Here is a 144179-nt window from a genome sequence, read left to right on the forward strand (position 1 = left end):
AACACCCCCAAGTCCTTCTCCACAGGGCTGCTCTGAATCTTTTCTCTGCCCAACCTGTAGCTGTGCGTGGGATTGCTCCGACCCAGGTGTAGAACCTTGCACTTGTCATGGTTAAACTTCATGAGGTTGGCATCAGCCCACCTCACAAGCGTGTCAAGGTCCCTCTGGATGGCATTCCTTCCCTCCAGCGTATCAACCGAACCACACAGCTTGGTGTCATCGGCAAACTTGCTGAGGGTGCACTCAATCCCACTGTCCATGTCAGCGACAAAGATGTTGAACAAGACTGGTCCCAACACTGATCCCTGAGGGACACCACTTGTTACTGGTCTCCAGCCGGACATTGAGCCATTGACCACAACTCTTTGTGTGCGGCCATCCAGCCAGTTCTTTATCCACGGAGTGGTCCATCCATCAAATTGATATCGCTCCAATTTAGAGACAAGGATGTCGTGTGGGACAGTGTCGAACGCTTTACACAAGTCCAGGTAGATGACATCAACTGCTCTACCCCTGTCCATCAGTTCTGTAGCCCCATCAGAGAAGGCCACCAAACTGGTCAGGCAGGATTTCCCCTTAGTGAAGCCATGCTGGCTGTCACCAAGCATCTTGTTGATTTTCATTTGCCTTAGCATGCCTTCCAGGAGAATCTGCTCCAAGATTTTGCCAGGCACAGAGGTGAGACTGACTGGTCTATAATTCCCCAGGTCATCCATTTTCCCCTTCTTGAAAATGGGGGTTATATTTTCCTTTTTCCAGTCATCAGAAACTTCACCTGACTGCCATGATTTCTCAAATATGATGGCCAGTGGTTTAGCAACTTCATTTGCCAGCTCCTTCAGGACCTGCGGATGGATCTCATCAGGACCCATGGACTTGTGCACGTTCAGATTTTTAAGATGGTCTCAAACCAGATCCTCTCCTACAGTGGGCGCAAGGTCTTCATTCTCACAGTCCCTGCATCTGCCTTCCAAGACTTGGGTGGTTTGGTCAGAGCCTTTGCCAGTGAAGAGTGAGGCAAAGAAGTCATTCAGAACCTCAGCCTTCTCCAAATCCTGGGTAGCCAGTTCTCCCGAGAGCTTCCTGAGGGGGCCTACATTCTCCCTCATCTGTTTTTTATTTGCTATGTACTTGTAGAATCCCTTCCTGTTATCTTTAATACCTCTAGCTAAGTTTAATTCTAACTGGGCCTTAGCTTTCCTAACCTGGTCCCTAGCTTCCCGGACAACATCCCTGTACTCTTCCCATGCCACCTGTCCTTGCTTCCACTTATTATAAGCCTCTTTTTTCATTTGAATTTTCCTCAGCAGCTCCTTATCCATCCAAGGAGGTCTCCTGGCCGTCCTGCTGCACTTCCTTCTGGTTGGGATGCAGCACTCCTGAGCTTGCAGCAGGTGATCCTTGAATATCAACCAACAGTCTTGGGCCCCTCTGCCCTCTAGAGTTGTATCCCATGGAACCTTCCTAAGCAGATTCCTGAAGGGGCCAAAGTCTGCTCTTTTGAAGTCCAGGGCAATGAGCTTGCTGCACACTCTTCTCACTGTCCTGAGGATCTCAAATTCTTGAATATGGACAGCTAAACTTTGTACACTGTGGTCCACGTAAAGTTCCCTACTACCCTCTTAATTAAAGTCTTCTTTCAGCTGAAAATATCACACTGGGAGACATTCCTGGACTTGTCAAGTTTCACATATGTAGTGAAAGTTAGCTCCTCTCCCACACTTCTTAACTGCACTGCTGGTACCTCACATACTTAACTCTTTCGAACTGCTACCTCTTTCTGCCATTGCACATGCATAATAGAATTCCTTGGTATTTTGTGTATATACTCACAGCCAGATGCCATGTGCAATCTAACATGGCCTGAAAGATAAGCCCTCCAGCTCAGGTTTCAGAATTTTGCATTGTAGAATTTTAAACTTTGCTTTTATTTTGACCATTATTTCAGTTGTCAGGATGGAGGGTTACTGTGAGGTCTTTAAAACCGTTTGGTTCCTACACATCAAATATCTGGCCACAACTTCTCAAGCATGGAGACCTCCTAGCAGGACATGGAACTGTTGGAACAAGTCGAGGGAAGGGCCATGAGGAGGATCAAGGGACTGGAGCACCTCCTGTATGAAGATAGGCTAAGAAAGTCGGGGCTGTTCATCCTGGAGAAGAGAAGGCTGTGTGGAGATCTCATAGCAGCCTTCCAGTATCTGAAGGGGGGTTATAAGGATGCTGGGGAGGGACTCTTCATTAGGGACTGTAGTGATAGGACAAGGGGTAACAGGTTAAAACTTAAACAGGGGCAGTTTAGATTGGATATAAGGAGGAAGTTCTTTACTGTAAGGGTGGTGAGGCACTGGAATGGGTTGCCCAGGGAAGTTGTGAATGCTCCATCCCTGGCAGTGTTCAAGGCCAGATTGGACAGAGCCTTGGGTGGCATGGTTTAGTGTGAGGTGTCCCTGCCCATGGCAGGGGGTTGGAACTTGATGATCTTAAGTTCTTTTCCAACCCTGACTATTCTCTGAATCTATGATTCTATGATTAGCTTTATGCCAAGCTCTTTGGGCTTCTTGTCCTGGTGCTGGCCAGTCTAGTGATGCCCAGCATCCCAGACTAGTCGAGCTTGAACTTGTTCTACCTGACACAGGAAAGGACAGCACTGGACATGTTTCTCTTCACAGCCATGCACTGACAGCTCATGGACGTCCTCTGACAAACTTCTGCTCTGCTCTGTCATTTCCTCAATCATTTGCAGCCAACCTGGTCCTATGCAACAGAAATTCTTGTTAATGACTTAAACTTCTCTTTATTTGATACCTTAGCTGCCTTTGTAATTGTACTTACCCTACACTGTGTACCACACTGAGTGTCTTAATGAAGTCCACATCTACTGCGTTTGGTCTGTCTTGATAGTTGGCAAAGGAAGCCAGTGCCAGAGTGATCTGTTTCTACTTTTGCTTGTCCCTTTTGTACTTTATCCCAGTTTAGTTCCTCTTCAGGCTTTGTTTTCTTTCAAAATGTCTTCTAAAGCTTTCCTTACTGTTCCATCAATTCTTTTAGGTTTTTATTTTGTCACTTAATAGCAAAATAATAAAACTTGTGTCATGTCATTGTGGAGTAAGTGTTTGTTAGGCATTATGTTTGTGGTTATTTTTGGAATTTGAAAACATGAGCACTAAGGACAGCAAAATGTAGCAGTGATGTCACTCAGTTCCCTCACACATACACTAATTCTTCTCAAAACTGAGAGATTGTGTGTCTGTTCCACACAGCTATAGTAAAAATACCTTTTGCTGCAAAAAGTGTATGTTCATGGTGCTGTTTCAGTAGGTGCTGTGTACAGCTACATTTTGAAGTCAGAGAGGATCCCACTGTTACATTTATTATGGCATTTAGCATTGCCAGTCTTGCATAACTTTTTCCCTCTCTATACGATACTCTACACCTATTAGCATAGGAACTTAAATCTTTTTCCAGAGTAATGTTATTGCTGTTCTTTTGGTTCCTTGATTTCTGGTTATGCTCTCTCTTGGTTTGTTTTGGTTTTTCTGTTTGGTTGGTTGGTTTTGTTTTATGGGTTTGGTTTTGTTGTTTTTTTTTGGTTTTGTTTTTTTTTTGGGGGGGGGGTGGGGTGTTGTTTGCTTGTTTGTTTGTTCTTTTGGTTGGTTTTCTTTTGTTTGTTTTTTTTAAGCAAATCATCCTGGCATGACTAGATGTAAATTGTCCTGCTTAAGGAAAGAACTTGGCCTTTTTAACAGGAGATGCATAGTGTTTTCCACTATTTGTTCTTTGTGGCTCTCAGCAACAAGGAATACGTTAATAGCTTTCATATTTCCTCAAAATGACTGGCTTGGTGGAAATTTCTGCAATTTTTTGTGCAAAGAAAAGCGCAGTTTCTCGCTTTTAGCAGCCGGAAAGTGTTCTAACATATTCTGGGGGTTTCTTCTTACGTTATTTCAGATGATGTAGCAAACTTGAATTTTATTTTTATATTCTTTTCAGCATTTCTGCAATCAGTTCTACTGTCATTCTGAGATGCTCAGAAACTCCAGTCGTATTTTTTTTCCAGTGCCAAAAAGGGCAAACCTTCAAATTCTTTAAACTGTTCTACATGAAAAAATTACTGAACACTTTGCCAGCAACATGATCAAGCAGGGGAGCACTTCTCTTAAAGTGTTCTCGTCTCTTCCCTATAAAAGTTCAAACCATGTAACTTAGCATAGAAATAATATGAAGCAGTTAATTACTTGAAGTGATTTCTTATTCTTTTACACCAATTTAAAAGCAAACTCGAGTCCACCAAACTCAATGGATTTAAATTCATTTTGATATGTTAGGGGAAAAAAAGAAAATCAAACCTTCAAGGTAGATTTTTCCCAGTTAAAAGCAAATGTTTGACTTATAAATTGACTAATGTGTATAATTAACAGGGAGGTCATGCAGACTGACATGAGATTTGTTAAGAGCTGCAGGTATGCATGTCCCCAGTGAGTCACCTAGTGCTGGTACTGACAAAGATGGGAACAAACCATTAACTCAGTAATCAGTATCTGTCTCAGAGGAGTTGCCTGTTCCTCAGAGCTCTTCCATCAAAACCACTTCACCTGACAACACTTGACCTTTGCAAATTCCCAGAAAAACTGCCAAGCATTTACATTCTCAGACAAAACAAAACAAAAAACCACAGTGCTTTTACTTTAGGGCAACTAATAAGAGCAAAATACAGCCACATGATTAAAGCAGTGCACTTGAGATTTACTGCAGAATAAATTAACCAGAACTGTACCATTTCTTTTCAGAATTACATTTTTACCTAACAGTTGTATGCTCACAGCTGTAATAAAAATAGTAAAGTGGTGCAAAAGCATGTGAAGATGTATCCTTGGGGAGTAGTAAAGAATGATTTCTTTGGACAAAGTGAACATCAAATCGTTAAGGCCCTGTTTGGGGTTCAAAATATTTTCTGTTTCCATGAAAGACCTGGAGTGTGCAATACGGTGTATTTATTGTATGTGCAGATGGCATGAAGCTGGAAGCAACAATTGTCGTGCTGGAGACCAGGATGCTTCTCTGAATAGGAGTCAAAATGCTGCATGGTTGCAGAAGTCAAACATCATGCTAAGATGGAAGAACAACCTGTAAAAGGCAGGAAGATGTCCTTTCACTTTCCTCAACCCTGCTGAACTGCCCAACTGGAGATACAGCACTGTGCTGTGGGGAAGGTGAGATCCAGTTGAAGGAAATCTAGAAAAGTGCCACAAGTGCATGAACACAGATTTGGAAAACCCTAGGATAAAAAAACTCAGAAAGCCCCAGGCTGAAAAACTGAAAAGGCTGGGGTTGTCAGTCTAGGAAAAAGAAGACTAGAGGTGACATGATAACAGCCTCTGAATATGTAAAACAGAGCGGTAATCTATTTTCTCAGTGGTAGATAGGATGAAATGAAAAGCATTTGCGTCTTTTAGTAGACTAACCCACTGATGTGATAAACATGGACATGGACAAACTTGAAGGCATATAAAGCTTTATTAAGCTTGAAACAAGCTGTGAGTAACACCAGCTTTGCTCAAGTACTGCTCCTAAGGATAGCATTTTAGCACCGTCTTAGCAGAGCAACAGTTTGTACAGGCTATGGGATTCCTGTGTCCTTGGGCATTTTTGAGAAGAGATAACACAAAAATGATTCAATATTAACTGCTTTGAGTTAGACCAGCTTTACTAACTGAATAACTCTCAGTGCTGTAGGTCTTTTCTGAAGACTTTAGCCCAAACCCTCAGAAAGTGTTTATCACCTGTTTAGGTGCTAGGTCTAACACTAAAGCAACACTTAAAAAGCAGTTCAGCTGCCACCAAATTCTGTAATCACGTGTCTGTGAGTGGGCACATTTATTCCACTGTTTGTTGTGTCAAGCTATGAGAGGGGTATCACATCAGGTACTTTGCTACCAAGTCCCTCATGAATAGGGAATATATAAACCAGAGCTAATGTCCCACAACATGGTGTTTGGACTGTCACTAAAGGAACATTTTAATGAAATGAGTTCAATTTGAATCACCTCTCCAGACAGCATAATGAGTGAGAGATTCTGCAGTGAGATGTATGTTTTGAAAGATTAAGGGAGCAATGCAATACGGTTATGCTCCATTTGCCTACGAGAGCATGTCCCGAAGTCTGCCAGACTCCCAGGAAAAGAACTTCATGAAACTCATTGACTCCAGGGCACAGGGTCAATCTTTTTTATAAGAAAATCTTTGCAGTTTCCAGTTCATGTGGAATTAACTTAACTGCTTAACAGTTTCATATTGCCAGATGCAATTAAGAAGCTTTTTCTCAATTATTCACCATCTTCTTTGGGCGATTAAAAGCCATATAGTCTGTCCTTTCAGTTGCAATTAAAAATAAATAAAAACCCCACAACAGTTTTCACTATCAGCACAAGAGAAGCAGTTGCTTGGGATCTTATTTGCTAGAATGTGATTTAAAAACACAACTAATAAGCCTCACAGATTTGTTTATGTCTGTTTACTAAAATGAACATACGCAAAAATGAAATACATCCTGGATTACAAATACATACAAGAGTACAATGCACTAAGTAAGCTCTGCATTGAAAGCTGTACTTGTCATTAATACACAGTTTTTAAACCATTATTACATGCTTTAAAAAAGCAAAGCCAACCAACACAACAGTAACCCAGTAAGCAGTAGGCTTTTAGCAGCAGCTCTTGAAGAGTAGATGGTTTTACTATTGCAAGACCAATTTATGCTGATGACATTTTATCATCTATCAGTTTGTTACTCACAGCCGAATGAGTAAGTCCTGTGTAAGTACAGACAATAAGAATTTTGCCAGAGAAAAACTCTCTTGAATTTGGCCCTGAATATATCAACATAAGAAATTGGTCTGTGGTCTTTGCAGTTGGATTCTGTATGGAGTGCTGGTAGTTACGCTGTGGGACTCCCGTTCTTCAAAATTTACTTGCTTTGGATCTTTTAATAGCATTTTGTTTCCGCTGCAGTTACAATATCAAAGTGACATAATACATAAATTCTCACCAAGTATTTAAGTGCACACTTCTGTGGTTTTTTTTCTAAGTGTTTTTATTCTGTCACTTACTCTGGTCATTAGCTGTGTCTTCAAATTTCCATTAAAAGCAGCTCATTTTTCACTTGATTAGCTAAGGAAACCTCTGTATGTTATTTATTTTGAAATAACACATATATAAATATATTAGATGTTATTTTTTATTTGAAATAAGATCTAGAATTGGTCTTTGTAAGTATCTGATATAATTCTCCTGAAGAATTTAAATGCGCAGTAACTGAAGCTGCTGCAACAGAAACTGGAGAAAGTAAATCAGGATAGTTGTTTAATCCATTATCAGGCATGGAAAAAAATCTCAATGCAAATATATATGTAAACATGTTCAGAGAAGTTGAAAAAACCCTAGATGTCTGGGCCCCTAGAAACAGCAGGAGCTTTATTATTTTGGAAATCCTATCTTAAATTCACAGAAAAGTGGTTTTTAATACATGTAATCAACTAGGATATTGCTCTGTTCTCTTTATCATGCCTGTGGGAAAATGGGGGAAGTTAGAGACTGCCTCCCCCCAGCCCCCTGAAGTTTTAACACTAAGGAAATCTTAGAGTAAAATGCAGCTGCTACTTCTAGGATGGGATGCATGGAATCTACCCTGTGATAGTTCCCCAGGCAACCCTGCAACCTTGGCATATGCTAAGAGAAACTGAACAGAGGGTAGGGTGGAGTGGAGTGGAACCACCACAGCCAGGCTCTGTTATACTCCCTGTAGGAGCGAGAACTTGAAGGTACAATGTGCCGATAGCAGCATAGCAGCTGCCAAGCAAGGAAAATATATTTGCATTTTTAAAAGCAAAGCTACAGAATTTTACACCATTCTGTAGCAAAATATGCATGACTAGAGTCACTCAAGCGCCATAGGCTTATAGTTAAAAAATTGAAACCTGTGCTACTATGGAAAGGCCTGGACAGCTATAAGGGCCTCCTACAAGGTCAGGATAAACAACACTGGCGAACAAAGAACTGATAGCAGGAGAGGAGGCTTTGCCCCTCTATAGGCAGATTAAGAAACAGAGCTAACAAATCTCTAATCAGGAAGGACTGGAAGTACACAGACATCGTCGACATATGGCTTCACACATCAGCAAAGCATGACTAGGGTGTCCTTTCAATGAAAATGATGTAACATTATGTAAATTAACTGACCAATCAAAAAATGTGGGAGGTTCATGGGGAGTTGTTAGTAACCTGAATCAAATTGTATAAATGTGTGAAATTAGGAAAGGAGGGATGACTCTGTTGTAACTTCTGGGATCAGCTGATGCGCTGAACCTGTCTTCTCCCCCATAGGGATGCCTCTTGAGTAAGAACTGTATCTTATGCGTGCTAAATGACTAACTCACGCTACCTGTTATTAGCGATTATAGTCTGGTTGTGTGTCACTTCAAGCCTGTTTTTGCAGACCTCATCACTGGCAATATCTGAACATTACCCTGTCACAAACTTCTATTTTGTGTAGTAAAAGACTTCAGCTGAAGTCTGTTCTGTGCAAGTCTCCAGAGACTTGAATAATTGAAATAAGGGGTTTGAAAAGACATTGTTGGTGCAGGTTCCTGAACAGGTTAGATGAATCACCCTCCAGGCTGTCCAATAGGTTCCCTATAATGGAATGCAGATGGGCTGGTCAGACACAAGAATCTCATCTTTCTTGGGAAACTGCAGGCTGCTCAAATATAAAGGGTCTGACGAAACCTCCCTTGTAATGTGACAGTGTTGGAGGGACAAATTTGGACAAGAAGGTGCAAGCACTACACAATCTTTAGGCATAAATCAAGTCTGAGACCAGGATTGGATCCAGCTGAACCCAGCCCCTCTAATATCAGCTGGAAAGCAAGGGCATGCTTTCTAAACCTCATGACTCAATGGAGGGGTCTCCCTAACACCTGTTGTCTACTGGCCAAAGGCGACCACCCATTCTGTGACAATGCCATACATTTGAATTACATACATTTTGGTAACAACTTCTGACTCAGCTTGGTTCTCAGCAGTCTTTCAGGAGTAGCTGCAAGCCCTGTCTTGTGATCTGTGAATAATATATCAGCAATGGGTACTACTGTCTTCACCTCTTTTGTCTGTCCTTGCCAATTTACTGTCTTTTCATTCCCCCCTCAGAAAATTAATACAAAAGATAATTAACTTGCCAACTATTTGATAAATAAAAAGAAAAAAAAAGTTTTACATAAACTGAAGAATGTTAAGATGTGCTCCAACATCTTGCCATGCCAGATGTAATACACTGTAATTTATGTCACCACATCCTGATGGAGATTAAAATAGATTTTAAAAATGTCTTACTCTCATTGTCACCAGTGCTACACATATCTTTCTAAAATAAGTACAGAAAAATAATTCAGTCTAAATGCTCTCTCAAGTTTATGTTTATATGCCAAGAATTAAATCCACCTTCTCACAAAGACCAAAAATAATGACAATTCCCTCTAAATTTCATGTTGGAAGTGCAGGAGGTTCTTCTGGTCAGGTGCTTCTTCTCTTCGCAGGGTTGAAGCACATCTTCAATATTTACAGCTCTTGAATGTCACTTTATAATTTTATTTTACCATATACTAAATTACTTTTCTGTATTTACAGCAAAAAGGTTTATTGTTCTAATCTGCAGCCTTACATTAAGCATGTTATGATTACAAAGTACATAAAATATATTTGCAGTGCAGCATATTGTTAAGACAATATTGAAAACTTTGTTTTGGTCAGTTTTCAATGAAGTTTATGCATTTTTAAAATTTATATTCCTGTATAATATTCCTTATTATAAAAAGGAGTAACTGTGAAAGAGGAGCTAAAAGAAGATGTCTGATACAAGGGAAATTATAGCCTTCCAGAGGGTGAGCATCTGGTGTAATATCTACTTGAACTCCAGTCAGATTTATTAATGCCATTTTTGCAGTGATTCGCTGAAGAATCAAGAATCATAACCAAATGCTATTGGCAGAAATTGTCAAGGAAAGTGGACGACAAGTATTTTCCAAAATAGAATTTTAAAACATACACATGCCAATGGTAGCACTAGAAATGCTTTACACCCAGGTAGGCCCAGCCCAACAAAAGCTTTCCGGTATTTATGTCAATCAGCTGTGTTTCAGCAAAGCAGTCACCCTTTTAGAGCACACTCATAACCACTTTAAGGAATCAGACATCTAATCAGAAAAAGGCAAATGTTGTGGTAACAGTAGTATGTAACATGACTTGCCTACCACAGTGACACAGCGCAGCTTGAAGTTCAAGTATATGCAACTTTCTACACCCTAAAAAGTCTTCCAACAGCTATTCATTGCTATAGCAGGGTATCACCTACCTCCAAGCAAAATAGTAGTAACTTGCTCATTGGAAGTGATGTTTTTTTCTAACATCTCTCTCATGATTTCTTCCAAGAATTCACGTGCACTTGAGAATTTATGTCTTACTATACTATCTGCATGGCAAGCGCATCACCCATGGCTAAATCACTGTCATTGTATTAGATCAACTACAGCTAAACAGATAATTTCCTCCTAGTTAACAAAAGACTGGCTGATAAAATCAGAATTATTTTTTGTTAAATGTACTTCCATACTCTCTCTTTGGCCTCTTTGCATCCTCTTCTTTAAGCTGTTTTTTCCTTTTCTCAGACTTTGCAGCTTGTCCCTTTCTTTCTTGATTTTCCTGCATTCAGACAGAAGGACAAAAAAAAAAAAAAGAGAGTTACTGAAAGAAAAGCTGGTAAAGAAACTCTCAATTTGCAATGAATAGCTATTCTGAATATGTCCTATGCACATTGAAAGCTTTCAGCTGCTGGGGTTCGAGGGTAAATAGCAGACCAGCTTCCCGGTCAATCCCTTGGGCATTCTCCATATGATGATGTTACAAGCAAACAATTTCATTAGCTTTAACTGAAACATTCAACTATGGACTGAAATGCATTCTTCTTAATTAGTCCATTTGTCCACAAAACAGAACATTATCTTAACTTAATTAGCATGCTAGAAATTTATTCCATAGCAACCTTGATTTTATATTGTTTGCATTCAGGGATTTCTACCAGAAATTTCAGGAACTCTTCAACTTGCCTTAAACAGCAATTCACAGTTTCTTTTCAGGCACCCATTAAATTTGCCAGCTGTATTGCTTCACTAGTGTTCAGTGGCAGACTCAAGGCTGGATGTCTGTTGGTACCAGTCAAACAACTGCCAAGATGGCGTAAATCCTGTTGGGATTTATTCAGACAGGCAGGACTCTGATTTCCACAGAGCTGCTGGTACCAAGATGATATGATTAACGGAGGAAGAGAAAGCAATTGAATGATTACTCCTAATAAAGGAAGACCTTGGCTCAGTGGAAGAGTATTTCTGGGTTTTGGTAAGTATCACAATTGAGAGTGGTTCTGAACAACTGGGATAACTGCAGCAGAACATCCAGATAGCAAAAGCCATTTTCTTAAAAGCTTATGCAGTCCTTGTTGCAGAGCTGCAGTCATCAACAGAACAATGCCACCACCACCTCGAAGCTTGACTGCTTTTGTCTGCTATCAGCCAGTAGCTTATCTACGTATTGTTGGTAGATTAGTAGTTATTTGTCCTGCTGTCCTAGAGATGTGTGATGCTAAGAGAAGGGTGCTGCTGTACCACATTACAAAATTTAATAATGCCCAGGAAGATGTTGATGATTTGATGCAGATAGGATTCTTGATGAGACATGTATGGTCTTCTCTGGGGGAGGGGGGGGAGTTTGGCATCAGGAAAGACATTTTCCCATTATAGTGATAGATTTGGTTGATTGCTGTGGGTCATCTGCCACTGTTTCCATAAGATGGGCTGAAGAAGTCCCAGGAAGCATGCACAAGTTTCTTAGAGACCTTATAGAAAATAAAATCCTAGAATTCTTTGGTCCAAAGAGATTTCCAGACAAATAAGGAAAATTTATGAACCTTAATAGAGTTAATCTTTCTGAAATATAGAAGCATTATGGGCTCAAGGTTATGGTGCACCTTCACTGGATGCCTAAAAGAGGAGAGAAAAAATCATGTACTTTTGACAAAGAAGACCACATATTTGCTCCGAATGGAGGGTGCTTCTGAAAGAAAGAGGTGCAGGTGGTGCTGTCTTATGGGGAGGTTAAAAGCTTTTCATCACTGCATGCCTCCTATGTGCTTGCCTGATAAATTCCTAGCATAATATCTTTGAGATATTATGGCTGTTTAGAAACTTGCAGATCTGTGGGCCCTGGGAGAATATCTCTATGTAACATGCCACAAGGAATAAAGAAGGTGAATTCAGGGGTACATTACTTGAGCAGCACACACACAGTACTGAAAACAAACCGAAATACGTTAAGAATAAATTCATGGATTGAGCAAGCCTGAACAGAATTGTTCAGAGAATTTTTTTTTTAAATATACAGAACGATTTGACACAAATACACTTTCAACAGAGTTTCTTCACCATAAGAAAGCTCAACAAGGTAGCTTGGTAACAAGGCAGAGGAATGAGTATTCACAATCACTTCTCCATCTCCTAGATTACTGAAGGCAGCTTTATGGATGAGACTGAATGAAAGACGGTATCACTTTGGATTTGCACTTTGTGGGATGTTAGATATTTGCCTGATCTTTGAATTAAAAGATGCTCCACAACAACTGTTTATCCCCACACTAACTAAAAGCACATCCTGTTCTGACACCATGTGCACCCTACTGAGGAGCAGCTGCTCTGGCTTGATAATCCTAGGGGAGAACTCAAAGGAACTATCCCTGCACAGAGCTGTCTATATAACCTCTGTCAACTGAGTACTTCCTAAAGCATATTCTGTTTAACATTTTTCTCCTTTGTCTGAGATTAGACAGCCTCTTTTTTGGGAACTCCCCTCTTTGAACAGCTGCAACTACTAAGGGAAATCAAACGTTTCTCCCAATCTCCTATAATCACACAGTGTTTCTTTTCTGCACAATTTTACAACTCGGTTCTCAGTATATCTCCAATTATGGTTTTTTAACCTTGAGCTGGGAAGCTACTTTCTCCTTGTCTCCTTCCTCCTGCCATCTGCTCCTTTTATTTTTTAAGAGTTGGTGAAACAATCATCAGTCCCAGGTGACAAACCAGCTCCTTTTTGGTTTTGGGGGTAACTTGAGTGACTTTGAAAAGCCCTCCCCCCTCTTCCCTCACTTCAAGTAGATGAAGAGAAAGAGGGCAGGTTCTTACGATAGTAATTTCATTTGTGTAGCTCATTTTTTGTTACCTAAAAAATGAGACACCAGAAAGAACTCTCAGGGAATGGAAAAAGGTTTTGTTTAAACAAGGATACAAACCCGAAATCTTTCTATTTAAGGCTAGGAGATATGAAGTATCAGTCTATATCATAGTTGTTTCCCTTCTTATGTGGTGTGAGAATGGAAAGACAGCACTAGCTACTTTGGTAGTGCTAAGAGATCTGCTTTACACAGAAGATATCTCAAAATATAGGTTACACCTCAGCCTTAAAACTTACATCAAATGGCACTGTAAAGAGATGCACATGGCTGATTCTAGTGTAAAAATGAAAACTGCACAACAAAAATATGCTTTAAAAACTAAGACCTTCAAGTTTCCAGCATGTTGTCATTTCAAGCACAGAGAGTATCTTTACTACAGTAATAAGAGAAAGCAAGGCAAGAAGGGAGAGGAGATTACATTACAGGTCTGCAATAGCAGTAATAAAGATGCATACCATGGGACTAACAGCTGTGGTACCTCTGAGGTGAGGTGCTGCTGAGAAATGAAACCAAAAATAGGATGAAAATGAGTTTATAAGTTGAGTAGATAAAAAGAAGCTTCTTTCTAGTTGCTCCAACCCAATTGTGAACAAGCAGCACCCAAACAAGTAGTTTGAATCTTCTGAAGCAGTACTAGAACAGTACATAACTTTTATTGGTACTGCTTCTTAGAAGAACTGCAGTTGTTACATTTACCCTTCACAGCAATTTCCCAGTATATGTCTCCACATATGCTGAGCCATTATGTTCTTAACTCTTAATTCTATCATTCCTGCCTACAGCTTTAGGAACTATAAGGATCAAGTGTATTGACAGAAGATCTGTGGTTCATAGGGTTTATTTTCCACACCGTCTGCGGTGCTATAGCATCTCTTTGGAGCCTGGACAGCTGTATTGCTTGCAAAATTGAAGCCCAGTTCCTCACAGGACAACCAGGTAGTGGGAACATTCAGGATATATTTTTCATCTTTCATCTTCCACCACTTCCCCAGAAGCTCCTTTGTTTTCATCTGAAACTATGATGTATGCAATAGCACTCCTTCAACCTCTCTTGCCTTGACATTGCCCAGCATAGATGTCTGTATTCTTGTAATATTTCTTGTAATGTGGATGATTTTCTCTATAAAAGGCAAATCCAGTCTGGGGCTCTCCTGGATTCAGCAAAGGAGTGGGTGATTGTTGCTGTTAAAATACGTAAATCTGAAGCCACTCTCACCTGGCTTAAGGGGTGATAAAAAGGGATGTTAAGAAAACCCTAAAGGAAATATGTTAGTTCAGGAGTGAAGTAGAGAGTAGGGGCTGTGAAACTGTGAAGGCCTCTAGCGAACCAGCTGGAAGGTGCTCTACACAACATTTGTGGTAGAGTTCCTATTTTCTTACTCCTTATTGCAAGCCTTATAAATTGATAAAGTGCCAAATATAATCTCTTGTGAGATACCTTGTTTTGTATGGGACACAAAACGTACTGTTTTGAGCTAACTAGTACAATAAAACACCTAGATGTAAATATATCTTCCAATTAGATTTGTCTATTGGAAAAATCATCTTTTGCCTATTGGCAAAGCATATAAAGCATGTCAGGCTGTTCATTTTTTCCACACACCACTAAGCTTCTATTGCATTGAGGCCTGATTAATAATTTTGCAATGGAATGGCAACTTGGAGGTTTCCTAGTTCTCCAGAAAAGAAAGAAAAAAAAAAAAAAAGAAAAATCAATCACATTTTATATTTGCCCATGTGCTTATTTCTTGCTTCATGTTACAAGCAGATAAAGAATTACACTCATTTACTTCTGCAGCCGGGGTTTAGCCCAGCATGGAGTAGAAATAAAAAAGAAATTCTTGCTTGCTTAAAAAACACGAAAGTTCTCAACCTATTTCTAAATGGTCACAAAAGGAAACCACCTGTAAGGCCTTGAGGAAGAGCTCTCTGAAGGTTTTCATTGTCCTAAAAACATCTTCTAAAGACAATTTTGTTCGGTCTTCACAAAGATAATCAGCAAGTTCTTCTTTTTTCCTTTCAATGCTGGCAAATTCCTTCTGCAGGTCCTTTGAAGCATCGAGACTGTCCTGAGACACAGTTTACAACAAAGTTTATGTACATATAGCAAGTAACATATTCTGAGCTGCCCAGAAGACTCAAACCTATTAGAGCAGTTAGTTTAAAAAAACCTGACTATTAAGAACAGTTCACAATATGTGATAGTTTCTTCTTCATTGAACCATCTGCTTTACCCACTTCCATTTGTCCCAAAGCAGCTTATTGCATGTTGCCACTTTCATCACAGCACCGTGTGGTAATTGGCACAACCTGGGATGACTGATCAAGGCAGATATAGCACTAGGGTTTCTGCCTTTTAGCTTTACTTAAGTGACCCTGTTTTGAGAACATGAAAAGCTGGAATGTTTGGAAATATGTGCAAAGGAGGAAAAAAAAAACAAACAAAAAAAGCATATTGCAAATCTGTTCACTTTTTTCCCCAAAGAGCATCGAGACAAAACATATTTCCATACTGCACTGTCTGCATTTATAGCTGCATCCTACATTTCATTTTTAGGGCCTTCCTTCCTTCTGCCCACACACAAAGCTGACTAGTCCTCAGCTGTTTCCTCATCACAATACCACATTACAGAAGTGGTAATGGGATATGGGATGCTCCTTCCAACAGGGTGCAGGGGGAGTGTAGCTATGACCTCTTTCCCATAGAGCTCTATGTCCAAATGCAACCTGAATTACAGTGGGTTTGAGAAGAGATTTAAAGTGTTTGGGAAGAAGGATGGGAAGTGTGTCACACCCACATTACCTACCTGAACAGATTTTGCATGCTGCATTTTTACATCATCTGTCGACAAAAATAAGCGCTTCTCTATTTCCAACAGTTTCTTCAAATTGGCACCTGCCTCCGCCCGCATAGCATCAAAGTGGATTCTGAAAGGTCCACAAAAAGGACAGTACACTGAAGGGGTGAGTCTTTTGTTTTCATTAAGTTAAAAGATTATTGCAAACAGTAACATCTCTGCAAATGAATGTAGAGTTAATCATCCAACCCAGACCCTGCTTTTGCAGTAGATCTCTAGATAAGTCCTTTTTGGTGTCCTCAAACCCTTATTTAAGAAAGAATCTGTGCTATGTCTTTGTGCCAGATAAAAAATACTGAATCGGCAAAACTTGTGTTTCTCAGTGCCTCCAGGTGTGAGCAGCATTAGAAGAGTCCCTTGCAGGGTTTGCATTGTAAACAGCTCTCCACAGGTCAGCTCTGTAAGTTTGACTAAAGTAGAAGGCAATTATTTAAAACCCAGCACATTTCTGTCACTGACCATCAAGATTTAGTTTCAGGTAACAAAAGTATTTCTATTATGACACAACCCCAAAATAAATTCATGTTTCAAAACAACATCCAACTTAAATTCTGCACAGATAACTCAGGAAAGCCATAATATCTTCTGTTGCGCTACTAAATAAAAATACATTAAAAAAAAACCAAAACCAAACCAGCTACTTAACAAATGCTATTTCATTTCCAGGTTTAAAAGTTATCCCTGCTTCTAGATACAAGAAAATCTCGCACATTGCAAGGTTCCTATGAATCCATAGCAGGATTTAAAAATGTTATTTCTGATGCTATAAATGTGGATTCTGATTAGTGTAATTTAACATATCTCTCTGTGATTCTTCTGAGCTCAACAGAAGGAGTTGGCACTAGACTCATGAGGCTTTCAGGCACACAGGGGAAAGTCTGCAGAAACAGACTTTATTCTTTTTACCCAGATACATTAAAAACTTTTGTTAGAAACTTGCTCTAGAAACTCAGGGACTCCTGAGGACCCCCATTTGCTAGTAAATCACCCCAGTCGTTCCCTTCTTACACCAGCTCTGCACGTGTACCTCCTGATGGGCTTGCACATGAATACGACTAAGAATTTCAGGGAAACTGCATGTTTTTATTGCATTATTGAAAATGAGGGAGTTCACCATTCGTGAAGTTTTAGTAATGGATCATCCAAAATAAAAATCCACATGAAAAGTCTTAACCAGATTAATTACAAATCTCAGCGTTATTTGGTGTTAGAAGGGAACCTCTCCCACAGGAGAGAAGTCCTGTGACCTTATTACAGCATCATAAAATGACTCAGCTCCTTGTTAGCCTTAACGAGGTTAGTAATTTATACATGACAAAAACCAAACAATAATGTCCTACCCTGCTGCCTTGGAAACAAAGTCAAGATCTTTGGGAAGCTGCAGCAGATCTCTGTGGTTCTTTTCTATCTCCTAAAATTGAAGTGAAAAATGGTTACCTCGCACAGTCAGTCAAAGAGTATGGAAGTTTTTCAGCTATACAACATCATGATTGAAAAATTAACACTTCAGTTTTCATTCTTATAAGTGTAGGGATAAATTTCATCTCATTCATTCTTTTTCTCAATTTGGCATGCATAGGGAGTTAAAAAGAAAGCAAAAGGTCTTTTAACTGCTCAAGCTTACATCCCATGTGCTGCCACAGTGCACAAGCTGACCCAAGAATTTGTCATCATACCACTAAAATTAATTTCATTTGACAGATGAGTTTGGAAGAAATGTCAACACAAGACAGAAGCTGGAGAAGAAAAGATAGAAAACAGCAAGCAGATATGTTAAGTGAACTTGAGAAAGGAAATTTAATATTAACCCTCTAAACATTAATTTGGATTTGATCCCATCTGCACAGAGAGATGTGGAGAAGTTTTCGGTGTATTTCAGACACAGAGGCTCACCTCCAGATACCTACAGTAGGGTGCTACTTAGGTCAAAGCCCCTTAGTTTCTGACAGATAAATATTTGAGAATAATGCACACAGGAACAATTTCACAGTTTCGTTATACCTCCAAAATATAGTGAAGCAGAGTAATGTGGCTTTGGTTTGCTTTTGTTTCTGTTAGTCTGAGCAGGGCACTGATTTTAAAGCCTCCAGCATCTCCAGTGTGATGCCCCTAGAAGATACAGAAAAATATTCCTTCCTTCGATTTCCAAGTCTTGCATTTGTATTTTCTGTTAATCTTTAGAAATACAGCAATTAAAGAAATCAGTTTACTTACATAGTTCAGAAAGTTTCCAACTTTAAGAATCAATTGGCAGAAAACTAGCAGTCGGTGACTGGTAAGAAGTGCTGAAAAATAAGAAGAGAGACATTTTCAATATATTAAATTATTTGAAACAGGATTTTCCTTAGGTTTGACAGTGGCAGTAACAAAATTCTTATCCAAGATTACATCAAGCCATCGTTACAGATTTGGAAATGCACCAGTACAGAAATATATCAGCTGAATGGAAGTAGAATGAGTAAGTTTCTATTGCGATCTCTTCTCTGCAAATGGATGGAAAACTAGTTTTCCCATCGAGTTTGGAGTATAGATGTGTCATCTCTGCAGCTGCTTATGAGGGAGAAGTGCATATGAAAAAGTGTATAAACTTGTGAATGACTATAGCCCTCATTTCCAGCACATACTGGTCTAAGCTAAGAAAAGCAAAGGGCTTTTTGCCTCATTTTCATCCTTAGTGAGAGTGATAACTAGAAGCTGTGCATTTTAGCAGGAGAAACTGGGTCAAGAATAAAGCTTTTGGGAGAAATAGAACAGAAACCCTGATCCATGCAACAGGATGGACAGAGAACAAAGATGAACAGTTGGGACTGCAGTGTGCTATTGATTACAGTGCAGTAAAGAGAAACTATAGCACTGACACCAGACAGCCAGGTATAGCCAATTTTGTGCTCAAACATAAACAAGTTTTGAAGTTTAAATGTTCAGTAGCAGGTCACTGACTCTCAAATTACTGAACTGAAGCAAGAATCCAAGAGCAACTTCAAGAAAGATGACTTAAAACTAGGACCAAAGCTAATTTTGAGTGGAGGGGGTTCCTGAAACACTGGTGAACATCACTTGGGGCATCCATTTTGGAAGGCAGACCAGATTCTGGTATGTCACTGAGGCCTGCTACACTACAGAGCTAAGCTGGACTGTGACCAGTGTGCACTAGAGGAAAAACTGGAACCAATTTATTGTTACAGACAAAAATCTCCACTGCACATCAAAATTTGACCTATATTCAAACAGAATCTGGCACGGACAGAAAGGAAGTTTCCTTCCTCTCTGCAGAACCACTGATAGGAGAGAGGTGTGTGTTACTCATGTTGACAGAAGGTCCACTCCAGAGCAGGACAGCACAACTGCAATTCTGCAAAATGAATCCTAGAAGAAGGAATCTGTAGAATAACTTTTACATTCATGACATATTCAGCAATTAAATAGAGTATTTTTATTGGATTGTAGCATATGCTACCACTGATGCTATTCAAGTAAAAGAGAGGCTTCCTACGACTGTGCCTGGGCATAGGCACAGCACTGATGCACTTACTTTCACAGGCTGTCCTGATGGCTTGTGCTTTTGGCCACAGACACTCCAGCTGAATTTTTGTTTCCTCACAAATCAGCATACATTCAATCCGCAAATGATAGCTAAAAGAGAAAAAAACCCTAACGAAACAACCCCACAAAAACAAACCTCACATGCCAGATTAATTGACTTGTGTTCAGCCCATTTTTAGGCAAAGCTCAGTACCAGCATTATGTTCTCCTTAATGCTCTGACACAAGAACTGGATTATAAATAAATCAAACACATACTTCCAAAGATGTCCTAGAAACAATTGTCTCCTCTTTCAGAAAGCAATGTTGCACTGACATCTGGCAGTGACTTCCTTGCATAAGGAAGCCATATTTTTTTCCCAGTTCCTAGGCAGCACTAACCAGGATTTTTGATCCTCCTTTTAACTTCCCAAACAGAAATTTAAAATATTTTTGCAGTGATGTCCTTTAACGGTATTTATGCCTCACCATGGATTAAAGCTGTGGAAGAGCCATGAAAACATTTTCTAAAGTACTTTTAAAGGTAGATATAAGTTTTAGACAATTAAAAGCCCCATTTTCACCGTGAAATTTTTGAAAAAGCATCTCTGGTTGTGGCATGGCAACCGATTGGATTTATGGAGGGCTATTGCTATGAATTACAACGTATCAACATGTTTTTATGAACAGCATAAAGATTTCTCTGTGTATACCTCATCTGACTGGGTGAAAGCACAGGCACTGCAGTGATTCACTCATGGGTTTGTGGGCTGTCTTTGGCAGACTGGAATCTCTAAACCAGTGGTGCAGTGAATCAGCAGGCTTATGGTAGGATTCAGTCTGCAACTTGCTGCCATACAGATAGTTACTGTACACCAGTCAAGAGTTTCCTCATATCAAGGTTAAATTAACTGTAGTTTGCCAAAGGTGTCTGAAAGCCTCTTCAGCCTTTGGGAAGAAAAAGTTTCTCAAACCAGCTCTAGAAATAGCAGTCAGATGATTTATCCTGAAGACTGAATATCTGGAACATCTTTCTAGCACAGGAAACAGAGGTCTTAATTCTTACAGACAAACCTTACAAGAACCACACTCATAGACTGAAGACAAGGAAAATTTTGCTTACCTAGGAACTTCCAAGAGATGGAGATAAAACTGATCAGCATTTGCTAATTCTGTTCTTTCTTCTTTGAAAGACTTCAGGCTATTTATCTAACAGGGAATGAAACAGTAAAATAAGCACACAAATATTTCTGGTGCCTATTGCTTCATACAAGCATGAAGCTGGGTTTTCTGAACTTCTTGTGTGCACAGACAATAGCAGTAAGGCAGTTATACAATAAATCTCATATATGAACTGGTTTGTAAGGGCAAGCACATAGGTTTTGTTTTGACTGGAAGGTCACCTGCATTTGTACAGCATCTTGTAGGATGAATCCCTGATCCGTAGGCAGGGATTCAGCAAGTTGCAGTGCACAGAAGTCCAGCAACCCTTTGAGAAAGATAGGTACTTTCCCTTTATCCTCACTGAAACCTGCTCTGGAAGGCTTTTTATTCACCTAAGTCCGCAAATGTTAACGTACTTCATCCATCTAATTAAAACAATGTGAATAAAGAACAGCACTTGATCTACAGCAGTGTTGAGTCTCCCAACAGGCTGTTGCCTAACCCCTGTGTGAAGAGACCAGTCTGTTGCTGGGGAAGACTTCCCACCACTCTACCTTAGAAAATCATTGACTGAGATGGTGCAGGGGTTGTGGATTCCAGTTGTAGCTTCTTGCTTTTGTAGTGATAGTGTTTTAAGCTGAGCACAAAACACACTGAACTCCATCAGAATAACACACTTAATAGATACCTCATGGTCTTCAGGCAGCAGTTTAAGTAGCTGCTTCAGTATCTCAGTGTCCAACTTAGAACTGTCCCCTTTCTGAATCATGGCAGCAATCTCTTCATTGGAGCTGTATGAAAGACAAGTGCTATAGAGCAATGGTGTAGGGAGGAGTAACATGACAAACAGAAAAGATCCAAATCTCTCAGCTAGCACTTTAGGAGTAAATGAAGTAATTTTTATTATACCTGCCTCACATTACATTTTGGACTTAGTCCTCAGAAGTACAGTGTAGATATGAAAAAGCAAAGGATTTTTTTAAACCTAAAGTAGTGTTACTTGTAAACTACATGTGCTTTCTGGGCTTTGTTCATCTTTACACAACAAACCCTGAAGGCTCTCCTTTTCCTGCAGGCATCCAGTGTCACTGAGAAAAGATTTACTTTTGAATTTCTCCACTCCTTACAGCAAAGCCAATGCTAAAACCAATGGCTTTCCTCCTGCTTAGAAGTATTTATAAAGATCCCAGAAGGTTTTACTGCAAATCCTTTCCTGAAACTTAGGCAGACAACATGTCTTTGAAATGGGTCCAGACTGCTCTGGTTTGGTCTCTGGAGAGCTTGTTTCCTGGTAGCTACCAGTGCTAACAGAGGCAGCACCCAGTTGCAGAGCAACCTCATCCCTCATGAGTGCAAGCAGGGCTCAATTCTTTGATCCCACAGTCACTAGCTGCCAGGAGAGCTTAACTGCTGCCCAGGGAATCATGCAGAGGGAGGAAATAGCAACTGGATTAGGTTATGCAGTTTTTCCCCACTGAGACGCAGTTTGCAATGAGAAAATAATAATATAAAAAATAAAAATATTCCTCTGACCGATTCAGATTTATTCTTAGCACAAAGGAGCTTCTAGGCTGAGTTTCTTTTTGAAGCCCTCGCAATACAGGCCATTGCACAAAGAAAAGGGAGAGTGCAGAACATGCTGCAGTAGATTCAGAGAATCTAGGAGTAAAGATATTTTGCCAAAAGCTAGAACAGATTCTTTTATTTTGTTTGTTTGTTTGGTGGTTTATTTTTTTTTCTCTCCCTGTGAGGACTGTGACTTGGTAAATTTCCATTTGTTTAATTATAGAAACCGTTTCCTATTTATAGAAAATCTGCAGATATAGACTATATACCATATTGGATCTGAACCCCTGGAGATGCCTCTTTAAAATCAATTAAATAACTTGAAATTTCCAGTCAGGAATCTTCACTAATGCTTGCTGCCAGCAGTTCATATTTATGTCAATAATAGCAAAGACAAATATGTTTTCACATGATTTTGCTGTTAATTGTGACTATTGTGTCTTTAGGAATTAGTGGTCCATTTTATGTCTAATAACAATTTGAGACGTGGTATTAATTGTCTGGAAAGAGACTGCCAAATCTTATTGGTTTATTGTTTGCATTTGTTTGGGTTTTTTAAAAAATAAAATAGAAATTTGACTCCTTGCTAAAGAAAGATAAAATATAAATGTAAAGTATTTCTGCCAAATTTACCTCATTTAATGTCTCAATAAACAGAGACAACATCAAATAAGTAATTCACATGGAACTCTCCAGATCTTACCACTTAAATTGCTTCAGAAGTATACTCAGAAGGAGGCTCTTTTTTGGAGCTATGAATGTGATCTGTGGGGAGAAGAAAAAAAAGGCAGTGAGCTAGAAATACCCTGATTTTAACAGAAATTTTAGAGCTCTTGTTTGTAGGGCAAGATTAATTCTTCATAATAACATTATCAACACTCTTCCTTCATAAAATCATAGAATGGGTTGGAAAAGACCTTTAAGATGATCAGATCCAACCAATATTACCCAGGACTGCCAAGCTTATCAAACTCAGAGCAATTTGAAACAGTACAGGTCATTAGATCTGTTTTAGAAAGAGGCAAAGGCACAGAGAAGGGAATTGATTTGTCCAGAATATTCTGATTGATAAGAGTTAATATTGAAATTCCCATGTCCTCCTTCTCTCAGATGAAGACCTGTCCCTCAGCAAAGTTACTTCATGTTTAATTCTAAACCTCTCAAATGCTTCTTTTAGATAATCTCAGGAAATGATAAAAATATTTCAAGCTTTCTTATTATGAATTATTGACAGCAATAAAGAGTGAATAAGCTTTTAAATTTCAAGGATTTTGCCTGGTTCTACAAAAAGTGAGCAGTCCAAGTACCTCTTTTATTTTCTTTATTTTTGGCCTCATTTTCTCCATAGGTGCTGTTGGTGGGACAGAGAAAAGTAGCTCCAAGCTTGCATAGTCAGGCTCTACAAGCTCCTTGCTGCTGCTTGGCATCACAGCCCACATGGAGTGGCTTTCTAGAAGAGAGAAACACAATAAAGGACAGTTGCAAGACACTCACCGGTGATGGGCCAGGAGTTCATTAGGAAGAACCATGGGGCATGACTGTTCAACAGATCTTTCCACTCAGCACAAGAGTATTTTGTAATCTCCAAGACGGACCACAGAGGTAAAGGAGTACTTTCAAGGCAGTGTGATTGTGGAACACACAATTTAGAAGATGAATGAAATAGAACGCTAATTAGTCCTGGACAAATGTTAATTATTTAAGAGTGGCAGCTCCCACAGATAGCATCCTAAAGATTTGAAGCCTAATTAAACCTGGAAAACTATTGCTACATTTGATTCACTGAACCAAAGACAGCAGATAAATTTAATGGGCTGCTTCACATTCTCTCTGCTATTGCTGACTGGTTACACATTGCACAGTTGTGGTACCCAAAACAGGGATGTTGCATCCAATTAGGTAAATGTCTCTCTTTGCAAAAGGCAGGGACTTCCAAGCCCAACCTTATTACCAGAATCATCAGGAGCCATCTGAGTAACACATGGCACTTCAAAACATGAACTGGTCTGCACCAAGGATCTCGCCTCCTTTTTCTTTAGGAGAGACTGCCACAGTGAAACTGAAGATACTGGGAATGAATCTGAATTTAGATCTCTGCCCAAGAAAACATATTTTGGTTTTGTTTGTTTTTTTTTTTACATGCATGTTTATATATTTTATCATAGCAGCAAGTTCTTATTCCCTGATGTCAAGGCCTAGCCCCTCAACAGTATTATTTGGATGTGAAGTAAATGAACAGGGATAAAAAGAAGTACGTACGTCTCACCACATCAGAAGGGAGCTTTTGCCAGTGAAATATCTTCATCCTCAATGTTGGCGTCTTCTTAGGGTGAGGCTGCCCCCCATAGCCACAAGTAAGATGGTTGCATTCAGGATTGCTGCATGGCTGGAGAGGTGGGAGTGATGGTGCAGTTATGCCAGGCACAAGAAGTGGTGGAAGAGGCACTTTATTTCCAGGGGGTAAGGGTGGAGGGGCTGGCAGCTGTGGTAGCAGAGCCGACAGAGCAGACTGTACTTGGGAAGATGAGGAAACACCTTGCTGGGAAGGTGACATGTTCCCTGGACATAGCTGCAGCTTCCTGGAAAGGCCAGTTGGAGAAAGGCTCAGGTCTGCACTGGGGTTCTCCTCTTCCAAGTCCATATAAACTTGAATGCATTTGTTTACCTTTTGAACAGATCTTTTAGACACTCTTTTGAGGTGATTTGGGCACTGCATGCTTGATAGCAGGTTCTCTGTGGCTTGCCCCAGTCCCATTTTCCTGCTCTAAAAAAACAAGATGGTGCATGGATTAGCAAAGTTCTTCACAACCAGTAGCTCCCACAGAGAAACTGAAATAACAGTGACCTTCTCATTAAGGTAACAGAGGAAATATTTTTATCTGCTTTGCAAGTGACATATCGTGGTGCTTTCAGCTGCGATAAGTCAGGAGCAAAGCAGTACTGCTGGTTATAAGACTCCTTTCTGAATTCTCGTGATCCTTCTGCTTTCTTGTTGTGACATTTAAAGAAAAGAAGAACAAATGCTATCAGCACAGTAAATTTCTACCTGGTTGCTTTTTTCCCCTTGTTGCTCAGCCATTCAGGGGGATTTTTCTCCTGAATGGGTAAATAGATGCCTCCTATGGAAGTTGCTATAGCACTCTACAGATGGAACTTCTCAAACAGCAAGGCCACACTTGTTCCTGAGAACCCATGTTACTACATCTTATCTTGAATGCAGAAGGGTGGGGATTTTGAGAGAAACTCTCAAACTAGCCTAACAAATAAAACAAGCTACAGCTGAGGAGTATTCAGCCTGAGCTGCTTAGTGGCCACCCAGGGAAAGGATGGGTGAACATTTTATCGAGTAAGATGGTTTTTGCCCTGCAACCAAATCTTCATCTAGGATAAATCTTTACATTTGCACTAAATCTATACAGTTTCTCTCAGAGTCTCTTGCAACAGACTGTGGAAGTCCCCATGTTGTAGGTATGCCCAATTTTACGCATGGAAGTGGACCAACTGAAGTTAGTAAAGCACTTGCTGACTCAGAACTTGGTTTTGTTTGCTTGAGTGAACAAACCTTTCTTTTGCAAACGCTTGCGTTTCTTGTGGATGAGCAGTGTCCTGAGGCACTTCATTTCAGTAGCTAGCAGTTGTCTTCTGATTTCTCTCTTTATCTTCTATAGCAAGGGTCATCAGCAATGGTATAGAAACACCACATGTTAAATGGGGAGCAATGAGCAGACCATCAAAACTTCAGAGATGACACAGTGGGTGCAGCCTTTTTGAGACTGTATGTAGACAGGAATGAAGACTCTTGTCATCCTAGCCCTTGCACAAGCCTTTAACGAAACACACATTAGTAGCATCAGCAGCTTTAATGGCATTAACTATATGGAAACTTTCAATTTTATGTTTAGTGTATGATCAGGAAGTAATGTTTATGTTTCCAATGGACTAGATACATGGGGAAAATACTTCCCTAGTTAATAGTTATGAATTACCATTTTCCTCCTGACAAGGTAATTTTAAGTAATGACTTAATGCAGAAAAAACCTTTTTAATGAAGATGCATCTCTAGTCCATCATACAGCTCTAAAGCATCCCCTGTAATCTGAAATAGCTTGATTTTGAAACCTAGCAGTTCATATTCAGCTCTTACAACAGCCTCAGTAAAATTGTGAACCAGTGGATCCAAGGCAGAAGAAATTAAAAAAATCTTTTGATTTGTGTTTTAAATCTTAATTTAGTAAGAAAGACCTACATAAAAAAAAAATAAAATTAAATCTACTAGAAAATAACACTTGATTTACATACAAAGTGGAAAGTTAAAATAGCTGAGCCAAAAGCCTATCACAGAAAATGAGCATTAACTATATTTGCTGTTTACATGAATTAATTTGTTGGCTTCTGTAAATACTTTTTGCACAAATAAGCACTAACACTTCCCCAAAGGTAAAGCAGGCTTACATTTAATTTATACAAACAACTTACTGTATCCTCTTTAGGACTTCAAAATCTCTATGCTAAACTTGTACAGATGTCTGTAATTACTGTAACAGGACAAGTGAGGGATTCAGCACTATGAAAGAGCCTAATGAGAAATAAGCCACTTTACACTAGAAATATTACAAGTAAAATGAGCTGATTAAAAAAAAATCTTATTAAAAGTAATCGTTTTAGGATTCTGCTGCTTGTTTATTTTAATTAAACTCTTGGAGGAATCACTAAAAGACTATTAATTAGGCAGCTCTTGTTTTTTATTCAATCAGAGTGATCTTCTGAATTGCTATGGGGGTTGTGGAAAGGAAAGACTTGTTTTTAAAGATCCTAACAAATAAGTAATACAACACAAGAAACAGCTAATACACCTTGAATGATAAGTAGGCTTATAATAATGTACCTCCAAAGATTATACTTTAAAGACTGTAGAGAAATCCATGCTGTTAGGAAGATTAAAGCTTTGGAATAGCGTCAAGGCAGCTGTAACTTGCATTGCTGATCATGTTCAAATAAGCTTGTGGGTATATTTGGAAAATAAAACAAAACAAAATTTCTCCTTATAAAGTGTGAAAAATCACCTCTGGTAAATATACACATATATACACACACACACCTCAGTTCAACCAGACAAGGACTACCATACTGCAGAAAGCTCCAAAAGCTCAGTAATTGGCAGGCACCACTTTTGGCAGGGCAGAGAAGGGAGATGATTGACTCAATGCACCAGCCCAATTCTGATGATCCAGTTGAAATCAATTAACTTGCAATTAACTATGAAGCTGTTTTCAGTGCTTTGCTACTCTACCTTTTGGGTTAGTGGGAAAGCTGCTGATGTTTGAGGACTGTTACAATACAGGCTTTCCTTTCCATCTGCTTACTGACATGCTGAAAAATAGGCATATTTTTCATTAGCCTGAAAAGATAAGTATGTTGATGGCATAGGGTTTAGATTTTTAAGTCAGATCTAAAAAACATCTTACCTCTGTGTCTTGGGCCACGTAAACACTCTTATTATTTTTGTTTCTGTTGTTGCCAATGGGCTGATGTGGGGCTATGTTATTTTGCAAAACTTGATTTTCTTTGTAGCTGGAAGTTCATTTATTGGTCATTTATTATGCTGGAAACAGGGATCTCAGTGAATGCTTCCGAAAACCTGGTTATTTCCCCTTGTGTGCTATTCCCAAAGGGTTTCTTTGAAGTGGGGAGGAGTAGTTTTTTAAAACTTATGCCCCATACACTTCCATGGTAACCATCAAAAGTGTAAGTATAAAGTCAGTATCTGCAATGCAAGAAGTCTTTGAGGGTAAGAAGGTATACTGCTTACCAGATGGATGGAAGTGAGCTACAGGATATATAACCCAATTATGGAGAGCATTAGTCACTTGGTTATGCAGGTATATGGTCCCTAACTGGTGATGGTCTCTAATTAAAACAAAGCTACCGGTCATTGCTTCCCAGTGCTATGGTTGCCCTTGCCATGGTTTGGATTTATAGATCTGCTTGCATTTCAGAAGCTCCCAGTGCGATATTCTTCACTGTTGACTTTTCAACAGGTGTAACCTGTTTTGATGTTTATGATTCTTACAGGAGTAAAAAGTAGAAGAAATTAGAGATCTTAATGCTTTCTTGCACAAGCAATCTTGTTGCTATAAGAGTCATCTTCTTCATTTCAGATGCATTCCTAGAGGTTTCTAATGGTTTTCTGCATTCTGGATTCACAGAAGTCTTAGGGGAACCACAGTTCTTTGAAAGTTACCCTCTTCCTTTTGTTTTGAGGCTAACATGGCTGCAAACATGTGTTATCAGAAAAGAGAAAATTATAAGGTTTTTTTTTTTTTCTTATTACTAACAGTATTTCTTTTGTGGTGTTTTTCATCAACAGTTGTTCAAGTATTTTAAAGGATGTAATTGCCCCCATTTTATAGATGTGGAAGCTAAGGTACAGAGAAATGGCTTCCACAGTCACTTAGGAAGCCAGCAGCATAAAATGAGTGATCCAGTAGCCCAAGTCCCCAGCATATCATTTCAATGCTGTTTAGTCTTTGCAACCTAGCAAGTTACCCACCTCTCCCTTATTAAGATCCAGCTACTGCCTCCATTTTCTTACATCAAAAAGCTGGAAACACTTTCCACTCTTTAACTGCCTCCGCTGCTGGTTGGAGCATGTCTGTGAAGTCTATGCACTTAATGCCTCTGGGCTCGGTGCTAGCAATAGAGTTAATGAAAAAGCCCTCTATGGGAACTGGCTGCAGCTTTTGGCAGCTGGTGGGAAGGCAGGAGCCTTGGGATCTGCTGCAGACGGAGCCTGGACCAACAGCAGCTGCAGGTTGCAGACACTAGGGGAGACTGCTGCTAAGACCTGGTCTTTGTGCGCTGCAGCAAAGTGGTGAGGCAGCTCAATCAAGGAACCATATGAAGGTGTATGTAGAGCATGGAAGTGTGATGTGAAAGGTGAGAGGCTGGGAGAACATGCATATTAGCACCAAGGGCTTTGTAGAGAGTAGGAATGAACTCTTCAAAATTGAATGTCAACAGTTACTTTAATTGGGGCTTGTATAGTTAGCTGAAGGGATTAGTGACAGGATATAATAGGTGTAATCTTTGGATTAAAGCTATTTGGATTTGCTAGGTTTGAGACACGTCATGATTTGAAAGAGATTATTACCATGTTGCTGTCATTTGATATACATGCAGTTATGCTATGGTCTGCACCTAGGCCTCTGCAGGCAGCCAGCAGCACGTGTCATAGAATGTGCCTTGCAGAGGTCAAGCCTCCCCTCTGTCTCCTAGACCCCTACAAGCAAAGTGGAGCAGCTGAAAATACCTGGAGGGATAAGAACCCTTCTGTCCTTCTGTTTTTCCTGAGGTCATGTCAATTAAGGAGGTATTTTAGAAAAACAAGCTATTTGTTTGTGATTCAGGATGGGTTAGTAGACTGTTACTGTAGTAAATGTAGTCAATGCTCCTGGGGCATATTCTTCTGAGTGTATGATGCTGGTTCACCAAAGAGGATTAACATATAGACCTGAAAGGGTTTCTGGACTCTTGCTACTATCTTTTCTAAACTACACTGCTTGTCTTGTATCTAGCTCTTGCCAAACAGAGAATCAAAGAAATGTTGGTTGGGAGGCACCGTGAAAATGGTCTTGCCCAAGCTCCCCTTCAGGGGACTATCGCCACCACAACAGATCAGATCAGCTATGGTTTTGTCTACTTGGGCTGTGAAAACCTTGAAGAAGGGAGATAATAAAACACGGCAAAGAGTGCAAAAAAGATCTGTTGCTGTCAAAGGATCACTCCTGGAAATTGTGTGCTATTGGGGGTTTCATTTAGATTACAGAAGAGTTGTCAGTTTTGAAGGATCACAGCAGCAGACATTGTAAGATGTTACCTTTTTTACCTGTGCTGCCTATTTTTCTTTGCACAAACACTCTCTCTAGTAGTTCTGACTTTCTCCATCTATTCTAATGGATTTGGTAATTAATTGTCACTAATTCATGACTAAACTCATTGCAGATTATGTTGTACGAAGCTGCGGAAGTGCTAAAAGACACATAGGGTTCTGCATGCCCAGAGCAGAGCAAACTAACCGTAACCATCATGTAGATGGTGCCAGCAAAGACTGCTGATCCTAGAAAAAATCTACTTGGACAGGCTGAGAGTCTATCTAAACTGATTTGATAAGAGCTGACTATCACAGACTGATTCTTGTCTTCTGACTTTGAGTAATGTAAACTGAGTCTGCTTAAACTCTCCATGGCAGAGGAGCAGACCTCCTGCTAATTCTTATTGACATCTGTCTCTGTGTGAGTTGTCACGCACTGTTCTGGCAAGAGCTGTTCATGCTGCAGCAAAGAGACCGCTGGAGAGTCCCTAACATGAATTAAGTACTAGCACAGAATGGATGGAGGAGTGACTTATGCTTACAGTGTTGAATATGCTGATTAACTTGCAGTGATTAAATTCTCCACTAGTATATAAGGTCTGCTACCTGCTCTACACTAAGGAGCTGGAAACCTTCCTCTACTGTGGACCTTATTTCCATTGCAGATCCTGAAAGCAATGCTGTTAGTCTGCAAGATTGTTACTGTGTAGTAACTGCAACCACTTAGAGAGGTCCTGTCATTACCACCGTCCCATTTTTAACTCTCTTTATTTGCTTTTCTAGATATGGCAAAGATGTCTTTCATATCCCATCTACAGCCTGATTATGAGGTGACCAAACAAAATGTGGTTTGTGACGGCTCATGACTGTATTTGCTTTCAGATACATTAGGTGAACATAACTAACATGTTCACCCATATTTCATGGCTGTGACTATTACCACATAGATAGAATAAGACTGGTACAGTGCTGACTTTTATTATTGGCAAGCTTGTATGTTGTCCTCGGTTGACCGCTGTGTACAAAAAACTAGAAACGTGAAACTGTAGATCCAGGCTTCATGTTTGGACAGAATGAAAACTGGTTAATTTTGCTGAAATGGGCTTGTGCATTTTTATTTCATCTCTCTTTCTAAGCAGAAGGCATTTCTCAGCCCCCTCCGTGAAATACATTCTCTACTGAATGTAGGAGAAGATCAAACGATATGCCCAAACTTAAAGATATTGGCATACCTTTGGACACAGATTTCAGCTCTGCTTTAAGTACAGTGCAACACTGGTGATATCCATGTACTAGGTATAGCTCCATTTATACATCACTTTTTCTTTGAGAGAAAACAATGGGTAATTATTACTAAGCATACAGGACAATTATACGCTTAGGTGCCTTATAAACTATGTGGAAAATATAGGACTTTGGTGGACAAATTCTGGTGAATCATAGGTCTTCCTCATTCCCACAGGAGAAGGGGAACTTATCAAATACTTATTTTATTCTAAACTTTGATGGGGTTTCAGTATTGAAATAAAAAAAAAACTATAATCCCCACAACAAAACAGAAAATAAAAACAAAACTCCCAGAAAACTAACCCTAAAAATCCATCTCATTAACACATGTGAATTCTGATGTGAAATACTTGGAACAGACTTATACTGATACCTTTCATAGCTTCATTTTATCATATAACCAATGCTTAGTTAAGGAATACACAGTTATTTGGCAGCTAGAAACTTGTGGCATTCACAGCCTGGTTTACATACTGGACTCCATGTGCAGTTGCTGTAATATACCAGAAAAAAATCTTTTCTGAGGTCCAGACTCATTGTTGACTTAAATGACCACAGACCTGTTCAAGTAGCTGCAAGTAACATTTTTACCTGCAGTTAATTTAGCCTTGCAAACACTGAAAAATCTTCAGGATTGTGAACTTTATTTTAGGGTAAAAATGGAGCAAAACTGCACATCCCAGTTGAACATCTTTCTTTGACCTGCTTTGGTTCTGTCCCTCTGTTTTTCATAGTCACTGTAATGGAAGCAGAGCTGCTCTGGAGTAATAAATTATAAATGCTGTGCTTCAGCCTGCATATTGGGATATGATTGGGATATGATAATTTAACATAGTTTTCACAGATGACTATGAAACAAATAACTGGCAGTGGCTCAAAATAACCCATTTTTTTCATAAACTCTTGAGGGCAGTGGAAAGATAATGCCAAGCATCCTCTCTTTGATGGCCAAGGTAAGAACACAGCAACAAAATTTCTGGCTGTGTGGAAAGAGCTGCTCTCTCTAGGTGGAAATGGGGGATAGCTGAAAGGCCCAGACAGAGAAGTGGACACCTGCTGAAGCAAGCAGTCTGCAGAGCATTAGCAGGTAAGGTTCCCTAGGTAACACCCAGAAAGCCTGTTTGTTCCCGAGTCTTGAATCTCCAATGATGTTCCTATTGACAGAACAGTAGGGTAGGGAGGAGGAGGCTGGCGAGCCTGGGCTAGCAGAAACACAGAGATTGCAAAGTTGCTGGGAAAATGTGTTTAATAATCAGATTTTTGAAGCCTGGGGTCTAATCTGAAAGCAGAGAAGCCAGACTAAAGAGCAAAAGGATGATGCTTGGGTGATGTGCTCTGAGACAGGAAAAGAGAAAAAAAGAAATGGGAAAACCTGTAAATGTGATAGAGCCAGTCCTGCAAGTCAAGCCTGGGGTGGGTTACATGATTATCCAGGAAACGGTGGGGCTCTGCCTGCTTCTGCCAGCCGGGAATGGAATTTCAGTTGACAAAGGGCTGTGCCGCTCTGTGGGGTCTTCTGAACTGAAGCTGCCCATGTGTCTACTCTCAACGCATCTCTGTTTTTGTTTACCGATTCTCAATATGCTAATGCCAATGCTTTGGTTAAAATAATCCAGTGATTTAATTCTTGATTTAACTTCCAACTTAGTCCAGAAAAGTTTTTACAAAAATAAGTCCTGTTAAGCAAAGCAAAATAAGCTTTAGCCTGAACATTAGTCTAGCCACAGTGAGTTACCATATAAAGGCATAGTTCTTAGATGTATCCGGGTCTTCCACTTTGATTCATGTTTCAACACAGTATCACACTATAGATTCAACAAACACAGATAATTTTAAATTGACAGCTATGTACAAAACTATGATACAATGTTATTACAAAACTTAAGAAATAATCTCTGAATTTTGAAAACACAATACTGCACATTCCCAGCTTTAAAGCAAAAGTAACATGAATCTACACATTCTGCAGCTTGGACATGAAGAATATTGAGTGCAAGCAGCTGACTACAGAATTCAAACCCAGAGATCTACCAAAGGATGAGCTGAAATGTGTCTGATAAAGCACTCTGGAAAACCTCTGTTGCTTTAGTAAGAGGAACTGGGGCCCTGGATCTCTGAAAGTTCATGGATGCATCTGATCTGCGTGTGTAAAAAGACTGCAAGACTACTGACGTGCTTCAACTTGCACATAAGCATCATGTAGAACCAGACACTCTTTATATGGCCATATGCTTACTAAAATACATACCTTTTTTTTTTTTAATTTTTTTTTTTCTCCTGTAACCAATTTCCCTGGGTTTAAATGATTGAGAGTGAAAATACTTTTCTCTGATCTGGGTCTTGGATCTGGTCCTATATAAAATTGTCAGTGGGCGATGAGAAGAGGGAGTTAACATGCTTCCCCCTGTGATGGCACAGACACTGCTTAATTTATACCCTACTTTGGTTGAGGCACTGCTATTTTTAAGATTCCTCTGAGAGCTAAACACTGAGGTCCTTTCTTGGGCCATACTTGGCTGTCGTTTCAAGTGGAGTTTGGCCTAAGAGCAGGTTGAAAGATCTGGTTTCCAGGACAGCAGATGACAGCTCTGACCCTTTCATGTCACCATGCACAGAACTGGCCCCCCAGCCCTGTGAGTGCCCAGCATGAGAGATGAGGCGAGGGGTCCAAAGTCTCCAGGGAGGCTCTCTGCGTCTTGGGGAGGGAGCAAAAGGCTGCACGAAGAGAAGCAGTGAGTCCTATTGGGCAGAGGTGACAACAGTGGCATTTTGGCGATGCAGAACCTGGCTTCTGAAAAGCTGGCAGCGCTCTTAGGACACGTGAGTGGTTCACTAGGTCCCTGTTATTTCTTCTGCCTTGTTGTGACACCTGCAGGAGGAGGGGAAAATGCAAACTGTTTGTAACTATAAGACAAAAGCAGTATGGTTTTGCATGTGCATGTATCTAATGGTCAGCGTGCTATTAGGGAAATCAGACTCAGGTTCCCCCAATAACCTAAACCCAGGTAGAGCTAAATGTTTATGTTCTAATAAAAGCTTCATGTTTCCAGAACTGATTCTGATGTTCAAGATTTTGGGCAACTCTGGTTTTAAGCTGGGTGCTAGTTCAGTCCAACAACATGAGTCTTGTGTTTTCCAAGCAGAACACTGGAATATGCTTCAAGGGATTAAATTGCTGAACTTACTAAACCTAGAGGATTTAGCAGGACTGTCAGAAGGATGGGGCTGCACACTGTCATTTTAAAAGCTTGTCTCACTCATAACCAAAACAAATACCATTTCTAATGGCAGACATGAAGGCAAAGGCCATACAGGAAGATGAGCATTAGCTTGGATGCATTACCATGGTCTATAAGAAAACTGCTCACAGACAATACTGAGTCCGCAGAAGCAGATGTGAAGCATCTGTTCTCTAGTATTAAAAGAAAACAATTTAAAAGAAAAAAAAGGAAAACCTGGACCCTCAAATCCTGATGTGTCTGTGGGAAGAGGCTGACGTCCTACTGTGCCATGTATTTGTCATAGCTGCTGACAGTATTGTGCTCCCCTCCTGCCCTCTGCCTGCATCGTTACCAGGCTGCGGTTTTCAAGCACTGGCCTACGCTCCCAGTTTGGTTTGTCCTTTTACTTCATAGGGAATAAGTCAAGTAGATTTGTGAGCAGGGAAACTGTCAAAGCCTGGTTGAGACTTGTGCTTTCAAGACTTTTGTTTCCCCTAACCTTCCTAAGTGACATAAAGATGGGAGGAAAGGAAAAAGGAGCTGCACAAACAGATGTGAACATTTGTCTGTAGCAATCCTCTGGGGTTTAAGTCAAGGGAATTCAAAGAGCACCTCCCCTGAGTTCAGGCATTTGTGCAGTCCCTTCTGGGTTTGACTGTCAGCTTTTGTTAAACGGTCCTTCAAGCTTTTTCAGATTTGGTAGGAAATGAGTTCAGATGTTAACAGGGCGCACACAGAGTGTGACACCGGTGCCTTGATACCACAGAAAAACCAGCTAAACCATTTCTTTCATGAATACGGAGATAATGTGGGATACCACTCTTTGGGTGTAAAAGCTGACATTTGAAGAATATTAATATCAATACAGAAATTGCTGCATAACATGATACAGTCAAGGTGAGGCAAGAGCTCTGTACCTGATTTTAACAGTGTTTTACTGCTCTGAAATTTTATTTTACAGGCCCTTACTCTGCTGCTGTTACAGAAGCTCTAAAAACTGGTAAGGGGATTGCGTCTTAATCCTTGCAGCTGGATCTGCGCAAGAAGAAAGAAGATTCCTACGACTTCACTGAGACCCATCAACTTCCACATCCAGCAAATCCACCAGAGAGAAATACCCTGTACGAAAAGAGAACTGGTGCTGTGACCTGACCAGACCATGTGTGTTTGGGACAGAAAAGAAAAAAACAAATCACGTAGAACATCCTAGAAAAAATATTGACGGCAGCACTCTAGGCTTGCTAAGTCTGTCGTATCAAGAGGGACAGACTTGAGCTGCATCTGAGTAAGGAAGCTGGAGATTTAAGAGAAGCAAACAGGTTTTTGTTTCGGCTAACCTTTCCAAGTGACATAAGGATGGGAGGAGAGGAACAAGGGAATTGCAGGTTTCAAGGTGCAGCTCGTCACTGCCCTCTGGGCACCAAAGCACTGGTGGGTGCTGCTGATGCAATGCAGCTGTGCCAGGCACTGCATTTTGAGGATGTGCTGGAACTCCTGCCTGTATCAGTCACTTTATAAACATAGTTTGTCCATGCATTCCTCTGTGTTGCTTTCCTATGTCTGCTAAGGAGAATGCAGAGCTGTCTATGTCTGTTTTTTTTTTTTCAACTGGGACTGTTTTTAGGCCTGCATGTTGGAATCCCTGTGCTTAAAAATACATAATGTGAATTATGCTTAACTCCCAGTTTCAGCTGCCCTCCCTGGGCATGGCTCCTGACATACTTCTTCCTTATGCTTCACTGCTACGATTTTCTGCTCTTGCAGTAAATCTTCCATAGGACTTTTAAACCAACAGAGCTACTTCCCTTTTCCACTTGATATAATCCTGCAGCACATCACAGAAAGGGCCAAGAGGAGGGCAGGAGTAGTCAGGACTGTAACTACCTAATTAGTATCTCATTTTCTCTTGTTAGAAATGATGCTCCAGGTGAAGGAACAAAAGCAACCCTGTGTGGAAATCCTGCAGACATTCCTCAGTTCTGCCACTCCAGGAGCTGGAGCAGATGGGCTGTGTGGGAACAGGGCTCCCAGCTGGGCCCCCAGCCCCAGGCACTGGGGGAACTGAAGAATAAATACATTCCTTTCAGGAAATGAGACAGAGGGAGGTTTGATGTTATTGATTCAGCTCATAAGAGATGCTCATCAGCATGGAAAGGACAATGCATAACTATGCAATTTCAGTACAGCGGGTATTTTGAATGTTTATTTTTCTTGCTTTTCTTTCCACTTGCTGTAAAAACAGGCAAAGTTTTGCAAATGAAAATCTCATTCTGAAACTCCTCAAGTTTTCTTTTGAGAGGCAATTATATGTTGCCAGCATCAGTGAAGGATGCAGCAAACTTGGTACACTGTTTCACTAGAAATTTGGTTACCTGTATTATTTTTTTTGGTAACAAAAGCCAAATGACTTACCCCCACCCCCATCCCAGAAAGCTGCATGAATGCACCTAAGAAGCATGCACAGTCTGTTTGCTCCAATGGACTAGTCTGTGTGCAACTCTAGAACTGAATTTAGCTTTTAGTGGGAGTTGGTGTCTTACCCCAACTAGTACTTCTCCCAGGGTTCAGTGTTCTACTCCCTTTTCCAGGTACCTATATTTAAACAGTGCTATAGGAAGTGATCACCTGCAAGCAAACCAAACACTGTACTTTGCAAGGAGTAGGTACTGAAATTGCATTTTTACAGTTTATGAGAAAATAATGGGATCAAAGCAAAGACTCTTTATCACATGAAGCTGGATTCACTTGGTTAGAATAATGACTTTTAATTATCTGCAGGGAAAGGTGGTTTGGTCGCTGCTGACACAGAGGACAGACATGTGGGCTGCGACCCTGTGTCAAGGGGAGATCAGCACTGACTCCACTCAACGCAAGATCAACACCCTGGAGAGGAAAAATCAGAGTAACAAATTTATTTTACATGTATTTGTGATTAGACACAAGGACAAAAAAGCTTAGCTGATATGCTGAATACTGATTAGGTCTGTAAAGTCCCAATGCTGTGGTTAGTTCACGTAAAAACACCTTTGCGAGTTACATACCTCATTGTACCACACAATCTTTTTTTGTTTTATTATCTCCAGTATCAGTCTCAACCTCTGCTTTTAAACAAAAGAGAGACACTAAATACATCTGATCATGGCAAGGCAAATATAACAACAGGGAACTTTTTATGATGAAAACATTGTCTAGTAGCAGACAGTTTCCTAAGATGCCATACCTGGATGCCCAGGGAATCCTGTGGCTTTTGGGGGAGTCAGTTCCTTAAGCCAGAAATACTCATTTCAGACGTCAGGAAAGCATCACCACGTGGTTCCATGCTGGGAGCGTGGGCTGCTCCCATTGCTGCAGCTCCTGCTGCCTTGTGGGAAGCAAGTTTGGGAACCACTGCTCCACAGAAACCACTTCTGGTTTGTGAAAGTGGCAAGTTTAGAAATGTAAAAAACTATAGCTCCAGGGCATACTGGCAGTATAAGTTAAGTCCCTCAGTGGTAGACACTCATGTTTCTGAGCAGTGGGTATTCAAACCCCTCTTTCCTTTCTCCTTCACTTTCTTTGGAAGGAAAATCATTAAACATTGATAAAAAGACACTTTCACCACTTTTCTGCCCATTTGACCCCAGGATCTTGCAGAAAACAGGCTTTGGACAGTATATTAGTATACTGTGTCTTTCTAAAGGCTGACAGACCCATGTGTCCTCACTGTGAGACACCTCTATTTTAGGATTCAAGTACCCACCCAAGGGTGGCTTCAGTTCAGTAGACTTTGAGGGACTTGGATGCACCTCCCAGGTTTGGGACCAGCAGTGGACATCTCCCATGAGGCAGAGACCTGGGTGGCTCCATGCCTCCCGTGGCTGAGCTCTCCCCCAGTACCAGTGGGGCAACCCAGTGTGAAGGATTGATTTGGCTGACCAAAGCCAATCCTTCACAGAAGCATTAGCAAGATCACCTTTTCTAACTGCTGACTTTCCCCCCTCTTCCTATAGTGATGATTTGAGGGCCTGAAGTTCAGGCCTCACCTAAGTCCCCCTGTGGCAGGCTATCAAGTGACTGCAGGCAAAATGTTGTTGCAAGGAGGCTTTAGGAGAGTTAAAAACAACCAACCCCAGGTCAGCACTGATGTTGCTGCATTTATGTGTTTGTAAGTAGTTGGGAGGAGGTGATGGCTGATTAAGTACGCAGTATTAACTGCTCCTAATCACTGCTCTGGAGTCTAATGGGGCTCTTGTTTGCACATAACCGTGCCTTGTAGCTGTCTTTAGCACACTTGACAGATGTGCTTATTGCCATCTTTACTGCTTATGTGTAATGGGCTTTTTAATTATTGATTCATCATTACCCTTTTATAAACTACTTGTAAATGTCAAGAGAATGAACTATGCCTATGTTTTTCTTTTTCAGTCTCTTTCAGGTTTAAAAAAAATAACAGCTCCATGAAACAGTGTGGCTCTAGGGGCAGGGGGCACTGGACCTTGAAGTGGGGAGGAACAGATGTATACAAACATAAGAGGAAGCTTCCCCAGTTTAACTCGGTCCCCAAGCACTATATGTGAAAAAGGCTACCTGAGTAGCTTTTGCTGTGCCTCTTCTTCTTCCTCCTTTTCCCAGATGACCTCTGCTTTTCCCTGTCGGTGTGAGTTTGCTCTGGAGGAAGTGTTGCTGAACAAGAAGAGTCAGTGGCTGGCTCCTCCGAGAAGGACTTCTCTTGAGAGGTGTCCAACAGTGAGTTTGCACCAGGGTCTTCATTTTCTTTCACCATCTCTTTTGACTCTGCTTGATGAGACCCACAGAGAGCAGACTGAGCACTGCCAGGGTCAACCCCGCTCTTGCTCAGCTGGGTTTCTGGCTCCTGCGCCAGCCCATAGCGCTCCAGGCCATCAGCTGGGCATTCCTTGTCCTGGACTTCTGAGATGGCCCCGCTGGTCCATCTGTGTTGGTCTCTCAGAGCAGTGGCGGAACTACTGCTCACAAACGTTATCCCTGTACCCATGTTAGCAGTAGAGAAGGCAATGGAGCCGCCCTTTGTGCTTGGCTGGAGGCTTACCCAGCTGTCTGTCTGCTTCATCCCAGTGCCTGGCATGGGCTGATGGGCCTCATCAGCTTCTACCAAGCTTACTGAGGGGCTTTCCATGGGGGTCTCTGGTGGCAAATCTCCTCCAGCATTGTGTTTAGACAATGCCTGGTTTGAAGCTGAAGCATCTGTAACATCTCCACCCACCTCCGTCAAAGCAGTGTTTGATGGGGAAGTGCTTTCTGAGGGATGACCATGGTTGTTTTCCTTGGTCTTATCATCCATCTCCTTTCCTGCTGCTTGTGGATCCTTAATGCTGTTTCCTTTGAACAAGAAACATGCAATTAGCCACAGATGCAAAGTTGCATCTGGGATCAATCAATGTGTTTCTGCCACTGAGAATGCTTACTATGAGCTAGCAGCTGCCTGGGGAGGGTGCACTGACCCTAAAGAAGCTGTGCAAAGGCAGCACCATTTTATCCTCCTTATATCCCATGTGGCCACCCCAGCTGGAATCCAAGGCTCCAGCTCAACAAAGCCTCTGCTCTGTTTTCAGCAGGTATTTCTGTGTCTTTGCTGCCAACCAGCTGATTTCCATGGAAGCCCCTGGACTCAACAAGGGTGCCTGAAAGCCTATGGCAGGAAGAGGGAACCCACCTGCGAGGTCCAGAACCAGGTGGGATTGCTGGCTTGGCTGCATGAGCACTTCAAAACTGCCCATCAGCCAGCCTAATCCTGCCCTTTCAGAGCAGGTTTAGGAGAGCCACAGTGCACAACTCAGGTTCTATGGCAGGCCAATGTCCTTAGACTTACCTAACGCACACTGACAAGGTCAAAAGACCAAACAAAAGCTAAACCCAAGGGCTGTTTCCTAATAAGCACATAAGGACTTAGGTCTTTCTGTAATTAAGAGTTTTTGAATCTGTTTTTTTAAGGGGTTCTTTGGGCTTCCAAACAGACTAAGACAGGGTGCAGCAAGCTCCAAGGCAGTGACAAGCTGTGCTACTGAGACTTGATAGCACAGAAGGGACTTGTGTGGGGATGACACCAGTGCCCCATCAGAACGGTTGTGTGGCTGACCTGCAGGCCATGCCTCTCAGAGGGTTTATCAGCATGGGTGCAAGGCCATACTGCTCTAAATTGCTGCTAATTCTGGGACAGACCTGGCTGGCAACAGTTCAGGGCTCTGCTCTTCCCCACAGCACTGCCTGCAAAGCCTCCTTAAATAAAATGCCCCAAATACAAACATAAAGGCTTCTTGCTTATGTGCTTGGCTCAGGCTCAGAGGCAAATGGGAATGAACAGCTGCAGGTACAGTAGCATCTGTGTTCTTACCAGACTGGCTCTCCTCCGGGCCCTCTGCAGGCAAGGTTTTAGGAATTGCATCCAACTCGTGTCTGTTCTTTGTCTTTCTCAGCGTGAACCCTTTCCTTATGTCAGCTAGCAGCGCATCGATGACACACATCTCCTCCTGCTTCACCACCCCCTTCTTAACTGGGAGAGAGACAGATTGGGGTGTTAAATCTGCACATGAGGTGGGGCAGAAGGAGACTGCAGTGATGCTATTGCTTGGGGTTGGTACTGCTGTGCTGGAACAAGCAACCACTGGGCAAAACCAAGGCACCAATGCCAGGCCTGGCAGCAGCCCATGCTCCTTGCCCCCGCAGCAGTGTGTCCATTCTGAAGTCAAAAGGTATACCCCAAACTCTGGGTGCTACAAGCTGGCACCAGCTCTGCCCAGGCTTGTGCCTGGTTGTACCATGACATTGAAAAACCTCCTGTTTGCTATCCATGTTGGTGGCAGCCTTTTTTTTTTTGGAGGGAAAATAATACAGACTTTCCTTTCAGCTGCTTTCAAATGTACTTTTCAGTTGTGCCTTTTATTTTTGCACAGAGAAATACAGATTGAAGTTACCTGCAGGATTTCTGGGCTGATGCCAACCTCATGAAGTTTAACCAAGCCAAGTGCAAGGTCCTACACCTGGGTTGGAGCAATCCCAGGCACAGCTACAGGTTGGGCAGACAAGAGATTCAGAGCAGCCCTGCGGAGAAGGGCTTGGGGGTGTTGGTTGATGAGAAAATGAACATGAGCCAGCTTCAGTGTGTGCTTGCAGCCCAGAAAGCCAAGTGTATCATGGGCTGCATCAAAAGGAGCGTGACCAGCAGGTCGAAGGAGGTGATCCTGCCCCTCTACTCTGCTCTTGTGAGACCTCACATGGAGTATTGTGTGCAGTTCTGGTGTCCTTAACATAAAGAGGACATGGAACTGTTGGAACAAGTCCAGAGAAGGGCCACGAGGATGATCAGGGAACTGGAGCACCTCCCATACGAAGACAGGCTGAGAAAGTTGGGGCTGTTCAGCCTGGAGAAGAGAAGGCTGCGTGGAGACCTCATAGCAGCCTTCCAGTATCTGAAGGGGGCCTATAGGGATGGACAATTCATTAGGGACTGTAGTGACAGGACAAGGGGTAATGGGTTAAAACTTAAACAGGGGAAGTTTAGATTGGAAGGAAGAAATTCTTTACTGTTAGGGTGATGAGGCACTGGAATGGGTTGCCCAAGGAAGTTGTGAATGCTCCATCCCTGGTGGTGTTCGAGGCCAGGCTGGACAGAGCCTTGGGTGATATGGTTTAGTGTGAGGTGTCCCTGCCCATGGCAGGGGGGTTGGAACTAGATGATCTTAAGGTCCTTTCCAACCCTAACTATTCTATGATTCTATGATTTTTGGGATATCAGTAGTCTGTGGTAAAGAGAGATTATTCAAGCGTATATAGGTATTTCGGAGGTTGGGGAAGTCAAATGTTTCTTGTGAGATCTGGAATTCAAAAGTTATGTTTAGAAACAGAAAAGTTAACTGAAATGTTTCAATTTGATTTTTTTTCTGCTATTCAGTCAGCAAACCTAAAATTAACTTCTCTGCCCAGCTACAACTGTGAAATATCAGTTCTCAGCTACGGCTGAAAGACATTAAGGCTAAAAGCTTTTAGTCATCAGCATGTGGAAACCCACAAAATAAATTACCACTGCCGGTCCATTAAAGCGGGGCCAGTAAAAAGCTCCTCTCAGCTCCATCTCTCTTTTTTGAAGTCCTTTCAGATACTCACTGACTTTTCCATTTTCTCCCTTCTGTCTTTTCCCTTCTTCCTCTTCCAGCTGTTTCTTTCTCTTCTCTGCTTTGGCAGCTTGCTCCTTTCTGTCCTTGTTCTCCTGCAGTGAGGTAACAAGGGCATGAGAAGAGTGGCAATGTCTGCTAGAGAAGCTGATGAAAAGAAAGATCCAGAGATTGTTGCAAGGGAGGATGAGAAATTCTGGCCTTATCCTGTGCAGTAAATAAAATGGGCATATGGAATAGGGGTTGTCTTGCCAAAAGCCAACACCACCGGGCTTGGCCAGGACTCAGCCACATCCCAGTGAGAGGTAACAGTGGTGAGCTGTCCAACACAGCTACCTACCAGTGTGCAGATCTTCCACCTGACCTTTAGCTGAGACAGAAGTGGAAGGTACTGAAGCCACAATTCCCTCCAAACTGCTGGCTTCTTTACTACACATCCCTTTTCTGAGTCTGTTTGCTCAGGTTGGAGTAAAGGGTTAAGTTTTATTAGCCCCTTCCTCTAAAACTTGACACTTGACTGGAGTCAAGTCACACTTGACTCCAAAGCACCTTTGTGACTCTGCAGCTAAAGTTGCACCAAAATCCCAAAACACCAGGGTCTGTGCCAGGCCAGGAGCACCAGCACTGCATGAGGATGCTGTGATCAGACACCTCTTCACTGGGTGACGTCATGTGAAGCACTGAAAGGAGGAGGCCATAAACAGCATCTTCCCCTCATTGGATCTGAGTACCTATCCCACCAGTGTCAGAGAAGAGGCATGCACCAGTACTAGGGATGCTCAGCATTGTGTGTGCAGATGCCAACCTTCAGGACTCGGATGAAGAGGTCTCTGAAGGTCTTCATGGTGTTAAATATGTCCTCTAAGGACAACTTGCTTGGGTCTTCACAGAGATAATTTGCAAGTTCTTCTCTCTTCCTTTCAATGGTTTCAAATTCTTCTTCTAGCTTTCTGGAGGCATCAATGCTATCCTGAAATGCATTTAATATACACAGTAAAACACCATCCAGAGGACAAGGAGTGAAGTGCACTTAAAGGAAAAAGGATGTCAGTGTTAAGAGCTTGGAGTAGGCTGCAGCTTTTATCTGCATCAGAGCTTAAAATGTGGGGAGAAACTAAGAATTCTGGATGACATTTGCCCCTGCCAACCGTGCTGTGCCAATTTACAAGGGTGGCTTGGGCAAGACATGATAAGCTCAATGTAAAGCTTAATCTCAGCTGAAGGGCTTTATTATGTGATCCACATAGAGGGTGAACAACTTCACTCAACGAAGTCACTTCACATACCATGTGGAGAGAACAGTTGGGGCAGGTGCCTTAGGAAACGCCCTCACCAAAGGTATCTAGGTCTGGGGTGGAGCTGGCAATAGGACACTAATGGGTTGTGTGGCATTGTAGCCTATTTCCAAATCTGAGAGCATGTCTCCTAGCAATATTTTCCACCCTTCATGAGCTTACTCAGCTGCACATGTATTGCGGACTGCCTGTGTGTGTGTAATGGGAGAGATACACCAGAGCTCCATTACTGACCTGGATAGGTTTCTCATACTGTTGTTTCACATCGTCGTTTGATGATAAGACTTTTCGCTGAAGCTCTAGCAACTTCTTTAAATTGGTACTGGACTCCATGCGTATAATATCAAGATTAATTCTGAAATCACACAGAACCCCCCCCATTAGCTGATACTCCAGCATCTTGTGCTGACCAAAGAATGGACAGGTCTGAGCTGGCAGCTTGGTTGTCTCTCTGCTTCCCATCACTTCACTGAACTGAAGCCTGCGATCTGAACTACCATCTATACAGTCTGAGCTCACAGAAAACAGCTTCCCTCCAGCAGCACCTATGAAAAGGCTGCCAGGTCTACCTACAATTTTATGTGTCAAAAATAGCCCACCTATTCAAAGGGCTGTTCTCCACCCCCAGAGCTTGGCATTAGCTCACTTTCCCTGGTTGAAGGCATTTCTGGGTAGCTGGCCTTCACAAGCTCCTGGTACCACAAAGACAGTACAGATATTGGGAGGCAGCAAATTAGCTCTGCAAATTTCAGCCCTAAGTGTTGCCAGCTGTGGTAGAACTAATCTATATTAAAGGGGTTTCAACATTTGTCAACCAAATCTTTCGGTTAAAACTAAGTAAGATGCTGTTTCTTTAATGTGCTATACCAGCTGTGTGTGTCCTAATTTCTGGTACATTGTTGATATGTATGGGATTTATTTTTATTTTGAAGGAAGTGACACACAATTTTACCCTGCTGCTTTTGAAACATATTCAAGATCCTTTGGCAGTTCCAGTAGGTCCTTGTGGCAGTTTTCTACTTCCTGAAGTGGAAGAGAGAAAGAAGTATTACTTGCTGTAGCAGGAGCTAAGAGAGGAAGCTGAGGAGAAAAGACACAGGCAGAAGTGCTTGGGAAGGAGGACTGTGCCAAGTCCTGCTGCTGCCCCTCCTCTGCAGTTTGCCAAGACACATTCAAAACAGTAGGGCACATTCAGAGGGGAAAGGCATTACTCCTGGGCTATAAAACCATACAAGAAGGCTGAATGTTCAGAAATACTTATAGTTCAAAGCAAAGTTGACCTGCTGCTAAGTTCTTTTTCTCCTTATCCTGAAACAGCTACTCTTGACCATGGGAAGAGGCAGAACTGTGGTTTGATGCAGTTGGACACTTTCTACAGTTCCAGAAGGGTTTCAAAAGGGCTTGAATCTTATTTGCATAATTTATTTTCATGGCTGTGCTTGCTGAAGCTACTGCTGCCTAAAGCAGGGCCTGAACTTGCGTAACTGCAATGGAGGGACTTTGATGAATGAAGGTGGCAGAGCAGAGCATGGAGAAAAAAGTTAAAAACAGTGATTCAGAGAGCAAGAAAGCAGTTGGCGCTTAGAGAGGAACAATAAAAGCTTGAGCATAGTCACTTGGAGAGAGGAGCAGCTGTAGAAAGGCAGAAGGGCTGAATGGGTACAGACCAGCCAGGATAGCTTTGGTGGCCATGTGCTCTGTGGTTTGCAGCTGATGGCGTGCAGATTGCACAAATATGAAAAAGGAAGTTCCAGCCATTGAGGGGAAAGACGCTGGAGGAAAGCAGAACAAGTCTTAAAACAAGGAGCTTCCTGAACAGTGCCCACAGGCAGCCTCCACCAAGTAATTCCAACATTCCCAGCTTGTGACACTGCAGCTAGCCAGAGGGGATATGAATATGAGAGTGTGGCTTTAACTGAGAGTAGGAGAAATGGTTCATTCATGATAAGTCTCTCCCCCTTCCCTGTCACCCAGGACTTGGCATTTGTACCTCCAGAATGTGGTGCAGCAGCGTAATGCGGGTTTGGTTTGCTTTGGTTTCTGTTAGTTTGAGTAAAGTGCTGATTTTAAACCCGTCAGCATCGCCTGTGTGACTTCCCTACAAGATAAAAACAAAGCAGATGTAACTTCTGTGTCCATTTAAATGATAACCTTAGAAGAGACCACCCACACATAATGGGGGCATAAGAAGACAAAATAAGTACTTACATAGTTCAGGAAGTTTCCAACTTTGAGAATCAGTTGACAAAAGAGCGGCAGGCGATGACTGTTCAGAAGATCTGAAAAACATAAAGGACTTTTAAACAAAAGCCTCTGTTACACCAGAATATTTCCTAAACCACACTGAAATAGAGGTTCTGAATTCCAAAATCTAAATTCAAATCTGATATTTCAGCTTTGAAGCCCAATGGCCCAACTTGCAGAGAAACTGATTCTAGATAGATTCAATTCCATGAGCTGTAAAAATTTTCAGGGACTTAAGTTTCTTTCTTTCTTTCCACCTGGTCTCTCAGTCCTAATGGAAAATAACCTGGAGTTGGAGGCCTCTCACTCACAGCCATCAACTTGCTGCCTTGTTTGGAAGTACCCTGATTTACTGTGGTGTAAGCAAGGGTAAATGGGCTGCAATTTTAATCTTGCAGATTCCATTCAGTTGTGCAGTGAAACCAGTTCTGACAGCCCTGTGATTACTGGCTGGCTGCTAAAACCAGACACGCTCACCTTGTTCTTGATCTTGCATGGTGGAGGTGATTATCAGGGCACGAAGGATACAGTCCTTGTCCTTATTCTTATGACAGGGTGCTGCAGTGGTGTGCTTTCTGAAGCACTTGGCTTTGAGGCAGGAACAGGTCTCAAAGGACAACTGAGCTCATGGGAAGACACTTTTAGGGGAAAGCTTCAATTCATTCCAGCAGGCAGCAGTGATGCCAGCTGGAGAAACCCCCAGCAGGCAGCTGGGGAAACTGGCTCTGTTGTGTTGACAGCACCCGATAGTGTCAAAACAGCATCCTGCTCTCAGCAGAGTGGGACCTGAGGTTTCTGGCATATGAAGCCAAAACCTATTGCATGATCTCTCCGTGTACACACAATAATTGAGCATCTGCAAATTACAGCCCCCAAAACCAAACTTTTTATTCTGATTCCATTTGTAGGCAGGGAAGAACTAAAGCATCACTACTTCCTGGGGAAAGTGCTTTCCTGGCAGCAAAGAAAATTGCCATGTGAAGGCCTTAATGTGACAAATAGTGATGGATGAATTAGCTGTAATGGGACCAGCTCTGCTGTCTGAATTCAGCTCCTCTGAAAGAGTTGATGAGCTTCCAATGCTTCACTGTTGAAAGTGTTTCAGAGGAATACATCTGCTGCAGCAAAAGAGGGCCGAGTGTTTGGAAAAATGATCTCTGGTCCTATTAAAGGCTTTGACCACCAGTGGAAATGCCTAAAGCTGTACCCCAGCGCACCAGTGAATGAACCACAGAGGAGTTTTTCTGGGAGCTGGGTAGCGTAGCTCCCCCTGGAGCTTTGGGAGGTTTAAAGCTTCTTGTCATGAATAAGACATAGAAATAAAGCCAGGTCATTTACCTTCACAGGCTCTCCGGATGGCTTCAGCTTTCGGCTGAATCATGTCCAGCACAACGATGGTCTCTTCACAGATCAGCATACATTCAATGCGCAGCTGGTAGCTAAGGAAAGAGATTGAATCAAAGCTTAAGGCTGATCTCAGCCAGCACAGCAGCCCTCCTCCCACATCACAGGTAAGACTGGCCACCCCATAACATCACTGTCAACCACATCCACATGACACCAGTGTTTGTGGCTTGTGAAGGGAGGCAAGGGGCTGCTTTTTGCCTTGGGAAACAGTGGGGATGTAGTTTCTGCTGTCACACTGTGATCAAAGAGAAGACTGATCACTGTGTGAGATATAGGTTCCTCCTTCTGGGCAAGTCTGACCCTGTGTCTGGGCCAGTTTCTGCTGCTTCAGAGGGAGAGGAGGTGCTGAAGCAACAACAGCCCTTCATCTAAGGGCAATGAGGAAAGGGATGGCTCTAAGGTGGAAGGAGGAATCCACCAGCTATATCCATCAGTGTTGGTCTGTGAGTATCCTATAAAGAAACTTAAACTTCCCAGAGGTAAACCAAGAAAAAGATTAGGCTGAAGTTCATGAGCAACACCCTTACCTTGGAATCTGAAGGAGGAGAAGATAAAACTGATCTGCGTTCGCTAGTTTTGACTTCTCTTCTTTGAAGGCCTTCAGGTTTTCTGTCTAATGAGAGAAATAAAGAATCAAGACTTCACAACTGCAATGCATGTTCAGCCTTGGAACTAAGGTTACCATTTTTCCTCCTGACCTCATGCTTTTCAGGCAGAAGCTTCAGCAACTGCTTCAGAACCTCAACGTCAAACTTGGTCCGGTCCCCATTCTGGACCATGGCAGCCACCTCTTCGTTGGAGCTGTAGGGAGAAAGAGCAGAGTGATATGTCACCCAAAGACCCGTCTTCCACAGCTGCACACTACTAAGACACGTATCTGCTTAAGCTCCCTGCATTTTCCCTAGTGAGAGCCACAATAATCCACAAGCTAAGATGTCTCCCTATGATATGTCTCTGTGAACTTAGAACTGGGACCTGGATCCCTGCTATGCTCCAAATTTTGGTTCTGGCCCTGGTCAAATGACTCAAGGCTAGAGATCAATCCTGCAACTCAGATCTCTGTCTCTGGGGATTTGAATACCTTAAAAGAAATCTAATTCTTAACTTTTCCACTGCCCTTGTTTGAGGAGGGATTTGACCTCCAGGGGTGTCTCACAATCTATCACCATAAAAGTCTGTGCTACAATATCATCTGTAACTTGGTGTGCTGGTTTGGCTGGAGTAGTTATTTTCTTCATGGAGGCTAATATGAGGCCATGCTTTGGATTTGTTCTGGAAACAGTACTGATAACACAGGGATGTTTTTGTTACTGCTGAGAAGTGCTTACAGAGAGTCAAGGCCTTTTCTGCTTCTCACCCCACCAGCAAGGAGGCTGGAAGTGCACAAGGAGTTGGGAGGGGACACATCTGGGACAGGTGACCCCAAGTGACCAAAGGGATATTCCATACCATATGGTGCCATGCTCAGTTATACAAAGCTGGGGAAAGAAGAAGGAAGGGGGGACATCTGGAGTTATGTTTTGTCTTCCCAAATAGCCATTATGTGTGATGGAGCCCTGATGTCCTTCCTGGAGATGGCTGAACACCTGCCTGCTGATGGGAAGGGGTGAAGGAATTCCTTGTTTCACTTTGCTTGTGTGCGCAGCTTTTGCTTTATCTATTAAACTGGCTTTATCTCAACCTGTGAGTTTTCTCCCTTTTACTCTTCTGGTTCTCTCCCCCATGCCACAGAGAGGGCAGTGAGTAAGCGGCCGAACGGTGCTTAGTTGCTGGCTGGGGTTAAACCATCATATATGGAGATGTAACACCTTTGCAACATATGGGGATGTTGTATGTAAAAACATAATCAAAAATTAAGCCCCTAAATTTAGTATTTTAAAGACAGTGTAGGAGAAACTGGGAAATCTTTAGATGTTTCAGTAACACAGATCAGTATTGGCTTTTTAAAATAGATTTCATGAGGAACTTCCAGATACTATGCAAAACCCGTTCAAAACTTTGTCAACTGTCATAAAAAATTGCCATATCTTACCATTTAAATTGCTTCAAAAATATGTTCAAATTGAGACTTTTCTTGGAGTCCAAAAATGTGATCTTCATTAAAGAAAAAGAAGATATCTCATATTAGATGAGCTGTTTGTAGTGATCTTTATCCGAAAGAATGAGAGGGAGCTCCTCACCTCCTTTGGTTCTGCCTTCACTGGTGCAGCTGTTTTCTCTTTGGGGGTTGCTTGTGGAAAGCAGAAGAGCTGCTCTATGCTTGTGTAATTTGGCTCTATAGTTTCCTCACTGCTGCTGCTCACGGAAGCCCACATTGAGTGACCTTCTGAAAAGAGAAAAGGTGTTCAGACTGACTACAGGGACAGCCGAAAGCTCCTGGGTTCTGGGACAATGTGAGTTACTAGAAGGGACGTCTCTCAGAAGTTGAATCAAATAAGAAGAGATCTTATTCCTGGACAAATGCTAATTATTGAGGAGGGGTAAATCCCACAGGCAGGATTCAAAGGGCCCAAAGGGTAATTAAACCTGGTGCTTTACCCCAAGATATGCTGGTAAGGGGATGCAGCACTGGGCACACAAAGGCCATACAGCTCATATAGCCTCCCTACATGACTGCATTCTACTCCACAGAAGGCAAACTAGATCAGCATGAGAAAGACCTTGGCCCTTTCTTTTCTGGTCCCTGACTGATGTTATTTTTGCTTCCTTGCATGCTAGCTGAGGGACTGGCCACCACCTGGGTGTTTTCTGACTGTGTCCTTCCTCCATTTTTCATTTTGTAATTGAACCTTCTTGTAAAATGCTGGCTATAGGACTGCTTGAATTAATTCTCACTGCACTTGCTTAAAAATATTATATTTTCTTTTTAAATCACCTAAACATGCCTGTAGAAGTCTCTACTGAAATAATCCCACCAATTAACTTCTCTCGCGATTGAAAACAAGCTTTATTTAGACTTCACCTATGCCAGCTTCTGTGCGGACTTGCTTGTCTAGGACAAAGCTGATGTCGCCTGTCCAGGCTTCTCCTCATATTTCATTCTGGATCACTCTTTGGATCCATTAGGAGAGGGAAATGTAACCCAAAAATCAAGACACAAGTCAGGGATTCTCACAAATCTCCAGTTCTTTCAGTGTCTTTCTTGAACTGTGATGTGATCCTTACCTGTACTCTTACTCATGACTTTAATATACCCAGATACAACTATACATGAACTAGGGAACGAAGGTCTGGGGAGCCCAGATCAGAGGCTGTTGAGAACACAAGCCTAAGGCATGTCATGGTGGATTTGGGGAATGTTCCCATCCCTCCCCCTGCTTCTAATTTCAAAGTATTTCAGCTATAAACCAGCTATTATAAACTACTGATTTAGTTGGAATGGTTATTTTATCAGTAGTTTTGTGCTACTATTAGTTACTTAAGCTCTGCAGGTTAGATGTAATGGAAATCAGGGAAGTTCTGTATCCAAGTGGAGTCAACCACATTTGACAAACTCAAAGACAGTGTTTTTTCCCTGGGTCACCTTCAAAGCAGCAGTGACTGTGCCAGAAGCACCCACCTCTCACCACATTGGAGGGCAGCTTCTGCCAGTTCAGTTTCTTCATTCTCAGTGTTGGCGTCTTCACTGTCTTGCGCGGAGGCCTGCCCAAGCCAAGAGGGCAGCTGAACTGGGTGGCCACCACAGCTTCTATATGCTCTCCTGCCATGCTGGGCAATGGGGGTGGAGGAGGAGGCATGCCCCCCATGCCAGGCAATGGGGGTGGAGGGGGAGGGATGCCCCCCATGCCGGGCAATAGGGGTGGAGGTGGAGGGATGCCCCCCATGCCGGGCAATGGGGGTGGAGGAGGAGGCATGCCCCCCATGCCAGGCAATGGGGGTGCCGGGAGGGGTGGAGGGGAGGGATGCCCCCCGTGCCAGGCAATGGGGGTGGAGGAGGAGGCATGCCCCCCATGCCAGGCAATGGGGGTGGAGGGGGAGGGATGCCTCCCATGCCGGGCAATAGGGGTGGAGGGGGAGGGATGCCCCCCGTGCCAGGCAATGGGGGTGGAGGGGGAGGGATGCCCCCCGTGCCAGGCAATGGGGGTAGAGGGGGAGGGATGCCCCCCGTGCCGGGCAATGGGGGTGCAGGGGGAGGGATGCCCCCCGTGCCGGGCAATGGGGGTGCAGGGGGAGACAAGTCAGGGAGTGGAGGGACTGTAGTTGCATTCATCATGGGGGATGTGGGGGTCACAGCAGCTATGCCAGAGGCTGGGTGTAGAGGTGGTGGTGACGGTGGTGCCAGAGCAGCATTGGGTGAAGGGTTAGATGTCTCTGGCAAAGCAGAGCAGGCTGTGAGCTGGGAACATGAGTTCTTTTCGTTGAGAGGTGGCCCTGAGGGAGTTGCTGATGCCTTGGAGGGGTTTGAAGATCCTGCTGGACTCTGAGCTGCATGTGCACATGGTTCTATCTCAGCCTGGAGGTCTTCATTCACATTCCCAGACAACCGGTTTTCAGCTCGCTTTTGCTTGTTTGGATGTTTCTTGATAGACAGCAGCCTCTCGATAACTTCTTCAACTGTGTTCCCCTGGACTAGAGAAATGAGTCAGAGGTCAGAGAAGGGGATGAAGCCCAAAGGTTGGTTCATGCTATTCAACCCTCACCAAGGAGCAGATCTGAAGCCACAGAGACCACTGCCTGCTGTCACTTTACATAACTGCACTTCTAGCTTCCAGGCAATTTCCCATGGTTCTGACCAACTTTTTTGAGCATGACTGCCAGCAACACTGCCCAGCAGTAGCAGCAGGATGCCAACAAGGACAGATTCCCACTGACTCCCACAACCCAAAGCTCAGGGCTTAACCATCAAAGCAAGACTATGAATCCTGAGCCCACGGCTAAATGCGGCCAGCTTTCACTGTCATCCGCATGGCTGGGGCTTTGCATTGAGACTTGACTCTGCGCAGGAGATGTAGCTTTGTCCCACCTTCAGCTCTTAACAAGTCCCATAGATTATTTCTTATACATTTGGGAAGGACTTTGTTGGGTAGTGGGTAGGACAAGGGAAAACAAGAGGACAGCGTGAGGCTGGAAGGCTGGATGGATATGTCATTCTTACTGTCATTTGCAAGCAAAAGGGCTCTGTTCACTACTGCATCCAAGGACTCCCACAGCAGGAGGCTGGAGCGATGAGATGGTTCTAAGTGCAGCAGGCTCTGGAGGATGGACAGTAGTTGGACGGACACCGGAGAGCGGCTCACCTGGAAAATAGGGCAGCTTTCTATTACAGCTAGGCTGGGTCCAAGCAAAGTGTGTTAACTTTGTCATTGCATGACTTTTCACCCCACCTGAGGGCCTACTTACTTTATTGAAGAGAGATGAAAAGACCTCATGATGATCGTTCATGTTTATCCCATCACATATCTTTAATAATTCCTCATCATCTTCTATTTTGAACTCCTCAAATGTATCACACTGGATAAGCAGATCCTCCTCCTCTATGTCTCTGCAATATTACAGCATTCATTTTCACTGGAGAGCCCTTCACTGATTTTCAGATTATTATTTTTGTTTACATGGCTTTTATCTCTTTGCCTCTCAGACTCAGACAGTCAGTGTTGAAAGTAACCAACTGCACCTTATTTATAAAGGACCAAATTTCATCCGAGCATCCTTTCTTGAACGGAATGTACCTCTTTCTAGAGTTAACGCATACAAATTAATGGGACTTTTCATGGCATAACCTGGCCCTGTGTATGCTTTGTATAGACTTCTCCTTGGAGCTGTAACAGAAGTGGCATTTCCACCTTTTTTGTAACTGGGCCACCTTTATTTATTTATATATTTTTTTAATGTCAAGGCAAATTAAGAATATTCCAGTGACATTTCTGTTTGAAAAAAACTTCCCTCTCTGTTACTCAAAATTGGATTGACAAAACTCCAGCCATTCTAAAGCTAACTTTTTCAGAACTCTTGAGACAACTCAGAGATGGAACTCTATGCTTGCTAACTGGCACTACTGAAAAATCTTCTCTTCCCTAATTTTTGTGGGGTTGGATGGAACAATTCCAGTTATATGGAAAACTGCAACTCACATATAACGCATTCTAGGATTTACCATGGGTGTTTCTGACAGAACATTATTTTAAAATTAAGACACTGCAAAGACAGTTATGTCAGATATGCATTAGTAAACTGCTTTAGTTGGATACTTCTGGGAGAACACCAGCAGTGAAAGGGTTTGAATGTAGCAAGCCACTCATTGAGCTCTCAGCATCACTTCAGGTTCAGTCTGAAACACAGCCTCAACAAGGATGTTGCTGAGCCTTGCTCCATTGTGCCCAGAGACGCTGTCAGTGCCATCTGCACCAACAGCTGTCCCTGTGACACTGCAGTTGGCAAGAGCATCTTAACACTGGCCTAGTGCCTCCAGTTCCCATGTAATGGGGGAATACAAGTGTAGTCCCCTCCACCCAGGTACACTTGACTTCACACAGCTGAAAGGTGATAAGTATTAAGTTTCCACACCTTAAGTTACTATGAATCTCACTTATAAAAGAAAATTTAAACAGTGATCCTTACCTTAGCTTGTCTAAAATATCCAACAGCTGAAGACCTGGGAGAACAAAAAAAGTAGGTATGTTGGCATTATGACCTACTTGGTATTGATCTGTTTTGATTTTTACATAATGTTATGTTCAGAAACACTTTTTGCAGAGAGAAAATGTGAAAATATCTTCAGATGGATCACACAAAGTAGGTAGGGTGATTTGGTAAATGAAGAGACCCACGGTACACACGTCTGCAGCTGTGTGAACCACTGCAGCATCCCCCTGGAGTTACTGAGGGACACAGGCAATTCTGGGGCATGAGCTACCTCATTACAAACTAGACATCTAAAATCAGTCAGATGGACAGTGTGGTCAAATGCCCCTTCCTATCAACAGAGAGAAATGAAGCTCAGGCTCACCAGCTCACATGGGTGTATCACGTGAGGTAAGTCCTAACAAAGGTACCTAGGATCCCAATATTCAAGCAGTTGGAAAGTATTTCTGTACCACAGGGCAGCTTCTGTGGCTAAACTGAGTAGACACAGGGTGAAGAAACCTTATTTACTCTTACGAGGAGTTGCAACATATGCAAATGTGGCTACATAAGATGGCTGGCTATAGAAATGTATTGAAAAGTGACACAGTCCTGCTGGAATTCCAGAAAAGATCAAAGCTATGAGAAAGCAGCAAAGTTAAAAAAGTCTGGTTACATAAAAGTTACTGAAGGTAACAGAATTTAAAAAAAAGGAAAATGCCTTTAATATTTGCAGTTTTGCTCCCAGCCCTCTTTAGTCACCTTATGGATACATCCAAAAAAAAAAAACAAAAAACACCTGGCAACTGATTTTCTCCAGAGAAAGTTAAATGCAACAAACATCTTTACCAATGAACTCATTTCTGATTTGTGTCCTTGTTCTTAGCTCTTCTTTCCCCAGTATGATGGCATTGATAGCACTCAGCAGTGTAACCATGTACGGCACGTTATCTGAGTTGGAGAGCTCGTTCATTATAATGCTGAATCGATATTGCTGGTTCTTCACACTCTGTTAATAACACAAGTGATATTTCTATTCAGACAGTTCAGAAATGAATACCACTTTGGTGCAGGCTGTCAAATGGAATTAAAACCTCTTAAAAACCTCTCAGTTTACCCCACTGTGCACAAGACAGGAAAATAGGTGAAAACAGCACTCCTCCATTATGAAGCAGGGTCTGGTTGGCAGAGAAAGTCAGTGAAACTCCTCTTGGATCTCCATGCTTTCTGATAACTGAGGCACCTATCAGAGCTTGTGGCCAGTGAAACTCATAGATGTGGCAACATCTTTTTTGCTAATTGGGTTGTGCTTTTCCTGCCAGAAATGACCTTGTGGTTGGCAGCTGTCTGTCCAGACAAGTCACAGTGCCACAGGTTTATGCTGAGCAGGCCAAATTTCCTATCGTTATCACCCCATAAATCCCTGCCTCTCTTATTGAAATGATGCAAAATTACCTTAACTCTCAGCCCTATTTTGTGGTACATGGATCTACCTGCATGGATAAGACCAGAGCCATACCTCCTGCTACAGCCCAACACTTGCCTTGTAATGGTCCAAGGCATCCAAAGCCAAAGCGTGGCCATCAGATGAGTAAATGCACAGTGCAGCCAGGAGCTCAAATATTTGCTTTTTGACCATGACATTAGTTGTGTCAAGTGCTGGAGGAAAAACAAAACAAAAAAGAATTTAGAACGACATTAATGTTCTGAATATCAGTGTCTTTTGCTACATGGGTCATGATCAGTGGTAGAAAAAGGACTCAAGAAGTGGAGCCACTACATGGAAGATGGGAAGAGAAATATCCCAATGCATAGATATCCCATCCCAATAGCATTACGTGATGTTAATTTCTAGTGTGAACAGTAAACGCTACAGGCACCCTACTGGCATTTTGCTGCAGCTTGCATCGATTCCATGTACCAGTGGCATGCTGCAACAGCAGCCAAGATTTCAGCACCCACAGTCACACATCTCATTTCCCATTTTCACATATGTGTACTTTCCAGAACAGCAGATGAATCATTTTCATCAACTAATGAGCCTTATTTTTAGTGCAGAGACACCCAATGTGCATATCAAGTAGGCCAATTGTTCTAACCAGGCCCCATGAATTCCCCTTTTCCCACTTCTCTTTCTCTGTCAGCCCTTAGAGCTAGAAGGGGGTGGATGAGACCATCTTATATTTTTTATTAATGCCCAAAGAAGCTCAACCACTGAAAAGCCCAGCTTGCCTCCCTGTTTCCACAGCACAAAAATACAGCTCTGAATTTCACATGGGTTAAGAAAATGCAAGGTGGAGAGGAAAAAGACTTCAAAACTGAGGAGGGGAACAAGACAGCTTTCAGACTAAATGCATTTTGAAGAGCTATTAATAAGGGTTTCTGGGCACAGCTGTGATCTCAGCTCTGTGGAGCAGCACAGAAGTTATCCTCCCAGCAGCACCATTATTAAGTGCTATACAGTAACTCCTAGGAGATGCCCTGATGAGTTTCATACCTAATGACGAACCAACTAAATGGCAGCAGAAAGTAAGCGGCATTAGCTACCCACTTTCTAGATGGAACAGACTGAGCAGCACAGAGAATGGACTTTTCTGAGTCTAAACCATGCCACCTTTCCTTATCTTTACAGGCTACAAGTCGTTAAGCCCTTTCAATTCCTCTTCCTTTGCCCTTGGGCAAAGACTAAACAGCAAATGTCTGCTGACAACTGCAGGGTTGAGGACTTCTCATGCCCACATAAGCTAAGTCTGGGTTTATCCCTGGTTTCTCAGTAAACTATGAAGATATTGTGTGGAAATCGCATTGCATAGCAAAGGCAGCATGATTTCAAAGCAGTATTATTCTAAAGAAGAAAACAATGTCTTTAATCAGTTGCAACCAACAATTTCCAAGAAGCCTGCTGCAGGGCAGGAGAATAAGGAACAGGAAAGTCTGCCGCATGCTGCATATGACGGATGAAGGAGGAAGGTGCCTTCTCACCTTGAAAGAGTTTTCTGACATAGCCCTCGTTGCTCACAATGTATTCGATGCCTCTCTGGGAGTTCATAACCGCTCGCACACAGCTAATGCAGGTGAGCTGAAGCAAGGCATCAGAAATCCTGGCCACTCCTCTCCCAGACAGCCTGTCCAGGGCCTCCAGAAGGAGGTCCAGCCCACACAGCTCCAGGAACTGGACCATCCAGCTATCGTCACTGTTCTCCAGGCGCTTCTTCAGCCCAGAGTAGTTCACCACTGATGGCATTTGCAGGAGACGGATGCACAGCTCTGGCTCTGCATTTTCCAGGTTGGCCTCTGACTGGTCAGTCTCCTGGGGTCCGAGTTTCTCCTTCAGGGCAGCCCACTTCTTGTGGGCACCTTCCTTTTTGATTGACATAGTGAACAGTTTGTCCTGAAAGAAGAAGAAAAGACAAAGTAAGAAGTTTGTCTTGACCGACCAACAAGCCTTCAGCAGACAGCGTTTTTCTCCTAGAGATTGGGATGTAAAGCTCAACTGCAGCAGGTCCCCAGCTCTCCAGCATTTACGGCCCACACTAGAATCTGTCCTTCCCCAAAGAAATTCAATATATCCCTTCCTTAACCACATACATTACATTCAGGCCCTGAAAACTCTGTAGAGAGACTCTTAGTACATGTAAGCCAGCAAATACAGTTCTAAAAGTAGCCAATTTACATCAAGCAAAAGGATAAGGTTGGAAGTGGCTTTATCAGCTTTGAACTTCTTATGCCTATTAAACCACTTCAAAGTCTCACTGTGCTGGAGAGGCCATGCAGTTTCTAAGCATTTGCAATGAGATGGAGAAGTAATTTTGAGCATATCCTGCTCATAAGAGCATCTGATTACCCTGTTATTTTTTGCTTTTATGTCTTTTGACTGATGGAGGTTAGTTTTATAGCACTCAACCTCTTCCTGTGTGCTGCAATAGCAAATGCGCATGATAATGTGAGAGCACAACTGGTTGCATGTGAAGGGACAGCAGCAAGAGGCTATGAAAACAGCAGTGTGTCTTTTTGGAAATGGGTACCATCTCTTCAAAGCCCATCTCCATGGAGGACATGGCCTATCTCAGGATGCTGCTAGCAGCAAGGGGGGTGAGGAGCTGATTCAACACAGAGAAATAGCAAAGCCAAGTCTAATTAACTTTTGGTACCAAATTTTATGGTTTTAGGCAGGATTATTACTTCTAAGGCCCATGGTGATTAAGTTATACAATGCAAGTCCTTTTCAAAGCTGAATGCAATCGTTTTGAAGCTGAATTGCTCCCAGAAAGGTCAGTTTGTACCACAAAAGGAGAGGATAAACCTGCTCAACCCAAAACCAGCCACTAACACTACCTTCTCCTCCCTGCCACACCACAGGGTCATTAGCTTCCCTGGGCTGGTGAGCATGCACAGGGATCAAAATAAACTGGAGGCCAATTGGCCCCCAAAGCCCAGCACTTGGGGATTTAAGGGATTATAGGAGAGTCTTGCTTTCCCTTACCAGCTCAAGTGCAATAGGTTTCTACCCCTGCAGCATGTACAGAAAGAAATGGGAAAAAAACCCAAGAAATCTCTGAGAGGTTTCATTTGCCAGAAAGCCAAGATAAAGGATGGACCATTTGGAAATAATGGATGGACCAAGTTGGAAATAACTGTTTTTTTTAAAGCTTGCCTTCTGACATTTCCTGGGGACTGCACTGTTGAGAAAGGTCTTGGCTGCTTTGTTGCAGTAGAGCATCATGGCTTCTGGTTTACCAAAAGCCTTATTTTGGCAGTCACCCCTTGGCAAATATACAGCTAAAAAGTTTGCTCATTTGAGATACGCATCATATTACAGGCCTAAACATGTCTCTTGGAAAGATGCAAAGTGGGACAGGACAGGGTATTTCAGAGAGCTTGAACATTTCCCCTGGGAAAAGGCAGTGGTGGAACTCTCTGGCAGTGGCATTCAGCTCACAACTCACAGCACCCGTGTTGAGTAAGGGTCAGAGGGGTGATGGAATTAGTGGAATACAGTCACAGCAAATCCTTTTAGAGAGCTCTGAAGAAACCCTCTTGCAGAGTTTCCCTTTGTTTTAATGGGGAAACAGCTGCCAAGTGCCCAGTTGTTCACTGTTCTGCTATCTGGAAAAAAATGATGGTCATAATCGAGAAACATGAAGTTGCAAACATATTATCTAAGAACACAGTGGTAATAAAAAGCACCATATGAAAAAAAAACAAACCAAACCCAAAACCCAAACAACAAACCCTCCTGCCAAAGTACAGGCTTGAGTTTCTAAGATTTGTCATCACTATGTGCAGGCCAGAGCCCTTACTCACTCTTGCTGAAATTCTTGTTGGAGTTAGTCACCCCCAGTCACTCCTTTGTACTGCAGACCAGGAATTTAGGTTAGCCTCAGTGCAAAGGAGAAGAGAAATTCTCCCTCTCCAGAGGGAGAAAAGCGAAACTATCCTGCCCCAAGGTCACAGCCCTGGTGATGGGGCAAGGTCCTACATCTTTCACCACAGCTAATTCACAGCTGTGGGGCTGGAGAGACACTCTTAAGGAGCTGTGGTCAGATCCCACCCCATTCTGTGCATGGAACCCAGCAGTCCTCTTCCAACTCCTGGGGTCAAGCCCAGACCTTCAGCATGGGGCAGTGTTGAGGACCATCTGATCTGGATGAAGTGCAGCTCATCCTGCCCAGGCCCATTCTCCAGTGCCTTTCACAATAATCCAACATCCTTCAGCCTTCTGCTGGGAGGATGAATCAGCTGTCCTGTATTTTTTCCTTCTGCACAGGGATGGGCACAAACCCAAGCCCTGGCACTGGGGCCAAGCCCTGGCTTACTGGGTGGGACTCATCCTTCTATTGGCTCTGCTGTAACCCAGACTCTTTCCTCTCCACAAAGTGAAAGCATGCATCAAGCAGAAAATCTGGTTTTGGGTCCTGTGTGTTCACAGCAGAGTCTTGTGGTCCTACTGGTGAGAAAGACTGCCAGAGTAGCTGCTGGAGGAGGATGTCCTCCTGGATCATGCCAGAGCTTGTGCTGTCTACCCAAGGGGCTGCAGAAGTTCCTATCAGCCACAACCTCCCTCTCTCTCAGGGTGACTTGTTTTTATACTCAGCAAATCACTATTTTTACTTGTATATATTGAAATGTTTCTTATCAAAACAGATAACAAAACAGGCTGGCTTTTTGCTCCCAGTTTTGCAAATACTTCATTATATATCAAAGACAATAAAACAGCATTACTGAACTTAGGCTCAACTGATTTCTGAAAATCAAGCACAACCAAGTGCAACACGAGACAGGAAATACTGATGAAGCATCCTGTTTACCAGCAGATTGTTCTGAATTATCCTTTCCCTCCCACCTGCTCTGTACAGATGTTAAGAGATAGGAAACCAAGGCAGGTACTTCTCCAAACAGTACCGGCTTGTATTTTTATGTGCTAAGCTGAACAAATTGGATTGATTAAATATTCTTTCCCACAGACAGTGTACTCTTTTTGTAGGGAAGAAAAAAAGACAGCTAATGTATTTAATCATAAAAAAGGAAACAAAATAAATAGGAGCTGTACTATATAAATGGAAAGGAAATAAATATGGAGGAGACTGCAGTATGATTCTGCAGATGGTGTGATAAGTCTGTTTACAAACATAGATATGAGTGATACATTATGAATGCAACATCTTTCCATTCTTCCCATTAAGCACAGTGCTGCAAAGCCACTCAGATACATCTTTAAAGGGCTGGTAGTTTCACTTTTTATCTCTGACCACAGGAACTTATTTGCAGGTAAATGATCTCAGCAGAGTGAGACAGATAAGGGCTGAAAATGGAACGCATCTGTCTGCTGTCTCACAGAGGCCATTTAGACTATGCTGGCTGAGGGAAGGAAAGTCCCCTGACAAAAAGAGACAAGATGCTAGATTTAAAAGGCTGAATACATCTTGCCTTGTGCCATTAGAGGGGCATGGGGAGCTTTGTTTTTTGCTGCCCAGGACACAGAAGAGGATGTGATGGTGGAAGCAATGCCCCCAGCCTCTGCAGCTAGCCATGCCTGCAGCACCCACAGCCTGTTCTTCACAGCTAAACACTTGGCATCGGGACTGGGTGCTGGGTGCTGCTCCCTAGGGCACAGCCTGATGGTGCCTCTGTGCTTCCTGCTGTGGGGACACCAACAGCCACGACATTCACTGTGATAAATGCAACCCTCTCCTCATCTTGCTTCTCACCCTCAAAGGTCAGTTAGTCCTGATGGGGAATGACAACTAAAGCATCAATGCAAAAAAACTTTGAAGAGATTCCTGTGGGAAACATAAAGGCATCATAAGACTTGTCCTCCTGCAACCAGCCACAGCAACATTGCAGTTCACGGTGCTAACTTTTTGGATCACTGGCTTTGCAAAGCTGTGATGTTCCCTGCATTCACACAAACCAGTTCATAAAATTTCCTCCATTCTTTCTGAATCGGGTGCTTCCCAGAATCAGTTTTCTGTGCCCTTCTGTCCTTCAAGTCAGCTCCTAGGGAGATGACATCTGTGGGAGGTAAATCAGGGCACATCAATACTTTCTCCATCCTGTGAAGCTGTGGAGAAGAGATTTGCACAGCACAGCTTTCAGCTGAAATTATTACATGCCTCCAGGATGACACGGATCACAGCAAGGACCCAGGAGGACTTGTAAAAAGAGATTTCTCAGGGCAGCTAAGTGCAATTGAGTGAAAACAAAAGGGAGAAAAATTACAGCTCAAAACCATTCTGATTTTTTGGGAGCAGACCTGCTGCCCTTGCTGCAGGATGGGCAGGGGTGAGAGGAAATAGCAGCTCCTTGCTGCCCTTTGAGGAAGTCTGAAAGGACCCTGCCCTAGGGCTGCCCTAGCAGCTGGTGCTAAGGAAGCTCTTTTTCTCTGCTCAGTCCCTCCTTCCTTCTGCGCCTGTTCCTGACGCTCGGGAGCCCGTTCTGCCTGTCTGACTGCTAATGATAGGTTTTGCTTCTGGGTAGTTCCAGTTTTCACTCTGCTGCTAGGAATATGCTAAGTCTTTGCATTTTGCAACATGTCAGACAGTCACTAAAAAGAAACAACATCCTGGCTTTGTGCTTTCCAAAACTACTGCCAGAAGCATGATGGGTTTCTTCCTTCTCTCCTCTTGCTTTCACTTGTACTGTTGTGTTTACCCATGTAGTGTCTGAACTGCTCGCGCACATACAGGCTAATGAAATCATCCTCCCAAGTACTGAAAGAAGCAGGGACAGGCAGCAACACCACAAATCTCTGGTTTAGAAACCAACCTGACCCCTTGGTGTGGGCCCACCAGCATCAGTAGGAACCGTCAGTGTAATGAGTCTCCTAGGGCAGCTGACAGTAACAGCACTATAGGAAACTGAGGCTTGCAAACAAAAGGCATGCTTTGCCCAACAGATCTCAGCATGCAAACCAGCCACTGCTCCATCCTTTCTTCTGCCATAGCCAATAGACTCAGTGATCTTCAGATCTATGTATTCTTGATCCTCACCTGTATCAGAGGCCAGAATGAGTGATAAATGCTTAAAAAAACGAAATGGTCTTGGAATGAGTGCCCAGTCTTGCTCCACATTACTGAAGGAAATGAATTCTCCAGCACAGTGTGTTTTACTTTGGCACAGCCTATGTATAAGGCAAAAAGGAGCTCCCAAAGCAGCCTAGGTTGGCTTTGTCCTCAGAGGCGCTGCACTGTTACAGGGAGTTTTGCCTTTAGCAAATGCAGGAGCACAGACATTCGGGCTTCTGTGGCTGGCAGGAAGGATTTGTGCCATTCACACACTGCCTGGGGCTGGCATGGGGCTGACAGTGGCTTCTTCCGGAAATGAACTCCCAGGAAAGGATTTCAGTGCTTAGACAAAAAGGACTGTGGCAATACTGGCATAAATATATATGTATTTTGCCAGTATAGCTCATTACAAAGAAAGGAAAACCACCTTGTCCTGATTCATTGCCATTCACCACTACTGGAATTATGTGTGCAAGCACAGCTTCTCTCCCCTGGGTAAACACAACCTACAATACCACGTGATGTCTTGCACAAGGGGTAAATATGTCCATTCAATATACATTAGTAGTGATGGGGTTACACCAGGATTAACCACACCAGTAAAAATCATCACTAGTGCCTTCTTCCTCACCAATAAATAAACAAGTAAATAAATAATCAGGCTGCTATCAGTACCACATACAAATCAAGCTCAAGTGAGATGCTTAAGGATGTTTATGTTAGGACCTTCAGTGGCATCTAAACACTTATTTATACTTAACGGTTGTATTAGCTTAGCTTTAAATGGGTTTAAACCCACTCTTTGTTACAACAGTAACACACTCTAAAGACACTCAATATCCAATTTACTTTAACCTGGTAAGCCAGGTTTAAATCAGGTTGGTGCAGCTGTCAGACCTTTGCTTGGGAAATGGCCACTGCCACTGGGAGACCTGGCCAGAAGCACCTCCACCTGCCAGTGATCCTAGCATCACTCAGCATTTTGGGATGTAATTTATTATGATGATTTGGGGGTCAAGTGAGAAGCAGAAACCCAGCAACATGGACAGTCTGGCAGTAACTAAGACTCCCGCAGCTGCCACTCAGTAGGAAGCTGTCACACAAACAGACGAGAGCCAAAACCCTTTTATTGCCTTTTGGGGGGTTAATTTTAAACACCTCCACAGGATGCCAAGTGGAGAGAGAAAATGGGCAGAGAGAATAATTCATACCTCAGAGCTGAAGCCAAATTATTTCCTTGTCTCTCTTACACGGAAGGATCCTCTTGACTGGTTGTGTGAGCCTTCACTTCACTGACCAGCTCATTTTCTTCTCTGCCAAGCAACCTTCAGTCAGCAGTCTAAATCCCCACACGAGCATGTCTGCAAATCACAGGCTCTAAGAAAGTTCAACAGGATGTCAGCGTCTAATAGCATGTAAATACCAGTCTTTGGAAAGGTGCAAGGAAGTCATTTTTCTGTAGCCTCCAGGGAATGCATTTGCATGTAACTTGTCACCCTCTCCATTCACTGCACTGGCAGCTGGGAGGGTGACACTTCCCCGTGGGCTGGGGAGGAGGTAGGCTTGCACCCCACCACAGCTCCACCCGCCAGCATGAGAAAGCAGTCCAGGCATGGGGTGACTCAGAGCAAGGAAATGATCAAAGCAGGGAAATGATCTGGTGAAAGGAAGGGGGGAAAAAATTAAAAAAAACCCAGGACAAGGATGGCCGGGCTGGGTGGGATGGAGAGTCTGAGAGAGGCAGGCCGTGGGGGCAGCCCCTTCACCTTGCATCAGCTGCGTGGGGGCTTTACAGCTTTGTGGCACTGGGCCTTAAACAAACACTGCAAGATGTTTGAAACCCTGAGAGAGGCAGGACAGCTTAAAATTATAAGGATATCCAACCCGAGGCAGCCCAATCCAGGATTAGCAGCTAGGAGAGGCATAGCAGGGCAAAGGTTGGAGGCTCAGGCAGTGTTCCCCTGCGCAGGGGCTCGATGATGGGAATCCTGCTCTCATCATGGCACCCCTAAGGTCCCACTGAGCTTCAGACCAGCCCAGCTTTTGTGGGCTGAGCAGGCTCTGAAAATTTTCAGAGCTTTTTGTAACAGAAAACTTCTCTGTGCCATTATGGTCAAGATTTCACGTGGAAACAAGTTTGTAAGCCACAGCTGTAAAATGCATCCATTCAGCCTCTCAGGAGGTGTTAACTGAAAGCCAGTTATTATTAAATTGTGAATACTTCAACATGGCCCATTTTAGCAGAGACCTCCTGCCTGGCTCAGGGTGGCAATTAAGCTTCAAATGCTGCTTTTTTCTCATCCTGTGTGGTCTCTATCCTGAACTGAACCCCCTAGATTCAAAGTTGGAGCCCACAGCAAGAGTCTTCCTGCTTGTAGTGGGGAAACTTGGCCCTTGTGTACACAAAAGTGCATCTCCACCAATATTAGAAATACACTAATTAGTCTGTCCTTCAGTTAGTCTTTAAGAGACAATTGCCCTTGTGCTTTCTAGTTAAGGCAGTTTCACCACAACAATTCAATATCCAGGGAAATGATCCTGCACAGATCCCCATTCCGCCTTAGGAAGCACTCTGAGGGCATGTTTATGCAGTCCAAACCAAACATTAATTCATGACAGGTTTTGCAACAGAAAATGAATGTCACTTCACATTACATGCCCTCCTAAAGTATAATCCCCAAGTCCTCAAGCGATTAGCCCCTAATGTGGCTCTTGGGAGCAGGATGGGGCTCACAACAGGTTTTAGGGAGAATATAAAATGTTAAGAGAAAAAAAAAATATCCTGAAAAGAAAGGATTGTTGATGTTGCAAATTTCTGTTCTTGCAACCATGGAAGAAATTTAAAGGGCTATCAGCTTCCATCAAGCTTCATCTGAAGCCTGGACGTGTGAGATATGCCAGAAATGTCTGTGTTCTTAGAAAGGCTGCACCATCCCTCCCATAAAAAATAAGCAGAAGCAGACAAATCTGGCTAAAAAAGCAGAAAAAACAGCTCTAAGGCTTCAGTGTACCTCTGTGGGTCCCATGGCACATAAATAGCAGCAGCAATGGGCAGTAGCTGAGAAAAATGAGGGGGTTTGGATCCCAGCTTCTGCTCCCAGGTTGTGCATCACTTGTGTTGCTTCCAGGGGCTTGGAGCCGTGCCTGGCTGCTGCAGGCAGTTGTCTGTGCCCTCACCAGGCTCTAACGCCAGCCTATGTGAGGCTAACTCACTGACAGAGAGATGCTTCTGCACCCTGCTGAGGTCCATCAACCCAACCGTCTGTAACTTGTCACTAGCAAAGGTATTTGTTTTTCATGGCACAACCAGAGAGAGTCTATGCATAGGGTTGTGTCTCAGACTGAATGCTTTGGGCACTGACTAAGGAGTGAGGGTTTCCTCAGCATCCATGGCCTCCCCTTCCCTTGAGGGAGCATCGGCAGCCCCATGCTGATGTGCTTAGAGAGGGGTGCCGGTGGGGAGTCCATCCCACCCAGTTCAGCCATCCTTCTTCCTCTTTTTTTTACAGGAGAGCTGAGTGCTGTCCTGGGGAGCAATGCTTTGCCCCCAAACCACAAGGATGTAGGATGGTAAGGGCATGAATCATTGAGGCTCCATCTCTGCATGTCTGAGCTTCTGTTCCACCAACTTTGCTTTCAGATTGCTCAGAGAGAGGGATAATGGTTTTCCCCCAGCAAATTAGCCCAGCTTTACCCCATTTTTCTAGCAGATGATTTGGTGGCCCTCTGAATAGCAATTACGTCAAAATCAGACATATTAAATCAAGAACTAAGAGTTTAGTCACACATTAGGTAAAGACGACCCAAGACCATCTACGGCTCCAGTATCACTCTGCTGCCTCTGGATTGCAGCGTGGTGGCTCCCCTGCCCACATGGCGGATCCACAAAATCCAATTAAACAGAAATAAATACACCCCATTTGCCCTCAGGAATTAGATTATTCCTAATTACAGCAATCAGTGTCTTCTCACTGCTCTACATTTACATGAAGAATCAGCTCCTGTGCCAGTGGCTTTTCTTATAAGTTGTGTCAAGGATTTTGGAAAGGAGACACCCAGCTTATTTCTGGCTGGCAGGGAGAGATGCCAGCCAGAGGTCTGCTGCGGTGGCTTTTTTCAGTTGATCCTGCCTAAAATACCTTGTTTCATCTGCTACTAAATTACTAAACATCAGCACAGCCAGTATTCAAAAATTACAGGCGAAACAGTCACCTCTGCATCTCTGTGACTAGCTTGTTGGGTATTGCAGCTCCTACGGAGCCAGTGAAGACAACATATTAATAGGGGAAAAATTAGGGTACTGGAAAGAAATCTGAATAATACAACAACGTTCCTTTATTCACCTGAGAACTGAACTCTGCGTTAAGCAACCAGAAGTATCAAAGAAAGTGCCGAAAGGGCACTGAAAAGGTATATGGCCTGGTGAAGGCACACAAATTTAGGAGAAGAGCCCAATCCTCCCCCTGCCCACAAGTAAGAGAAGATGTCTGGCCTTTGCCATGGGGACAGCAGGAAACACCAGAACAACTGCTGGGTAGCAGATAGGGTAGGCCAGCAACGACCTTCCCAGGCACTGGAAGAGCACAGCGAAAGCAGGCGGTTTGCTCCCTCCTTGGGAAGCGGAGACACTGAGCATCCTCAGGAAGTCACAAGAGTAAGACAGGAACTCAGCAAGATGCTGGCTCTTCTGCTTACTCAATTTCTCTACGCTCCTTGGAGACTGACAACCCTCCCGCTCTCTTGTCACAGACCAGCTCTCAGACTGCTTTTTTGCTGAATACATTCACTTTATACGACACTATCAGAAAAAAAAGGAAAAAAAAGCTCTCTGAAGTAGTCTATCTGATGGATACTTCCAATAATGAAAATAAAGGACTCTGCTACTGCCAGCACGTGTGTATTTCTGGGAGCTTTGTATTTAATGGGGTTGATCTGCTTTAAATATCCAAAATGTTCTCTCCACAGCTCCTTTGGTAGGAAGCTTCTGCAACAATAAAAACATCCTGCTTTGGGGAGGGTGCTTCCAACTGGGAAGATTAAGCCATTAACTGCAGGGAACTCAGCGCTTTGGACAGGTGTTGACAAAATTTTCTGCCAAAACGCCAAACTGCACCAGCAGTTCTACCCTGAGCAAAGGGCACAGACCTATGCATGGGTTTCGAAAAGATTTATGTGCTCCTAAATGCAGGCTGAGTAAAGAGCCTGATATTTATTCAACGTATTTATTCTACACACCTATATTACACCCATGCTAAGGCTTCAGGGGAACCACTTAGGAACTGCCAGGATGAAGGCTGCCAAAGCAGCTGAACTCTGCTCCCTTGCACACACACTGGGGCTGCAATGGTGAGATGTAATTACAGAAAAAAACACCTTTTGAGCCCTGCCCCAGTGGGAGGGAGGCAGCCAGGTCTTGTGCAAGGTTTAGCTGTACTCCTCCAGCACAGGCACAAACTCTCCTCACTTGCTCAAGTATGAAGATCTTCAGGCAGGGAATAGCTCGTCCCTAAAAAAACAGTTTGAGGCAGGAGGTCCACAGGGAAAACGGTTATAGGCACCACTAAGCCAAAGAGCTACCAGGATCCATATTAACATTTACAGACATCCCTGCTGAAAAAAGCTATGAAACACCAGAACAGTATATAAGGAAGCAGTGTTTTTCCAGCTGTTCTCCAAACAGGCTACAAATACAACTCCCTCCTATCAAGATCAGCTTTTCCGTTCAGCTGCTAACGAATCATGGCTGCTGGTGCCTCATCTGGTAAACAGCTCAAGAGCAAACATCATGAGCATTTTTGCGCAGATAAGGCTGACCATAGCCCAGATTCCTAACGGCACAGGAAAAGTACATGTTGCACACATTAAGGAGAACAGGCATGGATACTGCTTGGTACTTTTCTGTGAGCTTGTCTGAATATGGACGTTACTAGACCAGAGAACATGCTCAACTGCTAATTCAAGAAGTTAAGCATCTGAGCCGTTTAAAGAAATTCTTGCAAAAAAGTGGCTTAGCATGGTTTCCAAACTAATCTCCAAAGATGCCTTCGGACTATTTTCTCTACTGCTGGGTGAAAAAGTTTGAAGTCCCTATTTTATAACGCAGTAATCCTAGAATATTGACTGGCTTAACCCTTCGCTTTGCTACAGTAGTTGGTCCAGCTGTTTCAAGAGAACCTAAAGTTGTCCTTCTAGATATGATCCTTCCAGTTCTAACTCAGTATTGGAATTAATATTGAGTGAAGGGATTTTAATATGGCCTCACCAGACGGAGGTTTATGATGGGAAATTCTCATGCTTAGAGTGACCTTACCACACACAGGTCTAACTTAGATGCAGGATCTCTTATATCAATACTTGGATCTCTTTTAGTTTTTCCTGTATAATAGTTTAAGTCACTTTAGAAACAAGTAGTTGATAATGTTTTTTTCTTTGCAAAGAAATCAGTTTTTCAGTCATATTCTCAGGTTTGCATAGTCCAAAGACCTGCAGCACTTTACGCCAGCTGAGTATGTGGCTGTCACTGATTTTCAAGACTAAAATCACTATATTTATCTGATAAATAAATATACAACTAATACCAGGATATCATTTTATAAGTGATTCATCTCCACACATATGGCTTTCACCAACACATACTTGGAACTGTAATCAGAATAGGGGTTTGGGAATTACAGGCTTGTAAATCAATTTAGCTTTGTGATAGTCCTTTCTCTTACCTTTCCTCTAGGAAATAGAGGCCATACTTATGGCTTGCTAATGGTTGTGGAGGTTCGGTCCATTTCCAGTAATGGAAATAACAAACCCCAGAATTTATCCCCAGGCTTGTAAAAGAAGCCTCAGGACTGGGTAAATACAAAATAACTCATGAATATCAGACAGCTTGTTCTGAAATGTGGAACTACAGACCATCAGTGCATAAACAAGTGAGCAGAGCCAAGCAGGCTGGAAAGCAGCCTCCCAGGGAAGAAATGGAGCAGCTCAGCCAGGCTTCGGATGCAAGCTACTTGCGAAGATGTGTGCTACATCAGCATGATGTAAAGCAGAAGGGAAACAAGTTATAAAACCTATCAGGGAATAAAAATATTTATTCCCCAGTTCACCTTCATGGTGGGCTCGAATTTGCACGACCTGTCGTATAAGTCAAGAACAAGTCACAAATACTTCCTAAATCGCAGAGCGCACAGCTGAAGTGCCAGGTAAATACTGCAATCCAGTTTCTTTTTCTATGAAAACTTTTTTGCCCTGGCTCAGAGCACATTTGTCTGACTGCATTGAACAGGCAGCCGAAAGTTAAGCTGACCAACTCTAAAGGATATTTTTTAACAACAGAAGTAATTAATCTGCTTCAGAGAATGAATCAGCCTTTTCTGAGCTAGAAACACACAAAGGAGGAGATTGTGGCTGTTTCTGGGTTGTGAGGGAGGATTACTCACACAACTAACACAGCAGAGGCAGCCACCCAGGGTCCATAGTTGTGGGCAGCAAAGGGGGCAAAACTCCAAAGCTGAACCCCAGAACCTCCTGCTGCCACACCATGCATTCAGGGGACCTGCTGCATTGGAGGGAAGGAGCTGGAAGAGATGGGGCTGCACAAAGCTAATGGCACGGGGAAGGCTGTGTGGCTTTGCCTCTCCTCCTGCAGTCCCCCTGGGCTGCACCCCCATCACATGAGGGGCTGTACCTGCCTTCAGAGTAGACTCTTGCAGCAGTAACCATCCTTTTATTTAGATGAAGTACCTTGATCTGGGCCAGGTGGTGCAAAGAGCTGATTTGCCAAGGCTTGGGTTGTTTTCAGGCTGTGGGAAGAAAGACATCATTCAACAAAAAGCTGCTACCTTGTACTATGGGAACTTGTGTTATCACCTGGGGCCTTTGTCAGAAAATAACACTAATGCTTAGCTCACTGCTTTCAGCAAACGCCATGCAGTGACTTAACAGAAAAGCAGGATGGACGAGTAGACAGCTCCCAGATAGGGGAAACCAGCACAACAGAAGCAGCATGGAGATAGCTGCCTTATTAAAAATAATGCAATTTAAGACAGAGCGGAGGGTAACAAAGTTATTCCTTTAGCTACACTGACACAAACAGACCTGCTCAACAAAGTTATAAACAAATAAATAGAAATTATGCCATTGTCATTCATTGATCTGGAGAGAGGAAAAAGGCTCTGCTGCTGCCCAAGAGCTGCTGCTGCTTCTCTGCCTTAGTCCCTCCCAAGCCTGCTGAGGCTGGCTGGGAGAGGCTGTGCCTCCAGAAAAGGACAGGACTGCTGTGCAGTCCTTGGGATGGAGATGGCATGTCCCCCTGTGTGGCACCAGCCCTGCCAAGGGGCAAAGCAGAGGCAGGCAGTCCCAACTCCACGTGGAGAGGCTCACTGCAGACCAGAGCTGCAGGTCTCCAAATTCATCTGACCTCTGCAAGGGCAAAATAACCAACATTTTCCATTTCAAGCTACAACTAAATTTAGAGGTTTTATGGTTCCAGGGTGCCTCCTTTCCCACACTTTCCTGGAGTGATCTCCAAATTCCGCTGCTGTCCTCACTCATTAAAACACAACTTGGCTCTCCCAGCTGGAAAAGCGGAGACCCACGCAGTCCCAAGGTGGCCTGTGATGTCCTGTGTCAGCATTAACTACCAGCTTGGGAACAGCAGAGGCAATTTGCAAGGCACATTTGGGGAGAAATCAGTGTTACTGAACCTGTGAGTATTCTGTGAGCAGCTATGCAACCTATCAACTGGATTCTCTCATGTCCTTTTTGGGACAGTCCTCCTAGCACCAAGGACTGACCGAGGATACCTATACAACAGATTCTAATGCAGCCGCAACACAAAAAGCAAATTCCTCCTCTGCCCTTATACATTCCCCCAAATTAATACCATGTACTCCTCAGCTGAGGCAAAATAATGGTCATGGTAAGAAAAATAAATGGAAGTCAATACAAAATAGCACCACTTGGTGACACCACTTGGTGAACATTGTACCCCACCAACTACAAAATTTGGCAGCTTTTCATTTGCCTTTACTTTTTTTTTTCCTGTTATAGTGCTGAAGCAACATCCCTTCTGAAGTGAGCTGTTACTTTTAGAGTATTTAAATATTTTGGAATGAGTGGCTCCAACGCTGGGATGAGGACTTAATCCACTGCCTCACAGTCCTCCTTCTGGCTTTGCCTGCCCTCCTTTATCAGCTCAGCAGGTTTCTCAGAGCACCTTGAAATACACCATGAAATGCTACAAGAGTTTTTTGCAGACGCTATTGCTTGCTTAAGATTTCCATTGATCTGTGGCTTCAGCATTCCCAGCACTTTGAAATGTCAGCTCAGGTATCAAACTGGTGGAAACAGCTGAACCTGAGCAATACCTGTTCATTACATCAAACAGAGAAACCATCATGCCGTTAGGCCCTCTCCTGATGCTTTCTGCAGATGTGAAAGGCTACACTGACAGAACAGCAACAAATGTTCACCTACCACATAATACAATTACTTACTTTTAACTGCAGCTACTCTTTTAGATGCCAGGCTATGACTCAGGGGCTCATGAACCCCACACACCCTCTTCCTATTTGTTTCCACATTCTGTTCCATAAAATCAGCTCCTTATGTACCACTGACGACATCTGGTAGCGATCATAAGGCTTGGCTGTTGCTCACTAGTTATTTTTGATTAGTAAAAGGGAACTAGATGATGCTTGCCCTTGACAAGGATCCTGAGTGGCACTGGGGAGCTGCTGAAATGTAGTGAACCATTTTTTGAATCATTCCCATCCTGTGCTTCACTCCAGTTCATATAGCACCTCTGGAGAACTGGAACAACTGGAATAACATGACAGCCCCACACCAGACCTATCAGCATGATGTTGCCCTTGGTTAGAAGGAGAAAGTCACGGCTCAAAACTTGATGTAACTTTTTTCCTTCTCTCAATTTGGTCTTCGCATCTTGGTTGACAGCACAGGACCCAAGTACTCTCTGTCTGTTAAAATACAGATTGCCTACTCTGTTCCAGCACTTGGTGCTCTCAGTGCTTTTCCAGGCCACTGGGAGATGACAGCACAATGATCACAACCACTGTGTGATGAACTGTGGTGGCACATGCAACGCTGAGAAACACTGGTATAAACTCCAGTTTGGTGGGTAATACCAGGGAGATTATACAGAAAAATTCAGTCATTCTTGAGCCTCCCTCCTGCACTGAACACTAGGTTTACCACACTGCAAGACTTTATCTACCTTCTGCAAAATATTTAGCTATTTTCCACCCAGTTAGATAATAAGCAATGTACAATGTTAATGAATGGAACAGGGATAACTCCTTGTGATGTGTTCACTTGCACCTACCGATAGCAGTATTTTGCACCCAGCAGAGCTGGATTTGTTCAGTGTCACTGTGTGAGCCTGTGAGTTGACTTTGTTGATGCAGTGGGTGGCATTTCCTCTGAATCATTATTGATAGATCTTATTGCAAATATTAAGAGCAAGGATATTCAACTGGGAGTTAAATCTGAGCTCATATACGAGTTTGTCTTAAGTTCCCCCAACTGTTTCAGCTCTATGAATATTGTTTGCTGCCCAATCTATGGCATTGCGTTACTACCCACTACCGAATTACACCCATCATCTACACAGGGTTCTTTACGGTACAATGGTGGGACTAAAAACCCCTTGTCAACAGAATAATCATTCCAGAAAAAAAAAAAAAAAAAACAAAAAACCAAAAAAAAATGAAAGTAAAAGAGATGGGAGGGAAGGGGGATGAAGGACAAAATGCAACTTACATTCTACTCAGTTACTCTGGGAAACTTATCTGGCATACCTAGCACACAAGAAAGGCGTACAGTCCAGCTTCCAACGCATCTGAATTGCGGCCATTTGCTACACAGCTCTGTGAAACTGGGAGGACACAAAATTCCCAGTTTTCTTAAGTTATGAAAATATGTAATAACTAGGGTACAGACCTAAAAGGATCAGACAGCCTTCCATGGAAGGGATCAGTCTGAGTTTGGCAGTGGACAATACTGAAAGTGAGGGAGACCCCAACATCTCCCTTAACAACAGAGCAAGTGGAAGAAACCTGGGAGAATACCATACAAACACAGAAATGGATACATGCAATAAAAATAGGATTAATAAGAGGGATGGAATAAGATCAGTGCTGACAGCAGGAAACAGAGGTTGGACAGACACCTGGGGATGAAAATCCCAGTTTCTCATCCCCATCATAACATAGGAGGGGTCTGAGAAGGGGTTAATTGCAGTACCCACCAAGTGAGGTATTATTTCTAGGTGAGGTGTCAAACAAACACTGAGCCTTGCAGCTCTGCTGTTCCATGGGGAAGCTGGAGAGTAAGAAGCCTAGCACAGGACTGCCAGGAATCAACAGAAGCTAGAGCCTGCTTCATGAAAGCTGACAGCAAGTTCTAGCTTGTTTGGCATTGCAGAGTGAAGAGAAAAACATGCAACTCCTATTTCTATACTGATAAGAGAGAAAAGCATCTCTCTAACTAAGCAATCGCAGGGCAAATACAAAGTAAGAGAAAGTGACATATTGGGGAAAAAAAATAGCATCAGTTCAGAAGGGCTCTGAAAATTTCCCTTCCTGGGCAACTGGGAAGGAAGGAAGTACAGCGGAGTGCAATACGCGTAATACCATTCAGTAGTTAGATTTGCTGACCTGTCTGGTGGCTTCCTGTCCTACATTTAGGATCTTTTACACAATAGGTCTTGTACACTGCTTGCATTTTTGAAGCAAAATTCTTGGATGACAGCCTAGAATTGGATTATTAACTTCTAACAGGACAAAAAAATTGTGTCTCCTCATAGGTTCCTGTAGTCCTATCCCCCGCCCTCCAGTTTTGGCAGGCAGTGCTCCTCTGTGTAGTATTAAAAACAAGCTAAAGTGGATGGAGAAGAAATGAGATTAGCAGCCAGACAGCCCAAATTTTGAGCAAGTTCAGTAGGATGACTGCAACTGTACTGTAACTCTCTCTAACTTTTCCTTCTGACTTAGGCCAGAAGTTTCCTCGCAGTCTACCAGGGAGACTGATGTGTTTCGCAGCCTACAGCGTGTTTACTCAGAGAAATTCCTCAGTCTGGGGAAATCGAGAAAAACAACAGAGCTCACAATGCTAATCTGGTATGGGAAGGGAGGACCATAAACACCATTTTGGGTTATTTCTCCTAAAATCAGTGTATCGGAGCACTCCTTCCCCACCCCCAAGCTCTGGAATTCAGGTCTGGGTGCTGATGTTGAAAGAAGCCACGTTATTGCAGAGCTACTGAGCAAAAGGGAGGATGAGGCACAAGAGAAATATGTGAGTAAACCCAGGCAGCACTTGGGAGACCTTGTCCAAAAACCACTGGATAACAGAGTATTTCAAAATGAAAGCCTGAAACTGTCTCAGCCCCAGGAGCTGACACAGCAGCCATACGCTGTATGTTAGGAAATGCACTGTGACGCTCACGCACAGTGGGACACCATCCTACCTGCACATCTCACTGTCACATACCTGCAATCTGGACCACTCTGCACCTACACGTCATACCGTTGCACTGGAAACCTGGACCACATTGCACCTGTACGTTGTGTGCTTTCACCTGTGATCCAAACCACATCCAGCCCGCACACGGCATCCTTGCAACAACTCAAACTAACTCCCACCTGTATTTTCCACCGCCGCACTTGCAATCTGGACCTCGTCCCACCTATACACCGCGCTGTTGCACCTGCACTCCGAACGGACTGCCACCTATCTGATGGACTATCAAACCGGCAGTCGGGACCACGTCCCAGCGCTGCAATCAGACACCACGCCTGCAGCCCAGCCTAGCCCAGGTCCCACATACGCCTCCCTGCCGTCGCACCCGCTGTCCGCCCAGTCAGCCCCTCTCCACAGCGCCGAACAGCCTCCCCGGGCAACCTGCGGAGCCCGGCGGCTGTCCTTCCTCCCTTGACACCAACACCGTCTCACCAGCTGGGACCGGGGGACATCCGAGGGGAGGATGCCCAGCCGAGCTGCAACCCCAGGAGGGGAGAGGGTTCAGCCCAACTTCTCCCGACCTAGAGCACCCCGCTACCGCCCCCGGCGGAGCTCGGTCTTACCGCGACGGCCTCCTGAGGGAGGGGAGCGAAGAGACGAGACACCCCACGGTATTCCTTCAGTCCGCAACCGCCGGGCTCTGCTCGCCCGCGGGAGCCGCGCCCGGTTCCGGGGCGGAGCGCGGGCGGTGCGGCAGGCGGGGGGTCGGGAAGTTTCTCCTCGCCGGGTGCGGGGTCCTGCTGCTCCCCGACAGCAGGGGCCGCTCTCCCGGGTGCACCCTAGAAGAGCCCCGGGCAGAGCTTCCCCGGAAGAAGGGCCGTCCCTGCTGTCCCCCCTCGCCTCCCCTCTTCCTCGCCGCAGGGGGGACCTGAACCTCTCGGTGGGGGTCCCCTAATGCTCCTGTTTCTGCCTTCTGCTGCAAGAAGCGTCTTGCAGCCCGAGCTGCTCGTTGCCCCGGCGTGTGCACCCCGTGCCCGGCGTGGGGCCCTTCTGCCCATACACGGGGGCTTGAATCCATGGACAGGGGCTGGGACGTGTGTGAGGAATCACGGAAGCCGGGGACAGATCCTTTGCATCGAGTAGACCTGTGCCACCTTTGAGGGATCCTGATTTATGTGATCCCGGTCGCCTTAAGTATTTCACTTCAACATTGGTGCGGAGAGGGATGCCTTCACCTTTAGTGAAACACATTGGCTCTACAGATGAGCAGCGAAACAGTGGAGTTAGGCTAAATATTATCAGCCAAGTGGGGAGAGTTGGGTGGAAAAGTTTGTTTCCCTTTGTGGATCAGGAGCACTGTCTCCTGTAGGAATTACGGGCTGGAGATGATTCTTGTTTCAGGCAGAGCCACTCAGCTTTGCTATCCAGAGAGAAAACGAAGGGAAAGTCATGGTTGAGAGTGAAGGGGATAGCTGTCAGAAAAATCATAATAAAGTATTTTGCAAAGGGCTGCTGCAAGCCTGTGTGAGCTGAGCTTAGACCAGTGAGTGTGATTACAGGAAACTGGAGGATAGTTACAGGGTAAGAACACAGTGCTGTGCCTCTCTGAGACTTCAAATTGGAAAATGAGACCTGAGGCTTTACTATTTGCTCGTAAAATGCTCCTCAGTTTTTAGTGGAGAAGGAGAGAAATGGAAGAAGAGTGCCTCTCTCAGGGATGGCGGTTCACCAGCGTGGCTCATCAGGTTTTCTTTTACTCAAATGTCTCTGATTGGTATCTTCTGCAATTCTCAGCAGGTAAATATTTTGTTTTGCAGATCTGCACAGCAGAAAAAAAAAATTATGTATCCCGTGGAATATTTCTTTGAGGGTATAAACCTGATTTTGAAAGAGCTATTTTTTATTTAGGAAATAGTAATTGTCTTCTGCTGCCACTGCTGTTTTTCCTTTAGCCTTTTTTCCCTTCTCTGCAAGTTTTTGGTACTTTGGTGTGTGAAGAGGAGCAGGGAACCTGAATCTTTCCTACTCAAGTACATTGTTTTTCTCCTTTGCCTTTGTCTGGTCCCTTTTCATCCTGGGGCAGCCTTGCATATGAGCAGGGCTGGCCACATGGAAGGCAGGCAGGATGCTTTGCTCTTGACTATGCTGGGACCTGCAGAGCTGCTCCCCAAGCTGCCTCATGCATAAGCTCATTTCAGGCATTTTCAGTGTCTGATTTGTGGCCTCTTTCCCACATGGTGACTGTGTGTGCTGGGGCAGTTGGCTGGTGGATCTTTTGATCCACTTTCCAGCTACGTCCATAGGACCATAAAGTGGCTGGGATGCTGGGGAGCTGTGTTATGTGCAAGAGACCTGCAGCTCAGTGCCCTTGTACTTGGGGCAGACAAAGACAGCAAGGGAGCTCTTTGCCTTCCTCCATATGTCACTGCTCTGCTCATCTTTAATGCTTAATATTTGTCAGTCATGCTTTCTGAGCTGGACATGACAGGGACAGTACCCGTGGACCTAAAAATTGCTTGTGGAAGATAAACTACAATTGCTGGGATATAAAGCCTCTCGCCATCATGTAGGAGTGAGGAACAAAGCTCAGCAAAGACAAGACAAGACAAGAAAATGAAATTCTGTGTAAATACCCCACATTTTCATCAAAATCCCTTTTGACCGAAGCAGATATGAGCGTGGGGGTGAGCAATGAACACAAAAATGCTCCTTTCTTGGGATAAAGCCACATTGTGCATATGTGTTCAGAGCTGGATGCTCATGTGATGTGGCTGAGGGGATTCAGGAGCTGATTTGTTTCCCCAAACCTGTATGTGCAGTGTGCTTTCCACCTTGAAAATCTCATATCCTCTAAAAGAAGGCTGAACCCTCCCTGGGCTCTTCATCTGCCTGCCTGGAGAGAGTGTGATCACCGAAGGTGTTGTTAAGTGCCTATCTATCTGAATTTCTGTTTGGAGCTATCACTGCCAATTATATTGGAAATGTGTAAATGGAAGTGCACCAATGGACCAAATTCTTCTTTGGTTACACTATAAGCCACTTTTTCTCTTCTAATCCACAGCTGGCCACTCTTTTGCTTTGTTTCAAGCAAAAGAGCTGATGGCAAGTCTAATTTTGTTCAACAGCACCTTTGTGCTGGTCCTTGGTTGCTTGGTCCCATCATAAAAGGGATGAAAAGAATCACCACTGCAGTTGGAAATGGGGCTTGAGGATATTGTTGCACTGACTGGATTGAGTTCTTAAAAAGCAATTTTTTTCAGTGCAACAAGCTACTTCCAAATCCCTCTTAGCTTGTATTGCTCTATGTTCTCATTACCTATACTAATACAGAACAGAACAGAATAGAATAGAATAGATTAATTTCAGTTGGAAGGGATCAACAGTGATCATCTAGACCAAATGCCAAATATTTGGATCAAAGTTTTGTTTGTTTTTTTTTTCTGATCTTTTTCTACTTGCTGTCTTGAGGATCCATGTCAAGTGCCTGATATTTTACCTATAGCTGTGCCTTGCCCCTCGGGGGACTGAAACATTTATATGGGGCTTATGACATGAAGGCAGTGCTTCCGGAGAGCTCAGGAATGTCTGAGAGACGCAATGTTTGTGCAGACATTCCTCTTCCTACCAAGTAGCTGAATTTTAGATAGAGATCTGCCATGCTGAGAATGTCATTACTGCATAGCTGCAGGAATCGTTGTCCCAAGGTCTGATGAGAGCTGGGTTTGTGTTTGTCCCTGCTCAGATTAAAGCAGGACTCGTTTCCAGCAGTGATGAAGGTTAAGAATATGTGTGGCACAGAAGGATTCCTCATCTTTTGTTCCTTCACTTCAGCCCTTTGCAATGCTTACAGCAAAGGTCAGAACACAGAAGAAAAGTGCTTTTTGGTTTTGAATAGAAAAGCTGTGGCAGTGGTTGAATATTCCTGAGGGAGGGGCCCTGGGAGAGTTGACGAAGGTATTATGTCTAATATCAAGCGCACAATAATCTTTGTGTTTTAATGTTCCCTGAAGCACAGGAGATTAAGTAAGAATGCTGGGAAGCAATCTAGTATTTGTAAGTCAATAATGGTGCATACATACACAAGGATTTAGACGCACATTTTCAGTTGTTGTAATGGGAAGATGAGAAATAACAAACGCATTTATGAAGCCTAGAGACACAGAATGGGTGAAATGCCTCAGATTGTGTAATTTAGGTAAAGACTCGCTGGTGTCCTATTATATAATGTAGCTAAGCACAGTCAATTTTTCTAAGATGTTTTCAGCCTGCCTCATATTTTGTTTTATTAGAGATGACACTTGGAGAGCAAGAAAGTCCTTTGTTTTGTAAGAGGCCTCATCTGTTCCTCTTTCCTACTCCCCACTTGAGAGTGTTTTTTTACTCATGTGCCATCATGTTTATTTCCCCAGCAACAACAGTTGCATCTCAGCCATGATTTTGAAGACATTAAAAGCTTTCAGAGCAAACGTCCACTGCTGTTAAAGAAGAGGCTGAAGTCATCTTCCCCTCACCCCGAGATTTCTACCTAATTGCAATTTAGAATTAATGGCTATGTTTCCTGTGTAATGGATTTATAAAGCGCTGTAGTTCTGGCACTGATTATTCAGGCACACTCAAATCATGGACTAACAGGACATAATTTTGAACTGATTCAGTGCTCTGGCTTTCCTATAAACTTCTTAGTCCTCAGTCTGTCTGGTACTCTTCCAGGTACACAGCAAAGCCGCACTTGCTGGTACTTGCCATGGATGATGGAACCATTTACAAACTTAGAAGCAAAGGGTACAGGTGATACGTGACTCCCCACCCCTATCTCTTATCCAGCTAGTGTACAGATTTCTAAGTCTGCCAGAGCTTGGAAATGTTTCCAGCTCTGACAGGAAAGCCTTCTGCTTTTAAGTGCGGCTTGCTGGAGGTCAGGTCCCCTTTGCTAATAACTCAGCTAGGGGCATCCTTTGAAATGCTGTGTGTAATTCTCGCTAATTCCCAGAATGGTGAATTTAAAGTGGATCAGAAGGGGAATGCTACCGGTGGTCTACAGTGTGAGATTAAAAGACTTTGGCTGATATAGCATAACAAAATGAGAGTTGAGAGAGGATGTGATCATCTGCGAGTATTTTAGGAAAGGTGTCAGTGCCACACAGGAGCAAAAGCCTCCCCAGCTTTTCAAGCGTATGAGCTATACTGACACAGGAACAAATGGGTGTTAATGAGAAATGAACACATTCACACTGGAGAAGAGAGCAAGTTTTTTAATGGTCATAAAAATATTATTTCTGCCAGGAGATAAAAAGGCCAAAAATCATAGGCTGAGTTAAAAGGGAGCTTCATTTCTTTATGAAAAGTCATTGAAGAGGGGTTTGCCTGCAATACCAAATGCCAGTTTCAGTGACCACAAGGGGGTTTGGCTCAAAATTCCCCTTGCCTTTTACTTAAACCTCTTTCTCTGGCCTGAAGAAATGAAGAAAGGCTGTGATACATAGTTCCTCCCCCCCCCCCATTTTGGGTCGTGATCAAGGGCAGCCACTTTTGTAATGTGGAGTGGGCTGTTTTTGGATAGGCCACCCCTCCTTTGGTTCCTTCCTCATTCCATATGTCAGTCTCAGCTCACATCTCATGCCTTGGTTGTGGTTCACTGGTGGCTTCCTTTCTCTCTTTGCATCCAGCGTGTCTGGTGCGTTTTACAGACTTTGAGATGGAAGGTGAAGGTTCATGGGTTATGTAGGTTTGACTGTGTCTTGTCATAGAAACTCCCTCCATCAACCTTAGGATGACCAATCCACAGCCACAGGAAGAAAAACCAGCTATCTCAAGATAGCAGTGTGTTAAAGGGAATAGCTGTAGACAAATTACTGCATTAGTGACACAGCTCCTACCATTTTGCCCTCCCCAGAATGCTGGAGTTATTGGACACTGTGATTGGATCCAGCAAAAGAAATAGAACCTCAGAAAAAAAATAGTAGAAAAGCTCAAGGCAAATAACAAGAGATGATTCCTCACACAACATGACAAGTTATGAAACTCCCTGCTGCAGTATGTTGTGGACATTAAAACTCATTGAAGACCGATTCATGGGAGAAAAATAGGCCAAGGACTGTTAAGATAATGCTTCTGGCTCTGCAAGTCCCTGAGATGCAAAATGCTGGAGGCTGAGGAGGGCATCATTACATGCTGTACTTTGACAGGACTAGCAACTGTGTGGCATCTACTATGATTACTTACAGAGGCTAAATATGCGGCTAGTTGGATGGAGACTTTGGTGTGGGCCAGTACAGGTGGTTGTATGGGTTTGGGCTTTCTTCCAGCCTGCTTGTTATAGATGGAGATATCCCTTCACCATCTGCAGGTCCTGGGTCACTATCCATTCTTTGAAACAATGTCTGCAAAAGTCTTAGCTAAGTGACTTAGTAGAAGACTGATTAAAAAGATACGATGTCTGCAAAAGGCTGTCTCACTTTTCCCCAGAAGGTCTTTGTTCTGATTTTGAGCAAGACATGGGATTTTTTGTTTTCAGAGAGAGTTAAGCTAGCACTGATTTTGCCAGGTTGCCTGAGCTGGTGGAAGGATGAAAGTACCCTGGCAGGGCAAGGCATGGTTCCTTCTCCTTTAGTATCACTGTTTCCACTGAGCTTGCCGAGAAGCAGCATGTTGTGCATGTTAAGTATCAACATGGCACTGAATTTCATGCACAGTTTTGATAAATAAAATCTGTGTTCTAAGCAAAGGCACCCAGACAGAGCCCCTTTGTAAAAGTGAGACTTAGACCTAGTGTGTGTCTTTGGGAGAAATGCAGAATTCATTTTGGGGAGGGAAACTGATATAAACAGCAGGCCATTTTCCTTTACAAAGGCTTTCTTTTAAAGCTGGTGCATGGAGCAGAACAAAGGCTGACCCCATAATCTGTACTCAACAGTAGCTTGGAATATTTGATAATTTGGCTATTGTACATGCATACATCATGCTTGGCTGTAAATAAATAGGGCTGTGATTGGATCCACTGAGGATATAGTCAGCCTGTTTCCCATTACCATTCTGGTTTCAAGGAAATGCTTATTTTGTGTTTCTGCCTTCTCCTGCTCAAACTAAGCCCATCCGGGGCCAAAGGATCTCTAATTTCAAGCCCAATAATAAAGACATAAAATATTTTCTACCATTTTAGAGAAAAATATCTTTACTGATGCAAATCTGGTTCATCGCTTTTCTCTTTTATCCCTGTAACTTCTGTTTTCTTGAGGACCTTTTCTTGGCTAAATTCTTTCAAGGCAAACAAGTAGCCCAAGAAGAACTTGGGCCTTACAGGTAACTTTAGGCCCATGTTATGGTGAATGTATAGACTAATTCTCTACACTTCGGTTCCTCATGTGCAAAAGGAGGAAGGTACAGCTTCTAAAGCTTAGTCCTTAGATGCCTTAGATGCTCCAACAATAGAATAGTGACACTTGCTCAAACATGTAATGCAGTGGTAGTATGCAGATTAGTGATAGTTTTCGTTGGGTTGATGCACTGAAAACAGAAAATTACTGCCTTAAGACACAGTGTGTTTGCAATGTAAACATTTGAGCCTTTGTTAATATAATTGGCTGTAAGTGCAGAACAAAGTAACCAGAATGAAATTCTTACAAAGTCATCAGTTGTTTTACTGGATGAAACATGTTTTACTTGGACATTTTGATCACATTCAGTTCATTGATTAGTATTAGGTAGGAGTTTCTGCAGTGGCAGTTTTCAGAGCTTGGCTTGAATGACTCGTTCTCTATGACATAACATCACATGGCATAACAACCCATAAACATTCTTCTAATAACTTCAAAATCTTTGTGCATGTTTCAGTGTCGAGGCCAAGAGCACAGAGATCTGTTGCAGCAGAAGAGCACATGACATCCATGACTCAATACATGGCATTGCCTCTAAATACATAAACACTTGACTACTACTAGCATTTACTCTGAGACTTTCTGACATTTCTATAAATGGATCTCTTTTTTTCCTTCTTTTTTTTTTGAAGGAGTACATTTTGCATTCCTCCAATATTGTGAAGATACATGGTGATGAAGGAGCAGATTTTCTGGAGAAGACTCAACAGTCAGGTCCCTTAGGATCGGAGTCTAGAAAAGCATAAGAGAACTACATGGAAAACTTCAGACTGTCCTTGGAAAATTGGTAGAAAAGAATAACAGAGGATTAAATTAGTGGTCAAAGGGATACATATAAAATAAACGATCAACAACCTAGAAAAAAAAGCAACTTCCAGGAATTGAGGACAGATTAAAGCATTTTTCACAACTGAGAAGGAATGGACTAATAGACTGCTATAGTGATTTATCTTGGGTTGCTTTTCTGTGTTTCCATAAGTGATCTGGAAGAGGATTGAGTAAGGAAGTGGCAGCAGTTCCTGATGATGCAGAGTTTACTGAGAATAATAAAAATTAAAACTGACAGTAAAAATTAACAGAAGGATCTGATGATGGCTATTGGTTGAATGGCAGAATAATAGATGCAATTCATGGACTTAAGGGAAAACAAAACAATCCTAACCATACACAGCAGTGAGGTCTAAAATTAGCTATTGCCACTCAGAAATAAGAGTTTAGACTTGTCAGGTATAACGCTATGAAAATGTCAGCTCAGTGCTCAGCAGAGAGAAAATGGCAAAAAATGTTAGGTACTGTTCAAACAGGACAAGAGCACAAAAGAGAAAACATAACAAGTTACTCAAGAAAAATTTTGCAGTCACTGCTGGGATGCTGCACACCCAGAGCAGAGCATGCAATTCTTAACTCCCTTGCTGAAAAAAAGAAAATAAGCTGAAGTACAAAGAATGTGGATAAGGACAACAGAAATGGTAAAAGGAATAGGAGCACTTCTCATGAGAAGACTCTTTACTGACTAGAAAGAGATATGATTGAAAGGCGCTGTCTTTGAGGCTGCAATGTCATAAGTGCAATGGTGAAGGTGAATAGAGAACAAGATTATTTACGTTTTTTTCCCCAAATGAGAGCCTAGGGTCATATACTGAACTCATTCTTTTTCAGTAACTCAGTTTTTAAACAGACAAATAAAAGTACTTTTTTATACAGTCTGGCATTAAACTGTAGAGCTTGCTGTTCTGGTGTAGATGCTGAAGAATAAAGGGCTTCAAAAGGTGATTAGGGAAATTCAAGGGAGAAAAGCCCATTGAGGCTATTAATCATAACGATTTTTTAAAAACTGTGGATCAGAAAGCCTATAAACTGCACATGTATTAGAAAAGTATTGGGACTGCCTAAGTGTTCACTGCTATCAAAGGCAGGATACGGGCCTATATCACACATGGGGCATGCATGGTCCCATAGTAAGTGTTCTTCCCCTTTTCCCCGAACTATAAGGAGCTCAGTAAACTGGGTGCCAGGATTTTAAAAACTGACCTTCATATTGATTCTAGACCTTGAAACTCTGACTTTTCCCATATTACAGAGGAAGATGGCATCAGTTAGCAAGAGCGCTCAGATCACCTGTGTCCCCATGGGATCATGTACCATGGAACTAGGCAAACCAGTCCATCTCCCCATGTGCAGTTCTGCTTCTGTTCTTTTCAATTAAGGTACCTTTTAATCATTTGCTAACATTTTCAAAACATTTATCCCCTGCCACTGCCAGGCTTTGAGCTAAGTGTGGTACAGAGAAGCTACTTTTTCAGAAACATCTGAAGACAGCAATCACAAAGCTGATGTGACAGGGAGTTTCCATAGCTTACTCTTGCTGCACAAAGGCTTGCTTCTTATGACTCAGCCATTGATGTAACTTGGTTACTCATCAGAGAACTGTTTGAAGAAAAGACTAATTTTGAGTGGAATTTGATTAAGATCTGAATGGTGGAGCTGGGGCAGAGGCTCAGAGCTGGGAATAGTGGTAGGATGGGGTAAGGAGGACTGGCAGCTTTCTGCATCTCACTGGTGCCAGCTTCTGCTTTCAGAAACCCTTCCCTCTTTCCAGCCACACAACAGCTGCGCTGAGCCCCAGGGGTTTGTGTTAACCTCAGAAAGCAGCATATTTAGCCCTGGAGCCTGCTTAAGGGACATGCCTGACTGTGTTCTCGACTGTGTGTGGACTTACATGTCACCTGCTCTGGCTAGGTAGGCTGCATGGGGAATATGCCTCATCTGCACCCCATGTTTACAGGACCAGGCAGCCAAGCTAGCATGAGAAAGGCTGTTATTTAACATTGCCTTGGGCCAGCTGTAAATGCATCTTTTGGTTTCAGGAGGAAACCAGGGAGGGTGTGGTGATTCATGGTGAACCTCAGTCACAAGGTTTGCAAGGGTCATGCTAGGGTAGGTCAAGACATACCTTTACTTGATGGCAAGCCTTCAAGTCACTCTCTAGCTCTCACTTCCCTGCTGTTATCATTCTGTGCTGTCTTGTGCTTGCTTCATTTGTACTGTATTACCTTGCCCTTTCCCTGACTGTTAAAGAGTGAAAATCATTTTCATGGCCTTGGTGTTGTGCAGTGAATTGCTCCAGGCTGGACAAATCCGTACTCTCTCTGCAAGGCCAGGATCACAATGAAGGATGGGTATTGCAGAGGGCTTTTGTTAGCAACTGCAAAGCAAAAGCAGTGCTGACGCTTGTGTGATGAGAGAAACTATTGCAGGTGCAATGAAGATCTATGGATCTGGCCCTCCTAATCTCTTCTTCATAACATTTTAAGCACTTCTTGTCTCCTGATTGTCCAGCAGACAGGGACCAGAAGGGACTGGTGAAAACAGGAGGGAGAAGTGTGGCTGCACAAGGGGAAGCTTTGCCACTTGCTTCGCCAGAAGCAGAAGCTGGCCCAAGAAGGAAAGCTGGAAAGGCATTTATTTCCAGTGTTGCTTTCTCACACATTATGTCTCACACAGGTTTCAGAGGAATCATGCCTGCTGAATAAGCACAGGCAGGCTGGCAGCACTTGGACTTGCTTTCCCCAACAAGGCTTCTTGGGGTGGCTGGAGTAAACACTGATGATGGTTCATTTCAGGCTGCCAGATCTTAAGGATGATGTTCTTGTCTCCCGGTGCACTGTGTAGATCCTACAAACCATAGCAGTGTGGGCTGTTCTTGGCTGCAGACCCATAAATCTTCCCCAGAGCAGAGGAAGACCTGAATTCCAAAGGCCATCCTGTAGGAATTCAGACCGATGCTGCTGAAAGCTGCCATGGTCTCCCTGAATATTCGTGTAGCCAAGTATCGCTGTAGCTCAGTGTCCTGGGTTCAGCAGTAGCAGTCATGTTTTTCCTTTGTGTTAACTGGTGCAGTGCTGTGTTTTGACTTCTAGCTTGAGAACAGTGTTGGTGAAGCCGATGTTTTCGGTTGTTGCTAAGTGATGTTTACCCTGACCAAGGACTCTGTGAGCCTCATGCTCTGCCAGGGAGGAGGGGAAGCTGTGAGGAAGCAGAGATGGGACACCTGACCCAAACTGACCAAAGAGGTATTCCATACCACAGCACGTCATGCCCAGGATGTAACTGGGAGTTAGCCGGAAGGGCTGAGAGACTGCAGTGTTGGAGGAGGTATCGGTCGGAGCTTGGTCGGGCTTGGGGGGCGAGTTATCGGTCAGCTGGTGCTGAGGTGTTGTATTCTCTTCCCTTGTTATTTCCTTTATCATTATTATCATTGGTGGTAGCAGTAGTGATTTGTGTTATACCTTAGTTACTAAACTGTTCTTATCTCAACCCGTGGGAATTGCATTCTTTTCGATTCTCCTCTCCGTCCCTCCGAGAGCAGGGGGAGGGCAAGAAAGGGGGGGGAAGTGAGCGAACGAATTACCTGACTGGGTTTAAAGGATGCTCTAAGGATGTAAGCAGTGTGAGACATGCAGGGAGAGAGATCTTTTGTTATACTCACTTCGGTTTTATTTATTAAGAAATATGTGCAGGGTTTAGGAAAACTGGCCTTTAAACCTGTCATCAGCTTTTAAAAAGATGAGACCGAAAGCTTCAGCTTGTTGTTATCTGACAAATTTGTAAGACAAAAGCTGGGGAGTTGTGTAGGTGCTGAGCTCCATTTTCAAACTCCATGAATGGAGCTGTAAATGAATGGGGAATGGATAGGTCAGATCTACCTGCATCAACAGCTCTGCCAGAAAAGGGTCTGTTTCTCTACTGAGCTCACCCTACTAGAGCTAGTTTTGCTGGTGTAAGACACTAGTAAGTCAGAACAGCAGATTTGTCCAATTTCACATGCTGGGCATGGGATTTACTCGTTTGACTTCTTCCGGTTCTCTCCCTGAAGTGTTCATGGGGCAGTATTGTACCATCGCAGCTCCTCCATGCTGGGGTCCCATGTGTCTGGTGCAGCTGCTCTGCTTGGTCTATGAATTCCCCATCAAACATGTAGAGAAGATCCCAGATGGGAAGATACAGGCAGGTCTTTTACAAACAACTTGTACTCATTTTCACTCCAGAGAGTCCAGGCGAGTAAACATCATCCTTGAAGTGGTTTTGTATAGAAACAGCATGCTGTTGGCCCTGAAAATTAAGAGCTTTTTCTCATTTTCAGAAGCAGCATGATAAATATTTTCATTTCAATATTAATTTTTATTTTTAATTGGGAATCACTTTTATTTAGCTTCTTATTGCAGTGACTTTTGGGGCTAAGAATAACTAGAGTCTAGCGGCTTCTAGCTGGTGAGGCATATATTTTGAGAAATGAGTTCAAACTTGCGTTACTCATACGTAAAGAAGCAAAAGCTGCTCCTGCACTGAGCTCAGCTCCCTGTAGGCCTGAGAAGAAGATCAGTTTTCTTTACCTCTTCAAAGTGAAGACCATTAGGAATACGCAACTACTCCAGCCTCTTTGCAATGAAGGAGCTTGGTAACAAGCAGGACAGCAATAGCTGCCTTCAATCTCTGGCTGGACATAACTGCTGCGTTTCAAAGAGCCACTGCTGGAGATACTCACACAAGGCTAATTTGTGAGGTGCTGGCTTTTGTTCTTTTGGTTTGAGAAGACACTCTAGGTTTGCGAAGACACTATACACAAACCTCTGTGTGTTCAAGTGCAGAGAAGCCCTTTGCAGCTGCCAGGTTTGCAGTTCACTGTAGGCATGGCCTGATATCCTGCTCAAGCAAGGCAGCTGTAGCCTTTCCCCAGCAAGGAAGCTGCCTTGGACCTTGGAAAGCCACTGTACACAAGTGCAGAAGTGTGAGAATATGGCTGTGTATACTGGCCAGCTTTTATCATCCAGCAGTGGTCAAAAGAGTTGTGAAGACATAGTAAGGCACTGTCCAGAGAGCACAAGCCAGATGAAGAGTGTGATCTGTTGGCTTGGCTGTGAGAAGAGCTGCTTCCTCAGATAGCTGGATTAAAGCTAGTTCAGTCCTTGGGCTACTGTCTCACCTCTGTTTTATAAGACGACCTCCAAATTGGTACCTTAATTGGTCCTGGAGGGGATTTTTTTGGATCTTTTGACCGCCAGAGGAGGAAGAAGGGAGATAAGGCTAATTCTTTTCAATTAGAGGAGCTCAGCAGGGTTTGAGCTCTGGCTGCTCCAAGTACCCAGAACTGGGACAAAAGGCTTCCTACCAGGCAGTGTTACAGAGCTCCACAGCTTGGACATCTGCAAAGCCTCAGGACAAAAGATGGAGGCGGTGCTTTCCGAAGGAGAAAGGAGAGTCTTGCCTTTCCCGTGGGGAGCAGATGAGGACAGCATGAAGAGGTCTGGGTTGCCTGTAATGTGGGAGGTAAGCAGAAATGCCAGAGGAGTCAGGCACTTGGAATGGGAGGGGAGAGATAAAGCTCATGGGGCAGTCCTAGAAGGAGCAGGAGGCAGTGTGGGAGGCTTCACTGCCATGCCAGGGCCAGGGGAATTGTGGAGGACTCCAGTTTTCAGCTCGGAGATGGGATTGCAAACCTCAATACTTGCTGGCTTCTTCAGGCCCCAAAAAGTTTATTTTTTTTCCTGAAACCCACATTTTAGTGTGAACAGGACACAGAAAAGAGATTAATTCGTGTTAAATGAAAAAAAAGGAAGCAGAAGCAAAGATGTGTGCTGATGTGTCTGAAATATGGTATGAAATGAACGATCAGTTTCTGTTTGGAGTTACAGTTGTGTAAAGGCAGTATCATTGCACTGCAGTTGATGAGGTTTACAAGATTTCTCTGCTGTGGATGATATTACACCCCTGAGAAGCCAAAAAGGAAGCTGTGAATCTTGGCCACTTTTAGAATCACAAATCAGTATATGGGGGGAGGAAATTTGGGCTCTGATTAAAAACAGAGCAGGGACAAAGCAATAGGCAGCTACTCAATGTGCTGATGTCCCAGACATACAAGTGTGACAGGATGCTTTTGAAATGGGAGCACTACAAGCAAGCTGTGGTGCTTTCTGAAAGGGTGTAGGAAAATACTGATAGTGAGCAGAAGCAGAGAAGTGTAAGAAGGTTTTCAAGGTTTTCACCTTGTGTGAAGGAAGCACTATCACACTCCTTCCTGTAGCAGGTATTAGTGTGGTACAGCCACTGGGGAAATGATAGGGGCAACCAGGACACAACCAGGAGAGCCAACATCTGGCCATACTTCTGTACCTAGGTGGTGGTGTGACTCTTATTTCAGAGTCCGTTAAATGTGTGAGGGTCTTTGGAGACATGTATCTTTGTCCACATGTCCTTCTGTTAAATATAGACATCCTATTTGCCTGTGTTAAGTGCTTTGAGATCTGCTGTGCTCTTAAGCTCTGGGTAATGATTTCTGCCAACTTCTCTGTGGGATATGAAAGGGGCTTGTTCACAGACTGTGTGATCACTCTGCTCAAGCCATCACTGGGAGGATCTGGACAACCATACCTGACAAACGGAGCACCAGGCACTGATGTAAACATCACAGAGGGTGATGTACTTTGTCTGGACAAATGACTGTTATTTCCAGGAAGATATAAAAGGGTTGCTGGCAGTTATGAAATAAATGAGTTGTGGTATCAGGAGGACTGAGAGGATGCCTGCAGAATTACTTTCTCTCTTTTATTTCACCCCTTCCCCTCACATTTAGTAAATAGTGGCTAGAGAGAGCTTAAGCAATGCCTTCAGCCTCTGCACTGTGCAGGTCAGATACAGGGTTAGTGAAATCAGCAGAGGCTTCCTTAAATTCCCCCCTGAAGATCAATCTGTAAACAGCAGTAACTCTAGCTGTGCTGGCTAGCCATAGGCCAGGTGGGAATTTCTGGCCACAGATGGAAAAGTGAGCTTCTGAAGAGCTGGGCCATCATTTCTAGCAGAGATACAAGCACATGTGCTTATTGTGCCTGGAACCAGATATGAACTCCCTTCTTGAATTCTTGCTGATTTAGAAGAAAAAAGCCCCTCTTCAAGCTGTCTTTGGTTAACAAGATGAAAACATGCCTTGCCAGCTGATTTAGTTCTTGTATAGGGTTGGGGGTGAGCAGGCAGTCATGTTCTTTGTTTCAAGGTCTTGACGCTGCCCTGTGAAGCCCCATGAGTACTATGGGCAGCTGTGGACCCAGGGGAACCGCAGGTCTGGGACGCAGAGCCCAGCACTGTCCCTGCAGGACAGGCAGGCAGGAGGAAAATCAATAGCACTGAAACTGGGAGAGGATGGCTTGTGCCAGGTGCCAGGAGAGTGGTGCAGCTGGTGGCACCCATGGGCATGGTGCAGGATCTGTAATGCTGCAAATGGGCACTGAGGCAGTGAGACCTGGTCCATACTGTGTGTCCATGTGTGCAAAGAACGCAGGTGGGGTAAACCCTTCAGGATGTTGCTGTGCCAGAACAAAGAGGCGGAAGGAGAGACCTGAGGATTGGTACCCTGCCTCAGCTACTGACTCCTGCTGTGAAGCCAAGTTGTGCCTGTCTGCACCTACCATGTGTGAGTGTTTACATGTTCATGTGCCCACATGTGCATGTGCCCACATGTGCATGTGCCCAATGATGGCAAAGGCAGAAGGACTTTACTTTGAAGCACACTACTCAGGTGCAGACTTGGGTGCTTTGCTAGAAAGAGCCATGGTTGAGTGGTTCAGACCAAACTGTGCCTGTCTTGGAGGTGCTCATGGTTCAGAGTTATGCCTTTCCTGAGACTGGATCCAATGCATATGGGGCTGAGCTGAAGATAAGGTCCCCACAGCATGTGTGTAGACTGGCATGGCACATCAGGGCTCTTGTTTAGCCAGGTAAACCCAGTTCTGGGCTCAGAAACCTCTGAGCAGAGACATGCAGGTGCTCATTCCCCACTCTCATACCCATCTGTGCTGCAGTGACCACAGACACAATGCTTTTTTTCTACTTCCTATTTTTGCAGCTATGGTTTGATTTCTCAGGCTGGCTGACCTTGCTGGGGACTATGGGGACTATGACCACCCTGAGAAGCTCCAGCTACTATTTAGGAAGAGCACCTGGAGCCAGAGCTCCAGGAGGATGCTGTACTTACGTAGTTGGCAAGAAAGTATTTGAGCCCTGTCTTTCACTCTTGCATGAAAGCTCTTCCTCTCCTGAAGATGAAGGATGGGGTATCTTAGGCCTGAACAGGAATGACTGAACCTTTGCCTGTAATGCTGGCAGCAGGACAGCTCCTTCTCCTTGGCCTGGGTAGAGGAGTGCATTGGCTTTCTCATCAAAATTACATTACATTGGGCAATTAATTTGCATGTAGAGGAAGAGGCTCAGGCACTCCCTTTGGAGCCCTTGATGCTACTCTGTGCTCTGTTAGCACTGTCACCCCAGGGTGAGACAGGACAAACCAGCCACAGCTCTATTTAATTTCTCCATTTTCTGAGAAAGCACCAAGTGAGGTCCCTAACTCTGGGGCAACAGCTGAAAATGCATTCCTTTTCTCTGCTTCTGCTTGCTAGGGCAGCTCTCTGCAGGGCAGATTGTTTCAGTTTGACTGTCTTCCCTAATGTGTGTAGTGATGAGGCTGCACAAATGTGAGGACTCTAGGGCAGTGCTCAGAGGAGTGGGAGCACTGACCCACTCACCAGTTAGCTGCCCAAATTCCTGCACTGAGGAAGAGAAGGATTCCCTTGGAGCAGTAGTCAGGATGAATACTGGACTAAAGGGGTCATTAAATCACTGTCTAAATCTCCCCTCTTGCCTTTTAGGGCATATATGGAGCTTCATGAGGAAGCCAGAGGCTTCCTCTTGTGCTGCAACGGGAGACATGGCACTCAGGGGCGTTCAGGATTGCACCTTCAGCTGATTTACTGCCATCAAGAAACAGGCTTCCAAAATATTAATCCAGATCCTGCAAATCATCTAAGTCCCCTTCTGGCCCTCGAGTCAGTAAAACATGTTGAACCCACCTTAACTTCAGCCTCATGGCTAATTGACATACCTGTGCATTGGAGTGTTTTGTTGAAGTAGCAACCAATTAAGCCACCTTCTAAAATACGTCAGTTTGGCTCAAATTGTAACCTCTGGTAAATATCCCTTTCAGGGACTTTACTGAGTTGTCAAATGAGGACCTGCCTATATTAAGAGTGCCTCAACTTGTCCATCCCTTCTCTGTGTCAACAAGCGAGTGCCAGCATCATTTTCCACACTGTTGATGTCTCTTTCTCTCTGGTACCACACTAGAGTACATCTTCTCTCTCATTTGCAAAGGAGTTATTTATTGCCGCCAGACTGCAAGATGGTGAAGTGGCTCATGGCTGCCATATAAAATGGCTTACAGATCATTGATTGCCACAGATGAGAAGACAGCAATTACACTGTTTACACCACAGTTGTTTTGGTTTACAGCCTAATTCACATTCATTCCCCTGTAACAAACTCAAGAAAGAAAAAGCACCAGTTCATTGGTGTTACTCATCTGTGTAATTAAACAGTAAATGCCTGATCTGTCAAATAGATAGAGGCTCATTCAGGTTTTGCTTGCAATGAGTTTGCTCAGTGGAAGGGTGGAGGCCTTCAGAACTGGCACAGCTCCATTAAAATCAGCTCTGTTAAAGTGATGGACTTCTGGATAATTACCCATGATGCTCTTACAATGGGCAAGAGCAGTTGATTTCAGACAGCAAGGTGTTTGCTTAGGTTTTTGGGCTATATTAGCATCCCAAAATTTTCCAGGTTGAGTAGGCTGAGCATTTCAGCCATTTCAGAAATAAAAAGAACCAAGTATCTCCCCCATCTCCAAACCATCTCTCTTTCCCGGGATGCTGGAGAGCATGGGAGGATAACCTCTTCCCTTGTTAAATCATAACTTGACAGTTTCAAAATGGAGATATCTTATTAACAGCTCCTTATCATCTGTATTCTTTGCACTTGGATTGTGCATGGGGAATGAATGATATGGATTACACCAGATGGCACTGCTATTTGATTTCCTGGTTTATAATTGACTTGCATTTCCTAGCTGCTGCGTGCTCTTTGCTCTTTACAGGGAAACAACACAATGGAGCCACATGGGCACAGCCCTGCCCCAGATCACCCTGTCTGTGAAACAACCCTGAGGGAGACTGAATCATTCTGTTCTGACCACATATCCCAAGGAGATGCAGCCATGAGGCTCTAACCCTTGCTAGTCTGGCTTGCAGTGGCTGATTTATTAGCGTTGGACAAACTTTGCCTGCCTATGTTGGACTAGCTTTGCCTGCCTATGTTGCATTCCTTTAGGTGGTCTTCAAGGCTCAGCATCTGCATCCCTAACAGAGGCTGAAATCCCTTTTAAGTAAGACCTCTTATTCTGCCTCTTCTTAGGTCATTTGGGTGCCAATGAATTCACCACAACCATGCAAGACCATATAATCCCCTTATAATGACCAGAGCAGTGCTCCTTTACTTTGTCCAATCACTGCTGTCTCTGCCTACCTTTTTTTGCACTTCATCCTGTTGCTGGAATTCACCAGACCAAATCTGCTGAAGGGGCATAATCCTACAGGCTACACTGAGTAATGTTTGCTCTGGCAGAAGACCAAACTTTCAGTGGAAGATGCTTCATATAAGCCTTTAAAGGGAAACCTATGGAACAGGCAATGTATATCATATGCAATGGACATGCCTTTTGAGGACAACCAGAGCAGGAGCTGTGAGTGCTGCAGTTTGTATTTATCCAGAAATACTAAATGAATATGCACTGAATATGCAGGCCTTTGGAAAATAAGGTTTCCCTCCTAGAATATGAGAACAGGCATATTCCAGGTTTTTCTAAATCAAATCAAGTGTCAGACTTATTTTGGGGATTTTTTTAGGGTTTGTTTTTTTTTTGAGAATCACATATCTAGTTCTGTGTCCTTTTATGGTTTTTAGAGAAGTGATACCTTCAGATTGAATGCCTTTCCTTCCTGTGCAGGCAACACTGGGGGCAATGGGTAGTTGACTTGCAATAGGTATGAATCAGATCTGCTCTGTACTCCTGTGAACTTAGAAAGAGGAAGTGAAGCCATTTGAGATGGATCAGTTCTCCCTGAGTTACCCACACACATCCTCCAAACTTCTGGCACCTTGGCATATGTTGCTTACCATGGGTACTGCTGGTGAGGCAGAGAAATGCAGTGCTCTTCCCCATTTAGGTGCATGTACCCTTAGTGCAACAAATGTATGTACTTCACTAAGGAGGTGTTTTACATGTATTTATCTCTTTACCTTTCTATCAGAACTTGATTGGCAGCAACAAAACATGTGCTCAGCTTTTAGGTTAGATTCCTAATAAAACATTGGCTTGGATGCCCAGCTTGGGAAAACTAAGCTTTCAGTTGCTTGGGGAGGTATTTTTCTACTCAGAAATGTAGATTAGTTGGATAAATAAACTGTTTTGCTGAAGTCAGAAAAGAAAAAATCTGGTATTTTATTTAATCTGTTCTTGCTAATGGCCCCCACTTTGTAGACTTCTCTCTTTCCTTCTTTGGCACCCCAAACCTCCCAGAGCTGCTGTAGGTGAAGGTGATAGATCACCATGAGTGCTTGGGCAATTAATTAATATTCTCCCTTCTGCCTGCAGTAATAACATTTCCTCAGCTTTCTCCCATATCTCCTCTTTGAACAGAAATACTTCCTAAATGTATAAAGATTGCAGAAGTTTCAGGTCTTTAATATCCTTTCTTTCTTCTAGATGCCCACAGAACCTCCTGCCAATTTGTGTCCTTTTTTTTTGCCAGAAACTTAGGTTTCACCTAACCAGCAGTGTCTGAAGGTTTTAATAAGCTCCAAGGGCAGGCAAAGAATGGTGCTGGGATAAGGACAATGACCCTTAGGCTTCCTCCAGGGAAGCAAGAAACCTTTTGAGGGGCAGGGCAAGACTTCACTGGCATTACACTGCAAGGACAGTCTAGTACTCCTTTTCTTGCTGATTTTCTCTTAATGACCTATGGCACTCCATTGTCAACCTGTGAGTCTGAGAGCTTAATTTAGTCTGAAATTCCCTCTCTTCCTGTGGTCTCTTTGTCCCTTTTCAAGCAGCAGCAAAGTCAGGAGGTAACTTGTGAACTGGCTAATCTGGACACATTTTCACCGGCCTGGGAAAGCCCATGTTCATGACTCAGAAGTTACTTCACTGGTTAGTTTCACATCTTGTCCCTAAACTGTGTGAGAAAGGAAATTTTGGGTTTTGCATGGGCAAAGCAACATTTCCTCCACCTTAGCCTTGTTACAAAGAGATAAATTCCTTTCTGCCATGTTTCTTAAAGCCAGACTAAGTCCCCAGATATTCAGCCTGAAATGTGTACAAAGTGGATAATACTTCAGCCCAACCAGCAGATATTTGAAAAATTATAGGGAAGAAAACCGAGGTAAGCATAGAGTAACCTTCCTTGAACCAGCCTTACCAAGCTGATCAGTCCGTAGCAGTGTTGCTCAATGTGTGTTCTTGTTCTGGGTAGGCACCACTGCACTTAAGTGATTAGATAGTCTGTGTCTGCAAATCCTACTAAACACATATTGAAACAGCAGGTATCTTGCAAGGAGAGGTTTATCTCGGTTCTCAGGCAATCTTTCTTTGGGTTCTTAGCCCCTTTGAGTTAAGATGGGGATAAGTGACAGCAGGAAAATAAGCCACCAGAGTTGTTAAATTTAAATATATCACTTCTCTGCTGTAATTCTTGAGTAGAGGAAACATGAAAAGATGTTTATGTCCCTAAGAAAACACTTCCTTTAAAACTAAGGAAGTAGATACTAGGAACTTCATAGAGTAGACAATCTTTCTGATGATCTCTGTATTGTTATTGCTGTATTGCTCTGTATTGCTGTTTACTGTATTGCCCTGTATTGCTGTATATGCTCTGTATTGCTGTTTACTGAAGTTGACGCAGTTCCTACTGAAATCTCCAAAAAGATTCCTGTTGACCTGAGGGGATTTGATCCAAGCTCCACACAGAAAATCAATCAAAATAATCCAAGAAACAGCTTGTCACACACAGTAGTTTTCATCCCACCCTCTGAGAGTTGTCTAAAGCTGCATGTACTCTGTTTTATTTCTCCAGGGTCTTGGGCTACTTGTCCATATTTGCCTTCTCTTGCAGTGTGTCCTGTTCTTCCACAGGAAAAATATGCTAGTTCTATGCACTGGCATATTTTTCTTGTGGATGCAAAGCTTGTTGGTAAAAGGGAATGAAGGGCTGGAACATGCCCACATCCAGCTCTGATAGCAAACTGGGAAGTGGCTGCAATCTGACAGCTCCCAGATACTTCAGCTTAGATTTATCATAAAGGAACATAGGCAAGTTGGTTTAGGGACTGCACTATTGCTCCTGCCCTGGAAGTAAGCCAACAGAGCCATGTTGATTTGTACACCTTAAAAACCAAACAGAGAACTCAGCCAGAAAGCCACCTTGCAGTAGCTCTGCAAAAGGACAGCTTATTACACTTGGTACTGCCGAAACAGGAGAAGACCCAAACTTGGAGCTGTGACAGTTTCACCATCCCCTGGACTCATTAAACAATAGGAAGAGCATTTTGGGGAAGACATGCTATAGCGTAGACAGCAGTGACAGGTATTTTGTGGTGATGTTACCTGTAACAGTCCAAGAGTTTATAAGAGTAACTAAGTCACCTTTTCTAAAGGAATTCCAGGCAGGTGTGATTTTGGTCAGATTATTCCCAAATAACAATTTGAATGTGTACGCCTGAGCAAAAGAGCTTTTTGGTGACTGCATAGACTCACAGAATAGTTAGGGTTGGAAAGGACCTTAAGATCATCTAGTTCCAACCCCCCTGCCGTGGGCAGGGACACCTCACACTAAACCATGCCACCCAAGGCTTTGTCCAGCCTGGCCTTGAACACTGCCAGGGATGGAGCATTCACAGCTTCCCTGGGCAGCCCATTCCAGTGCCTGACCCCCCTTACAGTAAAGAACTTCCTTATATCTAATCTAAACTTCCCCTGTTTAAGTTTTAACCCATTACCCGTTATCCTATTGCTACAGTCCCTAATGAATTGTCCCTCCCCAGCATCTTTATAGGCCCCCTTCAGATACTGGAAGGCTGCTATGAGGTCTCCACGCAGCCTTCTCTTCTCCAGGCTGAACAGCCCCAACTTCATACAGGAGGTGCTCCAGTCCCCTCATCATCCTTGTGGCCCTCCTCTGGCATCCTTCCCTGTGACCTGTTCATGCCTCAGTCAAGACCCAGGCCTGGTTTTGTTGCAGCCTCCAGGAGCCCCATGTCCTGAGGGCCTCATACAGAGCTGTCAGGGGAACATGGCAGGGTGATAGCCTGCCAGAAGCAGCAGAGCAGTGCCCTGCTTTTGTGTCCCCACTTGCCAAGTGGACCTCCTTCTTGGCTTCTCCAGCAGAGAAGAAGCATTTCAGAGCAGGGAACTGAACAGGACCAGGACAATGTCCAGGTCATGCTGGCAATAAGATGTAAGGAGGTTCCCTTTGCTTCCCTGGCTGAACACTGTAAGTGCTAAGCTGTTGTAAATAGACAATCCTCCTCTGTGACTACCTTGAGGCAGCTGTGCCCACAGGCTAGGAAGACTGATGTGCTGCCTGGTTGGACACACAAGCCAATGGCTCTGCTGCTGAACCTGCTCTAGCGGAGTGAAGTGAAACATGAAGTTGCTCAATCCTAACAAGCCTGGGCACTGCAGCCTTAGAAGTGCTGAAGAAGGAAATCTGGGTGTTTCTGTCATTGGGTAATAGCTGAATGAAGACTTACTAAGCTGAGACCTTGACTTTGCACCAAAGTTTATCTTAAATCCTTTGTCGCATCAACTCCTCATTCTTGGTCACAGTTTAGATCCCTGTCTTTGCTACACATGAATATTTTCATACTTCTTAGAAATGCATTATTTTTTCTTTATTATTTATCTAGTTTTACTAGTTGCCAACATTTCTGTTCCATGTTTGGGACCTCTCCCCTTGTCCTCTCCTATTATAGTGTGATGACAGTATGAATAGTTCTGATGTGAATGTTTCTGTGTTCTTTTTTTTTTTCTTTCTTTTTTGTCACGCCAGTCTATAAGAAGGGCAAGAAGGAGGACCTGGGTAATTATAGACCTGTCAGCCTTACCTCCATCCCTGGAAAGGTGATGGAACAACTTATTCTTGACACCATCTCTAGACATATCAAGGATGAGGGGGTCATTAAGAGCAGCCAACATGGCTTTACTAAGGGGAAGTCATGTTTGACCAACCTTATAGACTTCTATGAGCAAGTAACTAGGTGGATGGATGATGGTAGAGCAGTGGATGTGGTTTTTCTTGATTTCAGTAAGGCATTTGATACTGTCTCCCACAGCATCCTCATAGATAAGCTAAGGAAGTGTGGGCTTGATGATCAGGTAGTGAGGTGGATCAAGAACTGGTTGAAAGGAAGAAGGCAGGGACTTGTGGTCAATGGGGCAGAATCCAGCTGGAGGTCTGTGACTAGTGGAGTCTCTCAGGGGTCGGTGCTGGGACCAGTGCTGTTTAATATTTTCATCAACGACCTGGATGAGGGAACTGAGTGTACCCTCAGCAAGTTCGCTGATGATACTAAACTGGGAGGGGTGGCTGACACACCAGAGGGCTGTGTTGCCATTCAGCGAGACCTGGACAGGCTGGAGAGTTGGGCGGAGAGAAACTTGATGAAATTCAAGAAGGGCAAGTGTAGAGTCTTGCATCTGGGGAAGAACAACCCCATGTGCCAGTACAGGTTGGGGGCTGACCTGCTGGACAGTAGTGAAGGGGAAAGGGGCCTGGGGGTCCTGGTGGATAGGAGGATGACCATGAGCCAGCAATGTGCCCTTGTGGCCAAGAAGGCCAATGGCATCCTAGGATGCATTAGAAAGGGGGTGGTTAGTAGGTCAAGAGAGGTTCTCCTCCCCCTCTACTCTCCTTGGTGAGGCCGCATCTGGATTATTGTGTCCAGTTCTGGGCCCCTCAGTTCAAGAAGAACAGGGAATTGCTTGAAAGAGTCCAGCACAGAGCCACAGATATGATTAAGGGAGTGGAACATCTCTCTTATGAGGAGAGGCTGAGGGAGCTGGGACTCTTTAGCTTGGAGAAGAGGAGACTGAGGGGTGACCTTATCAATGTTTACAAATATGTAAAGGGTGAGTGTCAGAATGATGGAGCTAGGTTTTTTTCAGTGATGTCCAGTGATAGGACAAAGGGCAATGGGTGTAAACTGGAGCATAGGAGGTTCCATGTGAACATCAGGAAAAATTTCTTTACTGTGAGAGTGACAGAGCACTGGAACGGGTTGCCCAGGGGGGTTGTGGAGTCTCCTACGTTGGAGATATTCAAGGCCTGCCTGGACAAGTTCCTGTGTGATGTACTCTAGGTTACCCTGCTCTTGCAGGGGGGTTGGACTAGATGATCTTTTGAGGTCACTTCCAACCCTTAGGATTCTGTGACTTCTGGCATATTTTTCAACACTCCCAGGGTAGATATCTGAGTTACAGATGCTCAACAGACTGGCTCTTTCCGTACAGCAAACAAGATGCTCAGACAGGACAACGTAAGCTCATTTTTACTTTTAGTGAGTATCCAAACAAGTATTCTTTTCCCAGTGGGAACTAACTTTGGGTCAGGGCCTGTTGTTGCTCAGTTTTTAATTCACTGTCCCCTGGACAGGCAGGAAACAGGGCAGACTCCTGCTACACTGTCCTGGACAGAGGCTGGCAAACTCATCACAATGATTGCTGCTATCACCTGGTAAATGCCAAGGTATCAAAGAGCATTTCTTTGCCATTTAGTGTTTTGGCCTGTCTGCCCTCATAAGGATATGGGCACCTAATGAAAGAAAATAATTTTTTCCTAGTAGTGTTTTCATGTAAGAGGTCTAACTTTGGGAAGAAGGGTAGAGAGGAAACTATCAAACCATGTTGGGCTACATTAGCAAGAGCAGAGGCAGCACAGTTCCTTTCGCGCATGAGATCCAGAGATGTTACTATTAGACGCAGTTGCACAGACAACCATACAGTGCAGAGAGGAAACACTAACAGACAGGAAACCTGGCAACCTCCAGTTTGCAGATAGGGCATTTCTGCGGCTTTTGGAGCCTATCACAAGCACGCTCTCCCTTAGAGAATACAGAAGGAAGAGGAAAGAAATTAAATTATTTAAATAAAGCAAATGTTTCCTGCATGTCTGTTGTTTACTGCTTCCATGGGCATGGTGCTGGGGCTGCCTGAAAACTTCCAGCAATGCATTCTTTATTTTGCAAAAGGAAGCTGGGGTTTGCACAAAATAAGTGTCTTTTGAATGTCTGCTTTCTGTATAAAGATTTAATTTTGGGTTTTTGGTTGATGAAATGTGTCCATGGGTTTTCATTGGAGTGCTGCCTTCAGGTTTTCCTTTTTTTTTTTTTTTTTGAAGGTCTACAAAAGCTTCATTTTCCAGATTAAATTTTACCTATATTCAACCTGTTCTCCAGACCACTAGGACAGGCAAATCAATGGCTGAATTTTCATTTGACTGTTACAGTCTGAATCTCTCTTATCAGTGGTTGCATAGTGGTGACCAGAACACATTCCTGTTCAAAGCCCCATCCAGGAGGAGCCTCCCTCGTGGGTGCTGGCTGGCAGAGGTGCCATGTTCTGGGAGGTCTCATGGCACTCAGCTCCTATACCCTGAGCAGTGTTCGAAGGTGATCCAGGTGGGCATGTGTTGGCCCTGCTGTGCTGTACCTCCTTTGCATAGGGAGGATTTCAGCTCTCAGATGTGTCATTTCTGCCTTGTTTGTGAGCACTTGACTCAGCTAAAAACACTGGAGTATCATCTCAGAAGTTGTATCTCTGTGGCCACTGTGAATTCAGCTCAGCTGCAGCACCCCAGGAAAGCAGGTTTGTCTGGATTTCTGGTCATATCAGAGCACTAGCAAAGTGTGTGTGGTAACTGTGATGGGGGTTGGGGGGGTGCAGATTACTGTCTCCATTATGCGGGTGTGGAGCAGATGCAACACTGCTGAGGCTGGTGCAATTATACACACACAGCTTGGATCAGAATTCAACTCTTGACATTAAACAGCCCCAAGTGATTCCACACCCCTCACCCCCAAACCCCAAAGATTTATTTTAGAATAAGATCAGCTCTCTAAATAGTTTTAATGGAAAAACATTTCAAAGGTGCAATTTCCTTCTACCAGTCTTGCAGTGCAGATACAGTTCAGTTCAGGAGCATCTCTGCTTTATCAGGTGTCCAGGTGTAATTTTTTCACTGGCTTGACAATCTACCACCATTCCTGATAGGGACACAGGGACTTCCCAGTTGTTCAGGCCTCTTGTGTACTGTGATTTGATGCTACAGTAAATCCAGATTTAGGGTACCAGAATAAAAATACCAGAATCCTATGCTACAAAGCGCTGATGTTGCATAAACTCCCTCTGCCTGTCCAAGCGTTCACTGAAGACACTGCTGGGGTAGCACTGCATGGACAAGCTTTATGCCACATTGGCTGTAATCTAGGTGCTTTCCTGCAGCTGGAGAAACACCAGCCCAGACTCTGACTTGTGCTTTCTGCCCCACTGTAGAGATCAGATGTCTCTGTCTGATGCAGATCCGATTTACACTGATGAGTGCTGGGATGCAGCCCTGCTGCCTGGGGAACTGGACCCAGAGCTGCAAAGCTGGCCTTGGCTCTGACTTGCCTAAAAACAGGCAGCGCAGCTCCACGCTGTGGGGAAGGAGAGGAACCAGGCGGGGAGCTGCTACGGAGGATTTTTCCGCTCACTGGCACCCGGCGGCTTCATCCTCTGCTGCGATGCTGAGGGGGATCTGCTGGCTCCCTCCACCCTCAGGTCTCCCCTTGTCCCTTCTGTGATGCGGGACTGGGAGCCCCTCAGACTGCTTTGGAAATCTCCCCATAGATGTGCTGCCGCTCTTTCACTTAACATTGTTTAACACTTACAGGGTTGGAAGGCAACAGCAGGTGACCTTGGGAAGATATCAGACATGGAACCTACAAAGCCCCAGGGAGGACTTTGCTTTCCATCACTTAAGGTGTGTTTCTGCCCACAGGGGATGTCAGTGCAAAATTCCCTATGCCTCCATGGGGAGCAGCCCTGAGAATGGGTTAATCTTCAACTGCTTCACCTGCTGCTGCTGAAACTACATCTTCCAGGTGACAGGCCCAGCCTTCACAAAGAAGTGTCTTCTTGCCCATGTGGTGCATAGAAATTTCTAGTACCATGCAGCTGGGTCTGGCTCTCCACTGATTAAAATTCACTAGGGTACTGATAAAGTCCTGAGCATCCCTAGTCCTGAGCACTGCTGGCCCTGGCAGAGGGTCAGCTGAGTAGGGGATGAACTCTTTTCTTAGGCACTAACTACTTGTGGCAAGGCCAGTCCACAGTGCAACAGGAAGTCCTAGTTATGAAACCAGGCTGCTTCTGCCAGGGCTGTCAGCTCTCTGTTATGGGATGCCTATTATTTGGCTGACAAAACCAGTTGTATCCTTAACTGTCACAGCTTCCAGAGCGTACTCCTAAATGTCATCAGTACTCCTAAATATCATCAGCAGTGACAGGAATTCCTGAGAGTTCTGTTAGTTGTCTTAGTGGTGGCATCTCTATTTTTGATCCCAAATGACAGTCTCAGCTATATCTGTACTTTGATCCTGGTGCTCAAAACAAGGAAAGGAGGCTGTTTTCCTTGCCTCATAGCTCATGCCAATTTTCAGTATTCACATACAACACTGGGGATATCTTACTTTCTTTTTGCCAAGTCAGGTAAGGTTTCTTTTGTGGTAGGCACTTGGATAGAGATGTGTTCAGTGCACTATTTAGCTTGCTTGGATCTGTTCAAATGCACAGCTTGTCTGCTGTCTTGATAACTGTGCCATGGCAGGAGACTCTGCCCTGAGCTGCCTTTTGCCATTCATTGTGTTGATCTCATATTTTCACTTAACATGCCATGTAGTCAGTCAGATACCTGCTGCCTGCTCATGTGCTTGAAGACTGGCGTCTTTTAGCAGCTTGAATATGAGGAGATTGGGAATGTAGCCTGCTTTGGTTGCATGTTTTTATTTTGTTTATGTTTCTACCATATTAATATTCCATTCAAGGTTTGTTCTCACTTGGATTACAATATTACACAATTTTATTGAAGCTGCTGTAACCAGTATCAATAGCAGTCCCCTTACTTCTTCCTCCCTTCTCAGGCTTGTCATGTCCCAAACCCTGGTGCCATGCGGCAGCTGTTTCACAGGTAGCTTATGCATCATGTTGTGACACCTATCCTGGCCCTTCTCACCCATGGTGATACCTCCAGTTGTCTCACGTGCTGCCAAAGAAGGTACTTGAGTGTCTGAACATCTCGTGTGTAATTTAGAGTCTCCTCAGGGATATTTGGCTCCTGCCAAGCTTTAATTTGGCTTTGTTTAATTGCAGGTTTGGTTTCTTTTCTGTGTGATGCTGAGAAACGCCTAGAAACCCAACCTGCTTACCATCAGTCCTTCTGCCTGTTTACCTTCTGCTTTCTTCTTAATCCGTATCACTTCAAACCAGTAATACTTTTTTTCTTCTCTTTCCTGATGCTTTGACATAATGATTTCTCCTGCAGTAATTGCTGTTGATGACCTTGTGTGGCATGTGCCATATACCCTGCCCTTCACCATTCAGAAGCAAAGCACTTGTGCTTTTTTCTTTTCTTTTTTTTCCCCAGCAGATTTTCCTCCTCTGCTTTGTCCTTTGTCCTCCTCTGCATTTCCTTGTAAATAGCTTCTGGTGCTGTTTTTCCATGTATTTCTGGGCCCTATCCAGGCCTGCTTAGTTTGTGCTTCATGCAGGCTGCCTTTGGAGGGGCTCTTCTTGATTATGTCGATGCACATCTCCAGCTCTTGGGTGGCAAATGGAGTTTGAGTATTTCTGATCACTGCCTTGGCATCTAGGTATTGTCTCTGCTACCTGTCAAGGACACACTCTTTCCCCTCTGCTGTGAGTCCACAGACCATGTAAGTCTCTCTGAAACAAGTGACTGAATTTCTTCTGGCTGTGACTCATGCCTCTGCCTCCAGGAGGTCCCAGGAGCCTGTTTTTATGGCACTCTTGTGCAGATGCTGGTTGTGTGTGTGCAGTAGGGGAGCTGCAGCGTGTCCCCCTGCACGTAGCCACACGCAGCTGGCAGCTGCTCCCCCTTCTCCTAGACGTCATGCCAAGCAGGGGATATGGCCACTGGCCTCAGGAGAGAGCAGGGCTGGCTGCATAGGGGCATGAAGCTCCTCAGAGCACCAGGATTCTGCTGGGTTCTGGCATTTCAATGCTGGAAGGTGACTGTGAACACAAAGGTGGTTGCAGTGTTCCTGAGATGTGCAGATCAGAGCTACGGGTGAGCTAAACTCAAATACAGACCCAAATGCCTCTGGTCTCTCTTGGAGAAATGATAGAAGGCTGTGGTATGTTGTGGGCAGACCAGTGTGATGAGACTTTGGCTCAGCTCTGCTACCTTGCTGAGTGCCCTTGGTCTTGTCACTTTCCAGACTGGGATTTCTCTGTCCGTTACATGGGGATTTTGTGGCTTTGTGGTATATTTTAAGATCAGCAGACTGACAGCTGTACAAAAGATGAGCCTTATTGTTGTATCAGCATGTTTCCTTCAGCAGGGCTAACCCTAAGCTAACCACTGATCCAGACACTCTTGGGGGTTTATACATAATTTCCTTGCTGATGTAGTGTCACGTACAAATTGTGATTAATGATGCTTAATGCTCTCTCAACACCTTTCTAATTTTTTAGTGAAGATACTTTTGTGAGGTATTCCTCCCAGCCTTGTTAATGTGTTTAAGGTATTAACAAAGTAATTGATGGAGCAACAACTTCATTCAGCTTAACAGTTTAACAGACTGGCATGGCTGACAAGGAAAACCTGTCTTCTCTGCTGCTGCCTACAGGTGGGGGAGTCGGGAAGCCAGAACAGCAGATTAGTAACCACTCCACTGATGTCTTTTTACTACATCATCAGTATATTGGCAAGGAAATTGCACTCTTCCTGCTTTGACATAGTTATGGTGATATATTAGGTATACAGAAGAGCTTATGATGGAATTAAATGGAGTTATAATATATGTTAGATCTCTTTCCCAAGGTTAACTCTGGATGACACAACAAAGATATAATAACAGGAAGGTGTCAGATAGTGATGGGCAGCATGCTGCTGAAGCCTGAACGCTAGCATTTTTTTAAGGGCATACAAAGAGAAGGAAGAAGATAGGAGCTTTCAAGTTCATAATACCTCACTGCTCTTGGTGGAGCCCTGTTTTTAATAGGCAATTTTGCCTATTGCCACCCTGATGATGAGCTAACCCCCACACCCCTTGCACTAATGTGCTTCATTAGGAAGCCACACAGGTGGCACAATGTGAGAGCTGAGCTCTGGGTGCCACAGACACACATCCTGTGTCCCAAAGGATGGAGACCTGGGCTTTTCAGATACTGCTCAACAACTCAGGAGGCAGTTCAGTTTATATGGCTACAACCCAGTCTCCCCTGTATAACCTGGGGCAAGTAATTCGGGTTGCATTTCAACAGCGACTGGTGATTTTTTTATTCTTTCTTTAAGCACTTTCATATTTTATTGTTTAGCTTGGGGCAGCTAAACTGGATTCAAGCCAAGACTGCCAGCCTCACCTCTGCAAGCAGTGCTCTCTCAAGTATCCCAAATATGGGACTCCATTTTCCGTTGCTTCTGAAAAGCCCATCCTTACATCCTCTGCCTCCCAGTTCCCTGTGGTGCACACAGAGATAACAGCGCTTCCTTTGCCTCCAGGGCATGGACACAATAAAAGCAGAAGAGCACTCTCAGACTCAAGGGGATCAAAAAAGGTATCTTAAATAGATTTTTTAAATTTATTTTATTGCATTTCCAAAGTCTTTGTAATTACTACTGTATAGAAGTCATACAGCTCTGCAGGCTTTGCTCTGCAAGCGGCTGCTACGTAATTCCAGAGGAGCTGCACACCCTGCAGGGAAATGCTTTGTGAAGTGTTCTTGAGAGACATCCCTGTGCTTTCTGAGTAATACCAGAAGTTTTATTCACATTTCACCAAGTGACCTTGCCCGGAGCAGCCGCTCTAAAGTCAAGTCTCTACAACTCTGCAAATTGTGTGTATGCAGAAGATCTTTGTCTCTACTGTTTTTCAGGTGAGGATGTCCTTTTTTTAAGGTGAGGGTGTTAAATTGATCAGTTTCCATCCCCCTTTTGTTTGTAATTTCTAGACTAAATGGAAACGAGCTGGCTTTCCTTTCAATCGGTGAGCAAGGATGTCTGGCTTCTATGCCGGTAGCAAAGAGAGGGGATGTATGTTCCCATGGGAATGCCTGGGCTGTCCCATCTCTGTAGGGACTCTGCAGGTGCTGGGAGCTGCTGCTCCTCAGGAAGGAAACATGTCTTGTATTAGGGCACCGAGGTTCAGCCTTGGTGGAGTTAGGGCTGGGGAGCTCAGGCAGTGGCATAGGAGGGGACTGTGTGCACGCCCTTGCAGCTGGGGTCTGCTTCTCTTCGTTGAGACCGAGCTGGCCCTGCCCTGTGGGCAAGTGTGAATGAGTCATGCAGCCAACCCGCAGAACTGGTGGGACGGGGGCATCGCAGGTCTGAATGCCAGACCAGACCAGACACTATTTCTCTCTTCCTCATCCTCCCGATTGCTTTCTGTGAGATAAATTAATGTATGGGGTTTCTTTTTATTCCTGTTAATTTCCAGCCCTTGGAAAGCCCTTCCCGGTGGGAACGCGGCTCTCCCTACTCTCTATTGCCTGGGGCTGCGTTCCCGCTCCCTGGCTAAGCCGCACTCGGTAGTAGCTTGCTTGTGACACCAGAGGGAGACTCGAGGCCGGCGAGGGGCCGGCACGGCTGGGCCAGGCCTTCGGGTACAGCGCATGGGATAGCGGCCGCTTCGGGAGCCCTCTGCTCGGTGCTGGCTCTGCAAAGGCACAGTACGTGCCTGCTCGGTTCCCCTTCCCCACTGGTCACACCGAGGTGGCGTGGTCCGCAGCGCTAATGCAAGCATCACAGTATTCACCTGATACGGTAGCACGCTGGACTAATAGCTATTTCTATCTCAAGCACCAGTGACCCAGAGAAATAATTTGCCGGGTCAAATCTGACCCACACACCACCAGCTGGATGAAATGAGGAGGGGTATGAAGATGTACCTAATTTTTCGGTCATTTGCCGAGGTATCTCCAGAGAGGACACCTCCAGCACCGGAGTGAGGGGAAATAGCAGCATCCAGGGGTCTTGATCCTGAACGGCGAGAGCCACCAAGGGAGCTCCAAGACCTCGCCAGGACTTGCTCAGGAGCCGGCAGTGCTGCTGACAGGGCCGCTGACTCACAGGGGCGGTGCCAGGAGAGACCTGAGCGCGTAAAGCACCACCCTCCGGAGCGCACTGGAATGGGTTGCCCAGGGAAGTTGTGAATGCTCCATCCCTGGCGGTGTTCAAGGCCAGGTTGGACAGAGCCTTGGGTGACATCGTCTTGTGTGAGGCGCCCCTGTTCATGGCAGGGAGGTTGGAACTGGATGATCTTAAGGCCCTTTCCAACCCAAACCATTCTGTGATTCTATGTTTTCAGCATTAAACTACCTTCAAGTCCTCTTTGCCAAGCATAATTTACCTCGAAATTTTATCAGGTAGGGAAATATAATGCCTATAATGTTATATACAATATTGACATTCCCAGTCCAGTGGAATCCAAGTTCTGAAGCAGCATGGATTTCCAGTCTGCTATTTCCAGGAGACAACCCCTGCAATGCCAACCCTCCCCCCCAAAAGACACCAATAAAGAAAAAAAAAAGGGGGGGGGGAAGGAAAAAAATAAAGAAAAAAGAAGAATTTAAAAAGGAAAAATAAGAAGAAAAAAGAAAACAAACCCGAAGAAAAAACAAACAAACAAAAAATAGGGATCACAGCACAGCCAGCAAAACTGAGAAAGCACAGCCTTGTTGAGGTGGTGTTGCAATGAAGAAAGGAACAGGTGTCTTGCTGCTCTCTGCATACTCTCCCATACTCTCCCATCCCCTAGAGAGTGTTTTGCAGCCCCTCCAAACCCCCAGCTAGCAAGTGCATGCTGATGCAGGTTGGTGCATTCCCATCCCTTGTCTTTGGAGCATGCTGCTTGTGAGAGGCAGAATGAAACTAGGACCATTGTCAGCCCCCATGAAATCCCGAAAGAATGTGAGCTCTCTGCAGTAATGGAGATTGTTACTTTAAATGACTCAATAATGCTGCACCTTTTCTATCTCCTACTCCATAATATATAAATTCTTTTACAGACCTACATGGAATTTCTTTGACATCTCCTCAAATTGCATTGTTTTAAGTTATTTTTGCATTTTTGTTGGCAACCCAGTTGTAATAGAGGGAATCCAAATAGCATTAATACTGCTTGCTAAGAGAGCCTGGTAGCTGTGAAATATAAACCAGCAAGGTCTTGGACTATTGCTTAATCTTATCAGCACAATTCAGGTAGCCTGAGGCAGAAATTGTGCTACTTACAAGTGTTGCCAACCATCACTGCCTTGATGAAATGGGATGGAAAAATCAGAAAATAGAGCTGTGTCTGTATCTACACAGATCCTGAACATAGCAGCACAGAGAGGAGCTGGCTGTGCCAGGCAGCAGCCTCATGATTAAAATAAACAGTTCTGTGCTCCTCATGTGTTGTAATGCTAACACCACAGTGGTAAGCCTCCCAGGCCATGAGACATCAATCCTCTTCAACTACCGAGAAAAAAGGCAAGTGATTCTAAGAAAATGTGGATGGTTTGCTGATGTTTTTAGAGACTCTTCTTCTTCTAGGCTAAGAAAGGAGTGAGTGCTGTCAGTGCCTTGGGGATTGCTGTGGGTGTAAGTCAGCACCCCTCAATTTATTTCCATTTCCTTAAGAGCAGGTATATAGGTAAGGCATCATTTTAGCTGCTGGGATTTTGATCTCTGCAGGCTTTTTGAATGGCTGACTGTGGGTTTTAATATCCACTTCAGAAGATGTGCAAAATCAACTCTAAAAGCTTGCCAACACCATCTCTTAATGGCACCCCCACCCCCATCTCTCCTGTCTAATGTCCTACCCTGTGGTGCTTTTTGATTATTAGGCAGCCTACACGGCCAGTTTAAACTGGAAGAATCTGTTTCTTAACAATTCGTAACCCCTAATTATTAGGGTCTTAAGGTCACACAAGCGTATATTCATAAGGTAGCTCTTTGGAGAGCAGGAGGTGACTACTCAGAAATTACTGCATTTAGCTTGGAAATTTAGCTCAGAAAGAACAACAGAGAGATGCTTAAAGGGGCCAGTTCTTGAAGTGAGACAGCTGGGGAAATTTAAGGTATGTCTAGCCTCTCTGCTTCCTGTAATCTTAAAAGGGCTGAGGTGCATTCACTACCCTTCTCTGGCTGCCTTAACCGTCATGGTCCGCAGCCAGATATCCATGCTAAGGGAAGCCAAATCTGCTGGCTTTCAGAACACAGAGGGTTTGTCTTTCCCACTTTGATGCATCTCATACCCCAAGGTTTCCTCATATCCCAGCTGTGCAGAGTCAGGCTGCAGCAGTCCTTCAACTCTAAACACAGCCAGGAGGGAGGCAATGCACACAGGTGCAAACAAACTTGTCTGAGGCATCTGGCTCCAGATCTCTTGTCCAAGTCTTTTTTTGTGCTGCATCGTTGTTAAGCCACCCCTATGTATGTGCCATAGGGTTATTCCTCTCCTCTGCTCCTCATGTGGTCCCAGAACTGTGAGATGATCCCAGCAGTGTCACTGGGGCATTTGTACATCCCTTGCACCACTATTTGTTCCCAAGGACTGTTCTCTAACAGTCTAATTAATCCCTGCTCTAATTAACTGTGTACCATTTGTTGTTCTCTTTCAGTTGATATTCATCCTGTGGGAATAGGCAGCTCCTGAGAGCTATCACACATAAGAGCGTTACAGGGACCCTGGGGAGAGTTGTCATGTGTGACTTGAGCTTTGGTAATGGCCCAGGAAAGGAAAGGAAGGGGGGGGGGGTTGTGGTGTGTGGGAGGTGTGGTGGTGCGGAGGGTGTGCTTTTTAGCTGGCACTCCTCTCCATCTCTCCAGTGTTACAGGACCTGTGCACGTACCAGCCATCCCAGTTGCAGGGAGCCAGGCAAAGCATGTCAAGAGGTATTTGCCAAAACATGTCCAGCCAGAGACAGCAGGAGGGTGGAGAGGTGGTTCTCAGAGTCCCTCAACCAGCAGCAGTACTTCCCTGTGTGCAGTGGCTGACGCTGGGCTGCAGGCACATGTGTGGCACTTGAGATGGTGTGTGCAACCAAGACATCTGTGTGGCCTAGGCAACGGGCTGCTCTCATCAGCAAATGTTTCTGGGACGAGAAGCCCTGGAAATTTTTGATGGTGTGCTAAAAAAATGGATAGCAAAATAACTCCCCTAAGGGAGCTCCTTTGACTTTTTTGTTGCTCAGAATTCAGAAGCTTGTGGCAGTCTCAGTCCTTGATTTCTCCTCTATGTTCCAATACATTGGCGCAGATGAAGCACCCACTGACCTTGGTGAGAGTTCAGATGCAGGGACTCCTTCACTGGCCAGAAGCACGATATAAAGTGTGGCCTTTCTGCTCAGATGCTGCATAGCACTCTCAACTTTTACCATTACACACCTAAAGAAATGCCAGTTCTCACAGACTGATGGATTTGAACATGTCACCATCGCTAAACACACCGTTTAGAATTTTTAAACGTTTCATTTGTAGTGATGGAGACTAAATTAAGAATTAAAACCGTGCACATCAGTCCCAAGGGAGTTCCCCCCTTCCCTCCCACTCCAACTGGAATGAAGAGGAGTTGGAATTATACATGAATTAATGAATAAGTAATAGAATTGCACAAAAAAAATTCAGATGCAAGGATTATTTTTTTTTTAAATCATCCACAAGTTAATATTTATTTATGTAACATGCAGAATGCCAGCCAATGGCTGCATAAATATTAATTACTAATTAAACTTTAATAGCAAAGCAAAACCCTTGCATTTGCTAAATGTATGTATTAAAGCCATCATTATTTGTTTGGAGAACTGGGTTTGTTTGAGACTTCGGTCAAGCAGTGACAAGAATACAATTTCAGAGCAGGAGACAACCTAGGTTAATCTTGCTTTTTGCTTTCCTTGCAATTGCTCAGAGGATGAATTAATTTCTTTTTTATTTTCCTCCCATGAGGAGATGATAGCAAAATTTAAATAGAGTGCTTTGAAAAACCAGGGTATCACTGTACCCCCCAGCTGGGCATCCCCGCTACATTTTGACTGATTTCCAGTACAAAGAGGAGGAGGAGGATGGCTTCTTAGCTAGTCAGCGCAGCTCTGCTTGCTGCAGTAGCTGTACTCCTTTAGACCAGCTGATGATTATCTGGTCTTTGGTGTTAGTTTTGCATTTATGTGCCTTTTGACAGCCTGAAGGCTCACCTACAATTGCTGTTTTTGCAGGCTGTTGTGAGTCATGTTACATTAATGTCTTGGGTATGTGAGTCCATAATGTCCCTGTGTATTGCTTTTGGTGTGTGCTGCTAAACTCCCCTGGGAAGGAGGTTTACAGAAATGAGCTTTCCTTCTCAAAGAAAGTGGGGGTAAAAAGCTGGGGAGTCTCTGCAGAGCCATGACTCAGTTCCAAGTCTTCCCTGTGGTGTCTTGCACCATTTTGCTGTCTGCGCTGGTTGCTGCCGTTTTCCCTGCATGTTATCTTACTGCTCTGCGGCACTTGTGGGGGTTTTTCAGTGCCATGGTTAAACCAGGGGCTGTTCCTTGTGATCCAGACTGGCTGATACTGTCCTGGTTCCCAAACAGCTCTTGTGGGAGCCTTGCTGTGATTTGACTCCTTTTGGCTCAGGAGAGGGAAGCAGGTGAAGCAGCTCTCACCATAAGGGGCCTGTGACTAAAGGACATGGCCAGTGGTACAGCTGGGAAAGGGGTAATTTTGCTGAGCTGTGACTTCAGCAGCACTTGTGTTTGGGTGGTGTATTATGAAGTGAAATTGCCATGTGGTGTAGCAAGCATCTAAGGAGTAAATAGATCTAAGATGCTCTAAGAACTGAATGTACCTTTGAGTAGAATGTGGTTTATAAGTATCTATGAATTTCTGGAGGATTCAAGCAAAAAAGATTGCTCTGGCATTCTGTGTAATTTCATGCAAAGTTGATGGTACCACCTGTGGTGCATCGCTGCTCTGGGGAGTCAGGGAGATCCAGTTGCACTGTGGTTTGGGTTTAGATTTGTGCTTTTCAGCTTTCTTCTTTTAAGCCAGTAATTACAGAATTAAGCTGGTGAAACAAACCCTGAGTAAAGCACATTAGGCTTTTTTATCCTTGCAAGGAGTCAGGTTCTGTGTCCTTGTATGGTCTCACTGTGATCCCCCAACCCCAGAGACTATTGTAACTACAATCTTGGAAGTCAGTGAGGTGAGGCCTATTGCTCACTGGGACACACCTGTATAAGCTTTTGAAGGCTCAGGGCTTTAATAAGAATAGGGAACAGGTAAAACATCTAATGCAGTATTTTTTTCTTGGGCCTCATTTAATTACAGGGACACTACTAGTTAATTTAATAAGCAATTTTCTTACCCATTTTGAAATTGATGGTGCATACAAACACATGAGTTGATTAAAACCAGCAAGGCTTCACCCAAAATTCAGAGATTAGTAATCTGTGAGGTCTGAAAAATAAGTACATAACTCAAGTCTCTATGCAATAGCCCCAAGTATCTCCCCACTGAGCTACCCTGAATAATGTGTGCTCTTTGGTTCAGTAACAGTGGATGGCCTTTGACTGTGTCTGTTTTAACTAGAAGGAAGAAGGAGAGACAGAAAATAAATTAAGATGGTTACAAGCACAATAAAATGAAGTGCGCAAATTTAAATGTAAAACATTGAAAATGTACCAGAAGTAATAAAGACAAACCAGTGATAGGACTCTGAGTGGGAGTCTTCGTTAATTCTGTACTGCAAAGATATAAAAGAAAATCAGTATAAAAAAAATGGGACCTTTAGCATAGAACCTGTTAAATGGTGTATGCAACAATTTAAAAGAAATAAGTTGGAAGTTAGAAGTGCAGCGCAGAAACATCTACATAATTGACATTTAAAGAATTAACATAAAATTATTCCAAGATAGTGATGAAAGTAGTCAAGCACTCTTCTAATGCTCATGTAGCATTTTACAGTGCGCCCTCAACCTTGAATGCATCTGCTTAATGATTAGCCTTGTGTCCTAGTTCTGTATAGGCAATATAAGCATTCAGTAATATGTGGACCAGCCTGTATAGATCAGACTTTTTTTCTTTATTCTTGGCCTCAATATTAGGCAATGAAATGGCAGGCCAACACAGAGATTGCTTTGTCTCTGCTGTTCCTGATATTAGGGAAAAAACTCTGGGTGGACACAGAATTAAATCAGCATCACTATAATAAGCCATCACTGCTTTTGAGAATGGCTTTCTCTGTCAGTGGTTGACATAAAAAAATAGAAAATATTATGGTATTGGCATGCATCCTTCATTGATCCAAATCTTTATTTCAGTATGGTGCTCTTCTTTTCATGTGATGTCACAGATTTTAATTAAACAAATACTAATTTAAGCAAAAGCAAAGTCTGTCTTTTTTTTTTTTTTTTTTTTTCAGTTTCAGTTAGTTCTCCCTTCTGCATCTAGAGCAGGTAAAAATCAGGAGGCAATACCAATGCTGGTGTGCACAGATCAAGAGATTTCTGTGGCTTAATGACTGTGCAGTGATGCTGAGTTGGTTTTTGGACTTCACAGGCAGCTTTGGACTGGCACAGCTCAACACCAGACTGGGTGCTAAGGACTTTTAAATATGCGGTAGACTGAATGTACTCTACTGCAGGGAAATGCTAACACTGAAATGGATGCCTGTGCAGCCAGGCCAGCTGTGAGCTGGTGTTTGCAGAGCCAGGGCCTCCATCACTCAGACAGTGAGATTAGGTCTCTCTCTTTACTGAGTTACTCCAAACAGGGCTCTGGGAAATGAGCCACTGCACCGCCAAATTCTGCTTTCTCCCTTCCCACATACACAAGAGTGATTGTCTTTGGCTGATGCAGGCTGTCCACGGATCAAGGTATGGGAACATCTTTTAACTGCTTTGATCAGTGCAAAAGAGGTTTTGTCCCTCAGTCAGCTAAAGGTCCCCAGGTGGCTGAGGCATAACATACATCAGATCTTCTCTCTAATAAAATATACACCATACACCTAAATCCTGTCCCGTAACTGGTCAGCTGTCTTTTTGTTGTGTAGTGGTGCAGGTAGCATAACATCTGAGCAAGGATACCAGAGAGCTATGTCCCAGTGTTTGGGATTCAGACTGCTTACAAACTGCGGCATTTCTCAAGGACTTTTTTGCACAGGCTTCATGTTCCCAGGGTTATCTTCAGAATTAGTGGGATGTTACTAAACAAGATACAAGATTTTTAATTATTATTACAGATCTGTGGAACAAGGCTGATAATCGATATGCTTGATACGAGCACCAAGTCATGCCTAAACCAGTCACTCTCCTCATGTGGGCTGTCTGGCTTTTCCATAGACTCAGACATCAGCCTTGCATTTAGGACATATTGCTTCTCTTGCCTTTGTTTGACCTTTTATTTTTCATGACACTTGTAGGAACTTGCATATTCTTGAGATCTTAGCACTCTATGAAATATAGACTTGGCCTCAGGGTTTAGAGTCTACCTGGGGAAAACCTAAACACAGTGATAGGATTGTCACCTTCTTGTTTCTATGAGAAACCATCCTAAAACGGAAGCCAGGAGTACCATGATGCCTGCAGGAGTCAGGAACAGTCCCACAGCTTTGCTTATGTGGGTAAGTGAGTCAAAGCCAGGAAAGAGCAACATACCTTCAGCCTGGGTGTGTGCCACTGTGGTAAGTTTGGGCTGCACTGCACAGCCCTTGCAAAGCCAGGCACAACCCTGTTGCCGTGGATGAAGCTGGGAAATTCCGAACTGTGAGCACTGTACTGCATTTTCCAGTTCTTAGAACCCAAATAATATGTTAAAAAAATGTTTATACCATTATTTTTTCTGCTTTCATTTCCCTTTTTGTCTGTATGTAACTGCTGTAAACATCCAGGGCGATTTTTTACCATGCGTGAGATTTTTCTCCCCTTTTTTCACCTTCATAAGCACAATTTTTCTAATTATCATTTTCAAAATAATACGGATTTCTCTGTCTAAAGTTTTGCTTTCTTTTACTTGAAGGCTGGTTTTCTTTTTCGTGCTAGCTCTCTGTTTCACAGTTTAGCTGATTTGGGAACTGGGATGTGTTAATTATTCAATGATTTAAATGAAATATCAAAGGAGTTTTTATTGATTTGCATATAAAAGTTATGAAACCCAATATATGGCACAACAGACAAATTAGTAGGCCATAAAAAGCATGAGTGAATTACTGTCTTATTAAAGCTTTAAGATAACATGCTGTATTATGTGAAAAGAAAGGTCAAAAGGAAAAAAAAAAAAGGAAAATTTAAATGCATGCACATTAATGGACTGGGAAATGTGGCTTTACTAATAACTTCTGTGCATAAAAATTTATAGTTTTCAACACAGCAATCATTTCTTTTACCCTGTTGGGTATTTTAAATGTGCTCCTGTGTATATAATATTAATTTAGTCATAAAATAAAAGGCAGTAATTCAGACAGTAGCCCATGTGAGCTATTAAATTCAAAGTACCATGTGAAGTATTTGTGGTTATGATTCCTCACAGTTCTGGGTAGGACACAAACAAACGACTCCTGACAAGATGAAAGTGTTTGCTTTCACAGTACCTGCCCATGCCCAGCTGCATGTTCCTGTGTTCTCCAGAGCTGACGCTATCTATGATTAGGTTGTTTGGGTATAAATTATGAGTGTGTTCGATGAAAAAAAGCACAAACTGAGGATTTGTGAAACAGCTGGGCTTTTAAAGGGGGATTGTAAGTTCTCTATCTAAAGTAGTAGTGTTATAGTTCACTTCTTTTTATGCTACATCAGCAAGCTTTGCTGCCTTAGGAAGTGAAAAGATGTTTTCGCTTGTCCTGTTCATTCACTAATGCAGGGCTGAGAGTTAGCCAGCAGCAAATGGGCTTGACTGCGAAGCCAGTCAGCTGTGTAAAACATTTTCATGTTGTCTTTCTTAAAAGCTTGAAGCAAATAATTCCATCCGCTGCAGCAGCAAATTAATACACAGCAATTAATCAAAATTCATCTTGCTTTCTCCATGCATGTACCCTTGCATTAAGTCTTGGAGTGTTTGGTTTTTCTCCTGTTAAATGTATCTGTGCTAAGACTCAACACAAGCACTTCTCAGCAAGAGGATATTAAGCCTGGATGCAGGCTGAATCCTTCAAAGGCTTGGCTCAGCACTTGCAGCTCAGCTAATACATATCTGTCAGAGTCCAGCCCTTAATGGTACTGGTGCAAAGACTCAGAAATTCCTTGTAAAACCTTCTCTACGGATTCTCACTATATTAGGATGTATCATCACGTAGCATTTCTGAGCTGTATATCAACTTTTAATACAAGTGCCTTGGAGACAGACCACCTTCTTCCCCTGCCACCTCTCTGTACAGTGGTTCCAGGCTCAAATTGGCTGCTGGGAATAGCCCTTGGTATGGGAGTTCACAAGGAAAAAAGGATTTCCATGGATCCTCCTTCCTGCAACACACACAGGTCAGAGGCCACATAGCACTTTCCTCTAAAGCCATGTCTGGACAGAATATACCCATGTGGGGCAGAGGATGTGCATTTACCATAGCTGAGACACAGCAGCAACTACTTACGCAGCTCCTCAGTTCCATAGTTCCCCAAAATAACTGTGTGGCACAAATCAAACACAGACAGTAACACAGTGGAAATTATATCCAAAAAAAGTGCAGATGAGGCTCTCAGTGACATGGTTTTGTGGTGGTCTTGGCAGTGCTGGGGTAAAGGTAGGACTTGATGATTTTAAAGGTCTTTTCCAACCTAGCTGATTCTATGATTCTCTTGCCATCCAGGGGCAATTCAAAAGCAGTTGATGAATTCAGTGCGTGCTTTGAATGCTTGATTCTTGGTGAAGGCATAGCTGCAGCAAGAAGTTGATAGCAACTGCTTTCTGATGCCTCTGTCTGCTGGCTGTAAAAGAAGAGATAAGTGGGTTCCTGTAGGTGTCACAACAGGATGGATAATTGTGACTTTTCTGGCAGACCTCAGAAAAGCCCCAGCCATATGGCAGGGCTGGTGGCTTGACCCAGGTTCCTTCCAGCAGAGCCAGCCCAGCTCGAGCTCCTCTGCAATGCCCCAGGCTCAGACGGTGAGGCTCTGCTCTGTGCTGCCCGTGGTCTTTGTGGTCAGAGCTTGGACTAGCCTGCCTCTGTTATTGTAGCTGTCTTCAGTGTTCCTGCACCTCATTGTTACCTTCCAGGACACTGAACGGTCTTGCAGGATATGAGAAATGTCTCCATCCAACCTAAGCTCTCCTGTCAATCAGAAAGAGGAAGAAGAATGATTGAATGTCCATGCCAGTACCCCAGGGACTCCTCAGTCGTCAGTCCCCCCAGACAACTGGTCCTGTTTGCCCTGAGACTCCCGTCCTGCAGAGAAACACGGGAGAGCCATTGCCAGCATGCTGGAGGTGATCTGAGGGCACATTTTTGTTATTTGCTGGTTCCAGTGAGAAACAGATCCCAGCTTGGCTGGGGAAATCAGTGCAGGCCACCCCCATATCTAAACCAAAGGGTTAATTCACTGCCAGGAGAGAAGAGATGTGCGTGCGCAGGCACAGCATCCCCACCTCTATGGTGAGTCAGACCCCCCAGAGATTCAGCCAGCAGACAGTGAAAGGGAGAAGTAGGTCAGAGCAGACAAAGACACTGAAGGATCCATCTGCCAGATCAGACAAACCAGGGAATGGCAGCAGAGGGGGTATCTGACCTCCTGCATGGTTTATATGAAGAGCAGTCGGGAGAGCATTCAACATAGGACAGCCTGGTAGAGGGGTGACATTTGATGACTGGCAGCTGGAAAATCAGGTAGCAGGCTGACAGGAAGGTGCATGATAGGGCTCCACCTAGTCAAATAGCTGGATAAGACTGCAAAGCAGTGAGGGGGTCCTTTAATTATGTGCTTGCTGCATCAATTAGTAAAGGCAAAAGCATTGGCCTGTCTACTTTAAATGGCAGAGCCAGTGAGGAGGGCATCTAACATGGGTACCCTCAGACTCCCTGGGGGCAAAGCAAGCCCAAATGACTCCAAAGTTACAGGAGTGGAGCTGTGGCAAAGCTTGCTGCCTTCATGCTAATGTGTTACTACACTTAAAAGCAGCTCCTGTGGTAGGAACAACTGTGCTGCATGCAGTCCTTGGCCGTGCGGTCTGGAAAGGCTTACTTGAAGCTGGTGGATATGCACAGGGTGAAAAATGTGGTTCAGAAATCAAGGCTTCAGAGGGAAATGTTAGTCTTTAAAATGAAAGGCATTTTCCTCTCCCTGGCAATGCTAATGCAAAATGTAGGTTGTTGTGTCACTGATTTATTTACTTTGCCTCACTGGCAGGCTTGAGGGGGTCCAAGGATCAAAGATGTGACTGTTTTCCCCTCCCAGCAGGAGCTGGGTGACAGTCTGCCCATCAGAGAGAGCTGGCCTGGACACAGCAGTGTGGTCAAGCAGCAAGCCTGGCATCAGTGTGTAAATAATCATCAGGACATCATACTAGAAAGCTGACAAGTAGGGGAATATGTCTTTGAGGAGCCCCTGATTACATGGAAAGGCGATTACATCAGTGAGCAAGAAGAAATTGCTAGCCATGCCTTATGTCCTGTGGAGATGGGGAGATGTGCATCAGCCTGGGAGGCTAGGAAGGAAACTGAGATGCTTCCTTCATCCCAGGATGGTGAAGTTTAACTAGAATTCCTTCTGAAACATTTTGGAGAGTTCAAGTCCACTGGTGATTTCTGCCTCCTCTGTGAAATTCTCACTCTTCCTCTTTGGATAGATTACCATCAAATTATGTTGCTGGAGATTTTCAGCTTATTAAAAATGCTCACCAATAAAGAACAATGAGAAAACTGCTTGTCTTTATTAATCAGTGTGCACTTGAAATTACTGATATCCTTAAAGAATCTGTCCACCTATGATCTCATCTGACGCTGGGTTTTGGCAACAGTAACAGTTTGTTTAGAATCTGGGATTTTATTCTCAGCTGTTTGCATACATTATATTTTATAGTACCAGAGCAAAAGGAGTGCAAAATTCAACTTTTACTCCTTGAGAAGGCCTTAAGAGAGGTAGTTGCCCACTTCATATAGATTTAAAATGATGGTGTGCAATGCAGCACAGTAGAGGATGCTCTGAAAACCCATTAACCCCCAAAATGGATCTCTTTAAACAAGAGAGTTAAACTTAAGTGTATTTTATAAGTGCTGAGACTTCTCAGGAGAGCAAAGAGTAGGAGCAATGGATGGGAGGCAGCTCATTTCAGTGGGAGCAGGGTGCGGCTGGTGCTAGCTGCTCTGAAAAATCCTTACTAAAGAAAATGAGAACCTCAACATACCTCCTGCAGCAGAGTTTCTTCTGTAGAGGTGCTCCTGTAAAAGATAGGAAACAACAGGTTTGATGAGGGATGCTGTATTTACAGCTCCAGAAGTGGATGTTCACAGGAGAGGGTTGTTAACGACCCTCCGTTCAGCCTGTTCACTCTGTATTCCCCAGTGCAAGATGTGTTACTGACACAGTGGCAACTGACTGGAGCTAAGGGAATCCGTGGTGACTTCTCAACATCTCCATGCACAAAAAAGGAAGACACTGATCTGAAGGGTGCCACAGATACTTTGTAGATGAAATGTCTGTTTCCTATCCCTCCCCTAGGTACTGAGCTTGCTGGTTCGTATAGAAATGGAAACAAAATAGAAATAAAACCACAAAACCAACCCCTAACAAAACAAACCCCACCAAAACACACAAGCCAAAATTTGCCAATGGTTTTGTAGCGCAAACTTTCTAGCTCTGCATGGAGCCAACTCAATCCATCCCGTTGTGTTTGTGTGGCATGTATGGCTTTTCCTGAGGACACTCAGCTATTGGGGTGGCAAGCATCCTCTCTGGGGTAGGGTGGAGATAGATCCTCTCTGAGAAGGTGGGGAGGGTGGTTGTGGGCTGGGAGTGCAGAAGGGCTGGTCATGCAGCTTGCAGCTCTTAGGTAACCATATCACACAGTTTCCATCTCGCATCTGCATAATCCATCACTTTTAAAGACTTTTCCTTATATGGGTTAATATAAAATGTTGTTCATTGTGTCAGCCAGCAGGAGGTTTCATAGGTCTTTTAGGCAACTTAAACAGCAATTAATCACAAAGAGCCTCCACCTTCTTCGTGCTGTTAATGCTGTTGTTAGGTTGCAGGCAGCATAATTTATAGCATTTCCTGATCCTGTTAGCTAGGATGTCTGATTACTTTTGGCTCTGGGATTAAGTCAGCAAAAGAAATTTGACTTCCCCAAGCAAGTGATATATATCATCCACCCGAGTGCAGGAGGGACAGAACGCTATCTTTCTGCCAACGTTTTTATTGTGTCCTCGACTATAGCCAGAAGGTGGCATTATGTACTCATTTTATTACTGATGCTGGCCGGGGACTGAATTGATTTTAAAGCCCAGGACATGGTCAGCTTCTTGATATTGACATGGAAGGTAGAGCACTACCATATATGCTCGAGACCCTTGCCACTGCTTCCCTACATGGACCACAGTGTGCAAATTGGCATATTTCTCCTTTTTGCTTCCAGATAATTCAGAAAATGATGTATCAGTGACTTAATTACTAGCAAAGGTTTTGCTTTTTATACATTTTTCGTTCTTGATACTCAGGTGCCTTTTCGATGCTGTTGTTCCATTTTGTCCTGCTGCTTACATCTTGCCTGTGCTTATCGGGGCTAGAGTGCAAAGTCTGGGGATAATACAGATTTTTCAGTTCTTCCTTGCCTTTCATTCTCATAGAGAACTAATTTTATTATGGTACCTTTTATCAGGCAGGCAGAAGATGCTCTAGTAGCTCAGGGAATTTGTCAGCTGATGAAACAATCTTGTCTAAGTGGGTTTCTACGAGGCAATTCGAGCCACTCAAGTACACAGGTAAAACATGTCTTTATCTAGTAACATAGCATTTGGTCTTGTTGCATGGGGTCCTTACTCTGTGAGGCCTGTGAATACCCATGCTGCTCTCCATTGGCACAAACAGGTCATGGTCATTCAAAACACCACACTCCTTTCCCTTTCAGTGCCAGTCACCTTCATTTCTCCATTTTGGGTAGCGTTGTGCAGTTTACAGACAGAAGAGCTCTGTTTGTTCCATTTCAGAAGGGTGACAGGAATGGGGGAAACTCATGCAGACCTCCCGCTACTGCTTCTGACTCAGACTTTTAATAGAAAGCTGAAGAAGAAATCTTTGTCCCATTTAGCCCTTCAGCCTGTAGGGAAAAACATTTCCACACCACAGCTGGAAGTGTGACTACAGCCTGAAAGAACACAGGAGAGATCTGGATCTGAAACTGTCAGGAGGATGCTATAGAGAGGTGACTGTAATCGTATATTCTTGCTCCATTAACCCTGTGAACAGACTTCTGAGAACAGAGTTTTCTAAATCCATCTTGTAAATCATGCTGGTAAAAATGCACTGGGATTTACTTGTGCGTAGCATGGAGTTCTGCAGATAAAATTAACCCTTTGTGCAAGGACTGCAGTTAGCGTGAAGTGGGCACTTAGACTACTTAAATTTTGGGCTGGGTTTGTGGAAACCTGACAGCTGATACTGCCCACCACAAGCTTCAGATATTCAGCTTCTCCCCAGCTGGATCCAGACAGCTGAAATTTCAGAGCCGATGGGATTAGGCCAGCCCCAGTCTGGAAGCTGTTATGTGCACATCAGTGCTGGACTATGACCAAACCATCAACTTTGCTTCCCAGCAACTAATGACGTTCCACAGCTTCCAGCCTCAAGCTGCATCTACATGGTGGACCTTAGTAGTGTTTCCACCTAAAGGTTTACTCTGCTGTTGAAAAGATTTGCTTTCCAGAAGCTACTAAATACTCTTAAGTTCTTTGTGAAGATATGAGCCTTTGAAAATAGCTCAACTAGTCACCCAGAAAGGGACCCATGAACTCTTTTTCAAAACCTTGATCTGAGTCTCTGAAAGGATGACATCTTCTGCATAAGTCAGGCAGTCCCACCAGACCCAGGTAAGTTGAAGGTGTCTGATGTGTGCCTGTGGAGGTGTTTGATGTGCAAGCTTTTTGCAGCAACTGCATGGAACACTCATGTCTGCTCTGCAAGAGTGAACTGGGTCACCTCCCTGCCTTGTGCCTCAGCAGCAAAACTGGGAGCTCAGTTCTGATGGCAGGACCTTTTTCAGTGGTAATGAATGGCAGAGGTGATTTCCATCTCTTTGATTAATTTTGCAGGGCTGACAGTTAGAAAGATCATATCCTGACTCTCGTGCCAGGAGGTTTGAGTAAGTGAGTCCTTGGGAGGTCTGGGTGAAGTAGCTTTGCTTCTGCAATGCCCAAACCTTAAGCTGTCATAGCTCCTGCATGCCTGAGGGTGGGAACTGGACATAGAACTAAGCTGGTAGACTTGGAGAAACCACATGTGTGCTGTCAGGCGGCAAAGAGAAGCACTGATGATCTCTAGTTATTGCTTTTGTGAAGGAAATACTGAGGCAGGAACAGCCCATTTTGCTCACAAGAAGAATCTCCTTTCAGTGAGATGTTAGGAAAAAAGGTGTGATTCACCCATTTTCCCCACCTTGCCCCCAACACCTGCTCTTTAACATCTCTGTCCTCTCTGACCCAGATTGCTTACATAGGACTGCTTGCTTTCCTTCTGTCCAAACCAGTTATTCCTCACTCAACTCATTCCTTTCTTGCCCTCATGTCCTCTGCAGCCACAGTGAGGGGCTGGCTAGCTCATCTTGAGGTATCTGCCTATGGTCTGTGTCTGAATATTTTTTATTAGGGCAGTGCAAAGCTAATGTTGCTCCACTCTTCAAGAGAAACTAGTTCCTGCCTCCCCTTAGGGCACTGTGATCTTTTTTATGTGCTCTTTATGTGAATAATATATGATATTTCAGCTGGGATCATGAACTCAACAGATGAAGGACCCTCCGGAACTTCCACAAACACAGGATATTTTTCTCCCCTTTATGGCAAAAAAAAAAAAAAAAAAAAATCAGCTAGTTTAGAAGCAGTGTAGCATGATGAGCAAAAGAAAGGAATATGCCAATTTTTTCCCAGTCCCATAGGATGCTGTAGGCTCCCTATGGGACTTCAGACACTAAGTGGTCTTGTACTTCATATTTTATTAGACTGGGGAGTCCCAGGCACAAATCCTAAAGAGGGCAGCAGAATCAAAACCAGACCTTTTGCCTATGGCTGGTTAGCAAGGTGGTGCTGTTAACTGAATGTGCTTTATGTATGAGTGCAGTTCAGTACATACATCCAGAACATGCTTCATATCGTTTGATGATATACAAACCGACTGGGACAATTTACAATGGTGATTTTTCCACTGATGGGTAAATTAATGCTCTCTATTATAGGCATTTAATCAATGCCAGCTCCCTAAGTCTCCAAGCAGGCCCCCAAGATAGAAGATTGATTGGTCTGAATACGTCATACATAAACCAGGAATACTTCATAAGAATGTAAATGACATTTGTTTCTGAGAGCTACAAAGACATTTCTGTGGTAAGGAGTGTTGACAACCTCCTACCGAGGCACTGCCAAGGGATAAATCTTGGGTTTGTTGTGGGGTTTTTGTCTTGGTTGCTGTTTGACTTGTTTTCAAGACAAGAAGACTGAAATGACCTAGGATGAGGAGAAAGATCCTTCCAGCTCTGCACAAGGACATGGTTATTTGTCTAGAGGGCATCCTGGTTATCCCTGTACTGCCTATGTGGCTTATGGAAGTACTACTACCACAATGTGCTTCCCAGAAAAATTAGCAGATCACCGCAGAGCTCTGAAATTTGGGCTTGTAGTTACACAGGCGGCCAAAACTCCGAAGATTCCAATTTCCCCACCCCATACCTTTTACTGAGGTTATTTCTCTTTTAATTTAGAACAATATAATGACTTTCTGCTTGGCTTAGCTGGGAGGCTAAACCTCATTTCTGAGCTATGGTTGGGCACCCAGAGGCTGTTGGTGGAAAAGACTTGCTGGGACTTTCTCTTGTAGCAACCACACGGAGCTTGTGAGTTGGTCTGTTGGCACTGCACGAACATGAATGGGATATATTCAGGTGTGTTGGGGGTGGTGATAATTTCTGTATATATCTACTGAAGTGCAGTTCCATTCTGTTTTTCAGTTCCCTGCTTTTTGAAGTAGACACCTATGTGAGTTGCTTTATTCCACATTTCACAACCCCCAAAGGCTGTAGAGCTGGAAAAGGGAGTGAGTGAAGAGTGTGTCTGTATATGCAAAGATAACAGAGACACCCAGGCACCTGAAATGACCAAAGTTTTAATTCACTTGCTTTTTTTATCTGTGAAATGTAGGCTTTAATACATCAGCCACATGTATTTCAGCTTCTGAAACCGGCACCTGTTTTTTATATTGGAGAAACCAAATACAAGGTTTGGTGTCTCTTTTGTATAAGTTGGATTTATGTTCAATTTTGTAAGGACAGCAGTTTTTATTGACGATGTAGTCAGGCAGGGTCAAATTTGGCTTTTTGGAAAGACCTAAGAAGTTTTAGGACACAAATCCACCAGTTGTCAGGCATTGGCAGTCTCCATCCAAGAGGTTGTCGTGAAGGAGCATAAATTGGATCTGTAATACACAAAACATGTCTTTAAAACCAAACTCAGATGTGACTGAAGCATTAACCTGTTTGCTAAAGTTGCATTTGGGGAAATATCCCCATAATTCACCAGTGGCAAATCAAAAATCTAAAGCAATGTGGAAACAGGAAGCACCACAGAACTGGGTCCTTAACAAGCAAAGCACCAAGAGCAGAAATATTCACTTTGTCTGCTCATCTGACAGACACGCTTCAACAGGGCCTGCTAAGTTTTAATACTGCTTTTCACAGAGAGTAAAACTTTTTATTTAGGATTTTTGTGTTTTAAAGGATTACACATGATGCCAATTGTCAGGCAAGGCCCAGTCCACCCACCTCAGAAGGAACTTCTGCTTCTCCCTTGGTGTTATCTGGCTGTGAAATGGCATCTGGGCATAGCAGCTACTCACTAATCTGTGAAACCAAGAATGAGAATTGTGTTTAACGGGCCTCTTAAGCAATGCATGTACTCAGGATTTCACACTTTTCTGATTGTGGGCTGCCATGCAGATAATTGTGATTTGCAAAAATGCACTATTGTTATTAGGATTGACTCTTGCTATTATCCATGTTTGTGTGTCATTTATGGTAAAAGCAGGTTTCAAAAAGTAATTAAGGGAAAGGCTTCACAGTTTTGGCCTGCTCTCATTCTTAACCATTGAAGTTAAAATAAGTTATAGCCACCAAATATTATACCCAGGTCTCAGCATAGGATCGGGCTTATTAGAAAATCAGTGTTTGATAGTACAACTGCCCTGGTAAATTCCAAGAGTGTATTTCTGTTAGACTGGGGACAGCAGAAGTCAGTGGTCTCCGCACAGCCCTGTATCTGTTTTCCATCCCTGCTCACATGCATCCTCTCATTGCCTGCACCAGTGGGTCTTCATTGCACAATAAACCCAGCTGTAGATTTGTGCTAAACACCGCTATCCTTTGCAGGCTGAGAGGACACTGGTTTATTAAGCAGAGAGCACAGGAGTGCTGTGGCTTGTTGTCCACTCAGGCTAACCAGGACACAGTGAAGGGAAAGTTTTTGTACTTCTTCCACAGTCTTTAGAGCTTTTATGAAGTTCACACTGGCCATGAGTCCTTCCTGGTTTCACTCATGCAAAGGGGTTCAAAGTGGACCTTCTCTGAATCTGCCAATAGAATTGAATCATGGTTGTATGAAAAATGCCCCTTGGGAACCGAAAGTACCTCCTCATGTGTCACCTTGTGGGAGGTAGCCCTGGTCCAGCTGTGTCCAGCTGTGTGTTCTCAGAGGACATGCTGAAGAGATGCCCAGGTGTAGCTGGCAGCATTTACTCAAACTTGAAGATTGTCCTTTAGAGTCATATTAGAGGCTGGCACTTGCCTTTGCGCAGATAACAAGAAATTTCATGTTTAGGATTATCAGATTTTCCAGCTACTCTGCAGAAACAGCTGTCAGCAAATCTGTGACAGCAGATGTTGGGATGTTATCCAGTATACTGTGTGCAAATCCATTGCTCTGCCCTCCCCAGTTAGACAGTCATTTTTTTCTATCTCAGGAAGAAGCTTGCACAAATAGTGTTGTAAGTTTGTGCAGCAAAGTAGTCCAGGTCCTTTCAGAATAAGGAAGGTAAATGGACCTTATTTAAAGAGGCTTGTCAAGACAGTCACCTCATGCTTTGCTTGCCACTGTTATGTGGGCATTGTCTCAAAAGAGCAGGGAAGAAACCTGTGGGAACAGGGACTGTTTGGAGATGACAGCAAAAGCAACACACTGCCTGAGCTACACTCCAGTAATCTCCAGCTACCTGGGCATGATCTATCTTTCAGGCAGATGGGTGTAAATTGTGGTATACCCTGCAAATACCATCTCCTTCCTATGTGAGATGTATATTAATGCCTTTGGGTATATGTGAAAGGATCCACCAGTCCATCCACAGGGTTAGTTAATGAAATCCAAACTCATGTTGTCCTTTGACATCCCAGCCAGAGCTTTAGAGACAGTATTTTATAGTGCTCAGCCACTAAAACTCAAACTCAGAAGAACCATCTAAAGTAGTCTGGTTCCACATGCCTCTTTCTGAGCATCAGTGCTGGTCTGAGTAGAGCTCCCAACTCAGACTTTGAAACTTTACTCTGAAGTCCCCACCTCGAACAGTGTCTTCTCTCTTTATGATCTGGAAACATGCAGAGCTGGTCTTGCTAAGAGACTCACAGGCTGAATTCCAGCTGGTGATCTTTGAGACTAGATCATGATGCCTCTGTGTTTCTCTGTCAGATGAATATAACTCCTGAGTGAATTTGTACATTGGCAAATCCAACACATGATTTCTGCGTGCTTACCTATAACCATGTCATTGGACAGTCTGAATTTCAAAATGTCATAGAGTTTGTACAATCTGGCAAACCTCCTTAGAAATCTCAGATTATTTGTTATCTCTGCAATTTGGAATAAAATCCAAGACTAGCAGAAAGAAAAAGAATTATGTATTTTTACCCACCTGTGTTATAGGAAACCCACCATTATGGAGCTGAGATTACAGATGTGAAATTAGAAGCAAAAGTGAATCTGGTTTCCTGGATTTGTTCTGTCTGAAAAAGACTTACAGAAAATAGAAAAAATAAAAAAAGATGCCTGCTGCCTGACTTGTATACCTCGGAGCTGGTCATGCAAGGCTGCTGGTACAGTGAACAGAAAGAAGATATTTAAGGCCATGGTTCATCTCCTTCTAAAAGAGATGACATGAACCAATGATGCCTTGGAAGTAGTTCTGTACCTGTAGAGTCAAGGTGACTTGTTCAAATATAGAAGTCACATTACTGACTTCCTTTGGTAAAAAAATCCTGCCTGTGGTGATGATGCAACTGGTTTAGAAAAATACTACAGAGAAATACACACACACACACACACACACACAAAAAAAAAGGAGAAGGAAAGGCTGTATTTATATTGCGCTGTATTTTGTACTCAGTTATTATTAAATGCAAATGTACATTTTTAAAAGCAACCCAGGTCTCTCAACAGAATAACCTGTGTGAGCTGACAGGAAGGGTATACAAAGCAGTGTTTCATAACGTCTGGTGAGGATGCTGTGCAACTTATTGTTTGCTTTTATGTGGAAAGAATTGCCTCTGGAGAGGAAGGTGAGGAAGCAAAGCGCAGTAAGTATGGTTTCTGAGGAACTCTGTAAGGAAATTAAACAATAACAGAGTAGAAGATCAACAATTCCAGGTAAACATGCCAATATGTTGATTTTACACATATGGCTATTTTCATCCTTATATGATTAAACTCCCACAGCTAGTGCTGTGATTAGTGTTCTCCTTCCAAACCAAGTTAAAGATTATGTGCAGTGTTTCAGTGTCTGTGGAAGGGATTGGTAAGAATTCCCATATTATAGTAAAAAAAAAATTATTGCTATGATGACATTCTGGATAGAAAGTTCACTTCTTTTACATTTCCATGTGACAATAAGCCAACATGTCTTCTTTTTGTTTCAGCAACACCTGGGATAAATCTATGCCACAGAGCAAGGCTCTTGCTATCCCAACATGAACTCCTTTGCACATGCTTGTCATAGTAACTACTGCACTTCTGCCGACTCTTCAGTTTCATCCTACATTCACATTTGCATTGGGGCAAAAAGCTTTTAACTCCACTGAAAAAACCCTCTAGTTTCATCTTCCACGCCACTTCCTTCTTTGTGGTCATTGTGACCAAACAAACTGGTGATTTCCTGCTTGGTTTCTACCCTGAATCTAGGTTTAGAAAACTAGTTTTGCTGAGCTATAAACAGATGTTGTTCTGCTAAAGCACAGCTGCTCGTTGTTTATGGTCCTGACAACCTCCTATTTCAGAGATTGCCACTGAGGCGCAATCGCATCTCCCTTTAACATAAGCTGTGAGCCTACAACAAACGACCATCACAACTCGTAAATGCACAGAGTGCTCATAAAGTCACAGCTGGAATTCATAAATTGGCCATAGGTGGACCCCAAACTGTTACAATGTGCTGGTCTGTCTGCCTTCATGAATGTGCTCCCTAACCCTTTCTCTCCCTTGACCAAATGCTGGCCAGGCAATCGGTTCTTTCACACACATGCAGTACTTACACTGAGATTTTTTTGTTTCATTCTGGTAAACTCGCTTCTCTCTCTTGCATAGAATATGAGATTACCCTGAAGAATAAAAGAAAGGAATTAATTGACATTTTAATTAATTACAACTTTTAATTAATATTCACCAGGGTGACAAGTGTTCTGGAATACAAAACAGGAGTAATTCCTAAGGAGAAAAGGGAAAGGCCCTGCAGTTTGTGTTCAGGTTAAATGAAGACCTTGTAGCTGAATATATGATTATATCAGGTATCTGCTGATTCCATTCAATGCCTAAAACTTTTGCTCAGTTTGAAACAGCATAGACAGCTCTTTGTTAACAATATCAGGGGCTGTGTGCAGGGCTCAGAGGCAGAGTACATGACTGAGTGAAGAGCATGGTCCATAACCTGGATAACTCAATGTCTAAAAGGATGGACATGACAAGTGCCATCTCCTTCTCCTGCTGTTTGCAGCCTGCTTTCTCCATGTGCTGAAGAAACCTGTGTAGGAACACACAGGAGATCTGCAGTCTCTTGATGGCTCTGTGGGACCCGAAGAACTTTCCATAGCTACCCACACCCCATTCATGCAATAAAATACTGAGCAAGGCTGTGATGAAGTGTTACATTGATGTGTTGTATTTTATCTGCATACTGGGGGTCCCTTGCCTGAATTGCTGTAAAAGCTGTCCTGTAATTTCCTCCAGACATGAACTGTGGCTCTTTGACATGCCTATGAAAGATGGGCTCCTTTTATTCACTGATTTACAGGGAGGACAAATTCTTCGTGTATCTAATTCAGTATTAGCTTTATAATGAAGTTTACATGTTAGTAATGCTTCACTGATTGCAAGGAATAGCTAGTGTTTACAGCTATGTGATCCTGAAGGAAGGGGCAGGGATGAAATACAGGTCTGATCATGTGTTTCATAAAAGAAAGAAACCATTATTTTTTTTCCCTGAGTTTAAATGCTTGTAGTTGTTTGTGGAACAAGACGAACTAACAGCAGCAGAGAGTTCCTTGGGCTGCAAATGACCTGTTGGGACACCAGAGCAGTCCATAGCAGAGTCTGAACCTGCTCCTTTGGAGACCATTGTTCAGCTTTGCTCTTCTATTGATGGTGGTGATAGCTTCCAAGCTGCCCATGACTTGTACTAATCCTTTGGTGACCTCCAGGTGGTACAAATCTTTTTTGACAAGAGTTAGGCCTACACTCATGTGCTTTGGAAGTGGTTTGAAGAAAGCTGGAGACCCTTCTTGAGCCTCTTTGCTGATACTGTTTGTGTGATGTTACCACAGTAAAGGAGGAATAGATGAAGTTGGACTTACCTGTTGGCTAAGCATGACATGTCAGGTCATGCCCTGAGGCACAGAAGACTTGTTGGCTCCTACACCAGGGCGAAAATATGAAGCTGAAATCACTTTGGAGGTGAATGGGGAAAACATTCACCAGACCTGATCCTGTGGCCAATCTCCCACTTCACAAATCAATAAAACCAGCTGACTTCAGGATGAAAATACAGACACCTCTGTCCATCAGCTATGCAAAATCTTACCCTAAATAACAAAATAATTTACTGCAATCCCATCTTTGCCAATTTAGTGTCTTCTGCTTCTAAATCAAAGGAAAAATCAATGTTAATTTTAAAATATTGCTGGCATTTATCACAGTAATTATTTTAGCCATGTAAAACTCCAGATGCCATAAATAGTGTTGATACTATGCATTAAATACTCTCAAGGTACACATTACTGATTCTACAAAACACACATGCAGGCAAGGCTGTTCTCCGAGCTCAGCATTTGTTGGGCTCATGCAGAAGTGTCTTAGCACACAATTGCCTCGTCAGATTTCTGAAAATGACTGATGTTCCTTGTCAAAAGCAATCCATCTTTATCAGTGACTGTATTTTGGAGGAACAAACCTGGGCAAACATGCTCACAAGTGGTAATGTGAAAACATGACTCATTACAATTACATTTTTCAATTAGTAACTTTTAAAGGTGGGAAAAGTTTACCTCAGGGACTTTGAATTTCCATGGTCTTCAGTCTCCAAATTCTCAGTCCCCCAAAATCCAATCTCTTTGAGCTCTCAAAGATATTGTAGGTATATAACCCATAAACAAATCATTCTGGATTACTCACCATCTTGGAAAATGTTCATCTTAATCTACTGCTGTAGACATCTGCACACAAAAGCAACGAAAGGTGTCCATGTATGTAGGAAAAAAGTCTTTATCAGACACCCTTCACTAGTATGGCCAGGCTTGTACAGACAGGTATGGAAAGGTGGATAGGGCAAGTATTTAGGGACATCAGAAATAAGCTAGAAATTGGTGAGACAGCAAACTAAGATACTTGAAATCAGAAACTACGTATTGTCCAAGGTTACATGAGTAAAGTGTCACCATTAATGTAATCATCTGATACCAATGATTATACATACACCTGAGTGGGGTGCACTTCTGTGAACATTAGTAAAGGTAATGTCTCCAAAGAAGGTAAGGAGATTTCTGTTTAGATTTGACTCTGGTGTCTCCTTGCAGACAGCCTTCTCTGTCACCTGGACAATGCAGCTGAGGAAATATTCCCTGGCCTTATGCTTTCTGTAGGATTGCCTGTTTATAGGAAGAGGCTGTATAGAGCCCACATGCAGCAGAAGATGGCTGCATCGTTGGAAGCAGAAATATACATATATAGTGATGTGTATTGCGTAAAATAGACATTTATCTCTCCATTGCTTTTTATTAATAGGAGGAAAGATACTGAAAAATAACTCAAACCAAAGACACAGAATGGAGATAAGGCTATTTTATAGCATCTCAAAGCATGTGGAAAAATTGTTGCAGAGCTGGAACTTATTTGGCACTAGGGAAACTATTTGGTGAGCTGCCAGTAAAACTGTAGAAGAGGAAATACTTGTAAGAATACATCCAAATAAGCACTGAGCTTCCTCCCCATGAAAATCAAGGCCAAATAGAGCACTTGAAATCATTAGGAACATGTGAAAAATGAGCTCATATTGTCACTGGGAATGATTCAGACAACAGTTGGAAATAAAGCATATTTGTAGGGACCTTGTAGCTTCCTACCTCCCAGGGAACCACTCAGAATTTATTTCTTGAGCATACTGACTGGCATACCTTGAGAAGAGTTCCCAAAATTCAGCTTGTGTGGCCTGTCTGTAATATCATCGTTCTTCCTCATGTTTAACCCAAGAGAAGATTTCATTGCTCATTAACTTCCATTCAGGAGACATGACTGCATGCTCTGACACAACCTTGGTAAGCTTCTGCAATGCAGTGCTTTGAAAAGCTGTATGGCTAACCTGACTACTTAGAAGGATACATATTTTGCTGCAGAAAACTGCTGCAATTTGCTTTCATATGGAATCATTGGCTTAATGTTAATATTTTGCATCCTATGACCACAGTGTCATTGTCCTAAGTATATATATAAATGTTGTTGCTTATAATCTTTATATAGAAAATACTCAGTGGCAGTAAGAATCACAGACAGCCAGCACACTAAAAGGTTTATTGCTGTAGACTTTTTTTGATTTTCACTGAAGCTACTGGCTTTTTCCAGATGATGAACTGACTTTAGAAACATAAATTAAAAAACTGTACATTTTTACATTATTTAAAACCTTCTTTTACTTTATATTGCATTTCACACCAGAGAAAGAAGGGGTGTGTTTTTTTTTGTTTCCAAAAGTGAAAAATGTGAATATACATTCTGCTCTGTTTCCATTTGTTGTAACTAAGAGTCTTTGGTGATCATCTTTTGCAGCCAGCATTGTTTAAGAACTTGTGGTCATTATGGAAGACAAATGACAGTCCTTGGAGCCCACGGCTGAAACACACATTAGTCACTAGTAAATGATGTATAAAAAATATTCAGCTTGCAAAAAGATAATGGTGGTTCCTATTTGAAAATGCAGAAAAACGCACATATCTGAAGCACAAGAGTATCTCATCAATATCTCTGTGGGTAGAAAACTAGCCTGTCAAGAAGAAAATGTTGAAGAGATAGAGATATTTATGCACTCACAGAACTGATCATAATGATGTAAAGGGCTATTAAAGCAAACTTAAATGTTAGAAACAGCAAGTATACCATTTAATTGTTTTTCCATGCAACCTAAGAATGCTCTAAAAATATTCAGCAAGGATTGCTCATTCCAGTTCCTTGACTCCAGTGATCCTGCCTTTCCCCATTTCACTGTCATCCATACATTTAATAGTCATTCTTGTTTTGACCTTTTACTAATGGCAAAGTAAGTCCTTCACTCCCTCTAGTAGTGGAGTTAAGGACTGGGACTTGCAGGGAGGGAAGCCCAGAGGACAGAAGTCTGTCTTGGTGACTATGGCATTACCAGGACTCTAGCAGTATCTGCAAGGTGGAATGTGGTCACTTTGTGGCTGCACAGTTCTCTGGCCCTCTTCTCCCAGATGGTGACTCCCAGATGAGACATAACTCTTGAATTACACAGAAATTCTCATTGCTGTCCTAGAAGATGGAAATTCTGCCATTTCTTTGGTGTGGATATTAGGTGCAATTATCCTCTTTCAGGGCTTCAGCCTCCAGGCTCTGGATAGCACCAGACTTTGCTGAGTGAATCACATTGCAAGACCAGGCTCTTGGGGTGTAATGGTTGAACACCTGTGCTGGAGAAGGCAGCTGACTGACAAGACAGTGGCATAAATTTCTAGATGGTGGCTTAGATCATTACGGGCCTGTTTTCCTTGTCTTTCATTCCTGGCTCCTTTAGCCTACCTAATGAAGGACCTTTTCTGTATGGATTGTCAATAGGGCTGAACTGACTTGCTGCTGCTGCTGCTGCTGGCAGAGCCAGTCCTACTCCACTTCCCCTACTCCTAGGCTTAGTGCTATGGCCTTTCCTCCTGCCTTTTGCTAGATCTAGTGTTTCTCTGACTCTTCACTGACCCAATTCAACTTGCTCATCTAGAGTGAATTATAAAGATATAAAGATTTTATATATACATAGATATGTAAATTAACTGGCTTTTTAACCTCCTTATTTTTTTGCCAGTTATGTAAGATCAGCAAGAGATCCTCTGAGGACCAGCGCAAGTGAAGGGAAACAGCAGGAGAATAGAAAGGAGAATGTGAGAAAAGAAGTGATGGGTTTGAGAGAGCAGGACCACCCCTTCAAAAGGCAGTGAACCATTAAAAGGGCACAGCTGTGCTTTTGAACAGTCATTTAAGTATACAGGTACAACACAGGGAAACATAGCATGAAGCTGGGAGAGCCAGCAGGAGGGCAGACAGATTTTGCTATTGCTGTAAAGGGCAATTCAGTACATACCTGGAAGGCTGGAATTTAGACCTAGAGGGCAAAATCAAGAAATTTGGGTAATTTTAATTTTCTCTTTCATTAGTAGCTACAAATTCTGACGGAAAGAAGAAATGTGGCAGTGACACCTATTGAGTGTTACAGATGTCAGAGAAAGATTCTTTATTTCCTACCAGCACATAGAGAAAATTTAAGCTCCTTCACAGGAAACATTTCTGCATGTGCGATGCTCTCTGTCACTGTGCAGTTACTGAATGACCTCACAGATAAATAGGCACCTTTAGTTCCTTCCTGGCCCTCTTTACTTTGGAGAGGGTGGTATGACACCACAACCTAAAGAGTTATATATTCCTTGTTTTTCAGGAAAACCTGTAAGATGCAAAAGCAAGAATTGATCTGTAGATATGGACACCAGTAAATGATATGTGTTGGTCACTCAGATGCTGCCCAGGACCTGGGGTCTTCAGCTGCTTTCAGGTACACTTGAACAGTCTGTTGAAGCTGTCATGTTGTAGCAGAGGTAACTGTCTCTGAGTGCTTTTTATTCATCCTTTAAAGAGGCATTATTAGAGATTGGAAATTTTTTTACTTGGTCCTTTCTCGAACCAATATAGCCCATGAAAACAGGGAGATACTTAGCAGAAAGGGAAGCCTGAAGGGAATTTGCCTGCCTTCTGCCTTATCCCATGTGATCTGCACTTGTGGATTTAGAAGGTTAGTTTCATTCCCTCAGCATAACAGAAAACTGGCACTCGTACACTGAAGCAACAAATTGAACCTGCTCACCCTCTGACCTGTTCAGCTCTTCTATAATGAAAAGCAGTCAAATTCAGCATGTTGCAACTTTATTATTAGAAAAGAGAGAGAAATCTCTTTAGCAACACTTTATTTACTTCAGAAGTAACCTTGAGTTGTCAGCTGGAGGGGAATATGTTCTCCCCCTGTATCCACTTCATATTTCTCTTGCTTCCAAGGTTCAAATTTGAGGCAGTTTCTGCTGCTGTGGGAGAAACAGTAGTGTGTTGCTGAATGCTTGGTTAAGATATTTATAGGTACACATTTAGAGCCAAAGGCTTTTGCATCTTACAAATGCTGCAGCATTATGTTTTCTAGACACAAAGAACAGTTACATGTTTTCAGTTTGAAAGGTTTGTTATTTGAAATGGAGACACTCATCACCAGAGAAAGTACAAAATCAAACTCACCCAGAGGCAGCTTGCTGAGCATTCTCCATATGAACCCTGCTGCAGGAACAATGAGAGCAAAACTGCTGCTTTTCTCTGGGTATAAGAAGGGACTTTACTGGGAAATGTAGTTACCTCACATCTGCTTATTAGAGCAGGTTGGGAAAGGCTACTCACTGTCATTCTATTCTGAAACAGTGTGTAACCAAGGTCTCTGAAGTTTGCATTGAAAACAGGGAAGATGAGGGAGATTCTGGAAATGCAAAGCTCTTGTTCATCTATCTTCCTCTGTCTCCTGGATGGGAGGATTTACTGCCACACTGATGGGGAATCTGGGTTGAAACAAGCTTTGAGGCTCTTTTTTTGCGCAAAAGCTTTTTGTATTTGTGCTCTGCATCCTATATAAATAGCAAGAGAAATATAAAAAATGGCAAATAGAGCAACAATAAAATAGACTGGAACTCTTTAGCATGGAAAACAGATGACTGACTGATGTCTACCTACCTGGGTTACCCTGTATAAACCAAACAAAACCCCCAGTTATGTCAACTGGGAGATATTTTTCATTGTGGCTTGAGTAATGTGGTCTCTTCCACAAACAGTTGACTAAAGAGATTGAAAAACTTATTCAACATAAAACTTAGCCAAGAAAAATTAATGCTGAAATTGTTTTGAATGTTCCGTATGTGGAGGTGAAGTCCAGCTATGTACTGTTATGGGGAGAATAGAAACACACAGGCAGGACGGTAAGAGAAAGAGAAGCCCAGTAAGTTTTTAAAGTTTGTGTCTATGGCTAATATGATTTTATGAGGCAAATTATCTATTGCACATCTCCAAAAGTTGGCCCTTAGCCATTCAGAGCCCTTTCAGCTTATATATTTTTCCATCCTTCCCCTTTCTTCTCCTTTTATGGAAGAGAAAAACCAAAAAACTCCGAAAAGTTTGGTTAAGGAGACAGCACACGGGATGCTGGAAGACAGTCCTGTGGTGGAGTAGATTTAAGGGCCAAGGAAGCACTCTGTGAAGAGATGTTTTGCTGAGGTTTCTGGCCCTTTCCAGTCACAATGAATCTCTGCTGGGGTGGCTGGAAGAGAAGAAAAAACTCTCCTCGAAAGGACCCTGTCTAAGCTTCACTAAATACACTGGGGAAAAGACAAAGTTTATGAACTTAGGCAAATGGCTTAGCCTATAATCATTGGCTGGAAATTTAAAAGTTATAAGGGAGACAGTGGCTTTGGAAAATTATGTCCTGTAAAATGGTAGAAGTTGAGGCTAATTAGAGTTACACCTCCCTTTGGAAATGGGTCATTTGTACTTTTGCTCTAGAACTAAAACCAAGGCTAACTTTGGCTTTTGGCGGATGTTTGCCAACAGTGATGAATAGGTTATACATTTGTTTTGAAACATTTCCAGTATTACAGCTTAGAAATAACAGTGGAGAAAAGAGACAGGCTTTCCTGGAGTAAATAAACCCCTGAAGTCCAATTTGTCACTTGAATGAATTATACCAATTAACCAATGTTTTGGAATTTTGCATGCTTGGTTTTGAGAGTTTTGGCCTCCAAATTCTATCCTACACTGGAGGAGTTACCACTAGGTTGAAGACCCTGAGTTACATCAGCAAAGCAGCACTGCTTACATGTTTTTGTTAACAACTTCTGTTGCAAAGTCAAAAAAAGCAATAGAGTTGCGGCCTGACAGGGGAAAGAAAAGCAATGCAAACAGCCTCTGCAGTACACAGGCTATCCATAAAGCACAAACCCAATCTTCTCCCAGTGGTCAGGAATTAACATCACAGCAACAAAATGCAGGGCGTTTTCTTTCAACTCATTCAGATGGCTTCTCACGCAAAGCTCTTAGACTTCAGGAATCCCGTTCCTGCCTGCTTAATTATCCCCTGGCACTGAACAGGGGCTCTTCTGGGGAGCAGGTAATCCCACTGCTGTCTGGGCATCTAGCAGCTCCCTCTCTTGCAATGCCTAGGTCGCTAGGGGACTGCTTCTTTACAACTAGTTCCTTCCCTTGATTTATTTTTAAAAGTATATTGATAACCTGAAAGCCTAAATTACTTCAGTAAAACAAGAAAGAATGTGGAGCTGGTTGGGCTTGAAGTTGCTCTTCTGGTGCACTGGAAGGAGCAGGTGGCAATTCATGGGAGGGAGAGCACCCTTGCAAGGTAGCCTGCAGAAAGCAAAAAGAGAGTGAATTAGGCAATCCTAATTATGAAACACCACAAAATATCCCTGGGGGTGGACCTGGTTTATGCTTTCCTATTTCTGAGACCTCTCCCGTCTCCACATTGGGTGTTTTCAGCAGTGGGATGATGATTCTGAGAGCTGGCATATGCTGGAAGACTGATATCCAGGTTTGCTAGGGGAACTGGCAGCATCCCCCCTGCTCCAGGATGATGAAAGTTGAAGTCTTGTCATGGGATAATAAACTATTCATGTGCTTGGAAAAACATGTATTTCCCTTCACTTGGGCACTGTGGGTCAGAGCTTGTTCTCAGTGACTGCAGTGCAAATCCCAAATAGCTGCTTTGACATTGAGGCATGTCTCGGTATGTGTATGGGAGACTGTTTTTACACCAGTGTGAGAGGTATTAAAGAATGTGACACCTTCTATCAAAACTATTTGGAAGCTGTTGACTCAGGAGAAGACTGGCTTTAGCGGCCTCTAAAGATTGTTATTAGTACATATATCTTAAACTGCAGCTGTACTCAGAAAATCGGCTTGAATAATAGCAATATGTCTTTGTATTCCTCTGGTTGTCATATGAGATGCTGTGTGTTCCCAAGGATATGTTTGAGTTTTTTCCTCCCTAACTGCCGGCACTAGAAATTCAATCTCAGGTCTGAGAGCACACCACACCCTTGCCTTCTCACATATCATCACTAATAATAAAACCATGAAGATCAAATTGTGCCCTTCGTGACACCTCTACAACCACTTTGTCTTCCCTCTGTATGGTGAAGTCCTGCCAGCACTTGTGTCCTGGATGCTTGAGAAAGAGTGAACCCGGATTGCTCTGTGTTGTGTCTTCCCTGACAGAGAGCACAAGCAAGAGGGAAACAATTACTTTCAAAAAGGATGGGATGGGGATGTGATTACATGTAATATCACCTTACTGTTACTGGATGTAATAGTGCATTGGTGTTATTCATCTCTTGAGAAGGTGCTGATTTTGCCTTTGCAGGTAAGGTGTGTACTTCAATGCACCTGGACTGACAAATGTCAAAGCCTGCTGACCCTGACAAGTCTCTTTTAGGTATGCAGAATAGTGGAAACTAACTGTAAAGCCTCTGAGTCATGGCTTTAAACCATGACTTTAAACTCCAGTGACAATCTCTCAGGCTGCAACTCGTTCTCTCCTTCTGACACCACTTTCTGGGTCCAAAATATATCCACTCAGAAAACAGGCTAAAATACCCAAATTATACAGAGTGCTTAAGCAGCTGACAAGTGTTTGACATGACCTGCTCAAATGTAAGCATTCACTGAAACAGGTCCTGTGGACAGACAGGGCTGTGCTTGCTACACCAGGGGTTGCAGACCAGGTTTGTGATGCCCTGCAGCTCTGATATGTGCTTGGAGAGCCATGCAGCTTGAAGGGATGCACATGCTGTGCTGGCTGTGGGTGTCAGCCCTCATCTTGCTGGCACCAAATCTGTGCCCAGCCTTGGATGTAAATTTAATCTTGTTGGGAGCTAATGGAGTGAGGAATTTAACACACCTTTTTCTTCTCTGTAGATGAGAGCCATATGGCTCCCAACTCTCACAACGTTCCTTGATCTGAAGATGAATGAGCATTGACATATGTTTTCTGAAGTAATTAAAAATGTGATCATAAACAGTCTGACTCACTGAAAGTAGAATGTGTTACCAGAGGACCCACCTCCAGCAGCAGGAGAGGATCTTTCAAGAAAATTAAGGAATGGGAATTAGAAAACTCCTTAGGGATTGCCAAGCCCATTCCAAGTGAGAGTTAGATTGCAGCATTATAACTGTTTTTTGCACATTCATGCAAGATAGATAGATTTGATGAGGTGCAGGAAAATCTGTTTATACATTGTCACTATGAAGAACCTGTGCAGATGGACTTTGGTGGAGGTAGCTACTGAAAATTGAAGTCAAACCAGCCCTAAAGAAGCATCTACCTCTGTGGTCCCAAATGCAAGTAAAAGTGCAGCAGTTTGTGTTCAGCATCGAGAAGGAGGGGAGTGAGAAGACAAAAGGAGATTTGGTTTGTGTAAACCACATTAGCCTAAAGCACTCTCAGGAGAGTTTTAATTAAAACCTTTTGAGGTGTTTGAATTAAGATATTTTATGATATGGACAGAAGCAGCTGCTGCAGCTCAGCTGGGGTGAGGTAACTGACGGGGCCAGGGAAACTCAGTTATATATCCGAGCCCTAAGAAACGCCAGTTGCTGAACTAGAGCTAAATATCAGGGATGTTTGAGAATTTCCCTGGGAAATATCTGAGGACTGGATAGTCCTGGAGACAGAGGAGCAACCTCTAAGGCTGGAAGAAGAGGTTTTATGTGCCTCTTACAAGAGCTGTACTTCATGGACTCCCTCTCCCACTTCTGGAGAGTAATAAAAGCTATTTCCCATCATTTGTTAGAGTCCTGGCCAGCTGACCCAGGCATATTTGTTCCCTTTCTCCAACATTATTTATTTTGAAATTGCATCCTTTCTGACTCCCCAGTGCAATGGTGGTGTGTCCCATCCATTCAATCTGAAAAAATGTAAACCCAACACCTTTCGCTGAATTTTTTGCCTTATGTTTTTGGGGGAAAGTTGCCAGAAGCCTTGAAATTTTGAAGTTCTGCTGCCCAACAAAAAACACCATAAAAAGAAAAAGAAATTATATCATAAAATAAATGTTGGTAAAATAAACTGCAAAAAGCTAATCTGAACACTGATGAGGTGGGTGGCATAACTAATAATATCAAGTATAGAAGTATTACATCTCAGAAAATACAATATTGATAAATGTACAGGGGATTTTCAAGGTTTGAAAATGGCAGTTACCAGCTGATGATCATGAATATTACCAAACAGACATTATTTAAGTGGTTAAAGGCTCTTGTTACTTATGACTGGGAAATTCTAGACAAGGTATGCTGACTTCTCCAAATTAATGATATATTAATGGGAAAAAAAAGAAAGAAGCAAACTTTTAAAACCAGGTTAACATCAGTAAAAAAAACCTCTGAAGTTCAAATATATCGATTCAAATTCAATGTTTTGCCTGATGCTATCTGCTACTTTAAATTATTTTCTGTGTGTTTTCGAGAACAGAAGGTTGTTTAAAATTACTTTTCTAAAGAATTTCCCAACATATTGTAGGTCAACAGGAAAACAGAGTAAAAGACAGATTTTATATAAATCATTTATTGTAAATGCTTTACAATAGAATAACAGAACAGATTTAGATTTTCTGCCCCTCTAGGTAATGATATATTACTGTCTGCAGGTCCTTTCCCATTATTCAGCCATTCATGTCTCCGTAAAATGCCTTGGAAAGAAAGTGAGTAATAACCAAAGTCCTGATGTCCAGGCGTTGTCAAATGGATGGAGAAAAAAATGTGATAAATGTAAACGTAAACTCCATACTGCCATGTAATAGTAGGGCATAATTTGCATAAATATTGTTTGCAAAGAGCAATTAGCACTTCATTTACATTCAGTGAAGTAGCAATTTGCACATTTTCAGGAAACAATTTCTTCACCCATATGTGCAAATTCTGTGCACCGCAATTGACATGCTAATAAAAAGATGTTAATAGACCTTTTTTTTTTACTTTATATCACAGTGTACTGAAATATTGATTCACTCTCCTGAAATATTGATTTGGTGGGCTATTTGTAAAAGCAGAAAAATGCAGATTTGAATTTTTAAAACTTGCTTAAAAAAAAAAATCAAAATTAATTTCAGATGTCTGCAGCCTTTGTGCTCTTTGAGTGGTATTTTAATGGGTATTTTTGTTGGAGAAATATAATAAATGTTATTAAAAAACATTAGCAAATTCAGTCTCTTATTCTGCAATAACAATGAGTACATTTGCATATTGCAATATAAAAATAATACAATCCATTTTGTAGTGTTAATATAGCACTCAATTCTCCATTAAATGCTAATAAAAATACTTCACATTTACATAGCATTTTTTTCTGAATGCATAAACTTCCTAATTAAGAGTCAAATTTTATACTTATTAGGAGTATAGAGTATTTTTTTAAACAACAGAATTTACATGAGTGTTGGTCAGCAAAAGAATAGCTCTGTGAGTTCAGCCATGGAGAATAGCCCCGTGAGTTCAGAATGGACATTTCTGAACTTGATGTTAAGTGTAATTTTTTAGATCTCCTTCAGCACTAACAATTGTTCTGTTTGTTGTGTTTCTTCACAATTTTGTCATTTCTGTCATGAGATGTGCATTGGGGGAAAGCTCAGGATCAGAGACCCCATGGAAGTTGGGTTCCACTGTGGTTGGTAGCTATTGAAGTAGTGGAGAGAAATCTTTTGAGCAGGTTGTTGACATTTGTAGTGTTGCATTTTTCCATTCTCAGTCCAAATTCCCTAGAAAGGGTTATTTTTGGAGACTGTTTGCCCATTCTGAAGAGAGATAGGCATTAGGATTTAGCAGCAGAAGAGGATGCAGACAGACAGGAATTCCCCTGCCAAGCAAGCTGGACACAGTCCATCTCTGCTCTGCAAGCCATGAAGCAACATGTCCTGTCTAGTAGGTCTGGCATCTCCTAGGAGCAGATTCACAGATACAGGTATTAGCTAAATTTGTCCTTGTCCTAATGCAAGCTCAGAGTGCAGATAAAGTCAAATGGGTCTGTTGCTGTCTGCTTAGAGATGGTGCTAGTGTGACATCCAAACATCATAAGTTACTTCTAAAAATCTTGCTCATACTGTGCATTTTAGTAAAAGACATTATTTATCAATGTTGTTGATCAATCAGAAGCGAAATGAACACTGAATATGACAAGGAACAGCAACCCCCCCCCCCCCAATACCTGTTTTACATGCTTATTAAAGTAATTGTTACAGTAATGAGCTCATATTCCCTGTCTTTTCATCTCTGCAACAGGATAAGATATCACTATTGTTGCACCCAGGAGTGTGACATCCAGATCTATTTTGATGTCTCATTATTGCTGTTGTTGTCTTTTTACTTTGCAAATCACAGATCTATATTTCATCTCCTATGTCAAGTATTCAAAGCTCTGCTTTGATCAATGTAAAATGCATGTGCTCCTGACACAAGGTGAGACCTCTGATTGAACCTACAAAGCAGTTAATTTTGAGCTCACATGTGAATGTCTGACTTGCTAATCATTATATTACTCCAGTTTTATTTATCCTTTTTTATTCTCTCTCCCCAATGTCCTCTGATGCCCTTGGCAATAATGATGCATGATACGGCTGCGTCTCAGCTATGAAGTAACTTCTGGGGACCTCAGGATTTACTCAAGCAGTGGGTGTTATCCTCCCTGTACAGGCCTTTAAATACAAAGTCCACCACATCATTTTATAACTGATCCTTGCACATTGCAAACAAATTATATCTTATAATAAGAAGAGGCATAAATAGTTGAACCTTTAATGTTTCTGAAGCCTCAGCAGGACTACATTTTGCAAAAACCACATAGCAGTACAAGAGATGCTAACAACAAGAAAGCAACATGAGACATTTGGGAGTTTTCTGACCTTCAGAAAGCCAAAGGGCTTATTGTTTTCAAAACCAGATAAATCTATCTGATTTTCTGTTGATTACCAATAACTAATGCCAGTGACAGCACTTGATGCATACCTGACATCCATTCACAGGATAAATAGGGGCCAGTGTGGGTTAGCTGTCAGGTGCTTTTGGCTTGGACTGAAATATGAATATGGAGCTCTGCAAAACCACCTGTCTCATACACTTTTATCTGCTGAGTTGAAAACTGTGCCAAGCCAGGAATATAATGATGATCTTGGGCCCTTCTTTTTTATTTATTTCCATT

General features: G+C 43.2%; 3 protein-coding genes across 8 annotated transcripts; all 3 read right to left on the bottom strand.

The window, feature by feature from the left end:
* Positions 1-10223: 10223 nt before the first annotated feature.
* Positions 10224-25659, bottom strand: LOC130602863 (inverted formin-2-like). 6 transcript variants are annotated; one of them, XM_057416110.1, is made up of 14 exons: positions 25489-25659; positions 24958-25206; positions 24702-24828; positions 23750-23892; positions 23146-23207; positions 21565-21667; positions 20836-20921; positions 19724-19824; positions 18406-18476; positions 18193-18300; positions 17532-17602; positions 16141-16261; positions 15235-15402; positions 10224-10752 (listed from the first exon to the last, which is right to left on the bottom strand). In XM_057416110.1, the coding sequence occupies exons 1-14, from the start codon at positions 25519-25521 to the stop codon at positions 10636-10638; spliced, it is 1560 nt and encodes a 519-aa protein (XP_057272093.1). In that variant the 5' UTR covers positions 25522-25659; the 3' UTR covers positions 10224-10635. The 6 variants fall into 6 exon arrangements, with proteins under 6 accessions (XP_057272093.1, XP_057272091.1, XP_057272089.1 ...); XM_057416108.1 differs by having other exon boundaries at positions 15235-15381; positions 24702-25206; XM_057416106.1 differs by having other exon boundaries at positions 24702-25206.
* Positions 25660-33858: 8199 nt separating this feature from the next.
* LOC130602856 (inverted formin-2-like) lies at positions 33859-50214 on the bottom strand. The gene is made up of 14 exons (XM_057416098.1): positions 50073-50214; positions 48591-48693; positions 48420-48505; positions 47824-47924; positions 46450-46520; positions 46232-46339; positions 45194-45264; positions 44476-44596; positions 43752-43916; positions 42939-43041; positions 41170-41328; positions 39387-40157; positions 37862-37921; positions 33859-34468 (listed from the first exon to the last, which is right to left on the bottom strand). The coding sequence occupies exons 2-13, from the start codon at positions 48669-48671 to the stop codon at positions 37863-37865; spliced, it is 1896 nt and encodes a 631-aa protein (XP_057272081.1). The 5' UTR covers positions 48672-48693; positions 50073-50214; the 3' UTR covers positions 33859-34468; position 37862.
* A 4232-nt stretch (positions 50215-54446) lies between these two features.
* LOC130602857 (inverted formin-2-like) lies at positions 54447-64551 on the bottom strand. The gene is made up of 5 exons (XM_057416099.1): positions 64169-64551; positions 57436-57844; positions 55997-56112; positions 55303-55462; positions 54447-54484 (listed from the first exon to the last, which is right to left on the bottom strand). The coding sequence occupies exons 2-5, from the start codon at positions 57827-57829 to the stop codon at positions 54447-54449; spliced, it is 708 nt and encodes a 235-aa protein (XP_057272082.1). The 5' UTR covers positions 57830-57844; positions 64169-64551.
* Between the last annotated feature and the right edge of the window lie 79628 nt (positions 64552-144179).

The sequence above is a fragment of the Pezoporus wallicus genome, unplaced genomic scaffold (assembly GCF_028554395.1).
Source record: "Pezoporus wallicus isolate ANWC-B61680 ecotype Strahan unplaced genomic scaffold, APGP_CSIRO_Pwel_v1 scaffold_2146, whole genome shotgun sequence".
Taxonomy (NCBI): Eukaryota; Metazoa; Chordata; class Aves; order Psittaciformes; family Psittacidae; genus Pezoporus; species Pezoporus wallicus.

What these genes read in the sequence shown, in the direction of transcription:
- LOC130602856 (XM_057416098.1), bottom strand. Translation starts at nt 48,671, where the DNA reads ATGGTCCAGAATGGGGACCGGACCAAGTTTGACGTTGAGGTTCTGAAG. An exon ending in TTCTGCCTGAAAAGCATGAG is followed by an intron (nt 48,506 to 48,590) that starts GTCAGGAGGAAA and finishes TTCTCTCATTAG; the next exon opens with ACAGAAAACCTGAAGGCCTT. An exon ending in CTCCTCCTTCAGATTCCAAG is followed by an intron (nt 47,925 to 48,419) that starts GTAAGGGTGTTG and finishes CTCTTTCCTTAG; the next exon opens with CTACCAGCTGCGCATTGAAT.
- LOC130602863 (XM_057416106.1), bottom strand. Translation starts at nt 25,521, where the DNA reads ATGGCTGAGCAACAAGGGGAAAAAAGCAACCAG. An exon ending in AAGGGGAAAAAAGCAACCAG is followed by an intron (nt 25,207 to 25,488) that starts GTAGAAATTTAC and finishes TTGTTTTTTTAG; the next exon opens with AGCAGGAAAATGGGACTGGG. An exon ending in TGCTTCACTATATTTTGGAG is followed by an intron (nt 17,603 to 18,192) that starts GTATAACGAAAC and finishes CTTCAATTTTAG; the next exon opens with GAGATAGAAAAGAACCACAG.
- LOC130602857 (XM_057416099.1), bottom strand. Translation starts at nt 57,829, where the DNA reads ATGTCAATCAAAAAGGAAGGTGCCCACAAGAAGTGGGCTGCCCTGAAG. An exon ending in ATGCCTTGGACCATTACAAG is followed by an intron (nt 55,463 to 55,996) that starts GCAAGTGTTGGG and finishes TGTTATTAACAG; the next exon opens with AGTGTGAAGAACCAGCAATA. An exon ending in AATCAGAAATGAGTTCATTG is followed by an intron (nt 54,485 to 55,302) that starts GTAAAGATGTTT and finishes TTGTTCTCCCAG; the next exon opens with GTCTTCAGCTGTTGGATATT.